This window comes from Dendropsophus ebraccatus, chromosome 4 (assembly GCF_027789765.1).
Source record: "Dendropsophus ebraccatus isolate aDenEbr1 chromosome 4, aDenEbr1.pat, whole genome shotgun sequence".
NCBI classification, from domain to species: Eukaryota; Metazoa; Chordata; class Amphibia; order Anura; family Hylidae; genus Dendropsophus; species Dendropsophus ebraccatus.
This window is the reverse complement of record NC_091457.1, coordinates 22,627,918-22,772,096: the sequence shown is the minus strand read 5'-3', so window position 1 is coordinate 22,772,096 and position 144,179 is coordinate 22,627,918. Positions and strand designations below refer to the sequence as shown.

Below are 144,179 nucleotides of genomic sequence, written 5' to 3'. Positions count from 1 at the left end.
GGAAATCTTCGCCCAGCCCCGTAAACCACACAGAACCTTTTGGATCGAAAAATCAAGTTCAATTTGGCTGAAATAAGTACTTCGTACGGGACCGCATGGAAATCCACGGCTGTGAGTTTCAACATTTCTGTCCCCAAACAATGGTCTTGTTCATTTTTCACTACGCCGTATACAATCCAACCGTAAGCTCATACGTAGTGTGCACTGTGCGGACGTATATCGTATATTTTCAAACGAACGCATCAACCTCAAAACTACTTGCGTATATTCGCGGTTCGCACTACGGACGGAATCATACGCAGTGTGAACATAGCCTTAATGAGAGCAGCATAAACTAGTGACAGAAATGCTGAACAGATCTGTTCAGCCATTCTCCTAATATGCAGGAGAATAGGATTCTTACCACACTCCTCCCCCGCTCTGCAGCTGCTGAATGACACAGCATGAATAGATAACTGTCAATCAGCAGCTGGTGGGCGGAGTTTTCAGCTTCATTTAAGTAGTGAGGACTACTGGGCTCATGCATATAATGGAGAGGGATCATCCACTGACTTCACTGGAGGCTAGTTTTGAAAGTAGGGATTACACACAGGGGCATCTACTAAAGGGGGGTCTACACAGTAGAGCGCCATTTACCAAACTGTAGACTACACTGGGGGTTATGTACTAACAAGGGGGACTACACAGGGGGTCATCTACTAAAGGGGATTAAATGAAAAAAAGGAAGAGCAACTCATCGGGTTACATGTATCTAAAATTTAGATCTGATCGGGTTGTGCACAGCTTCAACCACCTGTAAAAGCATAGTATATAGAAGTAGTACAGGCCGCAGCTTCAGAGTTTTTGAACCGTACTTCATAGAATGATCAATGATCCAATATCCAAAAAAGCTTTTTAGATAGAAGTACTTTTTAATAGTAGTTGTCCAATACAGTAATACAATAGAATCAAGGCATCTGCTAAACAGTAGTGAACACTGGGGACCATCTACTTAAGGGGAACTACACAGGGGGCCATCTACTAAAGTAGGGACTACATAGGGGGCCATTTACTAAAGGGAGGGATCTACTAAATGGGCGACTTCACAAGAGGGAGCCATCTAGTAAAGGGGGAACTACACTGGGGACCATTTACTAAAGGGGGGACTACACAGGGGGCCATCTGCTAAATGGGGGACTACACAGGGGGCCACTTACTAAAGAAAGAAAGAGACAGGAGCGGGCCATCTATTAAAGAGTAGACCAAACTGGGGGCCATTTACCAAACGGGACTACACAGAGGGTCATCTACAAAAGGGGAGTTTCATAGGGGTCCATCTACTATAGGGGGGCCTAAACAGGGGGCTATCTACTATAGGAGGACCAACATAGGCGACCATATACTATAGGGGTCCTACACAGTGGACCATCTACTATAGGGGATTAAAAAGAAAATGCAATATAGCAAATGTTGTGGGGGGATTCCGTCTTTATTAAATGCACTTTACGGTAAAACTAACATGTTATCACTATTCTCAAGGTCAGTCCGAATACAATGATACCCATTTATACATAGCTTTTGTAATAATTTACTATTTTTAACCCTTTAAGAACAGAGCCAACTTTCGTTTTTGCACTTCTGTTTTTTCCGCCTTGTTTAAAAGGCCATAGTGCTTGCATTTTTTTCGCAACCCCAATTGAACTTCACAATGACACACTTAATTTCAATGGATTGTATGCAATGCGATCAAAAATCTGCAATTTTGCACTTTGATTTTTGCGCTTATGCCATTTACCGTGCAATATCAGAAATGTGATAATTAGTTTGTGTGAATTTGCATGTGGTGATAGCAAATATGTTTATTTATTTTTAAATTAGAAGGGGTGATTTAAACTTTTATTATGGGGCAGGATTTTTTAATTATAAAAGAAAAAAACTTTTTTTTAAACACAGTAATTTGTAGTTTCCCTAGGGAACTTCTGGGATCAATGCCCTGATATATATGTACTGCATTGATCTATGCAATTGGCACTCGATTACTAAGGGCTGATAAAGCCTATAGTAAACAATTGCCAAGCCAGGATCGATATCAGAGCATCCCTAAGGCCAGGCCTGGCAACTATACCTGATCAGCCTCTCCTGATCAGAACGGGGTAGGCTGATCATCACACTAGACCACAATGAATTACTTTTTAACTGCATTTAGTTTTGACAACAGCATTTAAATAATTAATTAGCCGGCACAAACAATCAGTCATATGATAATAACTAATAGCTAATAACTATGGCCTGGTTCAAAGAGGGCTCACGTGGTGAGTCCTCTCTGTACCCTCTTAATGGCAGCATGACGGGTAAACCTGTCATCTGTCGTTAAGGGGTGAAGCAATAAAATCAATCCACAAGAGAGAGACAGCGTCACTCACCCATCAAAGCGCAAATTCTTTATTACAGGATAAAAAGCAGGGTATCTCAGGAGCGTTCCACTGACAGCAGCTTCTCGAACTTCACATCACTTGAGTCGGATGAAGCAATACGTTTGCGAAACAACCTGGAATGCTCCTGGTGTAGATGGGAAGTTTTGATCGTTTTTTTTTTATTTTATTTTTTTAATCCGATATATAATGTAATAAAAACAAGGAATCCTGGCTTTTCCCCCCCTTTTCGTTTACACTCTTCACAGTGCAAGAACAATAATGTTATATCTTAATAGATCGGACAATTCCACACATGGCCATACCATATATGTGTACCAGTATGTGAGAAGGAAATACATAAAAAGCAACTTTTATTTGGTAATCCCTAAAAACATCTCCATCAGGTTTGTAAAAAAATACAATCGAATATATCTCTGTGAATACCGATAGCTCCAATATTATGTCAAGGGGCACTGTCCGTCAGTTTAAATAATGTACTGTTCCCCCTTCATACACTATGACCCTGTTAATTCACTGTGCCCCCTCATGAGGTGTAATGCACTGTGCCTCCACTGTCAATGAGGTAAAATAATCTGTGCCCCTTAATGCACTGTACACCCCCTCTTGATGAGGTGTTATATACTAGCCCCCCTTAATGAGATATAAACACAATGTCATTAGATATCTGTAGTATTCATTGCCTACCAAGAATGAACAGCTGAATAATAGTTATAATATTAATGAACATAACTGCATCAAATAAAATGTATGACATCAGTATCCCACTGGATCCAATAGAATGTACTGTATAACGTCAGTATTCCACTGGATCTTATAGAATGTATTGTATAACATCAGTATTCTGCTGGATCTGATAGAATGTATTCAGGGTCGGATTAAAGGGAGGGCACCAGGGGCACGTGCCCCGGGGCCTCCACCACTTAGGGGCCCCCACCAGCTCGAACCCTAGCAGAACGGTGCTGCTTACCCAGGATATCAGGCCATATAATAGGGCCCTAACACAGTGGGCAACAGCGCGCAGAAAGTGGTGTGTTCTCACATATTGCGTTATTAACACAAACACAATGTGGGAATACACTCTGATACTTAGTCCACCCCCCCCCCTCTGCTCCTGTCTCTAGGGCCTGGCATCTTCCCCTGTACTGCAGCCTCTAGTGACCACGTGCAGAACAGAGGAGGATGCTGACCCATACAGCAAGGAGCGAGGAGGGGCCTGTGCTAATTAATCTACAGTAAGCAGCCATCTGTATAGATCGGGGTATAGTTTATTTATCTATTTGGGGGGGGTGGGGGATTGGCGCCCGGGGCCTCCACCAACCTTAATCTGGCCCTGATTGTATTGTATAACGTCAGTATTCCACTGGATCTAATAGAATGTACTGTTGTTAGGACTCGGGCCATGCGTTCGACTCCTGACACCGCTGATGCATGCGGTCAAAGCATACATAACCGCTCAGGCCAATTGCTGCGGGCGCGACGTCGGCGCCCATAGCAGCTGGACTGCTTCTTGTGTTTTTTACCAACTCAGCTTTGCTATTCTGTGTTGTAGCAGAGGCCAGAGTTCCACTCCCCTGGCAGAGCAGCATAGGTGTTGTGTGTGTTTAAGCTGATTGTAGATTGACAGCTGACACTGCCAATCAGCTGTCAGTAATTTGAGTCTGGGGCCTATAAGTATCCTCCCCAGTCTACTATGCCTTGCCTGTGAAAGTTCCTGGCTTGTCTGGTGATACTTGAGCTAGCATTCCCTGCATTTCATATTCTGGTTACCTGACCTCTGGTTTTGACTATTTGACTATCCCCTTGGACACGACTTGGTACTTCATTGCTCGGCTGGTTTTGACTTGGTTCTCTGACTTTTCCTTATTGTGTGTGTATTGTCTTGTATTGTTCTGTGTATCCACTTTAGTAAGATCAGGGCCTGCCTTCAAGTTGTCCGTTTGCTGCTAGAGCATCTGAGGCAAGCAGGTAGGGGCAGTGGGGCGGGTGCCAGCTTCAGGGTTCACCTGTCCTTGTGTCTCCCTGTCCCAATCCTAACAACTGTGTAACACATCAGTATTCCACTGGATCCAATAGAATATACTGTATAATGTCAGTATTCTGCTGGATCTGATAGAATGTACTGTATAACGTCAGTATTCCACTGGATCCAATAGAATGTACTGTATAACGTCAGTATTCCACTGGATCTTATAGAATGTATTGTATAACATCAGTATTCTGCTGGATCTGATAGAATGTACCGTATAACATCAGTATTCCACTGGTTCTAATAGAACGTACTGTGTAACACATCAGTATTCCGCTGGATCTATTAGAATGTACGGTATAACGTCAGTATTCCGCTGGATCTGATAGAATGTACTGTGTAACATCAGTATTCCGCTGGATCTGAGAGAATGTACTGTATAACGTCATTATTCCACTGTATTCAATAGAATGTACTGTACAATGTCAGTATTTCACTGGATTCAATAGAATGTACTGTATAACGCCAGTATTCCGCTGGATCTGATAGAATGTACTGTGTAACATCCAAGACAAAATATGCAGGAGACAGCACCTCAAAAAAAGGGAGGAGTTTATTCACACCAATGCAACGTTTCGGCAAATTTACAGCCTTTCTCAAGCAGTGACAGAAACACAGTGAATCAGCCCAGTATAAATGTGGTCAAACTGTGATGCAAGTGATTAATCAATTAACACTCAATTTCATATATCATAATAAAATACAGTGAGTATAAGGTATTCAGGTCATACAAACAACAGTGACATGCTTAATAAATGTGTTTGGCACAATAATTGTGTAATAGAAAGTGCCGATTCTGGCCAATTCATGTACAAATAAAGTAATGGTGAACCCAGTGTCGCATGTGTATCTAGTAATCATAATGAACAAACATAAACAAACACAGACCACGAGGGTTAATACATACATGAAAGCAGGTACCGGGAACTTGGTGACGTCAGTAGATGGCGCCAGCGTCCCTCACTGCCAGACACCACACGCCGCGCCCGCGAGGACGAGAGACACATCATGTGATCATTTCCTCCGCTCATGTGACCATCACGTGACCATTAGTGAATCTCAGCCCGCGCACGCGCATTGTGGGAGCCCGGACAGCGGAGGGCGTCCACGCCTTCACCACGACACAGAACGCCATCTTGGTTAAAGGAAAATAGCCCACAGTGTATCAGGCAACACTTGCCACCACAATTAAAAGTAAAAAAGGAAGGGAAACGGAAGACATAAATTATAATAAAGGAAATTATAAATCTAAGGGCTTAAAGTGAAAGAAAATTAAGGCTTAAGTTACCAACCAAATACTTAAAGCTTAATGCTCCATAGAGTGGATATACAACAATCCTGGATCTGAGTGTTAGCATGGCCAAATAGCATGCCAAACGGGGTATGCAGGGACATACTGGGCGAGTTCCACCCCCCGGTCGTTAACCACTATAGGTGCCAAGAGCATCAATAAGATCACGTCACGGGGCACACCCCCAGACTACCCGTAACCACAAGGAGTCCAGGTTAGTGGGGTGGCTGAGCCTTTCAGTCCCCACTTGTTGACCCCTATAGACACTGGCCCACTCGCGTTGACCCAGTTGAGAAAGGGATGGACAAGAGTAACTCTAAATTACAACATTGGAGATTATATAAGCAATATAATTAGAACCTTTATTGTGGTCCCAAAATTGCCCATTACATCCATCCAGTGCCTACAAAAAAAAACATGACCAAGTTCGCGCCAGACCGAAGATGGCAAAAAAAATGGATGAAAAAATGTTCCCTTTAATGGTTCCTGAAGCATGTGTAACCTTCCCTCGTAGAGGAATTCATCCACATCAGAAATTCTGAAAAGAAGCCAGAGAGAGGTCATAAATCTCATGAAATCATGAACCAAAACATCAGTAAAGAATTATCTATTCAAATTATATTTGGAATACCAAAGTATAAGATAGATGAGTAATAGTAAACAGTGAAAAATGTGTTTCCATCAGTACTCATATCACGGAATAAAGCAGGGGAATAGAAGAAAAAAAGGAAATCCAGATTAGAAGAGAAAGAGAAGAAAAGAAAAATAGAGAACACATCGGCTAAAATAATTAGAGGCACCTTCAAGACCTCATAGCTGGTGTAATTTTAAAGTCCACATTCATTCCCATAGGCGAGAGGGCATTTAACTTGTAAATCCACTCCAACCCACATCTTTTGAGTCTGGTCTGCCGATCCCCTCCTCTTCTTGGTTTACTGATTTGGTCAACAATGGCAAAACGTAAATCATTCACGGAGTGACCACATTCAGAGAAATGCTTAGGAACAGAAAGTTAAATTTTTTGGGTTCTAATTGTAGACTTATGTTGGTTGATACGGAGTCTGCATTGACCCGTGGTTTCCCCTACATAGACTTTTCTACAAGGGCAGGTCAGCACATAGACTACAAAGTCTGATCGACAGGTTAAATGCTTCTTTGCTGTCCTGTGCCAGGGTGAACAAAAAGTCACCCTTAAGCATGAGGCTGCAATTCCCGCAACTCAGGCAAGGAAAGCAGCCTGTGCGGGGACTACCCAAGAACGTCTGTCCTAAGCTACACGATGGTCCTAGATCAGCTTTTACAAGTTTGTCTTTCAAGTTTCTGGGACGTCATAATTGCCATAATGCCATAATTGGTGGTATATTAAACTGGTGGTATAATAAACTCGGGAATTTCGGGGTAGGCCCTAGTAAAAGTGTGCCATTCTCTGCGTAAAATGTATGCGATCCGTTGACTATGGGTACCAAACGTGGACACGAACGCCATTCTTGCATGTGATGTTTGTCCAGTCTGTGGTGTAAGTAAATTGCGTCTAGACTGGGAGCTGGCTTTTATCCTTTGTTGGTGTACCAATCTCTTTGGATAACCCCTTTGTGTAAATTTTCTACACATGTCGTCCAACTGTTCCTCACACTTAATTGGATCCTCTACAATTCTTCTCACCCGTAAGAGCTGACTGTAGGGGAGAGAATTGATCATGGTCCTCGGGTGAAAACTTTCATATCGGAGTAGTGTATTTCGGTCAGTTGGTTTGCTATACAACTCAGTGTGTAGTCTGTTGTCACGTTTATAAACCCTCGTGTCCAAGAAACTAAGTGAGGTGTGGGAAAACTCTCTGGTAAATTTAATGTCCTCGTCCATCTGGTTCAAGAACCGGAAGAAGTCCGTCAGTTCATCCTCCGAACCCGTCCAGATGACAAATATGTCATTAATATACCTCCACCACTCCAGCACATGGCTGAAGTGGTGGCAGGTATATACATGAGACTCCTCCAATGCTGCCATGAAGATGTTGGCATACGTTGGCGCAACATTGGAGCCCATGGCTGTGCCCTTCCTCTGGACATAAAACGTGTCTTGAAACAGAAAATAATTTTCAGTGAGTATGATTTCCAACAAATGCATCATAAAATCAATGGCATGTGATGTGTAATCACTATCAACCAAGATCCTACGGATCACCTCCAACCCTCTCGCATGGTTAATAGATGTGTATAGATCTTTTACATCGAATGAAACTAAAATACAGTCTGGAGGTATGTGAATGGAGTCCAACTTATTGAGGAAGTCTGCTATATCTCTAATGTAAGATTTGGCCAATGTCGCATAGGGGCGGAGAATCTTGTCTAAATACTGTGCCAATGGATTGAAGATGGATCCCATACCAGAGACTATGGGCCGTGCAGGTGGTTTTTCTAAGCCTTTGTGAATTTTTGGGAGGCCATATAGGACTGGAGTGATAGGATATTTGACAATCAGAAAATCTCTAAGGGCTGAGTCAATGATGTTCAGGGTACTACACACTGAGTTGTATAGCAAACCAACTAACCGAAATACACTACTCCGATACGAAAGTTTTCACCCGAGGAGCATGATCAATTCTCTCCCCTACAGTCAGCTCTTACGGGTGAGAAGAATTGTAGAGGATCCAATTAAGTGTGAGGAACAGTTGGACGACATGTGTAGAAAATTTACACAAAGGGGTTATCCAAGGAGATTGGTACACCAACAAAGGATAAAAGCCAGCTCCCAGTCTAGATGTGATTTACTTACACCACAGACTAGACAAACATCACATGCAAGAATGGTGTTCGTGTCCACGTTTGGTACCCATAGTCAACGGATCGCATACATTTTACGCAGAGAATGGCACACTTTAACTAGGGCCTACCCCGAAATTCCCGAGTTTAATATACCTCCAATTATGGCATATCGACGTCCCAGAAACTTGAAAGACAAACTTGTTAAAGCTGATCTAGGACCATCAACTAGCTTAGGACAGACGTTCTTGGGTAGACCCCGCACAGGCTGCTTTCCTTGTAGCCTATGTGCTGACCTGCCCTTGTAGAAAAGTCTATGTAGGGGAAACCACGGGTCAATGCAGACTCCGTATCAACCAACATAAGTCCACAATTAGAACCCAAAAAATTGAACTTCCTGTTCCTAAGCATTTCACTGTGGGCTGTTTTCCCTTAACCAAGATGGCGTTCTTTGTCGTGGTGAAGGCGTGGACGCCCTCCGCTGTCCGGGATCCCACAATGCGCGTGTGCGGGCTGAGATTCACTAATGGTCATGTGATGGTCACATGAGCGGAGGAAATGATCACATGATGTGTCTCTCGTCCTGGTGGGTGCGGCGTATGGTGTCTGGCAGTGAGGGACGCCGGCGCCATCTACTGACGTCACCAAGTTCCCGGTACCTGCTTTCATGTATGTATTAACCCTCGTGGTCTGTGTTTGTTTATGTTTGTTCATTATGATTACTAGATACACATGCGACACTGGGTTCACCATTACTTTATTTGTATATGAATTGGCCAGAATCGGTACTTTTTTATTACACAATTATTGTGCCAAACACATTTATTAAGCATGTCACTGTTGTTTGTATGACCTGAATACCTTATACTCACTGTATTTTATTATGATATATGAAATTGATTGTTAATTGATTAATCACTTGCATCACTGTTTGACCACATTTATACTGGGCTGATTCACTGTGTTTCTGTCACTGCTTGAGAAAGGCTGTAAATTTGCCGAAACGTTGCATTGGTGTGAATAAACTCCTCCCTTTTTTTGAGGTGCTGTCTCCTGCATATTTTGTCTTGGGTATTGTCACTTACCCTGGTCCGGTAAGCTGAGGCGTGCACCTACTGCATATTTAATGCTCACTAAGTCTCATCTTTGTATACCTGTGCTGCTGGATATTTTTCTTTTGTACTGTATAACATCAGTATTCTTCTGGAGCCAATAGACTGTACTGTATAACGTCAGTATTCTGTTGGATCCAATAGAATGTACTCTATAACTTCAGTATTCTGTTGCATTCAATAGAATATACTGTATAACGTCAGTATTCCTCTGGATCTAATAGAATATACTGTATGACGTCAGTATTCCTCTGGATCTAATAGAATATACTGTATGATGTCAGTATTCCTCTGGATCTAATAGAATATACTGTATGATGTCAGTATTCCACTGGATCCAATAGAATGTACTGTATAACATCAGTATTCCTCTGGATCTAATAAAATGTACCTTATAACGTCAGTATTCTGTTGGATTCAATAGAATGTACTGTGTAACGTCAGTATTCTACTGAAGCCAATAGAATGTACTGTATAATGCCAGTATTCTTTTGGAGCCAATAGACTGTATTGTGTAACATCAGTATTCCGCTGGATCCAACAGAATATACTGTATAAAGTCAGTATTCTGCTGGATCCAATAGACTGCACTGTGTAACGTCAGTATTCCACTGGATCAAATAGAACGTACCGTTTATGGTCAGTATTCTGCTGGATCCAATAGAATGTATTTTAGACAGATGAATATGAAGTAACTAGAGGAGAGAAACAATTGGTAATAATGAAACGTGCAAGGACATTGTTTGTGACAAGGTGGAGTTGAAAGACTGTTTAACAAAAATAAATAAACAAATATATATATATATATATATATATATAAAATTAGGGTCATATAAAAGCACTAATATATTCTATAAGAAAAACAAAAGATATTTTTGAATAGACATGGGGAAAGTCCTTTAGTCCTCTAGTATATTAATAATAATTTTTTTCATGAATAGGGAAAAACAAGGTTATTTGTAAGATGTAGTTTTGTTTTTCATATGCATTAACTTGTATGACAAATTACATTATAAGTAGTTATAGTAGTAGTGGATCGTCAATGTTCGGGTTTAGAAGAATGCGAGAAAAAAGTTTGGCTTCAAGTCCAAAGCCGAAAAGCCCTCCTGTGCTTGGCTCATGTCTTCTATCTTTAGCAGTGTCCTCTCAGCAGATTTGTTGCTGCAGCGATGTCCCACCTCAGCAATGCACAAGCCAATGCTGAAGACAGAAAGCTCAGAAGTGTAACATATCCCCCTCCCAACAGAGCACAGCCTGGTTTACGTGGGAATGCCATGCAGATCCCCACTTACCCCCCTGGGGGCCAAACTGTACTCTATGTGCTGGGCGGGGGGTTAAGGTACGAGAAGCACCCCACACGTCCACCATCACCACGGCTGATGAAGCCGCCTTGACGGCGGAACGTGTGGGTTGCTTCTTCTACCTAATCTTACCCTTCACACATGATATTTTTAATAGCTTTTTTTGGGTTGATATTATTACCGCATTATTTTCTGCCATTGTACAGATTTTATTGATACTCTTTATCCATGTTGTGTTTAGGGGTCAGTTGTTAGTGTATCCCATCTTTAATCATTTAACCTTGGTCTTGTGAGAAAGCTTTTTTCATTTTGTCTTTTTCTCTTTGTATTGTGTAGTGTATATGCATAACTGCACTCTGTTATATAGCGTGATGACCACCTTCTTGCTTGTTTGGCATACTGTAATCTAGCAGGACACCTTTCAAAATGATGGGTGTTCTGCTCCTGGCTTTTTTTTTCTCTTTTTTTTCCCCCAGGTATCAGTACCCTGAGGACTATGTAGGATTTAATGAACTACACTGATAATCAGAGTTTTCTTTATTTAAAATAAAATGATATATGAGGGGTTAGGGATGTCTTTATTTCAATAAAATAACATTTCTAGGTTGTATTGTCTTTTTAAGCACATTATAGGTTTAGTAGTGAAAGCCATCTGATAGATGGTATTTATTACTAAGCCATTGCTTACTGTAAGCTTATAAGATGGCTAACACTAACCCCCCCCCCCCATATTATAACGCCAGTACCCACCGCCACAGGGTTACTGTGAAGAGCCAGTTTCCAGTAGTCCTGAAGCATCAAAAAATGGCACTCTAGGTCTGGGCAGTGGCAGGCTGGTATTAGGTTGGGAAGGGCAAACATAAATATCCCTTCCCACCCTGGTATTACTAGGCTGCTGCTTTTTATTATTATTAATATTTTTTTTTATGTGTACCACATTTACCACAGTACCACACCATCCCTGCCAATTTTCTATAACCAGCCAGGTAAAAAGCCAAATAGCAGCAGCCTAGTAATACCAGGATAAGAAGGGCCATTTATTTATTGGCATTCATTGGGGGTTAGTGTTACCCATTTTATGGGGGCTAATACTCAGTCACAGCAGAGTAATGGATGCTGTTTGTCAGACGGCTTCACTAAGCCTGTAAAGTGCTTAATAAAAGACAATACGCATTTAAAAACATTTTTATTAAAATAAAAACTCTCCCACACCCCTTGTTAACCATTAAAAGAGAGAGACAAGAAAGGTAGGGGCAGAACATCCATTATTTACAGCCTCAGCAGTGGAAGACATCTGTTAGATGGCATTCATTACTATGCCGGTGCTTAGTGTTTGCTAATAAGATGGCGAACACTAATCCCCCACATTATTACCCCAGTACCCACGGTCACAGGGGTACTGGGAAGAGCAGGGTACCAGTAGTCCTGAAGGATCAAAAAATGGCGCTCCAGGTCTGGGAGGTAGCAGGCTGGTATTATAAGGCTGGGAAAGGTGAAAATAAATTTCATATCCCTCCCTGGTATTTACTAGGCTGTTGTTGTTTGTATTTTACCTGGCTGGTTGTGGGAAAAGGGCATCCTACATTCTTTTAATTTATTTATTTATTGAAAAAAATGTGTGTAGGACCAACTCATCCCTGCCTCTTTTCTATAACCAGCCAGGTAAAAAGCTAAACAGCAGCAGCCTAGTAATACCAGGATGGGAGGGGCCATTTATTTGGTAGCATGTGGGGTTTTGAGTTAGCCATTTTACGGGCTAAAACTAAGCCACAGCTTAGTAATAGATAGTATCTGTAAGATGGCTTCCACTACTAAGCCTGTAAAGTGCTTAATAAAAGACAATACACATTGGATTTTGTTTTTAAATAAAAAAAACTCTCCCACACCCCTTGTTGGCTATTAAAAAATAATCCGCTGGTTTTTGATGTAGTCCACCAAATCCGAAGTAGTCTTCGAAAGGAGAGAAAAAAAGGTAGCAGAACACCCATCATTTTGACAGTTGTGATGCTCCTCTACAGTATGCAGCATCTGTATAGATAACTTCTTATTGTCTGCCCTCCCAGGAGGTTAAATGGGGATGCATAGCATTCTCACTTAATCCCCTGGAGGTCAGGCTGTGCTCTATCTGCTCATATGCATAGTTTTGTGGTTGGATAATCTGGGCTATACTACACTAGACTAAAAGTTTAATGTGAAATGTATTTCTATGGATTAAAAATGTGGCCCCTTAATTAGTGATGTTACATGACAGTAACCATAGATTTATAAAACAAGCTTTAATAGTAGGTGTTAAGGCAGACATCTTGTAATAGGAGTACAACAGATAGTAAGAACAATCACACCACTACAGTCTCCATTATTTCTTTGCCCGCACATAATTATTCATAAGCTTCTTTAAGCTCTCTAATATCTCCCGGTTCCTCAAACTGTAAACTATAGGGTTAATAAGTGGCGTTAACACTGTGTAGATTAAAGACTTGAACTTGTTGTCATTCTGAGTGTTATCTCCAGATGGTACCATATAGATGGCGATCAGCGTGCCGTAATAAACGCAGACCACCAGCAGGTGAGAGCTACAGGTGGAGAAAGCCTTCTTCCTTCCAGACATGGAGGAAATCTTGAGAATGGTAAAGAAGATGCAGATGTAAGACACAACAACGAAAAGAAATGGAAAAAAGATACTAAGCAAAGCGACTGCAAAATCTTCCCAAAGTAGAGTAGAATTGTCTGAAGTTGAAAGCTGAAAAATTTCCGCGATGTCACAAAAGAAATGGTCAACAATGCTGGAGCCACAAAACTCCATCTGGAATATAACAATAATTTCACTTGAAACAAGAATATAGGAAAAAATCCAAGAAAAACTCACAAGGTACAGACAGTTTTTAGTATCCATGATGGCGGCATAGTGTAATGGGTAACAGATGGCGAGATATCGATCATAGGACATAACTGTTAGGAGGAATGACTGCGCAATTGCAAGACAGCTATGTACATAATATTGGAGAATACATCCAGTTAGAGATAAGTGGCCGCCTCCCCATAGAATGACATGTAACAATGCCGGTAAGATGTTTGATGTGAATAATACATCAGCTATTGATAGATTTTTAAGGAAGAAGTACATGGGATGTCTGAGTTGCTGACTGACTGATACTGATACAATGATAAGAAGGTTTCCAACCAATATGGCTATGAAAATTAGAATGAAGAAAAAGAAAAACACAATGTTATATTTGTAAAGGGTTTTGAATCCATGAAGAAAAATCTCATTTACAGAGGTGGCATTGTCTTTACACATGATCCTGGTACATAATAATTCTTCCCGATCTGTAAAAAATGAGAAATAGAAATATGAAGATAATGACAGTAAAATATAAGAAGAGGACTTTAAAAGTTGCACATCCATGGCGGCTCTAGACAAGGCTGAGTCCACCTTATCTTCTGCCTGGGGTAAAAGCGGAATTCGTGCCTCAGACTTTATTAGTAGAGCACTGATCTAACTTATCTATGCTATGCAGAAGTATAGCATTGATCAGTATAAGCAATCTAATGCTGATTGGTTATTATAGTCCACTAGGGAGACTAAAAAAAAAAGGTTTTAAAAGTACAAAAAAACCTTACCTAATGAAAGTTTTAATCACCTCCCTTTTCCCATTTTTCAATTTAATTAAAATAAACCCTTATTGATCCAGTACGGGGATCGGTGGTCATATCATCTACCAAATTTTTGAAGGTTGGTAAAAAAAAAAGCAAAATGTATATAAATTGAATATCACTGTAATCGTACTGACCTACCGTATCCCACTGACCTGCACAGTTATCAGTGTAGGAATAAAATACCTTACAGTTTTCTGAACTGTGTATTTTTTCATTTTTTTTTTCACAGTTCTGGCCCAGAAATATATCTTTTTTCTGTTTTGCAGTATGTTTTATGATAAGACGGATGTTGACATGACCTTAAGTTGGGTAGCCTGAGAAGGGGAAGAGAAGACACAGACTGTAAGCCCTAATCTTGTCCCACCAGCTGACCCTGTCCAGTTTCCTTGACAGTAATAGGCGAATGCGGACAACCACGGAGATGGTCCCTAGTTACAGTAAGGTGAAACACGAAAGATGGAAAAGACAAACTTACATATACTGTAATGGGTAGTCAACAAGCCGGTGTCAGACAAAATCAGCAGCAAAGTACAAAAACAGATTCCCAGAGAGTAGTCAGGTAACAGAGGCGAATAGTGATGAGCGAATACTGTTCGATCAAATAGATATTAGATCGAATAGTGAGATATTCGAATATTCGCTATTCGTACGAATATCCCGCGAATATTCGATAAATATTCGATAAGCGTTCAAATCCCCCAGCTTCCGGTTTCCCTCCAAATGGTCAAATAGATGTTTTTCACTAATCGAATACTTGTTCCCATAGACTTTAATGGGATCGAATATTCGATCGAATATTCGAATATTCGCGGGATATTTGTACGAATAGCGAATATTCGAATATCTCACTATTCGCTCATAACTAGAGACGAAGTACGATAAAGCCAGGTAATAATTGGAAAAAAAAAAGAAGAAGAAAATTGCTAGTAAACTAGGCTAATAACCAGTGTGGAAATCAGGGTAAGGAAACATTTTATAAGAAGTCAGGGAACCGGTCTAAGAAGTGATTGGACCGGTCACCAGATTCTCCAGCAGAACACATGTGGCAGAAACACCTGCCTGTCGACATAATCTAGATGCAACTTAGATGGCTGCTGCCATGCTGAGTCCCCTGGCTGGTGACGTGGGCCTGAGGCATCCCTGGTAACCAGGAGTGCCATTGGGTATTCTTGACACCCAGCAAGCGGTGCTAGAGCCAAGTGAAGGGATGTGCTCCTGCAGCGTGTGGCTGCTAGGCCGGGTCCCTGGGAGTCTGAGGCGGTACTCCAGATGCTGCAGAAGATGTAGCTGAAGCGAGATCAGGTAAGGGTATAACAGTTCTTTTTAAAAAGGACTATTGGTCCCACAAAAAAAGCCCTCATATGGCTTATTATATGGCAAAACTACAGTGGGGAAAAAAATATTTAGTCAGCCACCAATTGTGCAAGTTCTTCCACCTAAAAATATGAAAGAGGCCTGTAATTGACATGTGGTAGACCTCAACTAGACAAATGGGAAAACAAATCCAGAAAATAACATCACGTCTGATTTGGAAAGAATTTATTTGCAAATTATGGTGGAAAAGTATTTGGTCACCTACAAACAAGCAGGATTTCTGGCTCTCACAGACCTGAAACCCCTTCTTTAAGAGGCTTCCTGTCCTCCACTCCACACCTGTCCACAAACCTCAAACAGTCAGTCTCCAAACTTCACTATGGTGAAGAAGACCAAAGAGCTGTTTAAGGACATCAGAAACGAAATTGTAGCTCTGCACCAGGCTGGGAAGACTAAAGCTGCAATAGGCAAGCAGCTTGGTCTAAAGAAATCTACTGTGGGAGCAATAATTAGAAAATGAAAAACAAAAAAGACCACTGATAATCTCCCTTGATTGGGGGCTCCACGCAAGAACTCACCCTGTGGGATCAAAATGATCACAAGAATGGTGAGCAAAAATCTCAGAACCACATGGAGTGACCTAGGCTACCATCAGTAACACACTACTCCGCCAGGGACTCAGATGCTGAAGTCCCAAACGTGACCGCCTGCATAAGCCAATACATGTCAGGGCCTGTCTGGAGTTTGCAAGAAAGCATTTGAATGATCCAAAAGAGTATTGGGAGAATGTCATGTGGTCAGATGAAACCAAACTAGAAATGTTTGGTAGAAACACAACTTGTCAAGTTTGGAGGAGAAAGAATGCCGAGTTGCTTTCAAAGAACACCATACCTACTGTAAAGCATGGAGGTGGCAACATCGGGCTTTGGGGCTGTATCCATGTACATGAAGGAATGAATGGGGCCACGTATCTTGAGATTATGAGTGCAAACCTCCATCCATCAGGAAGGACATTGAAGATGAAACATGGCTGTGTCTTTCAGCATGACAATGATTCCAAGCACACCGCCAGGGCATTGAAAGAGTGGCTTTGTAATAAGCATTTCAATGTCTCCATATCTCAACCCTATAGGAAACCTTTGAAAAGAGATGACGGTCCGTGTTGCTCAGTGACAGCCCCAAAACATCACTGCTCTAGGGGAGATCTGCATGGAGGAATGGGCCAACCTCGTGAAGACTTACAGAAAACATTTGACCTCTGTCAACAAAGGATACAGAACAAAGCATTGAGATGAACTTTTGTTATTGACCAAATACTTATTTTCCACCATAATTTGCAAATAAATTCTTTCCAAATTAAGCAATGGGATTTTCTGGATTTGTTTTCTCATTTTGTCTCTCATAGCTGAGGTCTACCTATGATGTCAATCACACAGGCCTCTCTCATCAAGTTATGACTACGATGAGTTTGCCTAAAATCTTGTACGGGGAAGGGGGTTCGATTGTATTTGGCTCCAAACATTGCTTTTCCAAATGTACAGTACAAAATCAAGGTTAATGTATCTGTAAATTTTAGAAAATCTAAAAATAATTCTACAGCTTTAAATTCTGCATACTCATGACCTGCTGGGTGTCCTTAAAGTGATTGTGTCACCAAAATGCTATCTAATCTATCAGCATAATGTTATAGAGTAGGAGATGTTATACTTAATCTTTCACCATATATATACCTCAATCTGCTCAGCTCTTCGTGCACTATAACATGATGTTGGTAGATCAGAATACATGTACCTGTTTTCCTTTGAATACTACAGTTGAGAAATACTACACTATTCTGTTTCGTTGACAATGTATGCACCTCCATATTGTTTCTGGCTCAATCTGGTCACCTCTTTTACATACCATAAACAAGTTGAATTTCCAGAGCTGATCTTGGAGGAATGAGATAGTTTCTTATTGAAAATAGATTTTTTTTTACATATGAAACATAACTTGCAAAAAATAAAATATTGTATAGGTACATATGGACAAAAAAATAAAATAAAATTAAAAAAATCTGTTACATCAATCTCCTAGGGTGCTAGGTATTTATACCTTCTGTCACACACCTGACACACTTCGTGATCATTTATTCTGGTTTGTAACATATCAGTTAAATTCTTGTGGGGATACGGTAACTATCTGAAGAAACGACAACATATAAATCCCCTGTGTATATAGGAAAGAAAACAAGAGAAGCAATTATCCTTGTTAATTAAAACATGTCAAAAAAAGAAATGTGTATCCTCATCTTATAGACGGCTTCACGCACCTGAGAATCCTCTTCTACACTTTACCTTGAAATGAAAATGAAAATTACTGATCCAATACTGAAGTGTGAATGAGGCCTCAAGAGTTAATAAAATTTGGAACTGCAAATTGCGTGATATAGCAGCAGTATGTCAGTGATGAGCACTTGATCTCTTTTGGAGAGTTCACGTGACCTTAGGTAGGGTAGCCCTAATCTGGTCCCAGCAGCTGACCCTGCCTACTTGCCTTGACAGTCCTAGGGGAATACGGACAACCACGGAGATGGTCCCTACTTACAGTAAAGTGAAACACGGACAAAACAAACTTACATATAAGGGGTCAAACCATATGAGCAGCAAATTACAAAAGCAGAATCCCAGACAGTAGTCAGGTAAAGCCAGATAACAATACAAGAAAAGATAAGGAGATACTTGCATGCTAGTAAACTAGTCTAATAGCCAGCATGGAAATCAGGGTAAGGAGACACTTTATAGGTGATCAGGGACCCGGTCCAAGAGGTGATTGGACCAGCCACCCGATTCTTTAGCAGAACACATGTGGCAGAACATACTAACTGGCAGAAATACCTGCCTGTCAACATAACTTAGACACAACCCAGATGGCTGCAGCCATGCTGAGTCCCCTGGCCAGTGAAGCAGGCCCGTGGTGTCCCCAGTATCCAGAGGTGCCCACTGGACTCTTAAACGTTGGGAGATTTTAATCAATAAATGAGATGTTATACTTAATCTTTCGTGGTAGTTAATTACGTTTTTTTAGTTTGAGTTTTGTAATGTATTTTATGCATCTCCTGCTGCTTTGCCCGGATCAATGAGAAATGTAGACAAGGCAATCAGTAGATCGGCTAAATTAGTAACTGTAATAATGCTTAGCCATGACCCTTTTCACCAGTCTTCACCTAGCTTGCCAAGTGGAGCGAAAAGGGCACAGCAGTATGCAAAGTGATGCATGGCCTCTCCATGTGCTAGATATATACTGTATTACATTTAATGCCTGCACATAGCTGTAGATTGTAGCTAAGAACTATGCCAGCTCGAAGGCTAATGCATAGTAGATGCCCTGCGAGGGCATGGAAGTTCCAGCACATAGAAAGCAATCTTGATCAGTTGGGGTCTGAGTCTTTGGACCATGACCAGTTAGGAGAATGAGCAGGAAGATACACGCACTGTCTATGTCTAGAAACACATTATTAATAAATACCTACCTGTCTTGCAGCAGGATCCAATACTGGAGAAAGTATTGATGAAGCTGGTCGCTTGCAGGGGCCACAGTGCTACAGTGGTAAATGGAGATGAGCTAATTTCGAGCACACTTGGGTTTGTCCGAGCGCCAGTGTGCGGCATTTGATTACTGGTGGCTGCAGAAGTCGGATGTAGCCCTAGGGAGTCCTGGAGTAAGGATATTGCTTGGGCAGATCGGCGGTGTGGGGTGGGGCACTGCTCCAAATTACCTTACCTGACGGAGCACTACATTAAAATTGCACTGGAACGGCGCCAAGGATGAAGGTAAGAGACTTATCTTCATCCTCAGCACTCCATGCTTAATAGGGAGATATCAACACAGGCATGTGTTGGGACCTAAAGAGGGCTTATACCACTCCAAGCCCTGTGACAAGTGTTGCAGCGGTAATGTAATACCACCCCTTGCTAACACGACCTAGCAATCCTGGGTCACCACATTAACCTGTATGTCTCTTTTCTATATAATGCATGTTTTCCATGTTTTCTGTGTTTCTCCTGTGAGTTTTTTTTTTTTTTTGTATTATGTGACCTCCACCAAGGGCATTTTAGCATGCACTGAAGTGATCTATGTATACCATGACTAAGGGTTAGGCTACTCCAAATGTGTTGGTGTTTGTACACATGGATTGTATTTTTCTACGATGAAGACCATTTGAAATTAAAGCTATCGTGGTGCTAGATCCACCTTTCCCTACCTTTGAGCTCATTGTCCTGATTGGTTTCATTCTGAACACTCAGACCCCATATAATAAATTCTTTCAAAATGTCTCTTTGACATATCAAACGTTTTTTCTGAACTAAAAGTTTTCTTTTCATTGAGACAGCCTCTCTGCTGTAAGGAACGGAATTTCCTAGGCATTGGAGGTTATTGGCACAGCCCTGTGAACCATTGATTTTCATTTGCATGTAAGAAAGTAGTTCACAAATCCACATAAAACTAAGTTATCTTCATCGAAAAAAGATTGTGGGTGGTCCAACGATCCCTCAACGATCGTCCCCAAGCACATTTGTTTTGAATACAGCCGCAGGTTGGCACATGACATGCGGCTCTTTTTTTTATTCTCTATGGAGCTTTCTGTGGTATTCCATAAAAAAATCCAATGGAGTACTTAAGAGTCTTCATTGATACACTGCCTCCTAAAAAATTTGAATATGCAAATACAAGGTCTGTGGAGCCTCAGTTGGGAATTTCAAAACATGGTAATAGCTAGATACCTTCTTGGGAAGGAAATCTGTTGCCAAGGGGTGCCTCCCAGTGGAGATATCACCAAACCACCCTGATATGTACTCAGTTGCGAGTAATGGGACACAAATAGGGAAGTACCACGATGGCCCCTTTTACATCATAGTCTTACTCAGCTGCAAGTATTGCAACATGAAAAGGGACATACCAGGGTGGCCCCTTTAACGTCACAGTCTAACTCAGTTGTAAGTATTGCAACATGACAAGGGAATGACTTAAGCCAGGCATCCATCCACAGACAGCTGTTTACAGGTATTTGCCCCTTATCAGTGTGGAGTAGGATTCTGGTTAACAAGGGGCAATGAAAAGTAGACAAAACACAACAATCACTGACCTCAGGGAGATCAGCAAGAAAAAGAAAAAATCCAATGGAGTACTCAACCGAGTCTCCATTGATACATTGCCCCCTATAAAAAAGCTGTCGTGGAAGGATACCTGGTGGAAGGATCCCTTGTCATGTTGGTGAAATAGTAAATTAATAATCCATTAAGTCCATCATATAACCACTGTGTTGATCCAGGGGAAGGCAAAAAAAAAAAACTCCTTATAAGACAGAAGCCAATTGCCCCACCCAAGGTGTAAAAGATCTTAATTGCTTTCAGAAATCAAGTACCCATAACTTGGGTAATATTATTTCCCCTCCGGAACTTTTTTAAGGGACTCTCCCACCAGATTAGTATAGTAACCTGGCGGTTTGCTGTGATAATGTTGGTGACCCTGATTGCATCAACCAATTTCTTTCTTTAATCCATTGTGCCAATTTCCAATATATATACATATTTATATAGTTTTGGTTCACTGGGGAGTGTCCCCTAGCCTCCCAGTGCTCCTCTACACCTGTAAGAAAAAGAAATGCATATGCCTCCTTATCAATATTCATGAATGGACTTAGCAGTCATGTTGGTGCAATGTAATTTAAAAACCTGTGCATGCACAGTAACAGTGTTAAATCAGCAGGCCTAGAGTTACTACGCACCACCCAATGTCACAGCTGAGGGTGTTTATGTGGAACACAGGGGGGCTTGGGAACACCCCAGTGTACCGAAACAACTAATTTGCATATTAATATTATCTAAAGATTTTGAAAAACATCAAATAGCAGAGAGTTTCAAAGTCTCACTGCTCTTACAGTAAAGACTCTGCATTAACCGATGGCAAAAATGTCCATCCTCTAGATGCTGATATGTCCTCTTGTCATAGTTACAGATCTTGGTTAAAGGGGTTGGGGGGGGGGCATTTTTTTCCTGTCATCGGGGAGAAGTTGGCTGAGGGAAACGACGTCCACTCACCTCCCTGGTTCCAGCGGCGGGACCCGCATCGTGGCGCTCCGGTCCCCGGCCGCTTCCTGGTGTCTGACGCGGGCCGAGGCGTGATGTCTCAGGTCCGCTCAGCCAGTCAGTGACGGAGGCGAAATCCGTTTCAAGTCCGCTCAGATCCCGCCTCTGTCACTGACTGGCTGACAGCAAAGAAGGGTTAAAGGGGAATTTCCGACCCTAAAAGTTATCCCTTATGCGCAGGATAGGGGATTACAAGCTGATTGTTTGGGGTCCATTCACTGTACTGCATTTAGGGGACAATATTCCTCTGTTATTAACTGCCCAAAGAGTACATAACAGAGGCTTTCTGACTGTCCCTACTGGGTTCCTCACCTTCGACTTCAGGCCTCTGAGACTTTTGGGCCAAATCTGTGATGTACGGTTTAAGTAGTTCTTCCAGGTTTTTGGATCTTGTACACACTTGCAGAAGGGAATGGAATTGCAACAACCATATAGGGCTCTATTTCCCTAATTGATCCAGAACGATGACTACCTCTCCATGCTCCCCTAGTGTCCTCCTGTCTTGACTTTGGTTCCTCTGCTGACCAAAGCCTACACTCCCATACCCATCTCCGCAGTGACAGCCTGCTCAGCCAATCACTGGCCATGGTGTTGTCCTGTCTCAGTGAGTGATTGGCTAAGCAGGCTGTCACTGCAGAGATGAGTTCAGAATTGTCAGTGGCAGCTACGATTAGCGGGAAAACCAGAGACAAGGCAGAAGGACACAGAGGGAGCGTGGAGAGGTAAGCAACTTGTTTGATATTTTCTATATACCAGAGTACTCATTTTATCAGCCATCTGACATGCATCACTTATTACACAGAGCAAAGTGGGCCAGTGGCCGATGATTTTCACACATGTTGAAAGACAACAATCAGCTGATGATCGACAGCTGATCAGTTTCGTTATATTACACAACGTGATTTTGCCTGATTTAGCAGATAATTGTGCCGTGTAATAGGGCCTAGAAGTGCCCTAGTTTACTAGAAAGTGCCCAACTCCTTTAACCCCTTCACATCAGCAACATGTTTATATATGTTCCTGCTGCCGATGCCCCGTGCAGCAGGAACGTATATAAATGTTCCTGACTTAAGAGGCTATAGATGTGTGCAGGACCGCTGCAGTGTGAGCGATCCCACACGCATCAGTGTGGCCAGGGCAGGAGATAATGAAAGGCAGCTGCAATCCCACAGCTGCCTGTCATTAACCCCTTGAAAGCCCTGGCCTATAGCGATTGCAGCATTTAAGGAAATCAGTGACAGGTTAAGCACCTGTCACTGACTGATCGGCAGCCATACTGTGGGGGACCTGATCACTTGTACTGACAGGCGGAGGTAAGCAACATATCTCCGTCCTCTCATATCGTTGATCTGTAGATAGAGTCTGCTCACAGGCTGAGACCCCTTCCAATCCCTAGTTATAGCCAGATGAATGTTTTATAGACAACAATAACAGAATAAATTTCCAGTATTTACACTTATGTTTATTTGTTTATTTCTTTTTATTTACTGTTTGTGTGTTTTTTTCTTTTCCTTTGTTATAGATAAACAGTTTTTTCATGGCCCCAATGATCTCCTGGTTTTTGAAGCTGTAAATAATAGGATTCATTATAGGGGTGACCACAGTGTACATTAATGTCCGAAATTTGTTTTCATCCAGTAAACTGTCCGAAGATGGCACCAAATATATGGCTATGAGAGTCCCGTAATAAGTGCAGACGCCTGCCAAATGAGAGCTGCAGGTTGAGAAAGCTTTTTGGCGGCCAATGGCGGAGGACATTTTGAGAATGGTGACAATGATACAAACGTAAGAGATGATAATAAGGATAAATGGAAGAAATATCATAAAGAGGGATAACACAAAGTCATACCATGACACCAAGACGCTTGAGGTCGCAAGTTGCAGGATTGGAGCAATGTCACAAAAAAAATGGTCAATGATATTGGATTCACAAAACTCTAGTTGGTACATTAAGATAATTTCACTAGTTATGAGCATAAAGGCAACAAACCAAGAAGAACAGACCAGCCGGGAACAGTTCTTAGCATTCATAATCATTGCATAATGTAAAGGATGGCAGATAGCAAGGTATCTATCAAATGACATCGATATGAGAAGAGCAGACTGTGCAAATCCAGAGAAACAAAGCACATAATACTGAAATATACAATAATAGACGTTGATTCTCCCCGTTTTCTTCAGAACGACATTTAGCAGTGGAATCACGGCATTGGATGTGGACAGGATATCGGCCAGAGACAAGTTTTGTAAGAAGATGTACATAGGATTCTTCAGGTTCTGACTCACAGAGATTAGTAAAACGATCAGAAAATTCTCACTCAGTATCACAATATAGAGGAAAAGGAACAGACAAAAGGGCAAAATCTGGAAATCCTGGAAGCTGTGAAATCCGAGCAAGACAAATTCAGTCACCCGGGTCTGATTATTCTGGCACATGTTATATATATGACTGTGGGGTTGTCTTAACCTGCAGTATGGGAAAGCAATGGTATTAGATACAGTATGGCATTCACCTAGATTCACCTACATTCACCTAGATTACCAAATAGGAGTACAGCCTTTCAACACAAAACGTGTGGATTTCTATAGTTTGACTTATTATAGTTTGGCTGCTTATTGAGGCGCATGAAGTCTTATCCCAGCCAATGGGTCTTATGATTGCCACTAGAGATGAGCGAACAGGGTTCAGGTTAGAGTCCATCCGAACCCGAACATTCGGCATTTGATTAGCTGGGGCTGCTAAACTTGGATAAAGCTCTAAGGTTGTCTGGAAAACATGGATACAGCCAATGACTATATCCATGTTTTCCACATAGCCTAAAGGCCCTATTCCACGTAACGATTATCGTCTGTATTCGGCCGACATCGGCCACTACGGACAATAATCGTCCAGTGGAATAGAGTGCAACGATCAGCCGACATCAATCATGTCGGCTGATCGTTGCAGTTGTTTTTCAACATCTTGAAAAACAAGCGACTGATACAGCAACGATCTTCTGCCGTCGCTCCGTTGAATAGGAGCATCGGCAGCAGACGCTGCTGTATCCTATGGGCTGCCCTGACGATCACCTGGGCAGCCCCCCCGCAGCTCCCCGCCGCTCCTCCCACACTCACCTGCTCGCTGCAGCCACGTCAAATAGCGGCGCCAGCGAGCGGGGAACGAGGAGAAAACGAGAGCGCTCGTTTGCTCCTCTAGACGGCCCGTGGAATAGGGCCATTAGGGCTTTATCCAACTCCAGCAGCCACCGCTAATCAAATGCCGAAAGTTCGGGTTCGGATGGACCATGCTCAAGGTTCGGTCATCTCTAATAGCCACCATAGTATAGATTTTATAGTCTTCAAGACAAGTTTTGAGAAAAACATGAACAGCATTGTGTCTTGTGCTTCTATATAACTGAAGCTTAAAGGGAATGTGTCATCAAAGAATGACCTAATGTTTCAATCAAATTTTTATGTTAAAGATATTTTTAAAGAATTTTTGGCGACGTTTTCTTAATTTATTTTTTTTTTTTTTTCATTTTAATGTCTATATTTTAAAATAACCCTGAAATCTTGCACTTTCTATTTCTAGCCACTAAGCTTAAAGCTAAGCTGAGACTTTGTGTTCTCTGACAAGGTCGCAGAGCATGCCTAGAAACCTATTCTATTTGTCCCAATGGGACAGCTCTTGTCCACTGTTACCTATTTCCATGGTGTTGGTTGTAATATAACCAAATGGGGTTAAAAACAAAACAGACAGGTCTGATATGGTACATAATTGCAGATCCGGACCATAAATTACAGTGATGTACAAAGGGCCTAATAGTTCTACATTGTTTCCAAAACTTAAGAACTCACAATGTAGTAGAAGGCCAACACTGAGCCCCCCATTTTTTAAAAAAAACTTTTTATTTGTTTTAAATTCAATATAAAAAAAACCCATAAAACAGGGGGTGCGACCTAACACAACATAGGTGCAGCCCATGTCATAGATATACTGTACATAGTGCAACATTTATCTTCTCAACGGGCCATAAAAAATAGGCAACACGCAAATTTAACAACAGAACCCTCAGTTACATATGCTACAAATCTAAATCTAGACTAAAAATCTTTTAGTCGACTTACTACTTGAAAAGTTATGAAAAATGGAAAAATGCTCCAAGGCAGTACAGTGGGCAATGCACATAGAAGCAGTTTAAAAAGCCTTTACTGCAGAGCAGCTCGGTGAAGACGCTGACTAGTGACTGGGCTACAGCCGATTCACGCGCATGCGCAGCGCGCTTCCTCAAGGCCCATTAAGCTCCATTTACCACCCAATCTGGAGACAAGAGAGGAGAAAAAGTGGTCATGTTTTTGTAGCACTGGATGACCCCTTTAAGCCATCTTTCTGGACAGTTGTGCTGCCTTTGTGCTGTATTAAATTAACAATATGCATGTACTCATGTACTCATGTAGGATATTGTTCTTGTTTACATGTTGGGCACACTTTTAGTTATCACCTATCAGGATTATATCAGAGGACCTTCTATAGTGCTGGGATCAGGTTTGTTTTATAAGAGGGTTCAATGTGGGGATCTAAGTCGTCTCCGATCCTAGCAGCTGTAAAAGAGGTGTGACTGTTTGTACATAGTTTTCATAAAACATATGGTAATGGTATAGAATGCAATGGAAATTATGTACATGAACAGGGACTCTTGTCAAAGACAGGACTCCCTGCCCCAGTAAGTGCTGAATGCATAAAATATAGTGGATGCACTGCTTCTTACCTCTAGGCCACCTACAGGCTGTCTGTTGGCCAAATCTTACACCTCTTATATGAACGTGTATCTAAACTTTTTGATTTTAATATAGGCTTTTGGGATTCAGACAAAACAGAACAGATTGAGCATCTTGCAGGGGCTTATAAAATGTAGAATTGTAAAACTATTTTATTCCACACAATGTATACAATGCACTAACGTATATATACATATGAGTCCATAGCCTTTAAGTATCTAATGTAGTATAAAAGTTTTAAAAAAAGCACCTAATTGCACATCTAAGACATACACTATCCAGCCATACCTACAATGGACGCATAAGTAAGTCTTTACAATGGTGACACAAGTTGTAATTCTGTCTATCCATAGAATGCTTCTCTTACCTTATTCGTGCAATGGCTGAAATGTAAGGATATCGGTTATACCGTTTTAATATACCATCTGTAATCTACTTTTGCAGCGCCATGACTTTCTGAAAAACTTAATACTAATGAATCTATACATAGAGGTAAACGGGAAAAAAAAAACAAGTGTTATGCACAAAGCTAAATGATCGCTCCGGCTTCAACTCTCAATATTTATAGCGGGTATAACATAAAAGCTTGATTAATCCTTGTGGATTTCCACCTATGCGTCTTATACATCCCTATGGTCTCCAGAGTTTAAGCATCTGGTTTGTAAACATCATAAAAAACATTTGTAAAACTGACTGAGAAATGATGACCTAATAAACAGAATTAATGAGTTTTCCGCTAATATTTCTTATTGACTGTATAATGGTCAGGACAGAGAGAAGAGATTACATTGCAGTATAAGGCTATGCTCACAATGTATTTTTATGCAAAACAATGGCTTTTGTTTTACAATGAAAGTCAATAATGTTCATGATCATTACTGATGCCTCGTCATTATCAAACAACGATAATGTGTGATAAGTGCTATTATAAAGGAATGCAATCCATTGTCTTTTTCAGACAATGAATATTACTTCCAGTGTTGGAAAGTGGTAACTGGGCCCACCAGAGGAAATGATCCTGGGGGCCCACCAATGAAGAACCAGAGAGAAACAATATGTTAGTTAGTGCAGGTTCTAAAGCTGGGGGGCCCACCGGAGGATCCCCCAGTCCTCTGGTGGGCCAGTCCGACATCGGTTACTTCTAACAACTGATATATACTATAAATTTTAGGGTCCATTTACACAGAAAGATTATCTGACTGATTATCTACCAATGATTTAAAGCCAAAGCCAGAAACAGACTATAAACAGAGATCAGGTCATAAAGTAAAGCCTGAGATTTCTCCTCTTTTCAAATCCATTTGGCAGATAATCTTTCTGTGTGAATGGACCCTAATGCTGCGCTTACACAGGCAGATTTATCTGACAGATTCCGGAAGCCAACCCCAGGAATGGATTTGAAAAGAGGAGAAATCTCAGTCTTTCCTTTATGACCTGTTCCCTGTTTAAAGTCTGTTCCTGGCTTTGGCTTAAAAAATCTGTCAGATAAATCTGCCTGTGTAAACACACCATTAGCCTCTTCCATCTGTTAAGCACATTTGCTGGACTCACAAAACTAGTTTTATTGGGCAGCAGATGTGGACCCGCTGTGCTACTGATTGGGTTTGGCTTTGGACCACCCAAGGTGCAGAGTCTCATGGTCGTCTAGGTCTTTACTAGAGATGAGCGAACCAGCCGGATTTCTGGTTCGTATGAATCAGCCAATGCCAATGGCTGTATCCCAGTTTTCCAGGCATTCCTTACGAGGTATCCACCCGCTGCACAGAGGGAACAGGCAGCGGGAGTCAGCCGCCGAGATTTCTGGTTCATACGAACCAGAAATCCGTCTGATTCGCTCATCTCTAGTCTTTACAGTTTATCCCCCTCCAGGATGTGGAGGACACCATAGGGCTTGCAAGAGTGGCTGCAGTATGGGTGGTGGCCAGGGGTTGCTAGGTGTTAGATGTACTGACTAGGCAATTGTCACGGTGACCAGGACTGGTAGCACCCACTACTGGGTATACTGACACATGGCTTTTTAAGCTAGAACAGGTGTAGGTTTGAAGATGGAGTAAATACAGAGTCCAAGTTTTTTTTTTAACAAGTGGAACAGTTTACTGAGGAAAATCTTCAGTGCAGTACACAGAAAAATAATAGCTGTCAGTAAGGTGCAGTATATCAAAAATATAATCCTTCTCCTAGTGGACAACACAGAGGACTTTATCTTGGCACTTGAGATAAATAGATAGGTAGGTCGTTGTGTACTTGGGCTTACTTAGTAGGTTAGGTAAAGGCTTGGTTAGGCGTATCTTCTTGGAAGACGGAAAGACAGAAGACAAAATGTCCGCCCTTGTCATTAACTTATCTCTGATGCATCTTACACAGCTATGGTTACCTCCATTCCGTTGATAGTCCAGATATGAAAATAGTAACGAGGAATGTGAAGGGACTACGTTCCCCAAACAAACGCATGAAGGTGCTCCATCATCTGAAGCGTCTCAATGCGAATTGCGCGATATTGCAGGAAACGCATTTGGACGCCACAGATTACCATAGGATGAATAAATTATGGGTAGCACATGTGGTTGGTGCACCAGCACAAAATGGCAGGGCTGGGGTTTTGCTTCTGCTGCACAAAAGGCTAAACTGTAAAGTTCTGTCATATACGGCGGATCAGGAGGGCAGATATCTTAGAGTACTACCAGAGGGCCAAATGGGACGACTTAGTATATACTGTTTGTATGGACCAAATGATGCTAACTCTTCATTCTTTCGCAAGGTCGAGCAGGACATCTTGTCTGACCCTGAACGGGACATTCTGGTGGGCGGGGACCTTAACTTGGTATTGAATCCCCTGGAGGACCGCACGAAACGGCATGACAGGGTAGGACACACCACCTCACATGACTCGGTTCTGCCGGGCTTCCTAGAAGCTACGGGTCTGGTAGATGTGTGGCGTCTAAGAAACCCAGCAGAGAGAGAATTCACGTTCTTCTCTCCGATACACGATACATGGTCCAGAATAGATTATTTTCTAGCATCCTCATCTCTGTTACAAAAATCTACCAATATTCACATTTCAGATATGGTGATATCTGATCATGCCACTCTCACACTGGCTATCGCTGATACTTACCCGAAAGGCACGGACATATTATGGCGCTTTCCAGCTACGGATGACACATTCACAGCTGGACTTAAAGGGTGGTGGCTAGATTACCAGGCAACTAATAGCCCACACTCCAGGGATCCTTTCCTGTACTGGGAGGCAGCGAAGGCGGTTATGAGAGGCCGCATCATAGGCTATGTACATTCCCTGAAAACAAAATCCCTGAAACACTTTCAAGAGGCTAGTGAGACACTCCGACACTCCTATACGGCCTTCCTACGTGACCACAAACCCGCACTAAAACCAAATGGTTAGCAGCGAAAGAGAACTATGACCTATGGGCAGATAGAGTGGAAAGGTTCAAGAAGCAGGCACAAAAAAATGATTTCTTTAGGTTCGGCAATAAAGCCGGATCCCTATTATCCAAGTTAGCAAGAGGACGTTATGTCCCCCCTTATGTAAAGGGAGTCCACAATAAACGTAAAACCCTAGTACAGCACCCTAAAGACATAGTAGATGCTTTTAGAAAAAATTATGAGGAGCTATACAAACAAGACCCGGTGGACATAACTAGAGGACAAGCCTTTCTTGATTTCCTATCCCTTCCAGCTCTTTCGGCTGAGGATCTGGAATCATTAAATGCGGTAGTCACAAAAGAGGAAATAGTGGGTGTCATAAAATCCCTAACGAACAAAAAAGCGCCGGGTCCAGACGGCTATTCGTCCGAATTCTATAAGATACTGCCTGAGGAAACGGCGACTTGTTTGTTGGCAGTATATAATCGCATCATTGATGGTGATGGCTTCCTACCATCGGGCAACCTAGCGTACATTCGAGTCTTACCAAAGGTGGGGAAGGACAACACAGAAACAGAGGCCTACAGGCCAATATCCCTCATAAACGCTGACATTAAAATATTGTCTAAACTACTGGCAAATAGGCTAGCCTCCCTATTACCAACTCTAGTAGGTCCCCATCAGGTGGGGTTTGTACAGGGCCGATCCGCCGTGTCCAACCTGCGTTCAGTGTTAGCAGTGCAAGATTGGATAGCGTTACATGACTCACACATCACAGGTTATCCGGCACTGCTAACACTGGATGCAGAAAAGGCATTTGATAATGTCAATTGGCAATGGCTTCAACTAGTATTGCAGAAAATGGGCATCCGAGGCACCTTTCTGACATATATCTCGGCAATGTACAAGGCACCACTAGCAAGAGTTCATCTTTTGGGTCACTTGTCTTGTCCCTTTTCACTCTCCAAGGGGACCAGACAAGGTTGCCCATTGTCGCCTTTATTGTTCGACTTGGCACCTGAACCAGTGGCGAGATAATTGTTGTCCTCCAGGACCTATACTTGTATCTCGGTGCGAGGAAAGGCAATTAAAATATCTTGCTTTGCCGATGATCTATTGCTATATCTAGCTTCACCGCAAGCCCACTTTGGTGAGGTGCTCTCATTTTTGGGGGACATCGGCCACTATACGGGATACAAAATAAACGTAGCAAAAAGCCAGTTAATGTTTTTGAAGGGCATCCCGAATGGATTCATTTCGCCAGTACCGGTGGAAACAAAGGCCATAACATATTTAGGCATTAAGCTAGGGAGGCTACCCACGCAACTATACACTTTTAACTATCTACCTTTAATATCCAAGATTACGTCTGAGTTGTCCCGATGGTCGGACCTACCACTGTCACTCATGGGCAGAGCTCACCTCTTAAAGATGGTGAGTTTCGCTCGGTTATTGTATCCTCTACAAACAATCCCCCTCCTATTGAAACATACCGGTCACATGCGTTTACAATCTGCCTTCACCCAATTTTTGTGGCGGAAAAAACGCCCCAGGATAGCTTATATGAAGATGGCTTTACCAAAATTTCAAGGGGGTTTGCAATTGCCTTTAATAAGGGGGTACAATCTTGCTGCCCTATTAAGACATGCCAGAGATTGGGTGCATGAGACGGGATTTTATTCCAATTTACCCTTGGAACAGGCGTTAGCTGGGAACCACAATCTGGGGGGTCTACTTCACCGCAAATATTCCAAACGACTGTTTGGAGAGAAGCATTTGGATATGCCAAACAGGTGTGGAAGGTTATCCTACCATTTACCCCCCAAACTGCGATATTCCATGTCTTATCCCTGGACACACCAGGGCTGGAACTGAACAATACCCCAGTCCTAATTGTTCATACGTTTTTGTTGGTAGTGAAGAAATGTCTTCTTAGACATTGGTTACAGTCTTCAGTGCCAACATTAGTCAAGGTCACAGACACCATGAATCAAATATTACACTTAGACAAACTAGAGACAGAACGCCACAAAGAAAAGGGAGCAAAAGGTTTCTTCAGAAAATGGAGAGCGTTTATTGAACATCATTACAAAGCAAGGGAAATCGAGGACCTAATGTTGGTCTTCAAATACACTGAGTGGTAAAATAAGGAGGCACTAAAAAATACACTTGGCAAATTACGACTACCCGACAGGAGGGGAGACAGTTAGAGGGAATTTTATGGACGAGAGAAGAGAGGGGGGGAGGGGAGGGAGGGGTTGGGGGGGGGGGGGGGGAGGCTATAGTTGGGATAAAGGGTTGGAAATAGTTTATTTCATGTTTTTCTTTATACAACACTGGTTCACTATCTCTAAATCCTTCGCTACAAATGTCTCAGATAGGGATATGTGTAACCAGTTATACATGCTTCACTCTGATGATCAGCCTTGTTGTTAAAACAGTAATGCAGTTTTCCTGAAAAGAATTTGACCTGTCTCGCGGACGCAATTCTACTCAGTTTTGACGTTGTATATTTGTAAGAATCAAGTGTTGTATTGTTTTATACACTAATAAAAAGTTTTTTTGAAAAAAAAATATTTTTTTTTTTTTTTGCCAGACTTCTCCTTTAATTATATGTTGTATGTCAGAAGTTGAAATTGGTTGCGGTCTCAGTGCAGAGACCCCATCCAATCTCTTATCATAGCCAGATAACGCATACTGTAACATGGATTACTCCCCAACTGGCCACTTAATTCGACTCCATAACAAGTCTATTCAACCCATCCTGCAATAATCTGGCTCGGTGGCTAACCAAATTTCAGACAACAAGATGTGTATTACTAATAACACAAACAATTGTCAGTATTTTTCTGCTTATATTTATTCATTTCTTTTTATTTATTATTTGTGTATTTTTTCCCCTTTGTTCTACATTAACAGTTTCCTCATGGCCCTTGTGATCTCCTGGTTTTTGAAGCTGTAAATAATAGGATTCATCATGGGGGTGACCATGGTGTTCACTAAATTCCGGAATTTGTTTTCATCCAGCAAACTGTCCGTTGGCACCAAATATATGGCAACCAGACTCCCGTAATATGTGCAGACGCCTACCAGATGAGAGCTGCAGGTTGAGAAAGCTTTTCTGCGGCCAATGGCAGAAGACATTTTGAGAATGGTGACAATGATACAAATATAAGAGATGATAATAAGGATAAATGGAAAAAATATAACAATAAGAGATACCACAAAGTCATACCATGACACCAAGACGGTGCTGGAGGTTGAAAGTTGCAGGATTGGAGCGAAATCACAAAAGAAATGGTCAATGATATTGGATTGGCAGAACTCGAGCTGATACATAAAGATAATTTCACTAGTTATGAGCATAAAGGACACGAGCCAAGAAGAACAGACCAGCCGGGAACAGTTCTTAGCATTCATAATCATTGCATAATGTAAAGGATGGCAGATAGCAAGGTATCTATCAAATGACATCGATATGAGAAGAGCAGACTGTGCAAATCCGGAAGAACAAAGCACATAATACTGAAATATACAACAATAGACGTTGATTCTTCCCGTTTTCTTCAAAACGACATTTAGCAGTGGAATCGCAGCATTGGATGTGGACAGGCTATCCGCTAGGGCCAAGTTTTGTAAGAAGATGTACATAGGATTCTTCAGGTTCTGACTCACAGAGATTAGTAAGACGATCAGAAAATTCTCACTCAGTATCACAATATAGAGGAAAAGGAACAGACAAAAGGGCAAAATCTGGAAATCCTGGAAGCTGTAGAATCCGAGCAAGACAAATTCAGTCACCCGGGTCTGATTAATCTGGCACATGTTATATATATGTATCACTGTGGGGTTGTCTTAACCTGCAGTATGGGAAAGCAATGGTATTAGATACAGTATGGCTGTCACTTAGCGTCTTATAAGACTAATCGTTTTTTTTTTCGTTTTCTCCAATCAACAATTGCAAGCGAGAACTTTTGGGAACAACCTGAAATCATTCACCATAATACACAAAATGATAGCCATTTGTTACGATCCCAATTACGATGGGACGATGTGTACATACACCGAAAGATTTGTGAACGATTAACAATGATTTTATGGTCAGCTCAAAAGATGTGATCACCGAAATCCAAACAAATTTTTGTTGGTTGTTTGATCGTTGCCTGCATAGACACAAAAAGTTTATTGCAGATTATTTACAAATGATTAAAACTACAACGATAAAAAACTTTCCGTTCGTCATTTAATTATTGGGTGTTATAGCATGGGCAGATAATCGCTCATTTTTGGTTGTTATAGCTAATTTTTTAAAAGAAAATCGCTCTGTGTAATAGGGCCCTAAGATTCCTAGATAGGAATATCAGCTCAAATCACGGTAGTGTGCATGGGGCCTAACAGCTAGGCAATGGATAGGAAAATTCAAGTAAATGAGATCCCATTGCACTTAGTATTAGTGAGAGATTTGTGTAGTCTACCAAAGCGGGTGTTTCACTGCCATTCAGAAAAAGTGTAGGTCATAGGTTAGTGTGTTTTACTAAGAGGGAGTGTACAGCAGAAAGAGCTCCTGCTGCGTTGCTCTTCAAGAGCTTGGCCTGGAGACCAGGACCCATTTGAAGAACTTTATACCAAGGACTATTTTCTTCCAAGCACCTTCATCCTAGCCTTGTCCGGCTAGAGTCATAATGCGGTGCGGCTGCAGTAGGACGGAAAACAGGAATCCCTATCCATGCTGGGCAGGTATTCTCTTCTTTAATCCCGATAACTTGACAGGAGGGTAGGTAAGCTAGGGTGCAACTAAAGCCGAAAGCTCAACTGCCGACTGATAGGTTTTCTTAGGAGTCTCCCCGATGGCTAGCTCTACCCACTAGGTGGGGCCTACGTCATTGGATTGTGTGTCACTCAGTGCCTACCAACAGTGTTAGGCAGATGTTCACACAAATCCAGGGGTGGGCACAAGCCACTCCTGGCCACCATGAGAAGTGCCCTGGTGATACACTGACATTTTGCCCTAACTAAACACTACCTGGCTCCCCTGGGTTATCACATTAGCTGTTTATGAGGGACAGAAAGTGAAAAGACCAGAGAGAGGTAAAGAAATAGGCTAAAATGACAAAAATAACAGCATCTATTTTCACATGGATAGAACAGTAAAGTATCTTAATTAGAGATGAGCGAACCGGGTTCGAGTCGATCCGAACCCGAACGTTCGGTATTTGATTAGCTGGGGCTGCTGAACTTGGATAAAGCTCTAAGGTTGTCTGGAAAACATGGATACATCCAATGACTATATCGATGTTTTCCACATAGCCTTAGGGCTTTTTCCAAGTTTAGCAGCCACCGCTAATCAAATGCCCAAAGTTCGGGTTTGGATCGACTCGAGTATGCTCCAGGTTCGCTCATCTTTAATCTTAATCCAAGGATTTTTTTTCATTTGTTGGATAGCTCCAAAGTGTATTACAAGCAACATTTATTGATGTGCAAATGTTTTAGGAAGCCCCCAAAATTCGCAGAATGGCATTTTTTGACCCAAGTTCACCCCAACAATGATATTTTGGGGTTTTGTCATTCATTTTATGGCAGATTGAAAGATGACATTACAAAGTACACCTGCTCCTGAAAAAAAAACAAGCCCTCACATGGCCCTGTAGGTGGAAAAATGAAAGAGTTAGAAGATGAGGAGGAAAAAATGAAAACGCAAAAGTGACAATTGGCCCGGTCCTTAAGGGCTAATAGCATAGGATGCAATGGAAATTATGTACAGGGTGTACAGGGTGTCCCTGCCCCTGAGTAGTGAGGTGTGCACATTATGTCTTGCCGCTCAGCTAACATTTTCGTTTATTTGCTGGGAGCAGATGGAGTAAATTATCATAGCAATGGAACATAGGAACAATCGTAACTAACGACTATCGTTCTGTGTAATATGGTGCATGATTTTAGGTAGTTCTCGTTTGCGATTGTTTATCGTTAATTGCTAAAAATTGCTTTCTCTAATAAGACCCTTACCTCCAGGCTATACATATCTACCAGGGCTGGTGGCTGCCTGTTGGGTTAGTCTCTCTCCTCTTGTATGTATCTAAACTTAAATCTGATTTGCGCTTCGAAGCCGACTGTTGGGATTCAGACAAAACGGAACTGAACTGAACAGATACAATGCACTAAGGTATATGCATGTGTGGCCATAGCATTTAAGTACTTAAAGTATTTTAAAAATTAAAGCATTTAAAAAAGTAAAATTTGCACTTAATTGCACATCTAACCGAAACACTATACAGTCATAGTTACAATGGACACATACGTTAGTCTTTACAATGGGAACACAAGTTATCCATTGCCTAGAATGATTCTCTTACCTTATTGATGCAATGGCTGAAATAATGTAAGCATATCAGCTATCAGGAATCTACTCTCGCAGTGCCATGACTTTCTCTATAGCTTCATACCATGTCTACCAGAAAGTAGCTGGACACCTGTGATAGAAAAGGGAAAAAAAAATATTCACCTTTAATAATTGGTGGAGCCTCCATGAGCGGCTATTACAGCTGCGACACTGGGAAATGTATACGGATGCACAGAGAGGCTTGAGTACTATATGGATTGACTGAAGGCCTAACTTGTATAGAGGTACAGATTGGGCAAAACCCATTGGTCTCTAGCTCTAAGTTTGGTGGGTCTGGGTGGGCAGGGCACATTCCGACCACTCACCTTCCACTTGAGAATCATGTAGCCCTCTGTGCATTTTGGGTACTTCCGCTCGTTGGATATGTCGCATATGGATACTGTCCTGTGATAACCGACATTTACATCTTTCTCGAAAACAGAGAGCTCCAAACTGTGCGGCATTTTGCGTGCGACTGATGCAGATGTTTATTAGAGGCACCTGTGACAGGACTGCATATGTTGCGGATTGCAGTGGGGGCCAATGACTTTCTCGTAGATAATGTATATATTTATGAATCTACAACAGGTAGAAAAGATATGCCAAGAACTATGCACAAGGATATATGATTGCTCCGGCTCCAACTCTAAATATTTATAGCTGGTAAAACAAAAAAAAATTTAGTCCTTATGGATTTCCACCTATGCGTCTTATACATCCGAATGGTCTCCAGAGTTTAGGCATCTGGCTTGTAAACATCATAAAAACTATGAAGTAATGACGAACCAATAAACAAAATTAATGGGGTTTTCCACTAGTAAATCTGGTTGACTGTATTATGATCAGGACAGGGAGAGGGGATAAGAGATTACATTGCAGTACAAACTGATAAGTGCTATCATTATTATTATTATTACTATGGTACTTTCAACTTGTATTGTTGATTAATAATATAAACTTCAGACTCCTCTAACTGTAATGCACATTTGTTGGACTCACCAAACTGTTGTAATGGGCAGTGGATGTGGACCCACTACTCTACTGATCTGGTGTGGATTTGGGCTACCCCAAAGTACAGTCTCAGTGTCTTCTAGATCTTCATCTAGTATATAACCAGGATGGGGAAACTGGATTTAAAGTATGTTGCTAGAGGACACTAGGATGTCCAGTATGGGAAGCAGCTGGCTCAGGGAACCAGATGGAACGGCTGAGAGATACCAGAGGGTCAGGCAGTAGCATAGCCAGCAGGCAGCGGCTGTACACTGGAGACACTAAATGAGGCAGAGGCAGGTGGTTAGGGCAGACTACACAGATTAAGGTCAGCAATCCAGGGTGGCATAAGAAGAGACAATGTGATGAAGAAGAGGCAGATAGGCATAGTATAAGGGCCCTATTACACGAGACGATTATCGTGCAAAACTATTTAAAGATAATCGTTCTGTGTAATTGCAGGCAACAATCGAAAAATCGTTTGTATGTCGTTGATTGTTGATTTAGATCTGAACCTAAAATTATCGTTAATCGTTTGCTAATCGTTAGCTGTAATTCCACATTCGTTCGCTTAAAGGCAGTATTCCACGGCCCGACTCTGAGTAGCAAACGAGCGCTGCCAGCCCTCATTTGCTCCTTGTTCCCCGCTCGCTGCTGCCGCTATTCCACGCGGAAGCAGCGAGCAGGTGAGTCAGGGGAGGGCCGGGGGGAGCTGCCCGAGTGATTGCTGATCGTCTGGGCAGCCCATAGGCTATAGCGGCGGTCTGCTGCCGCCACTCCTTCTCCCCAGGGGGGCGGCAGCAGATCACTGCTATATAAGTCGTTTGTCTTTCAACATGTTGAAAGACAAACGACTTCAACGATCAGCTGACATGAACGATGTGTCGGCTGATCGTTGCCTCCTATTCCACGAGATGATTATCGGCCGTAACGGCCGTTTCGCATTTTTTCACTAGTCATTCAGTGTAATTGCAGATTGTCCATTGTTTTGCTGGGATCAGAAGAAATAAACAATCATAGTAACGATCGCAATAAAGATCGTAGTAACGATCATATCTAACGATTATCGTTTTGTGTAATATGGTAAACGAATTCAGATTAACGTTAAACAATCTCATTTGCGATCGTTTATCGTTAGTCGTTAATCGTTAAAAATCGATCCGTGTAATAGGACCCTAAGAAACACGCAGAGGTAAGGAACACAGGATGACAGATATAACAGATACAAGACCTTTGCAAAGCTTTGCTAGGAATACGAGTCACTGGTAGCATTGATTGCATTTCCATAGCTTAAAAATAATACGGTAACAACGCCCCCAGCATGCTGGAAGAAACCACAGAGTGCCAGATCCAGGAAGATGGGCCCCCTGGCTTGAACAACCTGGGGCCCAGCATAGCTAATCCCTGAACATTACCCGAGGAGATTAAGTGAATGTTCAATAGGGTACTTTGGCTTTAATTGCTCTTTGCCAACTACTGGGGATAGCTCGCATAGGCAGTGGATAGTGTTCCCTAGGTGGAGATTCTCGGCAGTTAAGCTCCCTTTCCAGGGGAGAGGGGCCCAGCTACCATCAAGCCCCCTGGGGACACTGAAATAAGTGATTTTAGAGAGGAAAGAAGACAGACAATTTTTATAGATGTGCAGCATCTAAGCTTATGAATAGTGCGTAGAACTGCACATAGAGTAAGGGGGTGACAATACCACTTTAAAGCTTGTTGAAAGGCTGCTGCTGAACTTGTTTAAAGTTCATACTTCAGTGAAAGCATAGATGACTCTAATTGCATAGACCCCTTACTTTTTTTCAATCCATTGTGCGGTTTCGAAGACGTTTAAATACATAGTAATATGCATATTAGCAGTTTTGTGCACTCAACTGCACACCTACACTTGCTAAAAATACTCCCTTATCAGTATTCATTGACATTGATGCATTGGATTTCAAGATAGCTTTTCACTAGACGTAAAGGATACCCCCTTGTCATGATTTTAGATCTAGGGTAGCCAGGCGGTGTTATCTAGGGCTGGTTGCAGTATCGCTGCTGCAGTAGTCACAGGGCCGGAGTGGTGTACACCCAACCTGGGTCCCCAACACAAACCCGTTAAAGGTAGTAGGTAACCTCTAATGTTGTTTGGTGGTGGTGGTGCGGTGCAGATAAACCACAGAGTCCAGGATAAACTTAACCAATTAAATACTTTACTGGAATGTTCTTAAAGTGACTGTATACTTCAATGTGTTTGCCCAAGTTTACAGTAAGCAGTTTCTGCTTGAATATGATTGCCAGTCCCTTCAAATGCTGGGAAATAATGTTGCATAGTTTATACTTTAGCAGGAACAGTCTCTTTAGTAGGTTTTTAATAGAAGACTTTGTAGAGTAGATAAGGGGCTACCAAGGAGGACCTGTCTAAGCAGTGCAGAACTTTATTAGGATGACCTTAATACTTGACTTTTGAAGAAACCCATACTCAAAGTTTAGAGTAACATGGGCCCCAGGATTAAACAACCGGACGTATCTAATCCCTCAAGATTACCAGAGGAGATTAAGTTTCAATGGGGTACTTTGGCTTTACTTGCTCTTTGCCAACTACTGGGGATAGTTCGGACAGCTGAAGAACTTCCTGGCAAATACTTTTTTATGCTACAAAATTTATAGTTATTGGCCATATATCTTCCTGTATAAAAAGGATTATATGTGGCCGAAGATGAAAAAAGGACAGCACAGATATGAACAGTTTTTTAGATCACAAGCAGCATAGTATATTTGCCATCCACGCTGCTTGTGATCTGGCATCCGGGTCTTCAGGGTTCCAGCCACTACTGTATCTTTAGGACCTGCATCTTTCAGACTCACCCCAGGTGAGTTAACTTTTTATTTTTTTTATAGTGGTCGCCCCATACAGTGGGGATGCGGCCATTTTTGACACCCACGGCGTTATTTGTGGTGCCACACGGGATCACGGCCTGAGCGTATACGATGCGTATATGCTCCGGCCAGGATTCCATTGAAATAGAGGCAGTGTCCACCGGCGCATAAAGTACGGCCGTATGGCCGTACTTTTACGTAGTGTGAACATAGCCTTAGGGATGACAGGTTTTGTTCCACCAGACTGGCACATAGCAAATGTGGTACCAATACACAAGAAGGGATCAAATAGTCATCCTGGAAAGATAGGTTTAACATCTATTGTGTGTAAAGTATTTGAGGGTTTTGTAAGAGATGCTATACTGAAGTTGGATGGATTTATGAGTTTATGAGGGATCAGTCCTGTCAGACTAATCAGATCAGCTTCTATGAGGGGGGTAGTTATAGACTGTACCTGGGGGAGGCTGTAGATGTTATGGATCTGGACTTTTCAAAGGCATTTGATACTGTGCCGCATGGAAGGTTGGTCTATAAGAGGAGATGCTGGGACTAGGGGAAAAGATATGCAGATGAGTAGGTAACTGGCTAAGTGATAGGAAACAGAGGGTGGTCATTCATTGAACATACTTAGATTGGGTAACAGATACTGGTGGGGTACTTCAGGTGTCAGTTTTGGGACCACTTCTTTTTAACATGTTTATTAATGACCTTGTAGAGGGGTTACAGAGTAGAATCTCCATATTTCCAGATGATACTAAACTGGGTAAAGTAACGACCAGAGAGGAGGATAATATCATATTACAGAGGGATTTTAAGAAGCTGGAGGCTTGGGCAGATACAGTAAATAGGATATTAAGTTTATTGTGGATAAATGTAAGGTTATGCATTTGGGTCGTAGAAATAATACGTATAAGTATAAGTACAGTTATGTGCTAAATTATAAAACACTGGTTAAAACTGCTTCTGAAAAGGACCTGCACACTTAGATTTATTAATTTTTTACAATGTGTCCGTGTACACTGAAATGCATAGGATAACTTCTTACACTAGGATCCATACCTAAGGAGAGTGACGTCACTCAGGATACCACTTTTTTGCCACTGAAAGCTGGACTGTGTGAACTTATGTGCAGTGCTACCGGCCGGAGCATCTGCCGAGTTCAGAAGATTTCTTCCCATTGATTAACTTCTCTACACTGCATAAAAGCTGGATGTGGACTTCGGCTGAACTCCATTGATATCGGCATCTGGGCAAGTGACATATTTACCTTTCCAGCTGGATTTCCATACAGGTATTTGTCACCTATATAATCCTCCTTATTCTGACTGACCCACTAATTATCTGCGCTGGGTGTATCTATATGTTTAATTTTTATTTATTATTTACATTTTACATTATTTTTACATTTCTTTTGCTCTACATTAACAGTTTCTTCATTGCCCCGGCGATCTCCTGGTTTTTGAAGCTGTAAATAATAGGATTCATCATCGGGGTGACCATGGTGTACACTAAACTCCGAAATTTGTTTTCATCCAGCAAACTGTCTGAAGGTGGCACCAAATATATGGCAACCAGGGTCCCATAACTTGTGCAGACGCCTACCAGATGAGAGCTGCACGTCGAGAAAGCTTTTCGGCGGCCAATGGCGGAAGACATTCTGAGAATGGTGACAATGATACAAATATAAGAGATGATAATAACAATAAATGGAAAAAATATGATAATAAGAGATAACACAAAGTCATACCATGACACCAAGACAGTGCTGGAGGTTGAAAGTTGCACGATTGGTGCGAAATCACAAAAGAAATGGTCAATAATATTCAATTGGCAGAACTCGAGCTGATACATAAAGATAATTTCACTAGTTATGAGCATAAAGGAAACGAGCCAAGAAGAACAGACCAGTCGGGAACAGTTCTTAGCATTCATAATCATTGCATAATGTAAAGGATGGCAGATAGCAAGGTATCTATCAAATGACATCGATATGAGAACGCAAGACTGTACAAATCCGGAGAAACAAAGCACATAATACTGAAATATACAATAATAGACGTGTATTCTCCCCATTCTCCTCAGAATGACATTTAGCAGTGGAATCGCGGCATTGGATGTGGACAGGCTATCCGCTAGGGCCAAGTTTTGTAAGAAGATGTACATAGGATGCTTCAGGTTCTGACTCACAGAAACAAGAAAGACGATCAGAAAATTCTCACTTAGTATCACAATATAGAGGAAAAGGAACAGACAAAAGGGCAAAATCTGTAAATCCTGGAAGCTATAAAATCCGATCAGTATAAATTCAGTCACCCGGGTCTGATTATGCTGGCACATGTTATATATATCACTGTGGGGTTGTCTTAACCTGCAGTATGGAAAAGCAATGGTATTAGATACAGTATGGCATCCACTTAGATTCATATATCGAAATACAGCCTCTAGGTAAATACATGGACCCTGGAATATATACAGTTATGTACATTAGCCCATAGAGTACAAAGGGTCCGATGCTGTCGGCAATTGCAGATCTGGGCAGTATCCAGACCACAAATCATGGTAGTAGTGTGCATGGGGCCTAACACCTCTACAATGAAGAAGAAAGTTCAAGTAAATTAGTTTCCATAGCACTATGTATTATGGTGCGTTTACACAGGCAGATTTATCTGACCGATTTTGGGAGCCAAAGCCAGGAATGGATTGGAAAAAAGCAGAAAGCTCAGTCTTTCCTTTATGACCCGTTCCCTGTTTATGGTCTGTTCCTGTCTTTGGCTTCAAAAATCTGTCAGATAAATCTGCCTGTGTAAACGCACCATTAGTGAGATCTCTGAAATTGTTTGCAAGGGACTACTTTTTTTTTACTTGTCAGTTGCGGCCTGGTCTGCCAGTTTAAAAGTTGTTTTTTAGGACAATAACTGCATCACCTGCCGAACCACAGGACAAATCTTGGATTAAAAGCAGCTATCCAAAGGTACAAGCGGTTTGGGGGGGTCAGATTGTGGGTACAGAGTCGCTTTAAATCTGGTTTCATATAATTTGATTTGAGCTTAGAGGCGGACTGTTGGGATTTAGACTGAACGGAACTGAACTAAACAGATTGATTATAATAGAAAAAAATGCTAAATTGTTTATTCCACGTAATATATACAGTGAGGAAAATAAGTATTTGATACACTGCCGATTTTACAAGTTTTTCCACCTACAAAGAATGGAGAGGTCTGTAATTTTTATCGTAGGTACACTTCACTTGTGTGAGACAGAAACTATTTAAAATAAATCCAGACAATCACATTGTATGATTTTTTAATTTTTACTTTGCTTTTTATTGCATTAAATAAGCAACCAACAAGAATTCTGGTTTTCATAAACCATAGTTTTTCTTTAAAATGCTCCGCCTACTCTTCACTCATTACCTGTATTAATTGCACCTGTTTGAACTTGTTACCTTTATAAAAAGCACCTCTCCCCACACTCAATCAATCACATTCCAACCTCTGCACCATGGCCAAGACCAAAGAGCTGTCTAAGGACACCAGGGACAAAACTGTAGACCTGCACAAGACTGGGATGGGCTACAGGACAAAAGGCAAGAAGCTTTGTGAGAAGGCAACAATTGTTGGCACATTTATTATAAAGTTGAAGAAACACAAGATTACAGTTAATCTTCCTTAGTCTGGAGCTCCAAGATCTCGCCTTGTGGAGTAAGAATAATTCTAAAAAAGGTCAGGTCAGAATTCAGTCAAAAATTACATGGAATGACCTGCTCAATGACCTCAAGAAAGCAGGGACCACAGTTTCAAATATTACCATAAGCAACACACTAAGCGTCATGGATTAAATTTATGCTGGCCATGTAAGGTCCCCCTGCTCACATTAGCACATGTCAGGGCCCATTTGGATGATCCAGAGGAGGCATGGGAGAAGGTCATATGGTCAGATAAGACAAAAACAGAACTTTGGAAAGTGGAAACATGATACTGTGGGGATGTTTTTCTACAAAGGGGACAAGACGGCTGCACCATATTGAAGGAGAGATGGATGGGGCCATGTATCGTGAGATTTTAACCAAGAACCTCCATCAGTAAGAGCATTGACGATTGACGATTGCTTGCGGCATGGCACACAGCCAGAGCAACTGAGGAGCGGCTCTGTGAGAAGCATTTCAAAGTCCTGTAGTGGTCTAGTCAGTCTTTAGATCTGAATCCAATAGAAAAACTTTGGAGGGAGCTGAAACTCAGAGTTGCCCAGAGACAGCCCCAGAACTTAAAAGATCTGGAGAAGATCTGTATGAAGGAGAGGGACACAATCTCTGCTGCAATGTGTGCAAACCTGGTCAAGAACCACAGGAAAAGCCTGACTTCTGTAATTGCAAACAACGGTTTCTGGACTAAGTTCTGTTTTTCTATTGTATCAAATAGTTATTTTGTGCAATAAAATGCAAAAGAATTATTAAATTTTTTTTAAAAATAGATTCTTTCAGGTGAAGTGACCTACGATAAAAAATTACTGTTCTTTCCAATCTTTAAAGGTGGGAAAATTTGTAAAATCAGCAGTGTATCAGATACTTATTTTACTCACTGTGCAAGTGCATATGTGTCCATAGCCTTAAAGGGAACCTGTCACCCCCCGTGCCGGGGTGACAGGCTCCCGACCCCCCGCTATAGCCCCCTATACTCACCTGATCCCGCCAGGTCCTGCTTCTGGACTCGGTCGGGTCACGGAGATATCAGCCGCTGCAGCCCGGCGCGCACGCTGAGAGATGAGTCCAACGCTCATAGAGAATGACGGAGCGCTGGACTCACCAGTCATTCTCTATGAGCGTTGGACTCATCTCTCAGCGCGCGCGCCGGGCTGCAGCGGCTGAGATCTCCGTGACCCGACCGGATCCAGAAGCGGGACCCGGCGGGATCAGGTGAGTATAGGGGGCTGTTGCGGGGGTCGGGAGCCTGTCACCCCGGCACGGGGGGTGACAGGTTCCCTTTAAGATATCTAAAATATTAGAAAAGTAACAATTATACATAATAACCACAGAATGCTTCTCTTACCTTATTCATTCAATGGCTGTAATGTAAGGATATCGGTTATATTGCCGTTAGGTACTGTCGTTAATCTACTTTTGCAGTGCCATGACTTTCTGTAAAGCTTCATACTATATACTTATGAATCTATACAGCGATTACAAATAGAAAAGCAACGCCAAGTGTTATGCACAAGGCTAAATGATCACCCCGGCTTCAACTCTCAATATTTATAGCCGGTAAAACGGAAAAAAAAAAAAAAACTTGATTAATCCTTGTGGATTTCCACCTCTGCGTCCTGATGGTCTCCAGAGTTTAAGCATCTGGCTTGTGAACATCATAAAAGTCATTTGTAAAAGTGACTGAGAAAGTAGTGATGACCTAATGAACAGAATTAAAGGGGTTTTCCACTAATAATTCTTATTGACTGTAATGGTCAGCACAGGGAGAGAGGATAAGAGATTACATTGCAGTATTAAAACTGATAATTGTCATGATAAAGGAATATTTTTCACTACATAATTGTCATTTTCAACCAGTGATTATTACTTTCTACTTGTATTATTGACTAATAAATAAATTTAAATTTTATACTCTGCACATTTGCTGGACTCGCCAAACAGCTGGTTGTCATGGGCAGCAGATGCGGACCCATTGCTCTACTGAGCTGGTTTGCCTTTGCACTAACCTGGGGGTGTGGAGTCTCAAGGTCCTCTATCCTTTATCCCACTCCAGAAAGGCAGGTTTATGGTGCTTGAGGACACAAGGGCACTCTGCTGTATGGATAGTGGATGGTCCTGTTGATCAGGCACTAGTGGGTCAGGCAAGAAGCATAGTCAGCAGGCGGGGTTGTACAATGGAGTCTGAGGATGAGGCAAAGGCCTAGTTCAAAACAGGCCTGTGGTCGGGTTCAGATCAGCAATCCGGTTCACAATACAAAACAAGAGGGATCAGGTAGATAAGTATAGTCCACAGGATAACAGATATAGAAGAGCAAACCTTCGTCCCCTGCAATGCTTAGGTACTGGATGTTATGCAGAACCCCCTTATATAGCTTTTTTCTAATGTCGATAGGTGGGGCAAGCAATGGCCATTTAAATCTGTTAGCTAGCACACGGATGATCCCTAAGGGCTTGGCATGGAAGTGCCGAAGTAAGACGGTGACTGGGAGGGGGTCGCACCCAGTGCACCAACAGGAACCAGCAGCAAATAGCACAGAGAGAGTGAGCACAGCAACCCAGGCCAGGAGACATGGAGCAGTGGGGGAAGACAACTGTCCACATTACAGTACCCCTCATGGCCCTTCTTCTTAGGCTTGAAAGAGAAGATAAACCAGAGAGCAGGATAAGTGCATAACTATTTCTTAAGGTTCTCAAGATGTTTTTTTCTGGTCCAAAATTCTTCTAATCCATCAGGAAATATCTCTTTTGCTGTTGTTTTAGTTAGCGACATCTTTGGGAACCCTAAATGATCAGGATAGATGGAGCTAACATAAGACTGAAATAATGTTCTTCTAGACCAGAGGACATAGGGAAGAGCAGGCAGCCCAGGCCGGGGTTGTGAGATAACGTATGCTGGCAGGAGGAACCCGTCAGATTTACATTGGGTTTGAATGCAGAAAAAAGACACTTGGTGCTGAAGTTCCAAACTAAGCAAGTGTTCAAGGGGTTAATTAAGTCAATCAAGCCAGCAAAGAAGTCATGTCCACCATTACGCTGCACATCACCTCTTCAAAGTCATGTTGAACATCTCATCTGCGAACATTTGCGTGGTTAAGGTTTAGACTTGTTAAAGAAGTCTGGCCAAAATAACAAGTCGGCTGTAGGCAGGGGGGAGTGGGAACATTAAAAATAATCTCGACTTACCCATTACTGTGCCCCCACAGTGCTGGTTTACTGCTCACAGACCCCCACCGGGTTCTTGGATCTTCTGCTCGTACAATGTCATGACCTGGGCTCAGCAATGACCCAGGCTCAAGGAAAGGATGCCGCCACAATCACTAACTATGCAAAAGAAGAGCCTGTGGAGCCTCATTGAAGAGTTTTGTAACACTGGACTAGCCAGATATCCCTCCGGAAAGGACCAGGCCAAGGGGTAGCTCCTGTAAGGAAACCACCAAAACCACCATATTAAGTGGCCCTATAAGTCAATGTAATGACAAGGGAAAAATCAAGGCCAGGTATCTATCCACATACAGCTGTTTCGGGGTGTTGCCCCTCATCAGTGTAGAGCACAATTACTTACTGGTTGTGACGACACTGAAATAAAGGGGGAAACTGGAGCATGGTGGTGGTCAGTTAGGGATAAGCACAGCTTTTTTTTATGTTCCCACACCCTTTGTCTGCACCTAGATGCCTTAAACTAGATGCCTAACATGGTAGAAGGAGGGCTAACAGGGGAATGCCCACATGCCTACAGTGGGGTCCCAATTACATTACATTCTAAAGGGGCTAAGTGCCAGAGGGGGTTCCTACAGGGGATGTCTACGGGGGGGGGGGGGGGGTTGTTCTAACTGCCAGGGAGGTGAGGGGGATTTCCTACATGGGGGAAACTACATACTGGGGGGGGGGGGGTACCTACAGGGGGTGACAGAGGGACCTAACTAGTATATGGGAGGGTATTAGTACAATATGGGGGCACAGAGTTCTATCTACTATATGGATGCACAGAGGGGGCTTATCAACTATATTAGGGTGCAGATGGGGGACTTAATACTATGTGAGGGCATAGAGGGTGACTTTAATATGATTGGAACCTTATAGTGGGGCCTGTAATATGCTGGGGGCCTGATATTGGAATCTATAATGTGCTTGGGCCCTGATACTGGGGTCTGTAATATATTGGGGGCCTTATACTGGGGCCTGTAATATGCTGGGGGCCTTATACTGGGGTATGTAATATGCTGAGGCCCTGATACTTGGGTCAGTAATATGCTGGGAGCCTTATAGTGGGGTCTATAATATGCTGGAAACCTGATACTGAGGTGTGTAATATGCTTGGGGCCTGATGCTAGGATCTATTTTATGCTTGGGTCCTGATACTGGGGTCTGTAATATATTGGGGGCCTTATACTGGGGTCTGTAATATATTGGGGGCCTTATACTGGGGTCTGTAATATGCTGGGGGCCCTATGCTCAGATATGTAATATGCTGGGGCCCTGATACTGGGTTCTGTAATATGCTGGGGGCCTTGTACTGGGGTCTGTAATATGCTGGGGGACTTACACTGGGGTGTATAATATGCAGGGTCTGATACTGGGTTCTGTAATATGCTGGGGGCCTTATACTGGGGTCTGTAATATGCTGGGGGCCTTATACTGGGGTCTGTAATATGCTGGGGGCCTGATACTGGGGTATATAATATGCTGGGGGCCTGATACTGGGGTATATAATATGCTGGGGGCCTGATGCTGGGGATGTAATATGCTGCAAGCCTGATACTGGGGTCTATAATATGCTGGGGGACTTACACTGGGGTGTATAATATGCAGGGTCTGATACTGGGGTCTATAATATGCAGGGGTCTGATACTGGGGTCTATAATATGCTGGGGGCCTTATACTGGGGACTTTAATATGTGGGACCTGTAATATTTAAATCCATACCATGAGAATAATATAGGGAGAATCCAAATAAACCCAAATACACCTAACTAAAGCTAAAGATGAAAGTACTTTAGCTTTAACCTTGTTTGACCTTTCTGTGTAAACATTAAACTCGTCATTATCCTTTGAAGTTTACATTATCTTTACATTACATTTTGGCATGTGTGCCTTATCTTAGTATCTTTATTGTGTTTAGTCTTATAACCTAGCTTGTTATTATTTTATCATACATATGTTATCTTGCACACATCACCCTCTTGGAGTGTGGATATTACAGTAGACCTATAGGGTGGCTGAGGCTTGTAGATCTCACAAGGTCACGGTATGGATGTCAATGATTACAGTGGGCAGCGGGCTTCCACAGCAACTATTTATACTCTACACTCAGTGCAGCCCTGTTCTCACTCACTCCACTGCCCCTACCTACCTTAACGGTAGCCAGTGCCATAGCCACAATGTAGGCAGACCAGGCAGCTGCTATGGGGCCCAGGCTCCCAGGGAGCCTGTAAAACTACGGTCAAGGTAGGAAAAGGAAGGAAGGGCCAGATAAGTATATAGGCGTGGAGTCTACAGGATTAATGAGGCCTCGTACAGTTTTCTGCTATGGGGGCCCATGAATCCTAGCTACACCCCAACTGGGCGACAGTCCCTACACTGAGATAAGTGCACAGGAGGGCAAGAGAGGGCAAATAGGCTGGTTTAACCTATTCAGTACTTAGTATAACCCATGCATTGCTATGCTGCTGTATCTTTGGGCTAATGCATCAGTAACCTTCTCTCTGCCCCCCACACCATCAAAGTTGTTTACAGTATAAATATTCAGCCCAGTACAGTTCCAGTTTGTATAGTTCACTGCACTTACACCTGCACTGTCATGGCATAGCATAGCAAAGAGGAGCATGGGCTATGCTGTGATTGGCCAGAGAAGTAATGGGAGGAAGCCTTATTTATGCACTTTTTGCCAAACAGCTCAGTTCTGGTCCTGCCTTTCTGAAATGGTGACATATTGAGAAATACAGTAGTCGTGCACTATAGAGGGGACTCAATGGGTACTATTAGACGGGCCGATAGGGGTCCAGTAACAACTGCAAACAAGCGCCGATCTGCTAGATCGGCGCTCATTAACTGGGCCTATTACACACACCGATGCCCTTGCAGCACTCACTTAAACGGTATACTTTACATGTCCACGCTCCAGGGCTGCTGCTGCGTTCTGCTTCTCTCTGGTTTCCGTGCGCTGTAGCTTCAGAGCGGCCTTTCAGCTGACAGGCCACTCAGCCAATCACAGGCTGCTGTCATCCCGGCCTGTGATTGGCTGAGCGGCCTGTCAGCTCTGACAGGACGCTCTTAAGCTAGAGCGCGTGGGACCCGTGGAGAAGCAGAGCGCAGCAGCAGCCCTGGAGTGTGGATAGGCGCCTGACAATTATAGCTTCTAACCTATATCAATGATCAGCTGATGACAACGATCATGGGCTGATCGTTGTCTTTATTACACGGAGAGATAATCGACCGAATCGGGCCAATTCGGCCGATTATCGTTCCGTGTAATAGTACCCTAAGAGGCTCAATAACAGAAGTGAGAACCTAAAAAGTCATCTTGTCCCCCTCCTTAGGGGTTAATCTAACAAAACCACAGAGGTTCGTAAACATCTGGTAGGCTTTAATTAGGGAACGATGGTCAGATATACAAAAAAGAAATCTAACTTTTTTTTTTACACATTTTTATTGTATACAATTTTTTGTGTAATTTGTGGAGGGGGGTTGTATTTTTTTTATGTGAATTTATATGTTCATTCATTCATTGTGCTCATACATTAGTGATGGTTTTAACAGGTGTGAACAATTGTTTAGTGGCTTTTTGATGGACCTGTGCTGACATGCTGAGCCGGGTTGGGCCGATGTAAGGCGCGCCGCTGATTTTATGCTTTGTGCTGTAATTAGTCACTTATGAATAGAATACAAGATTCCTTTTGCACTGAAGTGTGATAGTTTTACACTGCAGTATATTTAGCTTTATACCCATAGCTGTAAAAGAGCTTTTCAGACCCATTCCGGATGTGGACTGGTTGTTATACTGCTGGGAGGTTTAGTTGGTATTTAATATATTCACCTGCTCCCCTTTGACTGTATAAGATCTCTCGTTTATTTTTACATTGCTGTATTTTGCCATTTAAGCTATTTTTGCTTGTATTTTTGGAACATAAAACACCATTAAAATAGCCATTTTAATGCTGAAAAAAATTATTATACTGTGTGTGTATATATATATATATATATATATATATATATATAATTTTTTTTTTTTTTTTTTTTTTTTTACTTTTGAGTCCTACTACTGAACTAAATAGTAAACTTTTCACATTAAAAAATATTTTTTTAAAAAGCCTCAAAAAACAAGTAATTAGAGATGAACGAACCTGGAGCATGCTCGAGTCGATCCGAACCCGAACTTTCGGCATTTGATTAGCGGTGGCTGCTGAACTTGGATAAAGCCCTAAGGCTATGTGGAAAACATGGATATAGTCATTGGCTGTATCTATGTTTTCCAGACAACCTTAGAGCTTTATCCAAGTTCAGCAGCCCCAGCTAATCAAATACCGAACGTTCGGGTTCGGATCGACTCGAACCCAAACGCGGTTCGCTCATCTCTACAAGTAATGTACCAATTTTTTTTATCAATTTTTTTTTTATGATATTTTTTACAGTTGTGAAATTCAGTTGAAATACTTAACCCTAGGATGTGTTCACACATGGAAGCTTTTTTTTTTTTTTAATGCAGTGTTTGTAGCAGCTATGTAGAATGCTGCAAGCTCTGAATTTAGGCAATTGTGCACTATTTTTTTGTCAATTTTGGTAAGGGAAAAATTTCCACAAGTCAGGACTTGTGAATCCTTACGCTAGTGAGGGTTTATGTCCTTTGTCTTTTATCTGCCTTTGGGTCCATTTACATGGGTCGACAAGCTCCAAACCCTGGGATAAACACTTGCTTACAAGGCCTTTAGACAAGCCAAACACAAGAATTGCGATCAGCTGACTAATGACTTCCTCCCCTTCCATAGACTTGTAGCTAGAAAAGAAACTGTTTGGAAGGGAGGGGGAGATGAATGAGGTTTGATAGGGAAGCATTTTTGTCTAATAAGATATATTACAAAGCTTCTTATATTCTCTTGTACTATTGATCTATGCAATGTTTTTTGAAAGGACAGTTGTTAATTCCAGTTGCAGTCACCACTGTTTAAAGACCAAAGACCATTTGAGCTGTATGTCTCGTAGGAATGCTATTCCAGATTACCCAATAAAAGAATTGATATCTGTATTCTCCCCCTCCCGTTTTAATAATATCAACAGCCTGGAGGCCATTGCAAGTGTCAGCACATGTAAGCGGATATACCAGCTCCCTCCATGTGTGGAGGATATCACTAAGATTGTCGCAGGTCTTTTCTATCTCTTATTGAGTGATTGCTCCCCTGTGTCTTCTGTCAGTGATCGCTCGATCCTGTCCCCATTTCATTTCTTCTGGACACCTAAAAGTAAACACTGGTGCAGATGGGGTTAGGACTCTTTACTTATATTACCTTATATTACTTATATTTACCTATAATACGTAATGAGCACTATTCAAACAGTACTTATACACAGAAAAAATATGAGACTAGTTATCATTAAAACATTAACTTGAACATGATTAAATACCAGAACAGACCAGACAAAGCTGGGGGTAAAACAGGCCATATATATTATATAGTGGTGTAGCTACCATAGAGGCACGGTAGGCAGTTGCTATGGGGCCCATGCCGGAGGGGGGCCCGGATGCACAGAGAAGATAAGAGTCTCAAGGGTCCTTCTGCTTAACACCTTATGTACTGCAGTGTGTAAGTGACTCAGTGTTCACTTACATGCTGCAACATAAAAAAGGGTTAATATGCAGAGGACAAGGAGATCTTTGCTTCACTTCTCTGATTACCCCTGACCTCTGTTCTCCCTGCTGCAATTAAGTAGGAAAATGTGCCAGAGGTCAGGGGTTATCAGTGCATGTGCGGTGAAGCAGAGATCTCTGTCTTCCTTTTTAAGGGCCCTATTATACGAAACGATTGTCGACCGTATTCAGCCGATCGTCTTGTGTAATAAAAGACAACGATCAGCCGACATGAACGATGTTGGCTGATAGTTGCAGTCGCTTGTCTTTCAACATCTTGAAAGACAAACGACTTAGAGAGCAGCGATCTGCTGCTGTGGAATAGGAGTGACGGCAACAGACCACTTCTATCTGCTATAGGCTGCCCGGACGATCTAGCGATCACCCGGGAAGCCCCACCCCCTGCAACTCCCCTCGGCCTCCTCTGCACTCACCCAATCGCTGCCGACGCGTGTAATAGTGAGCGGGGAAGGAGGAGCCAACGAGCGCTAACAGCGTCCAGTGTAATAGAGGCTTAACTCTTTTTGGTGTTGCAGCATATAACTGAACATTGGGTCACTTACACACTGCAGTACATAAGGGGTTAAGTAGAAGGTAGTCGGCTCCTGCATCTATGTATTTAACCATGAGAGCTCTTAATGGGCCCTTATAGTTAAATACAGTGGACTGACAGATCAAGCAGCCATTGTCTCTCTGCTCTGCCAGTCACTTTTGTAGCTGCTTCTGCCTCTGGTCACAAGAGATTTTAGTTTTTGGCCACATCACAGAGTTGTCTATCTTTCTTTCTATCTATCTATCTATCTATCTATCTATCTATCTATCTCCTATCTATCTATCTATCTATCTATCTATCTATCTATCTATCTCCTATCTATCTATCTATCTATCTATCTATCTATCTATCTATCTCCTATCTATCTATCTATCTATCTCCTATCTATCTATCTATCTATCTATCTATCTATCTATCTATCTATCTAACCAATATCATCAGAAACAATCCAAACTAACTGTAATTCTCAGGGCACCCGTCTAACAGCGAAGTGCTGTTAGTGAATATATAAATGTACATATTAATATTATCTAAAATAGAATTATCAACATTATCAATAAATGCAATGCTCAGTGCAAAAATACTTTATATACAGTATATATATATATGAAAATTTAAAATATTCATGTATGTACCCCATATATACAATAATATAAAGTGCAAATAATCGTAAAGTGCAATAATAGTTCTCAAGAAAAGTGCATCATGTACATTATAAACATGTGTATACTAAAGTGCAAAACAGCAATCAAATACCGTGCATATACTGTATATATAGATAAAAAAAGCGACAAAAAATACTCAATCACAGGATTACATTACCATATCCTCCAAAACCAATGATGCAAAAAAAAAAAACACAACCCCCCCAACACCCCCCCCCAACTCCTCCCTCCCTTATATCACATTTCACACCACACAAACTCATACATCTATGCCCCCACCCTATATATCTCAACACTACTCAACTCAATATCTTATTCACACACACATACATACCATTTACGGTATGCCCCGGGAATTATACATATAATTTCCATCAAGAGTGTAAGTAAGTTCGCCAAATTCACACTAATAGGCTACGACACCATATTATGATCATAATCAGTCCATCTCTTTTCATAGATCTTCTCTTCTTTTTCTCTTTTTCGTGGATCCGAGCGACATAACCCCAACATCACCTCATGACCATTGCTGCCAATCCAAGGTAAGTATTTCAATACATAATAGCATCACATGTCCTAAAAAAAAAAATAAATAAAACAGTTAAAAATGAATTCTAAAATTCTAAAGAATTCTAAAATTCTAAAGACAGTTAGAACCCACACAAAATTTCTTTGCTCATTCAAGACCCTCAGGCATAACGTACCCAGTGTTGTTATCCACCTGCATTCTTTTAGAAACATAGAAACATAGAAGATTGTCAGCAGAAAAAGACCACACGGTCCATCTAGTCTGCCCTTTTAGTATTTTCTTTCTTATTATCTTGGGATAGATATATGTTTATCTCAGGCGTGTTTAAATTCTGTTATTGTGGATTTACCAACCACCTCTGCTGGAAGTTTGTTCCAGGTATCTACTACTCTTTCAGTAAAATAATCTTCTTTTTCTCACATTGCTTCTGATCTTTACCCTAACTAACCTCTCACTGTGTCCTCTTGTTCTTGAGCTCAGTTTTTTTTTTACTAAAAACACTCCCCTCTTACACCTTATTTAGTCCTTTAACATACTTAAAGGTTTCAATCATGTCCACCCTTTCTCTTCTTTCCTCCAGACTATACAGATTCAAATCCTTAAGTCTTTCCTGATATGGTTTATGCCTCACACCCTCCACCATTTTTGTAGCCCGTCTTTGGACCCGTTCTATTTTATCAATGTCCTTTTTTAGGTGAGGTCTCCAGAACTGGACACAGTATTCCAGATGTGGCCTCACCAGAGCTCTATACAGCAGGATCACAATCTCCCTCTTCCTACTGGTTATACCTCTAGCTATACACCCCTTTTCGAGCGAGTATCCGTCATTTTCAACATAATATATTTCAAAAGTTTAGAAAAGAGATAGTGAGAGAGTTAGAGAAATATACACTTCAATTTCGGACAGGGTAGGAGAGCAAATAAATAACTATTTTTTCCAAGGGAGGACGGCAATACATGTTATTACAAAAAAACAAAAACAAACACAAAAAAAATCTTTTAAAAATGGTCTATTTACTGAGAACCAGTGTGGGGCACCCCAACCACTAAGAAGAGCACCAATAGCTACTATTACTACTACTATTCTTTCTCTAAGGGTCCCACTTTCTCATTTTAATCTATAGCCGCTTCTCTGAGCAGTCTTATTTATGAAAAAGAGGCGCCTACCACAGAAAGAAGGGGAGCAACGCCCGTTCTTGATCCGAAGCATGCACCTCCTCCAGCTGCCCATGTGTCATAGCTGCCCGGTCCCATCCCGCACCGCTCACCCTGTCCTGGTGCCGGCGGGGTGAGTGCTCCTACACCTCCTCCAGCTGCACATATTTCATAGCCGCAGGAGCGCTCACCCCGCCGCCCGGTCCCATCCCGCACCGCTCACCCCGTCCTGGGCGCCGTCACGGGGAAGCCTGTGCCGCGGTCTGTTTTTTGATGCAGCTCCTTTGATTCTAACGGAGCCGTGTCATAGAGGGGAGGGAATTCCCTCCCACTGGGGGCAGGCCGGCCTACCTCCAGTGCTTGAGCACCGGCCGGTAACCATGGAAAGAACGGCGCCATACAGGGGAACCGAGCTTCCCTGTGACAGCGCCATTCTATCTCTGTCAGGTTAAAGAGGACGTACCTGGTGGTACATCCTCTTTAAGTTTTTGCTTCTACCGGCTGTCATTAATGGGAAATCAGATTTTTTTTGCCAACACTGTATCTGTGCAAAGCAATGACCAGTGTTTTTTTTTTTTTACTGTCCTCATTTTTTCCAATCAGAGTTATAAGTTGAAATAAATCTGATCTTCTTTTCGCTGACTCTCTCCCTATCTTTTTTTTTCCAAAAGGACTTATCTTCTTGTATTTTTTGCCCTTTCATAGCCATTTTTTTTTATTTTTCTCTTGATGTACCCTCTTTCCACAAATCTATCCTTTAAATCTGTTCCTTGTTTCGCGAACATTTCCTCCGATGAGCAAATCCGCCTCATTCACTTGATGTACCCTCTTTCCACAAATCTATCCTTTAAATCTGTTCCTTGTTTCGCGAACATTTCCTACGACAAGCAAATCCGCCTTATTCTCTTGATGTACCCTCTTTCCACAAATCTATCCTTTAAATCTGTTCCTTGTTTCGCGAACATTTCCTCCGATGAGCAAATCCGCCTCATTCTCTTGATGTACCCTCTTTCCACAAATCTATCCTTTAAATCTGTTCCTTGTTTCGCGAACATTTCCTCCGATGAGCAAATCCGCCTCATTCTCTTGATGTACCCTCTTTCCACAAATCTATCCTTTAAATCTGTTCCTTGTTTCGCGAACATTTCCTCCGACAAGCAAATCCGCCTCACTCTCTTGATGTACCCTCTTTCCACAAATCTATCCTTTAAATCTGTTCCTTGTTTCGCGAACATTTCCTCCGACAAGCAAATCCGCCTCATTCTCTTGATGTACCCTCTTTCCACAAATCTATCCTTTAAATCTGTTCCTTGTTTCACGAAAAATTTCTCCGACGAGCAAATCCGCCTCATTCAGAGAAACTGTCCCACTGGAACTTCTGCAATGGTGGCCGGTATTTGCGCAAAAGATGTATGTAGTAGTGCGTTCACTGAGGTGGTTTTTCTATACACATCGGTCTGAATCATACTATGTGCATCAACATTCAAATTTTTATTTACAGATACGAGACATTGCAATGGGGGCGGCCTGTGCCCCCGCATATGCAAACCTGTTTTTGGGGTACTGGGAGAGGATGGTCTTCCAGAATGGGGGGGTGGGGGCTGTTCCCCATGTACAGTGCTGGATACGTTATATAGATGATGATTTATTCTTTTGGCAGTCCCAGCTTCAGGAGTTTATGGAACAGCTCAACCTCAATGAGATTAACACCCACTTGACCTACAAATACAGCAGGACTAGAATTGAATTCTTGGACATGCAATTGGATGTTAATGCACCCGGTATGACTCAGACCGATGTGTATAGAAAAACCACCTCAGTGAATGCACTACTACATACCTCTTCTACACACACACCGCCCACCATTGGAGCTGTTCCAGTGGGACAGTTTCTCCCAATAAGGCGGATTTGCTCGTCGGAGGAAATGTTTGAGAAACAAGCAACAGAAAGGATAGATTTGTGGAAAGAGGGTACAGCAAGAGAAAGGACAAAATTTCTTTGTCACTGTCGGCATTCAAAGGGTGGGTTGTTACCCATGTGGAGGGTGTCTGACATGTGCCAATGTGAAAAGAACATCAAGTTTCACCTATGCTGATGGGTTGAGGAGTTTTCAGATACGCGAGAACATATCATGTAGTACAGGGGTGTCAAACTCTACACAGTGGGCCAAAATTAAAAAATTGGCCAAAGTCGCGGGCCAACCTTGATAATTATTGAAGCGCGAATGCAGCGGTGCTGGCACTGTCAGAATAGCGTGTCGTGTTCCTGGCACTGTCAGTGGTGTGAGTCTCCCAGCGCTGTGCACTATGATAAATGACATGATAAATTGCTATAATATGATTAAACCCCAACCTATATAATAGCCAACCCCTCCAATATTGCCCCATGTTTTAGCCAACCCACCCAATAGTGCCTTACTAGTAGCCAGCCCCCCAAGTGTCCCATATAGTAGCCAGCCCTCCCCAATGGTATCATATAGTAGCCAGTCCTCCCCCATAGTCTCTTATATAGTAGCCAGCCCTCCCCCATAGTCTCTTATATAGTAGCTAGGCCTCCCCCATAGTCTCATATAGTAGCCAACCCTCCCCTATAGTCTCTTATATAGTAGCCATGGCGGGCCAGATGTAATTCAAACTCAATAATGGCAACATTAGTAGTACAAGATATGTTATATATTATGCTTCATGTGCATGTGGAAAAGTCTATGTGACTCTCACTTCAAGAGAGCTAAGGGTGCGAACTAGAGAACATGTAAGAGGAATAGCAGCAAAAGATGAAGATGACTTTGGCCAATTAAAAACAATAGCGAGACGCTTTAAAAAAAAATCGTAATTGTGACCAAAAATCATCTAAAGTAAGAGGCATAGAAAAGGTGAACGGTGGCATCAGAAGGGGTAATATGAGATGGATACTCGATCAAAAAGAAGGTGGATAACAACTCTGGGTACGTTGTGCCCGAGGGGCTTGAAAGAGCAAAGAATTTTTGTGTGGGTTCTGTCTTTTTTAACGGTTGTCTTTTAATGTTTTTTTTTTTTTTTTTGAGAAATGTGATACTATTATGCATTGAAATACCTCGAAACGGCAGCAATGGTTATGTGGTGAGGATGATGGTGGGGTTATGTCTCTTGGATCTACGAAAGAGAAAAAGAAAAGAAGAGAAGATCTATGAAAAGAGATGGACTGATTATGACCATAATATGGTGTCGTAGCCTATTAGTGTGAACTTGGCGAACTTACTTACACTCTTGATGGAAATTATATCTATAATTCCCGGGGCATACAGTAAATGGTATGGATGGGGGGGGGGGTGTATGTATGTGTGTGTACATGAGTGTTGAGATATATATAAGGTGGGGGCATAGATGTATGAGTTTGTGTGGTGGGTAGTGTGATGTAAGGGAGGAAGGAGTGGGGGGGTGGGGGGGTGTACTTTTTGCATGTTTCATCACTGGTTTTGGAGAATATGGTAATGAAACCATGTGACTGAGTATTTTTTGTCACTATATATATATATAATGTAGATGGCACTGTGCGGCAATAGCCCAGGTGGGTGCACAGCCTCCACGAAGTCAGACCTTGACTCCACTTAATCCAAAAAATAATAGAGATAAGGTGGCACTCCAAGATTTTATGCAAACGTTCAGCCTGTCATTGCAAAGTACAATTGGTGACGCAAAAAATAAGGGCTCATGTGGGTCTGTAGGTGTAAAAATGCAAGTGCCATGGCCTTTTAAGCACAAGGAGGAAAAAACGCAAAAAACGAAAATTAGCCTGGTCCTGAAGGGGTTAAAGGGAGCGGTTCCCTGTCCTGACTACTGCAGAGGGTCTACCTAATTGCACACATGGAAATGGTTGAAAGAAGTTACAATTTTTAGTTAAAGGGGTATTTCAAGAAACATCTGTTAGTATAACAAGCTTTATGCAAACTCCTTCTGACCGGGGTTGGGAGGAATGGAGATTTGGAGGTCTCTAGTCCCACAGAGTAGTGATTATGGGTAACCTAGCTGTCAAATCTTTTTTATCAATTATCAATTTATAATTGATCAATTATCTTGCAATTAAATTAGAAAATGTATTGTTAAAAATCCCACTCATATAAAAAATGACCTGCATATAAAATATGGGGAGTATTAGATGGAGTAATTATTGGGGGCGAAGACCCAGTAATTAGCCAACAAATGAGAGATGTTCCTTGGCTGATCATCAAGATTATGTGTGCTTAAAAAACATTGATGGTGGGCAGCTCATTTCGCTGGGTAAACAGGGATGAAAGGGAATAATCCAGCGATCGATCAGATGGCTCACTTGTTATCTAGTGTAAACGAGCGCCAATGAAATTGTCCATTGTCCATCGGTGTTTACATCTGCCAGCCATCTTCCATCTCACACAGCCCTAACACAAAGAAGACATGGTAGCTCTACCTCTTTACAATGCACAATGTCCACTTCATAAAGTAGAAAATAAATGCAAAAAATGTGCTGCCGAACGGCTCCAGTTTTGGCCTTGTGATGAACCATCGATTTTCTGGGAAAGAGATTAGTTACACAATGGGAGATTTGTTATAAGAGAAGAGATAACATTGCATTACTTACAGATAATCCAGGAGAGAGAAATATTGTCCAACACGACTCGGTCAACAGAACATGTGTCGGGGGTGGCGGGTAATGGTTGTGATCATAGTGGTCCTCCATACAAAATTTAAAGAGAATATACCAAAATTATTAATCATTTTTTGGACCATTAGCTCTGCAGTCAGACCAGGACCTGTAACTTGTGAACACGGCATGTCCAGGGACATACTGTAGTACCAGTTGTCACTGATCACTGATAATTTTAAGGCCAAGGACACCTTTAAGGCTATGGATACCTTTAAACTGATAATTTTTTATTGATTTGTTTCCTGTTTTCAAATTAAAGTAACTTTCTAGCCTTCATTAAACATGTCCTACTATTTAGCTGTTACCCAAAGAGAGGTAAGTCCAATATTGACAGACCTTCTGCTCTCTTAGTGTTAGAGATAACAGGAGGGGACGGATTGTACACCAGGTCAGATAATAAGTTGGGGGAGAGAAACCCAGGAGGACAGCTCACATAGACTGAAGAAAGAGAAGAGAGCAGATACAATATTGTTTACAATATTTAGAAATAAAGTATCCCAGTACCATTGTTCCAGCTACCATCCATCAGCAAGGTGTCATGTGGTTGTGAATAATCCTTATTCTAAGATGAAGAATTTACTGTAAGGGATTCTTTTTTTTTTTTTTTTTTGCTGGAGTACCCTTTTAAGGCATAACCATATAAGGGCTATGTTCACACAACGTTTTTTTCAGCTTCGTTTAAAATAACTAAGATAAAAAAATGACATCATTTAGCTGTCTAGTTTGGGGCTACTAATTGACCTTTGGGTGTGGCTTAATTGAAAAGTCCATTGAACTTAATAGCAAAAACAGAAAAAGAACGGTGAAAAAAGAAAAACTGTGTGTGAACAACAAAGTCCACTGTTTGCAAAAGACGTCTGAAAAGAATGATCATGTTCATTATTTTGACGTCCGCAGTAAAAACGTCTGCTATTAAATACATAGTGTGCATTGGACGTCCGTCTTTCCATTGAGTTGAATGCATTGACATTGCAGTCAGTTAAATCGCGGTAACAATGGACCTTATTTTAAATTGCAAAAGCGGCCGCCTTTTCTTTATTTTTGACGCTGTGTGAACATAGCCAAATGAAGCTCCCCACAGCCTCTAGCTAATGGCTGTTTCACGCATCCCAGCGCTTCATCAAGGCACCTGAGTGCTGATGGTTATTATCTCTCTTCACTTATTCTAGCTATATAATAAATGTTACATTTTAAGAACTTTTTTTCCATTGTTCTGGGAACCTTATACCATCACTGACATATACAGAAAGATATTTAAAGAACATTTAAAGTTATATAACTTGTAATGTGTTTTATTACCCTTCTTCCCCCCCCCCCCCCCCCCCCCGGAAGTTCCTTCTAGATTGGCGCTGGCTAACTAAGCCTATTACATGGCTGGCTGGCTGGCTGGCTGACTGGCTAGATAGATAGATAGATAGATAGATAGATAGATAGATAGATAGATAGATAGATAGATAGGTAGGTAGGTAGGTAGGTAGATAGATAGATAGATAGATAGATAGATAGATAGATAGATAGATAGATAGATAGGTAGATAGATAGATAGATAGATAGATAGATAGATAGATAGATAGATAGATATTGTTAGCGATGTCTGTGCAGTCCTTGCCTTGAGTGTAAAATAATAAACTTTATACTTACCTGTCCACGCTCCCCCAGTGCTTCTGCCCACTCCCTGCAACTGCCACTGAAACTCCTCAGCCAGTCTTTAAAGCGACAGACCGCTCAGTCAATTATTGGCCGAGACACGATCAGCCAATCATTGTTTCATTGCCTGATCGTTGTCTTTATGTCTTTATTACATGGAGCTACAATCTGCTGTATCGGACTGATTCGGCAGATTATCGCTCCATATAATAGGGCCCTTAGATAGTGAACCAACCACTGATCCTGAAGAGTGAGATTCCTGTGTGTGGAATAGTGCAGGAAATTCTGGTATGGGATGTTCAGTTGTACAACAAATATCAGAAATATTCTGAGAATGGACATATTATGTATATAGATACATGTCAAAAGAATAAATAGATGTAAAGAATAATAATTGCAATTTTGTCACAGAGGGTAGTCAATATACATGTATGTGTGTGGGTGTCCGGCAGTTGTGATGGGTTCTTAGTCAGCTGATCACTATCACCCACCAGACCAGCTCCTTCTTGTACAATCCCAAGAACCCAGTTTACAGTTGAAGGTCGTAGCTTGGGGACAAGACTAAATACCAGAATGGTGGATTTCATCATCAAACATATAAACACATCCGCAAAGAATTGCACAATCATTTTCTGATCTGACCAATGAGGACCGGCCACACTATAGTCAATGGCTGAAAGGTGTATAAAGAGGCATCAGGGAACCATCACGAGAAGAAGCCGCCCAGCTCTATAGACAGAAGGACAGCTGAACGGTAGAGATGATCATACCCTTCTCATTATTGTGCATGTGTATATGTTTATGTTTGTTCTTAGTTTAGTCTATGGGGGGAGTATTGAATGTTTGAATGATCGCTATAAGGAAGCATAGAATTATTTACTGTGTGATGTAAGATTTTTGGATAAAGTTGTTGATTGGTTCTGAATCCTTATCATCCTTATTGGCTCTGAATCTTTATTGGTTCTGAATCCTTATTATCCCTATTGGTTCTGAATCCTTTTTATCCTTATTGGTTCTGAATCCTTATTATCCTTAGGCTAGGTTCACACTGCATTTTAAGCATCCGTTTAACGGATTCGTTTTTTTTAACGGTCAAAAAAGTAGTGTCAACAGTACTTTATTGTGCGTCAAAAAAAAGCATCTGTTTTGATCCGGGTTTTTTTTTATAACGGAAGTCAATGGAAAAATGGATCAAAAATGGATGCACACAAATGCATCCGTTTTTTGCAATCAGTTTTTTGCAAAAAACAGATCCGTTAAACAGATGCTGAAAACGCAGTGTGAACCTAGCCTTATTCTGAATCCTTCTTATCCCTATTGGTTCTGAATTCTTATTATTAGAGATGAGAGAACCTGGAGCATGCTCGAGTCCATCCGAACCCAAACGTTCGGCATTTGATTAGCGGTGGCTGCTGAAGTTGGATAAAGCCCTAAGGCTATGTGGAAAACATGGATATAGTCATTGGCTGTATCCATGTTTTCCAGACAACCTTAGAGCTGTATCCAACTTCAGCAGCCCCGGCTAATCAAATGCCGACTGCTCGGGTTCGGATGGACTCGAACCCGAACCCGGTTCGCTCATCTCTACTTATTATCCTTATTGGTTCTGAATCCTTCTTCTCCTCATTGGTTCTGAATCCTTCTTCTCCTTATTGGTTCTGAATCCTTCTTCTCCTTATTGGTTCTGAATCCTTCTTCTCCTTATTGGTTCTGAATCCTTCTTCTCCTTATTGGTTCTGAATCCTTCTTCTCCTTATTGGTTCTGAATCCTTCTTCTGCTTATTGGTTCTGAATCCTTCTTCTCCTTATTGGTTCTGAATCCTTCTTCTCATTATTGGTTCTGAATCCTTCTTCTCCTTATTGGTTCTGAATGCTTACTATGTAGATATAGCTCTGAGTATCCATGTGCATCAGCATATGAATACAAACATCTACAGTATAAGGTGGAGTAACACAGGTAAACGGAATCGTTTAGATTTGGAAGAGTTTGAGTGGGAAAGGGTTGACATGAGAGATGGATGACTTTAGAGAGGTGGGTGACTACTTGAAGGGGTACTCTAGAGAAAAAAAGTTTTAAATCAAATGGTATCAGAAAGTTATACAGATTTTTAGATTACTTCTATTTAAAAAGAACCTCAAAACTTCCAGTACTTATCAGCTTCTGCATGTCCTGCAGGAAGTGGCGTTTTCTTTCCAGTCTTATACAGTGCTTACTGCTGCCACCTCTGTCCATGTCAGGAACTGTCCAGAGCAGTAGCGAAGCCTCATAGAAAATCTTTCCTGCAGAGAGCACTGTGTCAGACTGGAAGGGATACACCACTCCCTGCAGGGTATACAGCAGCTGATAAGTACTGGAAGTCTCTTTTTTTATAGAAGTAATTTACAAATCTGTATAACTTTCTGACACCAGTTGATTTGAAAACACTTTTGTGTGAACATACCCTTAGGTCAGGTTCACACTATGTGCAAACAATGGCCATACTTCATAAGTACGGCCGTTGTTAGCACATAGTGTGAACGCAGCCTTATACAGCACACACACACACACACACACACTATATCTCTATATAGCTTTATACACACCAGACACACCTGATAGACCACTGCTTTTAGAGCAGAGTGGTGGTCTGTAACCTAGACAATGAGTTGTCAACAATGGGAGGAAAAGGGCAGCATCTCAGGAGAAGGAGTAAAATTTACAAAATGAATGTATTTGCAAAAGTATATAACTTGACGAGTCCCACAAGTGTAACTATATTAGGCAAAATGAGGATACTCCTTTAAGCTTTGTATAAACAGACATTCAGAGTATGCTTGCAGTCAGTGAATAGAAAAAAGTTGAAATGACACAGTTCCCCATATAATAAAAGACCAGAGTACATTGCACCCCCCTACAATGTTAGACCCAGTCAGCAGCTGTGTTATGGGGACCAGGACACTGCAGCAGTATATGGAGTTAGGAACTATTGAACTATCCATAATAGGCCTGATAAGTATAGATGATCGCAGCACATGGTGTTAGGAAATATTGAGGGGCTAGGAACCTACTGTATATGAGTAGTTCAGCATAACTCTGTTATCCAAAAGGGGGTTGTACCTGAATTTATATGGTAGATCAATAAGCTCAATAGTGTAAATTACCCGATTGATGTGTCCTGAGAGCAGCGATCGCCGCAGTTTGCAAACCATGAAAGGGTTATCTGATTAGATAAAATATATGTTGAATCCTGGAGACTCACAATTCATTTCATACATGTCTTTACCTTTTCTTTCTCCTTCCCTCAATTCTGAGTCTACTGTTTTCTGCTAAAGACATAGAAAACTGTATCTGAGCGGTACAGTCCATCACTGCACTCACCCCTCCTCTGAGACGGCCGATGTAAAAAAGTCAGATTGACCTTATCAGTGTTAGGGCTGAGGCGGTGCCCCATGCTCCAGGCCGCCGCCGCACCCACTCTCCTCTGTTCTCTTCGTCCTGCGGACACCGGTGCCCGTGTGGCCAGGTCCGGCGCCGCTTGCCTTACCACTTTACAGTGCTGCTGTCCCGGCTGTCACAGATTTAAAGCTACCGTGCATCCCTAATTGGTAAGTGCACCAATTACCTGCCCTATAAATTAAGCACCTGGCCTGACATTCCCTGTTGGAGCGAGCTTGTGCATGCTTCCCATTAGCATGCTGTCCCAGCTCGCCCGTGGTTCCTACCCGTGATTGCTGGTTCCTACTCGTGATATCCCTATTCCAGCTGTGAGACCTGCTGTTTTATTGCCTGCCTACCAAGTCTCCAGCTGCACCTCGCCCACTGCTGCAGGCAAGCCAAGCCTGGGGTAGCAACCTGGGGGTTGCCTGCCACAGCAAGTCCATCCCACCTTGCGTTGAGCACTGCTGAAGACCAGTTGCCCCTTATACTTCGTTCCCAGGTACCGCTTACACCATTGCTAGCAGCGGTACAGTGGATCCACGACTCCAGCCATTACAACAAGCATTACAGAGAATCTACAAAGTTGCAGATACAGCCTGCCAGGGACTTACATCAGCTGTCTCAGAAGGGAAGGGGGAGGAGGGGGAAACAGAGAAAAGCTCACATACAGGATTTTTGTGTCTTTACCAGAAAGCAGCAGCTCAGAACTGGGGGAAGGAGACTGAATAGATAATAACAAGTATGGAAGAAATTGTTAGTCTCCAAGAGGGGGGGGGATGATGCAACATATATTTTACCTAACCGGATAACCCCTTTACCATGATATCCATTATCACTTGCAAATGTGTGTCAATCCTATGATTCCCATAATCCTATAACTTTGTCTTCTTGCTGTTGCAAATGTAATGTGGAGGAGTGTAGATTATAGATTACCCGCTATTAGTGATGAGCGAATAGTGAAATATTCGAATATTCGATATTCGTACGAATATCTCCCGAATATTCAATCCCATTAAAGTCTATGGGAACAAGTATTCGATTATTGAAAAACATCTACTCAACCACATTTGAACGCTTATCGAATATGTATCGAATATTCGGCGAACTATTCGATAATATTCGATAGATCAAATACCTTACGATTCGATCGAACAGTATTCGCTCATCACTACCTGCTATATAGCTATCATTGCAGTTGTGGTAAAAAATAGCATAAAAGTAGCATAAACCACATACGGATAACCTGTTGCTGTATTATTGATCTCTATGAATTCCTCCTTAACAGGTGTCACTATTTTCCAGGTATTTTGAATAAATGTAGATAAGGAATGATAAATCGGTAGAGATAGATAGGATGGGTTAGAGTAATAACATAGATTAGGAGTACTCCGCAGGTCACAGGAAAACAAACAATAGTCACATTCCAGGGATATTTCTCTCCGCGCTCTTTATGGTGTGGCTGAACTTTGAATTGTCACTTTATAGTACAGTGCCAGCATATCCCTCACTACCTGTTCATGCTTACAGGGTGACGGAGTGACAGACGGAGAAGACATGACTAGTGGTAAGGTGAACTATCTCTTTATATTGAATAGAACTATGTTTTTGCTGCTTCTTCTTATAATGTGTCAGTCTACGCTATGACAGATATACTATATATGACATATTAATCCCTGTACGTTATTTATTCTGTGCAACAAGAAGTGACTCTGTTCCTTCAGAGAACATTAACCAATGTGTCCTCAGCTCTTCCACGGCATCGATGGTGACATCTGTTGATCACTGAATGTTGCATGCTATACACATTGTCTAACAATACAGTAGGTGCCTCTCATACCTGAAACAGTTTTGACCTATTGAGGCATGGACTCCACAAAACCTGCAAAAGTCTTTTCATAGTGCCATGGGCATAACTATAATTCCAGCATCCATAGCAGCTACTATGGGACCTAAATGTTGAATGGGCCCACTTAGGTATAAGAACAGGGTATCTTTTTGTAGAGAATAAAATTCTCTATTCTTTCTGCTATTTAGCACCTCTATATACAATAGGTTGTATGGCAGTATTCTTACCATTCGAGAGATTTTTTGGGCAAATAAAACTGGCATACTTACTGTACTGGCATACTTACCTCCCCTGCTCCCTCATCGTTGCCACTGTCAGATCTGTTCTCTCTCCTTCTGCTGATGTACTGTGCCAATCACAGTTCCTGCAGACACAGAGCATTAGCAGATGAAGGTAAAGGAGGACAGCAGCAGGGAGTAGAAGATTAAACAGCTAAAGGGGAGTAACAGAGGTAAGTATGCCATCTTTTCTTAGAGTGTTATATACTTGTCTGGAAAACCTCTTTAAGTATAGCTAATTTTGCTGCCATTTTAGATTCCTTTAATTTGCTGGTGTACACTACGCTTTACTATGTGGCCACAGTTAGCTTTTTCACTGGCACTACTGGTCCCAGGCGTTTGTGCTCAGTCAAGTTTGCAATCACATCTCATCAGTGCTGTAGGTGGTGCTCAGCTTAACACATAGGTCCATATAAGTATATACAAGGAGTTTACATACCGCGACACTTCACCTTAAAGGCTTCATCTTTATTGTATCCAAAAACACTTAACAGGATGTAGAGCAATGCACACTCCCTGACAACTGTTTTGCGCTATCAAGCGCTTTCTCAAGGCCTCGAGAAAACACTTCATAGCGCGAAACAGTTGGCAGGGAGTGTGCGTTCCTCTATGTCCTGTTATGTGTTTTTGGATACAATAAAGGTGAAGCTTTTAAGGTGAAGTGCCGCGGTATGTAAACTCCTTGTATTTACTTCACTATGTGGCCCTATGAATCCTAGTTATTCCCCCCCCCCCCCCTTACAGTGCTCTCTTCTGTCAGCAGTAGAACCAGCTTGAATCTTGGATCCTCAGATGCTCCACAGCTCTGTAAGAATAAACACTGACAACCTGATCCTAATTTGAAGATACAAAAATAAAAATATTCAACTTAAACCGTTAGAAAAAAATAGTGTAGTACCATGTTAGCCAGAAAAATCCATGTGGGGGTAAATACTTTTGATCATAGTATTTTAGTAGTGATACTTTTATTCTTGGCCAATATAGGAATCAGTCCTAAAATACTTTGATCAAAAGTATTTACCACCACATCAACTAAAACAGTATGAGAGACATTACGCTATATAGAATTTAATATGATAAATATCTCTTATATAACTCTTATGTTAAGGAAAACATTTTTTTACATAAGACAAGCTAAAGCCAGTGTCACCTTAAGAACGTTTACTCGTTGTGTTTCTTAGTACTGGTCCATTGAGATTCCATTATCTGCCTGAGAACAGGTTTTTCATCTGCCTCTGCATCAGACTGAGACTCTTAGCAATATCCGTTGTTCTCTGTAAATAAACATTTTACCTGTTTAGAATAATTCTTTTTAAGAAACAAAATAGTACATTCTGATAGACCCTCATCAAAATCTGGCCTATGTATATATATGTATATATATATATATATATATATATATATATATATATATATATATATATATATTTTTTTTTTATTATATATATATATATATATATATATATTTATTTATTTATTTATTTTTTAAGTAAAATTTTATTTTTGCTTCCATTTCAATAGTTTTTTTTTTTTTTTAATTTACAATGGAAGTCAATGGAAAAACGGATCCAAACGGATGACACACAATTGCAGCCGTTTTTTTCCATAAAACATATACGTTAAACTGATTGCAAAAACGCAGTATGAACCCAGCCTAACAGAACATTATTTAATTTAACTTCAGGAAAAGAAAAAAAAAATCCTCCCTGTCCCACGCATAGCCCCAATACCAGAGTCGATAAGGGAGAGAGAAAAAAACTAAAAACTAAACTAAAACTTAAAAAAAGGCTTAAATATATTTTTTTTATATCTTATCTAAGACTAAATTGCTACTTATAATAAGGGCTGCTTATATTGGACTTCAGCAGAATTGTATATAGGAGCCCAACTGAGACCTAATCCGCCCCAATCCGTAAAAAATAAAAGACATTGTGGACAAACACATACTCACCCAGCCCGGTGGGGGAAGGAGGATCGTACTATGAAGGCAGACCAAGCAAAGCCTGGCCCTGTAATAATCCTCATGTGCACCGAGCCTGTTGTCAGGCATCATGATATCATACCTGTCATGGAGTCACAAAAGCTCGCATTGTGTAGAGCAGAGTGTGAACACCCAAGTCTGTTTTTCTTGCGGATGATTACACCCGGCCACATTCTTAGTGTTCATTGGTAACACAGGAATTTAGACGTTTTTTTTCCTGGTAACACACATGCCTGTGAAAAGTATAACATTCATGTGACTTTTCAAGTTATAAACTTGATGCCAGTCTGCTCACACAACATTATATCATTAAATAGACAAATGGTTGCCATTAGCGCCCACATTAGCTTCACACCATACTATTGCGGACCTGAAGCTGTGTTGTCCTTGTTGACCACTTGCCCGTATTAAACCACCCCTCTGCCTCATCTCTGGCACCATTCTGACTCTTCTACCAGCCTTAGGTAAATAGAAGAGCCCGGCACTCACCTAATCAGTTTGCTTGTTTATTTAGGGTGCAACGTGTATAGGTTAACAGCAAGAATGTGTTTCGGCCAAACATGACCTTCATTGGCTAAGCTGCTGAAGGCCATGTTTGGCCAAAACCCATTCTTGCTGTAAACCTATGCATGTTCCACCTTGAATAAACAAGCAAACTCATTGGGTGAGTGCCGGCTCTTCTTTTTACCTACAGTATTGCTGGACCCATCCACCTCGTGCACCACCTACCTCTGAAGTTCCATCTTTCTACTTTACTGCCTGACCCCAAGGGTACCATACACCAGCGCTATATACTGTAGTCCACTGGGCCAGCACTGACCAAACTGGGACAACGCTTGTGAGTGAACTAGTATCCAGCTTCCCTATTCTAAAGTGGGATGAACAGTGAAGACCTAGAAGGTATGGTCCAAAGCGAAACCGGTGCAGCAGCACAGTGGGTCTACATCCATTGCCCATTACAAATGCTAGATTAAAATGGTTATCCAGTGCTACAAAAACATGGCCAATTTCTTCCAGAGACAACACGACTCTTGTCTCCAGTTCAGGTGCGGTTTGCAATTAAGCTTCATTCACTTCAATGAAACTAAGGGACAAACCCCACCCTAACTGGAGACAAGAGTGGTGCTGTCTGTGGAAGAAAGTGGCCATGTTTTTGTAGCGCTGGATAACCCCTTTAAGTCCTGACCTTCTAGCCTCTATGTAACACAGCTTAGTATCTCTCTCTATACAAGTGGCATCCAATGTCCATTCAGAGACTCCAGTCACAGTATTCATCTCTTTACATGGCCATCATAGGCCTCAGTGTTGCCTGTCACTCCAAACTGGGGGGGCATCACCTAAGACGTTCAGCCCTTTCTTATAGGGAAACTCTAACCTATGGGAAGCTGAGAATAAAGGTTATAATTTGTTTTCACCAAATCTTGCAAATTAACTTGAAAAAGTGATTGTTCTGGATTCTTCTTTTCAGTTCGCCAACAAGTCAAGTTATGTATCAAAGACAATAATAGAAATCACCATACAGATGTAATCACCGACAGGCGCCTTATAGTCAGACGTGGACAGGACTTCAAAATCTATCTGCAGAAGTCGATCAATGGTGATTTCCAGCTGAGCAAAGAAAGTATAACGTTTGTAATAGAAACAGGTAAGTCATTGAGTAAATTGTGAAGACTATCCTGTCACCAAGACAATGCTATCTCATCTACAGACATCATGTTATAGATCAGGAAGAACTAAGGAGATTGATATATATACTGTATATCATTACAGGGAAAAATTCAGTATAACTTAAAATTCTAGATTATTCTGTGTTAAGGAGTCCAGTGGGCTGTGTCACTATGGACTGGACTCCTTAGCATGGAACCATCAGAGATTTCAATTGGCCCCCAACACACCAATTTCCCTTCCCGGCCAAAAGGGACCTGCAAAGGTCTAGGACAAATGTTCTCTCTCAACCGAAGCCAAGAGAAGACCAGAAACACCTATGGATCACACATAGGCGCCAGCCTAATTGTTCTCCGTTCGCCATATCTAATCAAAGGTGATGCCGATTGCTTAGATACTATGTTTGTGGTGACAGGTTCCCGAAATCTAATCCAGTTTTTACTATGGTGTACTTGTCTAGTGGGGCAACCTTTCTATTTATGGAGACAGCTGGTGTACAGAATCTTATGGGCCAAAAAGTATGCAAATTAGCTGTCTACCTCCAATAGATGGCACTAGAGAGCTGGGTACAAGCTAACAATTTCCACCTTAACTAGACCAATCAATGTGAAAGAATATGGATCATTAGGAGACCTTAAATAAGGGCCCTTACTTTTTCAAATCTTGAAATTGTTTTCTCTTTCTTATCATTAAGTTTCTTACATATAAGAATTGTAGAGTAAAGGCCCTATTACACTAAATTGTTATCGACCGCATTTGGCCGATATTGGTCGTTATGGCCAATAATTGTCTGGTGTAATAGAAGACACTAATAAGCTGACATGAACAATGTCAAGTGATCGTTGCTGTTGATTGTCTTTCAATGTGTTGAAAGACAAGCGACCAGGATAGCAACGATCTGCTGCCATCACTCCGGGCAACAGGAGCGGCGGCAGCAGACAGCTGCTATCACCTATGGGCTGCCCGGATGATCTAGCGATCACCTGGGCAGCCCCCTTGCACCTCCTCGCAGCCCCCGCACCTCTCCCGGACCCCCCCGGGTCTCACCCCATCACTGCCAACGTGTGTAATAGCGCCGACAGTGAGCTGGGAACGAGGAGCAAATGAGCGCTGACAGCGCTCATTTGCTCCTTAACCCCTTAGTGACCGCCGATACGGCTTTTTACGGCGGTCACTAAGGGTCCTTATTCTGCTGCCATCAGCTTTTTACGGCGATGGCAGAGAATAAGGTTGCGGGCCCGGGATGGCCCCCACCCCATCCCCCCAGCTACCGGAGGTAGCTGAGGGGTTGGGGCAGTGTGTGGGGTCCGTCCCGGCGGGGGGAGATGAAATAAGTGTCCGCTCAGACTCCAGATCAGCACCCCCCTAGTAGGGAATCACTAACCCCCCTCCCCCGGCGGCCATCATTTCCAAGATGGCCACCGCCATCCCTGCGAACAAACGATGTTTGTTCGCATGGATGGAAAAGTTTAAATGAATGAAAGCCCCATGCTCTCCGCCACTGGAGGTAGCGGAGAGCATGGGGCAGTCATCCGGGACCCCCCTGTGGGGTCCCGGTACAAGCGATCAGCGGTATATACTATATACCTGTGGAAAGGAGAAATAGTCCAGCACTCACCAGATGTCGTCTTCAAAAGTTTATTGCACGGAAAACATAGCAGGGAGGGGAAGGTGGATCAGTGCAGGTGCAGGCGCATCACCTGGGATAGCTATTTCGGGACTCTTCCCTTCGTCTAGCCAGGCCGATACGTCATACCCGGGGAGGGTGCTTTATATACATAGTGAACACTAGTGGTCAATGGTGATATAAAAAGTGAACACTTAAGGAATAATCAGAAGTACAGATGTATGATAGCACTATAATAGTACTGCGATGTATATGTAACCAGGACATTATAGAAATACGCTAAGGTCATTACGCTCATTCAGGCCCCCCCGCCCCTGTGGCATTAAGATTGGATATCCATAGTGACTCCCTTTGTAGGAGGAACTGATGACGCTCAATCCCTTCTGGGGCTTGATTAACTCTTTCGAGTCCGAAAAAATATTGATGATACTTTCTCTACATCAGTATATAGGAAGCCCACGGCGTGTAATTCTCTATTACATTACATGAGCTCACACCCTACACACGTCCGTGAAGCCATCCCCTACGGGCAAATGGTCCGTCTACGCCGTGTGAATAGCACCAACAAAGAGCTAGAGGAAAGACTAGTTGCAAGAGCATACCCCAGATCACTCGTACAAACGGCGTATATACGAGCCCTCAGTCTTGATAGGAAACAACTCATCTATGACAATATAAAACATACAACACAATCCGTTTTTTCTTTTGCTTTCCAGAATTCCTTTTAGAATGAGGCGATTAAAAAAGCCATTAAGAAATACTGGCATCTACTACAGCAAGACCCAGACTTGGATACATACACACTTCAGCAACCAGTCATAACCTTCCGCAAAAATAGTACAATAGGGGACGCGCTTAGTACCACTAGTTGCAGCGACCCCACTAGTACATGGCTGACCAAAGCACCCATCACGGGAAATAAGCGGTGCGGTCAGTGCAATTATTGCAATAGAATGCTTACTGGTTCCTATATTAACTTAAATGGTATAGACTGCAGGGTTAGGGACCTAATTACCTGCAAAACGTCCTTCGTAGTGTATGCTATTGTCTGCACATGTAAACGCTTCTACGTCGGAAAGACGAAGAGACCCCTGTGGACGCGCTATAAAGAACACTGCTACTCGGTAAGATCCAAAAAAGGAGTCCCTAGACTTATCGAGCATTTTCACACTGTTCATGGCGGCGACACAGGGGCCCTCCGTTTTTTCGGACTCGAAAGAGTTAATCAAGCCCCAGAAGGGATTGAGCGTCATCAGTTCCTCCTACAAAGGGAGTCACTATGGATATCCAAGCTTAATGCCACAGGGGCGGGGGGCCTGAATGAGCGTAATGACCTTAGCGCATTTCTATAATGTCCTGGTTACATATACATCGCAGTACTATTATAGTGCTATCATACATCTGTACTTCTGATTATTTCTTAAGTGTTCACTTTTTATATCACCATTGACCACTAGTGTTCACTATGTATATAAAGCACCCTCTCCGCGTATGACGTATCGGCCTGGCTAGACGAAGGGAGGAGTCCCGAAATAGCTATCCCAGGTGATGCGCCTGCACCTGCACTGATCCACCTTCCCCTCCCTGCTATGTTTTCCGTGCAATAAACTTTTGAAGACGACATCTGGTGAGTGCTGGACTATTTCTCCTTTCCATATTTATCACTGCCTTTTCATGTCAGCATCCCAGCAGTCTTCGCTATAGTCTCTATTTGTGCCTCCGGTCAGTTGTATCGGGATTACTTGTATGCAGTGCGGGCTAGCTGTCTCTCCATTTTCACCATATACTATATACCGCTGATCGCTTGTACCATGTGCCGCCGGCACTTTTTATCCCGTCACCATAAATGATTGGTGACAGGGGATAAAAAGTGATGTCCCCCCACCCCCCAAGTCGCCCCCCACCCCCCCTGTCACCCCCGTCCCCCAGTCACCCCCCCCCCCTTCCCCATATACTCACCTGATCCTGGAGCTCCGTCCTCCTCGACGTCCTGGCTGGTTATGAAGTGCGCATGCGCTTAACAACCAGCCAACTCTGGAAAATTTAAAGTGACAGAGACCAATTTGGTCTCTGTCACTGAACTATGATTACTGTGATAGAAAATATCACAGTAATCATAGTAATACAGTGAAAATGAATGTGTAAAGTACAAAAAGTGACAAACATACAAAAAAATAAAACACACACTTTTTATTATAGTAATAATTGCAGTTTACTCCCAAATTACCCCTAACCCTACCCCAGATTACCCGTAACCACCGCACGTTGCCCATAACCACCGCACGTTGCCCGTAACCACCGCACGATGCCCGCAACCACCGCACGATGCCCGTAACCACCGCACGTTGCCCGTAACCACCGCACGTTGCCCGTAACCACCGCACGTTGCCCGTAACCACTGCACATTGCCCGTAACCACCCCAAATTGCCAGTGACCCCCTCCAGATTGCCCGTAACCACCCCAAATTACATTTACCAACCCCAGATTACCTATAGGCACTTCAGTTTAGCAGTAACAATCCCAGATTGTCTGTAACCCTTCCAGGTTGCACATAACCCCCCCAGGTTTCCCGTAATCACGCCAGATTACATGTAACCCCCCAGATTGCACGTAACCACTGCACGTTGCCTCTGACCACGCCACGATGCCTCTGACCACCGCACGTTGCCTCTGACCACCGCACATTGCCTCTGACCACTGCATGTTGCCTCTGACCACCGCACGTTGCCTCTGACCACGCCGCGTTGCCTCTGACCACCCCAAATTGCCAATGACCCCCTCCAGATTGCGGTGCCCATGCCAGATTACAGGTATCCACCCCAGATTGCCTATAAGAACTTCAGTTTATCTGTAACCACCCCACATTGCCCGTATCCACCCCAGATTGTCTGTAAACACTGCAGGTTGCCCGTAACCACCCCACGTTGCCCGTAACCACCCCAGATTGTCTGTAAGCACAGCAGGTTGCCCGTAACCAGCCCACGTTGCCTGTAACCACCCCACGTTGCCTCTGACCACCTCACGTTGCCTCTGACCACCTCACGTCGCCTCTGACCACGCCACGTCACCTCTGACCACCGCAGGTTGCCTCTGACCACCGCAGGTTTCCTCCGACCACCGCAGGTTTCCTCCGACCACCGCAGGTTGCCTCTGACCACTGCATGTTGCCTTTGACCACCCCAAATTGCCAATGACCCTCTCCAGATTGCGGTAACCATGCCAGATTACAGGTACCCACCCGGGATTACCTATAAGCACTTCAGTTTATCCGTAACCACCCCACGTTGCCCGTAACCACCCTAGATTTTCTGTAAGCACTGCAGGTTGCCCGTAACCACCCCAGGTTGCCGTAACCACAGCAGGTTGCCCGTGACCACCCCATGTTGTCTGTAACCACCCCAGATTACCTGTAACTACCTCAGGTTGCCCATAACCACCTCAGACTGCCCGTAACCACCCCACATTACCTGTAATCTAATTTTTTTAATTGTATTTTAGTAACTCCGCTATTCTAATAACCATTACTAGCGGCGGTTTTGCTCCAGCAAATTGGCGCTCCCTTCCTTCTGAGCCCTGCTGTGTGCCCATACAGTGGTTTATGCCCACATATGGGGTACCGTTTTACTCAGGAGAAGCTGAGTTACAGAGTTTGGGGTACGTTTTCTCTCCTGTTCCTCGTCAAATTGAGAAATTTCAAACTAAACCAACATATTATTGGAAAAATTCGAGTTTTTAATTTTTACTGGCAAATTTTGAATACTTTCCTCTAATACCTGTGGGGTAAAAATGGTCACCACACCCCAAAATGAATTCTCTGAGGGGTGTACTTCCCAAAATGGAGTGACTTATTGGGAAATTTCACTCTGCTGGCACTACAGGGGCGCTGCAAACGGACCTGGCGCTCAGAAACTTCTTCAGCAAAATCTGCATTGAAAAAGCTAATTGGCGCTCCTTCCCTTCTGAGCCCTCCTGTGTGCCCATGCAGTGGTTTATGCCCACATATGAGGTACCTTTTCACTCAGGAGAACCTGCGTTACAAATTTTGTGGTACTGTTTTTCTCTTGTTCCTCATAAAATTGAGAAATTTCAAACTAAAAGAACATAATATTGGAAAAAATTGAGTTTTTCATTTTTACTGTCTAATTTTGAATACTTTCCTCTAATACCTATGGGGTCAAAATGCTTACCACACCCCAAAATGAATTCTTTTAGGGGTGCACTTTCCAAAATGGGGTGACTTATGGCAAGATTTTACTTTGATGGCACTACAGGGGCGCTGCAAACGCACCTGGCGCTCGGAAACTTCTGCAGCAAAATCTGCATTGAAAAAGCTAATTGGCGCTCCTTCCCTTCTGAGCCCTCCTGTGTGCCCATACAGTGGTTTACGCCCACATATGGGGTACCATTGTACTCAGGAGAACCTGCGTTACAAATTTTGGGGTACTTTTTTTCTCTTGTTCCTCGTGAAATTGAGAAATTTCAAACTAAACAAACATATTATTGGAAGAATTCCAGTTTTTCATTTTTACTGTCTTCTTTTAAATACTTTCCTGTAATACCTGTGTGGTCAAAATGCTCACCTCACACCAAGATGAATTCTTTGAGGGGTGCACTTTCCAAAATGGGGAGACTTATGGGGCTTTTTCTCTCTGCTGACACTACAGGGGCACTGCAAATGCACCTGGCGCTCAGAAACTTCTTCAGCAAAATCTGCATTGGAAAAGCTAATTGGCGCTCCCTTCCTTCTGAGCCCCGCTGTGTGCCCATATAGTGGTTTACGCCCACATATGGGGTACCGTTGTACTCAAGAGAACCTGCTTTACAAATTTTGGGGTACTTTTTTTCTCTTGTTCCTCGTGAAATTGAGAAATTTCAAACTAAACGAACATATTATTGGAAGAATTCGAGTTTTTCATTTTTACTGTCTTCTTTTGAATACTTTCCTGTAATACCTGTGTGGTCAAAATGCTCACCTCACACCAAGATGAATTCTTTGAGGGGTGTACTTTCCAAAATGGGGAGACTTATGGGGTTTTTTCTCTCTGCTAACACTACAGGGGCACTGCAAACGCACCTGGCGCTCAGAAACTTCTTCAGCAAAATCTGCATTGGAAAAGCTAATTGGTGCTCCCTTCCTTCTGAGCCCTGCTGTGTGCCCATACAGTGGTTTACGCCCACATATGGGGTACCATTGTACTCAAGAGAACCTGCGTTACAAATTTTGCGGTGCTTTTTCTCTCATTTTCCTTTTGAAAATGAGAAACTTTAATCTAAACGTATATATTATTGGAAAATTTTAATTTTCCATTTTTTTACTGCCTAATTGTGAATACTTTCCTCCAGCCCCTGTAGGGTTAAAATGCTCATTATACCCCTAGATTAATTCTTTAAGGTGTGTAGTTCCCAAAATGGGGTCACTTATGGGGGTTTTCAGGATACCAGACTTCTAAATCCATTTAAAAAAAGAACTGGTCCCTAAAAAAATCAGTTTTGGAAACTTTCACGAAAATGTGATAATTTGCTGATGAATTTCTAAGCCCCGTAACACCCTAAAAAAGTAAAATATGTTTACCAAATTATGCCAGAATAAAGAAGACATATTGGTAATGTGACTTAGTAACTAATTTATGTGCTACGACTTTCTTTTTTTAGAAGCAGAGAATTTCAAAGCTCATAAAATGCAATTTTTTTAAATTTTTCATGATATTTTGATGTTTTTCACAAAAAAACACACAAAGTAGTGACCAAATTTTGCCACTAACATAAAGTGCCATATGTGACGAAAAAACAATCTCAGAATCGCTAGCATACCTTAAAGCATCACTGAGCTATGAGCGCATAAAGTGAGACAGGTCAGATTTTGAAAAATGAGCCTGGTCATTAAAGGGGTTGTCCGGCGAAAAAAAAATATTCACAGAATAACACACATTACAAAGTTATACAACTTTGTAATGTATGTTATGTCTGTGAATGGCCCCCTTCCCCGTGTTTCCCCCCACCCACGCTAGACCCGGAAGTGTGGTGCATTATACTCACCGCATGTCGTGTCGTCCACGGTCTCCGATCGTCAGCAGTGACGTCTTCTTCGGGAGCTTGGCGGATCTTCCCGAGTGCCGGCCGCCCTCTGCAGCGTCATCCGAAGCTCAGCCGCGATTGGCTGAGCATAACTGTGCTCAGCCAATCGCGGCTGAGCGGCTGATGACGCGGCCACGTCATCAGCTGCTCAGCCGCGATTGGCTGAGCACAGTTATGCTCAGCCAATCGCGGCTGAGCTTCGGATGACGCTGCAGAGGGCGGCCGGCACTCGGGAAGATCCGCCAAGCTCCCAAAGAAGACGTCACTGCTGACGATCGGAGACCGTGGTCGGCACGCGACAGGTAATGTATAGCGCACCACACTTCCGGGTACACGGGTGGGGGTGGTGGGACACGGGGAAGGGGGCCATTCACAGACATAACATACATTACAAAGTTGTATAACTTTGTAATGTGTGTTATTCTGTGAATAATTTTTTTTCGCCGGACAACCCCTTTAAGGCCCAAACTAGCTGCAGCACGAAGGGGTTAACATCGCCCCGAGTAATAGGGGCTTTAGTCTGTCAGTAGATTCATGTGGCCTGAACCACAGACAGCATGAAATTCCAATGGGCTTTATTGAATGACTAGCACTTTATTACAGTGAATTTGCTACATGGTCCGGTGTGGTCCATGATATTGGTTTCTCATAGATATTTATTAGGAGACAGCGCTTCCTGCTCTGTATACTTACCTACGTGTCTCCAGTGCTGTATGTAATGTCATGTAAGGAGCATTGAACATCTGGAGCCCCAGTGGGGGTGGGTTCACTAAGGAGCCGCCTTTCAGAGCAAAAGCCCCTTCCACGCGACTTCCTATACACAAAATCGGGAAGCCCTAACAAGCAAGCAAAGCCCAATAGGAGGAGGCCAGGAGCCCAGTACTATATTTTTACTACTACTACTATATGTATTTAGGCAGACATCATCTTAAAGGGGTACATGGCCACTTTTCCCCCTACTGTTGTCTCCAGTTCAGGTGCAGTTTGCAATTAAGCTCCATTTATTTCAATGGAACTGAGTTTCAAAACCCCACCCAAACTGGAAACAACAGTAGGGGGAAAGTGGCCATGTTTTTGTAGCGCTAGATAACACCTTTAACCCCTTAGCGACCCATGACGTATCTAATACGTCATGGCGCCGCGGGGAGTGTTCAGAGCGGGGTCCCGCCGGGACCCCGCTCTGAACGGCGCTGATCCCGGCTGACACGTGCAGCCGGGCAGTGCCTCTGTTAGCCGGCGCGGGTCCCGTTGCCGCGCCGGCTAATTAAGCACTTCAATGCAGCTGTCAAACCTGACAGCTGCATTGAAGGGCTTCAGACATCACATCCCTGGTGTCTAGTGGGTCGGATCTCCCCCCCGTGATGCGATCGCGGGGGGGAGATCCGTTCTTCTGCCCGTGCCGGGCCTCAGCGTCGGAATGACGCTGATCCCGGCTCGGCAATAGATTGCTATGGCCTGCAGCAGGCCATAGTAATCTATGACCGATCTCATGGATCTTTGCTGTGTATATACACAGCATTGATCTCTATGAGAGATCAGTGCTGTCTATATACAAGTCCCCCAGGGGGGCTTCTAGTCCATGTAAAAAAAAAAGTAAAAAAGTGTTTTTATTAATAAAAAATCCCCTCCCCTAATAAAAGTCCAAATCACCCCCCTTTTCCCATTTTATAAATATAAATTAATAAATAAATAAATAAATAAACATATTTAGTATCGCCGCGCGCGTAATCGCCCGAACTATTCATTAATCACATTCCTGATCTCGCACGGTAAACGGCGTAAGCGCAAAAAAAATTTTTACAGGCCATCAGATACAATATAAGTTATACATGTTATATATCATAGTAATCGTAACGACTTGAGGAACATGCATAACAAGTCAGTTTTACCATAGGGCGAACGGCGTAAATGCAAATCTCCCCGAATTCAAAACAAATTCGTTTTTTTTTTCAATTTGACAGCGCAAATGATTTTTTTCCGGTTTCACAACATATTTTATGGAAAAATTATGCCTGTAATTGCAAAGTACAATTGGTTTCGCAAAAAATAAGTGCTCATATACGTCTCTAGGTGAAAAAATGCAAGCGCTATGGACTTTTAAACATAAAATGGAAAAAGCAAAAGCGCAAAAAACGAAAATTGGCTTGGACCTTAAGGGGTTAATCTTATCTATAACATTAGTAATAATATTAGTGAGGCCTACATCTAAGAAGGCAAATATCTGGAGAGGTTCTTCCCAATTCTTCGTCCTACAAGAACTATTTAGCCTTGTAGCATGTCCATATCCTATCTTTTTTTTTTTAATAGATTTTTTTTCCCCTCAGGAACTCCAAAACTTAGACAATATGGGAAGAAAAAAGTCTTTGGCTTCTCAAGCAATAACAATAGGAGTGACTGGAATGCTTCCGTTTTCTATGAGGACAGAACCTCCATGGAAATAAAGATCTTCCCCCCAGCTGATGCCATCATCGGACTCCATACCCTAAATCTGCAAATATCTGATGGACGACAAACCAAAATACACTGTCTCGGGGAATTCATAATACTCTTCAATGCTTGGTGTCCAGGTATGATATGTAAGATAGTAAAATGGAAAATTTGAAGGGGAAAAAACATGGATACAATAATTCTGGAGATCAGTGGTGTCTGATACTATAAAACCTGGGTCCTTTGTTGTTTGGACCCGGGAAAGCTAAAGCCAGGTTCTGCAGTGTAGAGGCCCCATAGTATCATGATGATATTCTGATGCTGTACGTCAGACCAAGTTCTCCCCTAGAAGCACTGGCTTCTCTGCTTGTTGATCAGTATTCAACTAGTCAGATGGATTCTCCTTTAAAATTGAGCAATATTATAAATCTTGATCCTATAAAGATAGCAGCTGACCCAGGACCCTACTACAGTACTGAAATGTATGGATGCAGCAGAGCTGGAATGAAGCAGATGGCACTGCAGTATCAGTAGTTGTGATTATAAATGAGTGAACTTACAACACAATTTGTCTGATAGAGACGATGATAAGCCAACGAAATGATCATCGGCTGATAATTTCTTTAGGCCTTGACCTAAAATTTCTACATGTAATAGCAATGCGTGGCCGACTGCTGACGATTGAACAAACAGTTAATACCGCAACGGTCCTGGCTAGTGATTGGCTGTGCGGCCTATCAGCTCAGAGACCGCTCTTAAGCTGCAGCCTCGGGACCAGGAAGCATGTAGACCGCAGGAGAAGACTGGGAGCGTGGACAGGTAACGTATCAACTGTTTGGGCAAGGTCTGCACAGACATCGCTAACAATGTCTGTGCAGCCCTTGCTAAACGATTATCGGGACATCTAATAGGCCCAGAAAACGAGCGCCGATCTAGCAGATCGGCGCTCATTTGCAATATTGATCAAGCCTTCATCGGCCTGTTTAATAGTACCCTAAGTTTGGGTACATGCAACCTAAAACGCTTGGTATTTGAATCCCAGCGGATGGAGAAGATGGATGCAGCCCTAGGGCGGCCTGGAAAACATGGTACAGCAATGCAGTTATTTTATTAACATTGATTATTGCTTTGTAGATGATGCAGTTTTCCTGCCAGATCAGGAAGAGAGGAAAGAGTATGTCATGAACGAGAACGGTTTTGTCTTTGTTGGCAATGCAGACTATATCTCTAAATGTTCATGGAACTTTGGACAGGTAAGTAAAACGGTTATACCATGGCAAAGACTAGCACTTCCTCCATCATTGCATCATGAATTGGAGGAGATCTGACTTGTTTGAAGACAGTTGAGGAAGCTAAATTTGGAAGCATGGACTAATATCTATAAAATGACATCTAGGGAGTCTTTCAGCTGTGCCTTATGCTCAGTGCTTCAGATAGCACATAGTAAGATTTAAAAAAAAAATGATACCTGTTTCTTAACTGATGGCTGTTTGCAAAGTTTTAAAATCATGTTTTCCTTCTAAGCTAGAGTCTTTGGGCTGAGCTACAGCATGCACGCCTCCTCCAACCAACCCCCTCCCTGCTCTGCATGATTTATACATAAGGCTTGACTTCCTGCACTAAGCCTTGAAGTAGTAGAGGAAGCAGGCACGAATGCTGCAGCTCAGCCTGACTTCTGCAACTTTTGAAATTAGAAGTTTAATAACTTTGCAACAGCCATAAAATAACCCTACCTTTTTTATTTCTTAGGCTATCCATATATATATATATATATATTTTTTTTTTTATACCATTTTATTTTTTTATTTGTAACTTTACAGTAAAATAAAGTATAAGGTTATGTTCACACAACGTATATTTTTTTTTGTATAACTATGTGATTAATACGAAAATATGTGTGTTGTTGACGCCTATGGAGTGTATAAACATGGTATATACCTAGCGGCACCGCAAACAACTGACATGTCAGTTTTCTGCGGCCACTATTCATTGAATTGCGGCCGCAGAAACCCCTGTCAGTGCACACTATGGAGCGAGCTGCTCCGGCGGCATGCTCCATAGTGTACAGTGGGGAGTTCTGATGCGAGCGTGCACGGATGCGCCCGTATCAAAACTCTGCGGCCCTAAAGATCATTAGGCCAGTACTGCAGTTCCAGCCAGGATTGGGTTATTTAACTTGTTTCCATTGTTTTGATTCATCATCAGGAAAACAGGATGTCTTTTTTTTTTATTTCTGTTTTTTTTATTTTGTTATGTATAATACATTATTAAACCCACATTATTTTTAACGTAGAATTTTTCTTTTCTCTCCTTGTATTTTGCAACTTTCCACTGTAACTGGGTCCTTTCCTTTGTGCTCCCGCTAAATTGCAGACACCTGTGCAATATACAGGGTGGTCCAAAAGTAGGTGGACAGTGTGTGTAATAGGGTTATAAAGAAGGAGAGATATAAAAAACATGGTGTAAAGTGAAACTGGCTCAGTTGCCCCTAGCAACCAATCAGATTCCACCTTTCATTCCGCACAGACTATTTGAAAAATGAAAGGTGGAATCTGATTGGTTGCTAGGGGCGACTGAGCCAGTTTCACTTTACACCATGTTTGATAAATCTCCCCCGAATTCATAACCCTATTACACTTAAGATACTGTCCACCCACTTTTGGACCACCCTGTATTTACAATAGCACAGGTATTAGGCTACACATTGATTCCCAGTCGCACGACCAGGAACTGCTGTGTTGCAGGATGGATTATTTGTGGTATTAGGCTATGTTCACACTACGTAAGTTCCGCAGAAATCACGGCCGTTGTGACATCGGCTGTGGTTCCTGTGGTACTTAGGCAGTGCTGCAGGCTGAGGGAATCCAGGCCAGAGTGTATACACATAGGGGGAGATTTATCAAACATGGTGTAAGGTGAAACTGGCTCAGTTGCCCCTAGCAACCAATCACATTCCACCTCTCATTCCTTACAGACTTTAGAAAATGAAAGGTGGAATCTGATTGGTTGCCGAGGGCGACTGAGCCAGTTTAATTTTACACCATGTTTGATAAATTAGCCCCTTAGTATATGCTCCGGACGGGATCCCTAGGGGTGCCGTAGAAAACTGACTTGTCAGTTTTCTGCGGCCGCTATTCAGTGAAAGCAGCCGCAGAAAACCCTGTCAGTGCACACAATGGAGCGTGCGGCTCCTGCCACTAGGTCCATTGTGTGCAGTGGGGAGTTCTGATGCGGGCGCACACTGATGCGCCCGCATCAGAACTCAGTGGCGCTAAAGATCATCCGCCCAGTACTGCAGTACCCGCCGGGATTATCTTTCCTGAGACCGGCCATTCCGTGACCTGGCCAGTTCATGGAACGGCCGGTCTTTTACAGCATATGAACATGGCCAAAGAGTAAATCAGGCAGCATTCCATGGCGAATCCCACCTGTCTCAGTGTGCCGTAGCCTGTCTATGGGACAGCGCACACTCCTCCGGTGCCACCGCTCTCTGCTCAAAAAAGTGACATGTCCGCCGTGGAATATCTCATGAGATATATACATCCCTTTAGCCTATAATTCACCCCTTCTGCGAGATTTGGGGTGGGAAAGCATTCAAACATATATACCGATTTGTCAGTGTTCACATTACTGTGTAGAATAGAGTAAAGATCTGTAATGACTAAATCTATTATTCCTTTCTATCTACTCTCTCCGCATACCATGTCAAGTTTGAGGAGGACATAATAGACGTTTGCTTGAGGCTACTGGATGAGAGTCTAGAAAGCCATAAGAACGCATTAAAGGACTATACTATGAGGAATGACCCAGTTTACGTCAGCAGAGTGCTCAGTGCAATGGTAAGCTATAGCCAATGAGGAAGAAGAAGAAGCATAATCGCTTAAAGGGGTACTATGGAGAGAGAAAAAATGTGCTCAAAGTTATGCAGATTTTTATATTACTTCCATATTCCAGTACTTATCAGCTGCTGTATGTTCTGCAGGAAGAGATGTATCTTTTCTAGTGTGACATCGTGCTCTCTGCTGCCACCTCTGTCCATGTGAGAAAAAATGTAGAGCAGGAGAGTTTTTTCGGGGAAAAACAGTTCCTCATATGGACTGAGGTGGCAGTAGAGAGCACTGTGTCAGACAGAAAAGAATACACCACTTCCTGCAGGGTATACAGCAGCTGATAAGTATTGGAAGGCTTTAATATTTTATTGCGCAGTGGAAGAAAAGTCTGACACCTTATATAAGTCATGGAACCGACCCCCAAAAATTTCTTATTGGAGCAGCAATAGTATGAGAATTGTTAGTTATTGCTCGCACAAAATATAGAAAGAGGCATCCATATATTAAAGGAATAAAAAGACAAAAGGCCAGAGCGCCTCATTGTGTAATAATGGAGGTATGAAGCAGTAAGTGGCTTCTTTATGGAGGCAGTGTGTCTCCTCCGCAGCTCCTGTCGGATCCATTCCATATGATTTATTAGACCAGTGAAACATCGCACTTGTTTTCTATGACTTTCTCGTTTTCGATATATAGTTTTTACATTGTGCTAAAATAAATAAAAGAGAAAAGTGAAAAACAAAAATATCAATATTTTAATACTTCAAGTATAAATTGCAGCTGTAAACCCGCAGTCCTGACAATGTATGAGATGGTACCTTATAGCGACTGACAATATATTATATCATCCTATAGATCAATTGCAATGATGACAATGGCGTAATGTTAGGCAAATGGGATGGAAATTATAGCGACGGAACCAGCCCTACAAAGTGGAATGGGAGCTGTTGTATCTTACGCCAGTGGTATATATCTGGGTGCCAGCCAGTGAAATATGGCCAGTGTTGGGTTTTTGCTGCAGTCTTTTGTACAGGTAATACATATATACAATATAGAGGAGGAGATCCTGCACTTCTGTGTCTTTGTATGATGACATGTCAAAAGTTTTTTTTAAAGGGAATCTGTCAGCTCCTGGGCCCTATCGAAGGTGTTGCCAGTGTGCTGTAGCTGGCAGTCCCCTAGTGAGCATGGTACTATACCTTTTGCTGAATATTCCTGCACAATAATATAATATTATGCACAATCCTACTGTAATGTGTCAGTGTTGTTTGTGCCACACTCTGCACACCTCACCACTCCTTCCTCCTCCCTCTTCTTCATGAATAATCAATGCTGCCCGGCCTCCTGTTCGCTCAGATTTCAGCCTGTGTCTCTGATTGCAGATCAGTCCTCTGTAGATTATATGTAAAAGAAACACTCAGATATAGTTGAATCTCAGAGCCCAAATGTGTTGGGGTTGTGGTCTAGGGGTAACTCACCTGTTTACAGACCTACCGACAGTTCATTCTTTAGTTCAAATCCCCTGATGGAAATGAACTATAGGTTTTTTTTTGTTTGTTTTTTTTTCTCATTATTGTACCATTTTGACGGCTATGTTCACACACAGTATTTTGCAACCAAAACCAGGAGTGGAATAAAAAAACACAGAAAGGCTATGTTTAAATCGAGTGGATGGCCCTCATTTAGCAGTAAATAAAAGCCATTATTTCAAATCAACGGCCGTTGTTTTAAAATAATGGCAATTATTTGCCATTAAATGGCGCCAACCACTCAATTTCAACAGGGATTTAAACCAAAGAATGATCTGCTGGCTGTGGACAGGTGAGTTAGACCACAGCTCCAACACAGTAGGGTACAGAGATACAACTATTGCTGAGTGTTTCTTTCAGACATGACCAGCCTACAGAGGACTGGTCTGCAATCAGTGACACTGACTGATAGCTGAGCAAGCAGGAGGCCGGGCATCAGAGGTTATTCATGAAGAGGAGGGAGGAGGAAGGAGTGATGAGGTGGCCAGAGTGCGGCACAAACAACTGTTTGACACTTCTTTACAGTAGGATTGTGCATAGGAGACAGCACACTGTCAGCACCTTAGGTAGGGCCTGGGTGCTGACAGATTCCCTTTAATGTTTATCATTGTAACTTCTATTACGCAAAGATTTGCAATGCCAATATCAGTAGAACATGTACCATGTATTTCAGCACAGAGACAGAGGTTGAGTTGCATTATAGTTACAATGCGTCTAGGCCCGGCATGAAACCCTAGAGGGTCCAATTACTAATACAATAAGATATAAATATAAAATGTTTATATCCCCTCAGCACTTCGATGTTTGGGAATCCCAGCAAGAGTAGTAACTAACTTTGACTCTGCCCATGACACTGATGGAAATCTGTCTATTGATGAATACTACGACATCATGGGAAGACCCATTTCAACAAGCGACAGTGTTTGGTGAGTTTATAATTCAATTAAAGGACACTGTGAGTGTCATGTATGCAGTTCTGGAAATGGCTGAAATTATTTACCTCTGTCTATGTCAGGAACTGTCCAGAGCAGTAGTAAATACTGATAGAAAATCCCTCCTGCTCTGGACAGTTCCTGACATGGACAGAGGTGGCAGCAGAGAGCACTCTGTCAGACTGGAAAGAATACACCCCTTCCTGCAGGACATAAAGCAGCTGATAAGTGTTGGAAGACGGGAGATTTTTATATTTTTTTTAAATAGAAGTAATTTACAAATTACTTTCTGACACCAGCTGATCTGAATACAATATTTTTTTTTCACTCAACTATCCCTTTTCAGGTGCAGTAGAATGTGTGTGTGTTGGGAAGGGGGGTCTTGAGCAGCCTAAACTCTCTTCTAGTTGTTATTCCGAGATGTCGGTACTGGTCCCTAATAGCTTTCATGAGTTTATCTTCATCAATTGTCTTTCAATGGAATTAAGCATAGGATAAATATGCTTACAGTCGGTGTCTACAGTGAGATGCAGCTCTTGGAATAAATGTGTTATAGTTAAAATTAGTGATGCAAATTCACGCATATTTGTTAAGAAATTAAAAAAAAAAACATGGTGGGCGCACATGCTGTCTGGAGCATCACAGGGTGGAAGAAAAGGATTAACCATAATCCCTAGTGCCCGTCCAATCAGCTGCAGGCTCCTCTGTGATGTCAGCACCTCCCCCTCTATATAAGGAGGTTTGGTAACGGAGTCGGCCAGTCGGCTGAGTGTGGGGGAGAGAGCAGGATGGCAGCAGGCAGTTACAGCAGAGCAGGGAGAGACTAACAGAGGGATATAGGGACAGGGAGGAGAGGAAACGAGGGCTGATTGTGCAGGATTGTTTATTGGAGCTTCCAACCAAGTGTCCAGTTTATCAAATAACTGGGTGCCTATAGGAATTCAACGGGAACAATGAAGATACAGGGGGAGATTTATCAAACATGGTGTAAAGTGAAACTAATTCAGTTGCCCCTAGCAACCAATCAGATTCCACCTTTAATTTTCTAAAGTGTCTGTGAGGAATGAAAGGTGGAATCTGATTGGTTGCTAGGGGCAACTGAGCCAGTTTCACTTTACACCATGTTTGACAAATCTTCCCCTGTACACAGTCTATATTATTTACTCACTGGGCACTGTAAACTCCTATTACGTTCTACCAATTTACTGGGATCAGTAAATGGAGCGTGCGCCTCCTACTGTGTTCTAAAAATTTGTTTTCATTAGTGAACTGAGTTTGCACCTTACATAATCATTGCTAGCACTCCACTCTTAGACCTCGTTCACACGGGGTCTAAAAGAGGCGCAAATATTCTGTGCGGAACCCCCCACCCCCCCCCCCCCCCCCCCCGCGTGGAATCCTGCCTTCAATCTCTTTGAACAGGAGGGCTCGAGCGCCTCTGCTCTCCGCGCCTCTCCGCTCAAAGAATTGACATGTCCTCCGGTTCAAAGAGACTGAAGGCAGGATTTGGCGCAGAGTCCACGCAGGAAGTTTCCGCACAGAATCTCTGCGCTGATTCCGTAGTGTGAACGGGGCCTTACTGTGTTCTAAAAATTTGTGAAAGAGTCACTATACGCCACCAGGCCACTTTACCAATATCCACTCCTGTCCTGGGAGAAAATAGATGCTACGCCGCTGTTCCACCGATGTCCATGGCGGAAATTTGATGATTGACTGGCTGATGATTTGATGATGATTTGATGATTGACTTGCACAGAACGTCTTCTGCTTGGAGTTGGTGCGTGGTATTGTATGTTTGGCCAATTAGTGGCTGTGGTGGTGACTTACCTCATCTGCTGAGCAGGCAATGAAAACGCTGACGCCACACAGAAGACAGGACTCTGCACTTAGGGCCGTATTACACGGGACGATTATCGTTTGAAAAATCGTTATATCATTTGAATTTAAACGATAATCGTTCTGTGTAATTGCAGGCAATGACCGAAAAATCGTTCAAATGTCGTTGATCGTTGATTTAGATCTGAACCTAAAATTATCGTTAATCGTTCGCTAATCGTTCACTCTAGTTCCACATTCGTTCGCTCAAGCTCCGCGTTTTTTCACTAACCGTTCAGTGTATTTGCACATTTTTCATTGTTTTGCTGGGATCCGAAGGAATAAACGCTCATAGTAACGATCGCAATAACGATTGTAGTAACGATCGCGACTAACGATTATCGTTCTGTGAAATATGGTGAACGATTTCAGGTTAACGATAAACAATCTCGTTTGCGATCGTTAGTCGTTAATCGTTAAAAATCGTTAAAAAAAACTAAAAAATGTTTTGAATAACAATGAAAAACAGACTAATATATGGTAAAGGTGCACGTATAGTAAGAAATACAACTGTGTTTGGCAAAAAATTGTCTATTGTTAGGAAAATATTATTGGTGTAAAGAAGGAACGTTATACTGTACATAGTCTGGGACAGTTGTTATGCTGGAGCGCCATCTTGTGGAATTATTTAACTCCTGCCCAATGCTTTCTGGGCCTTAAAGTGAGTAATTCAGCTTTCTGATTTTTTGCATGTACAGAAAAAAATAGCCATAACCTTTTAAAATTTTAGGTTATTAAAGTAATTTTGTGTCTTTTTCAAGACAAATAGAGAAATGATTTTTACCAAATTGCAAATGCGTATTGAAGCAATTCTTAACATTTATGTATACATATTAAAAAAAAAAAGAAAAAAAAAAAGCTATTTATTTCACCATCGCACTAGTATTTAAAGCATCGAGATAAAGTACAATTATTTTTTTGCCTTTTTTTTTTTTTTTTTTTTTTTGCCACTTCCAGTTATTTTGATCTATAACATGGCCTAGTTAAAGTAGTTATCCAGGCTTACAAAAACATGGCTGCTTTTCAGAAACAGCACCTCTCTTAGTCTAAGTTTGGGTGTGTTAACACAGGTTCTATTGAAGTCAATGGAGATTAATTGTAATACTGTACACAATCTGAAAACAGGAGTGGTGCTGTTTTTGCAAGAGAGTGATTTTTTTTTTTTTTTTAATCATGGATAACCCCTTTAAGATCACTACATTAGAGGCATTTATTTATTTATTATTTTATATATTTTTTATACATTTTTTGCTACTTATTTCCCCTGTACGTAGGGCTGCTATGACAGCTGCTCTATTGCTAACACAATGGTCATAGGAACTCTGTGTACATAGTGATCAAGATAGAATAAAACTGCAAAATCCCATTTCTCTGACAACCAGGCACCTGAACCGCGGGTAGACAAACTCCCCTGTAACTGCTTCTTTTTCTTTTAGAATTTATATATTTTTTATTATTATTAAAGAGTAAAGCGTCACAGAAAATAGGGGAACATAGTGAAATACAAAGGATAATGGAAAAATATTTCTCAAACATACAAAGGATATCAGCAGAGAAATGGCCTTCAGCTTTTCAATAAAGAACTTGAAGTAGCCAGACTGCTGTAATATCTGTCAAAATCGCTTTTCTGAACAAAAGAAGAGACAGTATAACAAAATAAATAAATAAGTGTCTCCCTTCACTGCTCCTGGGGGTGCTTGCATTGTATGGTCAGCTCTCCTGTCACATAGCACTAAAACCTCTGTAACTACACAGTAACATTATACTAACTGAATTATTGTATAACAGAGCATTGTCTCTTGGTAAGCATGCAGAGTTGATAAAGTAGTTAGGGCCCTATTCCACCAGACGATTATCGTTCAGATTATCGTTAAATCGTTCGAATTGCAAAACGCAAAACGTTGCAAAAATTGCAAAATTGCAAAACGTTCGCAAATCGTTCGCATTGAATAAGACGTTGTTCGGTCATTCGCAATAGATACGAACGCAATAGCGAAGAAATAGTGAAGAAAAAACTATCGCAGTTACGATCATAAGTAACGATTATCGTTCCATGGAAATGAGTGAACGTTTTCAGGTCTTTCGCAAAAGCGGTCGTTTGAGATCGTTAATTGTTAACGATTATGCAAATGATAATTGTCCGGTGGAATAGGGCCCTTAGGCTGGTATTACACGGAGCCCAGCAGGGCCCGATAATACCTGTAAACGAGCAGCGATCTGCTAGATCGTTGCTGGTTTACTGGGCCTATTACATGGCCCGATAATCGTTTGACAAGAGCTGCAAGGACATCGTTACCGATGTCCTTGCAGCCCTTGCTAGCTGGCATACATTACCCTACCACGTTCCAGGGCTGCTCCTGCTGTCCGCTTCTCCCGGGGTCCCGCGCGCTCTCTAGCTTCACAGCGGCCTGTCAGCTGGTAGGCCGCTCAGCCAATCAGAGGCCCGGACCGCCGCGGCCTGTGATTGGCTGAGCGGCCTATCAGCTGACAGGCCGCTGTGAAGCTAGAGCACGCGCGGGACCCCGGGAGAAGCGGACGGCAGGAGCAGCCCTGGAACATGGATGGGTAATGTATATCGTTAGTCGCTGGCCGCGCACCGCTATTACACGCAGCGGTACGCGGTCGGCGCCCGACGAAAATAGGTTCTAACCTATATCAACGATCAGCCGATGATCGTTGTCATCGGCTGATCGTTGCATTTATTACACGGAGCGATAATCGGCCGAATCGGGCCAATTCGGCCGATTATCGTTCTGTGTAATAGTACCCTTAGTCTAAGTTAATAGTCCTCAGTTGATATACAACCTGCTTGATAAACAAGTGTCTTTCCTTGTGTGAGCGTGCAAAGCAAAGAGAAACTGTAGACAAAGGCATAATACCACATATGAAGGTAGGGCTGCATCCCTAGAGTTAGTCGCCCGTCATCCGCACATCCCCTATTACACAAGAGATGTGTTACCAATGGCACATTATTATTTGACCTCTCACAAGTGACTGGGAATTTGCACATTCATCGGCTGATCTGTGATGAAGTGATATCTAACTGACTGAGTAGGTCCTCGGCCTGTGTATCCACACTGAAGGAATAGGAAAATTATACGATAAAAAATACCTTTTATTATTTCCTTTTAAAAAACCTCAAAAAAATAACTAACCAGACGTCTAATTCATTTCACCTATTTAAACAACCGTCACCATATACTAGCTTGTACAAAAATACAAAAAATGCAGAAACTGTAAAAATTGCAAGTTGCACTGTATATTGTCCAATTTGTCAATTTTACCTCAAAAACACTTTTTTATATATGTACAGGTATAATAGAATGCACTTCCTTTTATAAATAAATAAATTGTCCCAGTCTTTTCTTTAACATATTGTAATGTGAGTATTCATACTATTGCGTTTTTTTTTGTTTGTTTGTTTTTGTTTAAAAAAAAAAAATCTGAAGAAATTACTTCCCTTATTTCTCTTGGGGACTCTTCAGACCTCATATCTCCATCCCAACGCATTTCTTATACCACTCATCTTCAGGGGCCGATAGGGTAAGGCTCACATATTTTTAGGTACACAGTGCGCTACGATCCATGTGTACAGCTCTGGTGATGGCCGGTGAAGGTCCTGTGTAATAGGACCTTTAGAGAAGGTTCTTTGAAGGTCTTTTCCCCAGGCTGGGATAACCTTTAGTGTGTAGCAGTGTAGCTGTTCTAGTGCACCATGCTTTATGTGCTCTTTAAAATCCTACAAACAATCCTACCCATAGAGCTATGAGAAAAGTAACATTAATGTCTATGTAGAAGTATAGAATCCCACCCCCTCCCACTCATTCACCGATAAACCTTGCTCATCTCCTCCTTGGTTGACCTTCTTTATTCTAATATACTGTATATGTATATAAATGTAAATGTATGCCATGCTTCTTTGTTTGCACAGGAATTTCCATGTCTGGAATGAAGCCTGGATGGAACGTAGGGACTTACCTCCGGCATACAATGGGTGGCAAGCCTTAGATGCAACACCACAAGAAACCAGCAATGGTAAAACCAATGGGCCTCAATGATCCAAAGTAACAGTAAACTTTCTATATTGCCCATAACAACCCATCAGCTCAACTTTTATGTCTCTGCTTTGCTTTTTGGAGATCAGGTCAGGAATAATTTGAGCCATTGTAAAGAGGGGGCTCAGCTTGTAAGGGTGTGAAACAGGGACGCGCTCCTTATTGCCTAGGGACTGCACCTATATGTTTTTGTTGTTTCTGTTACAGATATGGACATTTTGCACAATGGCAGTTTATATTACAGGTAGTGTTGAGTAGACGAACCAAACTTCTTGGGTTCAGCAACGTTCTCCAAACCTAAACGCTCGACATTTGACTCCCGGAGTCTAGAAAAATTGGATGCTGCTCCAGGGCTGCCATAAAAACATGGATACAGTGAATGGCTGTATCATTGTTTTCCAGGACTCCCAAGGACAGTGCCAAGAGTCAAATACCAAGCATTCAAAAAGTGGCCTGGATAGTTTCATCTTAAAGTTTCAAAATCTAAATCAACAGTAGATGTAAAATAAAGCAAGTTAGCAATATACATTCATTATTTTTTTATTGCTATCATGCTGTAAAACAAAGCAGTACTTACCAGAAATCCAGGTCCAGTCTCCTGAAGGCAGATTTTCTGACTTGTGCTGGTTAAAAAAATAAATAAATAAAAAAGAGAGAGACTAAACACAGAAGTTCTGGCCAGAACAGAGAATCACGGCTCATTGTGTCCGTCAATCACATGACTGCCTTCTCTCTGTGAGCTTTCAGATGATCTGGGGTAAACAGGACTTCCTGTTTTCTGACTGTTTCCTGTTTTTTGAGAGAGAAAAAAAGTCAGAAAACAGGAAGTGCCGTGTTTTCCATGATAACAAAAAAATAAATAATGAATGTAAATTGCTAACTTGCTTTATATCACATCTACTGCTCATTTAGATTTAGAAATTTATAACGACAGGGACACTTTAAGAGTAATCCACATAGTGGGGCCTCTTTGTTGCCTGGTTGGGACACTCTTGAGAGCTGAGGGCTGGTCAGATAGTGGAAGCGATAGTAAAGTAGGGTCACTGAGAGTTGAGTCTAATGCACTATAGATGGAAATAAGTCTACTTAGCTTTACCTTAGACGGGAAGAAGCAGGGTCTAAGAGAGAGAGGGTTGCTATGCAAATGGGTATGAACTTATGTGATGTAACAAGGCCAGGGAAAGGCATCTGTAAAGAGAACAGCAATCTGAAACAGAATCTAAAATTTGAAACATTAAAATTGTAGATTAGCATAATATCTTCTCTTAGGGTGCGTTCACACTGAGGAAAAGAGGCGGAAACTCTTATTGTCTTAATGTTATGTATAGGGCGCCTCCGCTCTCTGTGGCTCTCCGTTCAAAGAATTGACATGTCAATTCTTTCAGCGGAGAGCCACGAAGAGCAGAGGTGCCCTATACATAACATTGAGACATTAAGGCAGGCGGAATCAGTCTGCGGCGGGGATTCCGCTGCGAATTTTCGCCTCATTTTCCTCTTTTTCTCAGTGTGAACGCACCCTAAGAGAACATATTAAGCTAATCTAGAATTCTAGAAATCTAGAATTGGTGGTAAAACTTTATTGATAGTCTACTTGTTGTTTCAGGAATATATTGCTGTGGGCCTGCTCCTGTAAAAGCCATTAAAGAGGGAGACATTGACCTCAACTACGATTGCCCATTTATATTTGCGGAGGTCAATGCTGATGTCATCAAATGGGTTGTGAGAGATAATAGGACGCCACCGGAAAGGGTCTACCAAGATAGTAAAAAAATTGGAAAGCTAATCAGCACTAAACAGGTTGGAACTTATGGAAGAATGGATGTTACCAGCCACTACAAGTACGATGAAGGTAGCTTAATCAATCATTGATATAGCGTCTATGTAAAAGACAAAGAAGGATAAAAGAAAATATTTTTTATTTTTTTTGTATTATCTTTGACATTTAGGGTCAGAAAAAGAGCGACTTGTGTTCAATAAAGCCCTGAAGATAAGGAATAAGCCCCAGACTGATAACATTTACCGGTATGAGACACCTGAACCTTCCCTGAGTAAAATTGGAATAAGCTTAAGGCTCAAGTTGAAAGAACCTCCTGTTTTTGGTCAAGACGTTCAACTGATTGCTTGTCTAAGAAACCTGACTTCTTTATCTAAACAACTTAACATCAATATCAATGTCCAGGCCATACAGAATAATGGGACATATATGAATGTCGTATGTCAAATATCCGATTCTATGGAGCTGAAACCCCAAGCAGGTAGGTCCTGAATGTTCTAAAACTATATAGCTTTGATTTATTTTTGAATATACATTGATATCAATGCTGTTAACACAATAAACAAATTACCCTTAGGGTGGTATTACACGGGATGATGGGGGCCCGATAATACCTGTAAACGAGTGCCGATCTGCTAGATCAGCTTTCGTTAACTGGGCCTATTACACAGGCCGACAATCGGTTAACAAGGGTTGCAGGGACATTGTTACCGATGTCCTTGCAGCCTTTGTTTGAACTGTATACATACCTGTCCAGGTTGCAGGGCTCCTCTTCCTCTGTGCTTCTCCCCGGGTCCCGCTCGCTCCAGCTTCACAGCGGCTTGTTTCAGCTGACAGGCCGCTCGGGCAATCACTGGCCGCTGCGGTCCCGGCCTATGATTGGCCGAGCGGCCTGTCAGCTGAGACAGGCAGCTGTGAATCCGGACCCAGTGAGAAGCTCAGAGGAAGGAGGAGCCCTGCAACCTGGATAGGTATGTATTCCTCTTTGCATATCGTCAGCGTTGGCCGCGCACCGCTATTACACGTAGCGGTGCGTGGTCGGCACCTGACGATTATAGGTCAGAACTTATATCAACGATCAGCCGATGACAACGATCATCGGCTAATCGTTGTCTTTATTACACGGAACGATAATCGGCCAGATAGGGCCGATTCGGCAGATTATCATTCTTGTTCTGGTCTAGTGCAGCTGTCAGACCACCGCTGCCCACCTCCCATTCCTCTACCTCCCAGTTTCTTTGACATCACAACATCACAGGAACTGCCTGTTCAGCCAATAAGAGGCTGCAGATGTGTCCTGCCCCATCACTGATTGGCTGAGCAGGTAAGACCAGCAGAAGACAGGAGAGAGGGGGTGGCAGCTGCACTGGGCCAGGACAGGTGAGTGTCACTTTTTTTTTTATGTTTACAGCACCCCCTGTTGCCCAACATTTTTTTCACGGACAACCGCTTTAACTCTAAGTCTCCACATATTTAATATATTCACACAAGAAGCATGGGGTTAATATGCTGATATTTCTGATCCACATTGCACAGACTACATGCGTGCTTGTTATCCACAGAATATTCGGCTGTATACCTGGTTCCCTTTTCACTGTACAAGACCTGCATTACCGACAGTAATCTTCTAAAAGTATCTGCCGTGGGAGAAGTGACCGGCACACAGCAAAAGCTTTTGGCTGAAAGAAAAATCACGCTGGATCCTCCTACACTGCAGGTGGAGGTAAGAATAGTAGTGAAGCCATCTCTGTAGAGATTTCAGATGTGAAATACAAGGTTTCCCCTACTATGTATATAGCAGTAAATTATAGGGGAACAATTGTGGAGCACTGAAATGGAGGGTTAGGAAACTGTTACACAGGCCCATAAAGGCCCAATCAATATTGTATACCAGCGCCGATCTGCTAGATTGGCAATTGTTTACTGAGCCTATTACACAGCCTGATAATCATTTAGCAAGGGCTGCACGGACATCATTAGCGAAGTCTATGCAGCCCTTGCCCAAACAATTAATACATTACCTGTCCACGCTCCCAATCTTCTCCTGCGCCCTGCGTGCTTCTGTGGCTGCAGCTTTAGTGCGGTCTCGGAGCTCACAGGCTGCGCAGCCAATTACTGGCTGGGGCCACCACGGCCAGTGATTTTCTAAGCGGCCTGTCAGCTTCAGAGAAGCTGCAGCGTGCGGTGCTGTGAAGAGAGCAGAAGGCATGAGGAGACCAGGAGCGTGGACAGGTAATGTATTAATTGTTTGGTCAATCATCAGCCCTTGGCCAAGCATCGCTATTACACATACACAATTTTAGGCCTAAAGAAATGGCCAATAAAGTGCTTTTTTCCCTGCACTTACTACTGCATCAAGGCTTCACTTCCTGGATACCATGGTGATCTCACTTCCTAGATAAAATGGTGATATCACTTTCCGGATAAAATGGTAATGTCACTTCCTGGATAAAATGGTGATGTCACGACCCAACTCCCAGAGCTGTGCAGGCTGTGGCTAATGGAGAGGATGATGGCAGGGGGATGCTCAGTGTCCCTCCAGAGCCCTGTGTCCCTCAGTGTCCCCCTGCCATCATCCTCTCCAGCAGCCACAGCCCACACAACTCTGGGAGTCGGGTCGTGACCATTTTATCCAGGAAGTGACATCACCATGTTATCCAGGAAGTGGCATCACCATTTTATCCAGGAAGTGACATCACCATTTTATTCAGGAAGTGACATCACCATTTTATCCAGGAAGTGAAGCCTTGATGCAGTAGTAAGTGCAGGGAAAAACACACTTTATGTGCATTTCCCATAATAAGTGTATATTGGTGATTTGTATAACTTTTGGGGGGCAATACAATACTTTAATAAAAAAAAATTGCCGGACTTCTCCTTTAACTTATGTTTACTGTACCTGTAAAAAAAAAAAAAAAAAAAACTTAAAAGGGAAATTATCAGAAAATTAGAATATTCTAACTTGCTGATATGTCCCTATAGCGTATGGGGCCCTGAGGATGAAGATAGGTTTTTTACCTTTATCCTCAGCGCAGTTTTTATGATGTTAGTAGTTTATTCCATATGCCAATGAGGCATTTTGGTGCACTGGAGGCCAGACTAACACCCTCAGAGCACCGATCCACCCTGGCCTGCCCGCCCCTAGTGCACAAAAACGCCTCTCAGCGGACAATATAATGAAAAGAACACAGAGGACCAAGGTAAGAAATTTATCTTCATGAACCAAAGAGAGGAAGGAAAAGTTGCACTCACCATCGTTGTCTTCCTTAATCTTTATTAATTCCACATAACAAAAAAGAATGTGAACAGTGCGGACATACAGCAGAGCAGACACTTAAAAAGGGGGAGTGGTAACAGCTTGTTTCGCGCTCTACGGTGCTTCTACGGACTACTGTTACCGCTCCGGAATTTTTTAACGTCTGCTATGCTGTGTGTTCGCACTGTTCACATTCAGAATACACTACTTCCAAGTAAAGGAAGACATTGTGCGTAAACCGAGGGAGGCGGGCTCTGTGGACTTTGACGGTGTTACTGTCTTAATCCTAACTTATCTATTACATTTTACACTGGCTAAACGCAGAGCTTTATGCCCATTGCTCAAGCTCCTCAGAGAGAAAGGTCTTTGGTATTCCTAGGGTTACCCATTTCAACTGCAGATCCGACGGAAAAAAATGCATTTATATATCACCTGCGCACACCAGCGGATCTTCCTCGGCTTCTGGAGGACGTACAACTTCCCTCAGATCACATTGCAGATTGGCCATCACTTCCCCCGTTGCAACAAAGGGCTCCTCGACCAGCTGCAGGGTTATCCTTGGGTCCCTATTCCATATAGGAGACGGAGATGACGCTCCTCCGACTATGGCCCAGCTAGGCCTGAAGATTGAAAGCTCCTTCACCATGTACTCGCATCAGGAACTGACACGCCCGAAATGTGCCGCTACGGGACTGGTCATCGTAGCAGCCCACCTCTTAAAGTTTCTTTTATAATTTCTATGTTCCTTACCTACCTCTCCTTTTATATACGGTTACATTAGTTTATGTTTATTGATGGAGGTACTTTATACACTATGTCTGCTTACCATTTTGTTCTCAGGTTTATGCTCCTATTAGTTATTTTTTATTGCAGGTATCCTCCCCCCCCACACACACACACACATCTTCCTCTTCCTTCCAGCATTCACTGTTCCGTTTCCACCTTTCCTATTCCCGCCCCCCTCCCCCCGCCTGCATTTTGTAGCACCTTGCAGGGTGCCTTGGTTATTTGCACTCAATCAATGTTATAGCTGGTGTTTTTCCCACCGCCTACTTTTGGCGGGATGTTAAGGATCCAGGCTCTGGGAGCTAAGGCGTCAGAATTTCTATCAGTGCATTCCCAGTCACCTCTCCACCTAGGTTTTTGTAGCGGTGTGCATAGCAATACCGTAGCTAATGTTTTCCTTCCCTTGGCCCTTAGTGGACTAAGGCGGACAGTCTGTCTGTAGATTTGTCGTTACTTTCTCAACAGACGGCTATTAGCTGAATTCTTTTTCCTCCCTTCTCTCTTCTTTTCCCTGCTGTCCTTTGCTTACTTTTTCTTTCTTTCCCTCGCTCTCCCCTCTCTCCTTCATCCTTCTCCGCTAACCTGGTTTTCAGAGGGACACCTGATAACTGCCTTAGACTTCAACTTGGTTTTGGATCGTACCCTGAACTCTTCCTCCGGCAGGTCTGCTATGACGCCTTCCCAGGCACGTTCACTCATTACGCTTCTCTTCAAGCACAGGTTGGTGGAGGTATGGCGAATCCTGCACCCTGGGGTGAGGGATTACACCTTGTACTCAGGGGTGCACGATTCTTACATCAGGATAGACTTCTTCCTCATAGACCATCATTTACTCTCCTAGCACCCTCATTCGACCATAGAACCTATGACTTGGGCCAACCATGCCTCCGTTACATTGACATTAACCCTTCCTGACTCCGCCCCTCATAAGTGGTCGTGGAGGCTTAAAGCGTAACTGTCATTTCAGGGTCATTTTTCTGAAAACATTAAATATCAACAGTTCAAGCGATTTTAAGAAACTCTGTAATAGGTTTTATGTACTAAAAGAGTTTCCTTCTGTAGTGAAAAAGCAATCTCCCAGCCTCCCTTCTCACATTAAATGAAGCAGGATTTCTGTCTCCATTATGTGGCTATGGAGAGGGGAGGGGCTGTTAGGAGTGACTGAGCACGGAGCAGTCCTGCACAGCACAACACCCTGCAATCTTCTCTCAGTAAGTTCATAGATAAGCACTGACCTTTCTGACACCTGAATTTAGCGTTTTAGGTACACAGAGAGTCTACAAACAGCTGACCTTCATGTCACCTCTTCCTGCTCCCTCATCTCCCTCGGCCCCTCCCCCCTCCATAAGGATAGAATGGAGAGAGTAGAGCCCGTCTTCACTGGCTTCTCTGTAATGAAGACGTGTTTGCCTGATAATGCACAGATAAGAAGTCAGGGGGGGGAGGCTGGGAGATTGCTTCTTGAGTACAGAAGGAGGCTTTTTTGGCTGATGAAACCTATTAAAGAGTTTCTTAAAATCGCTTATACTACTGATTTCTGCAATAAAAAAAACCGTTACAGTTACGCTTTAACCCTAACCTTCTTAAAGATGTAGCTTGCCAAGGTGGCATTAGAAAAGCAATAACGGATTTTTTGTCCACACATGCTAACGATGACACTGCATTGCCTTTCCAGTGAAAGGCACTCAAGTGTGTGCTAAGAGGGGAACTCATAAGCCATTGGGCCCGCCTCAAAAGGGAAAATGCTTTTAAAATCCAGCATTAAGTGGCTAAAATATATGCAGGGGAGGTTAATCATAAACGATCTCGGAACCCTACAGTGCTAGCTGCTCTTATAGCTGATAGCTTATAGCTGATAGGAGCCAGCTGCTCCAGCTTATGGACAAAAAACATTTATAAAGCGCACTTAATTCCAGAGCGCTATACAGGCGACAGGGGTAACAAACAAGAACATAACAAGATCAAAACACATTACATGAAGGCAGATAGTAGACTGGTACATGGGGAAGAGGACCCTGCCCGCGAGGGCTTACACAGGGAGAGAGGACCCTGCCCGCAAGGGCTTACAATATGTAAGGTAATAGAAGAGAAACAGGAGGTAAAGTGCAGCCAGTCAAGTGTGATGCAGAGTTATTATAGGTTGTAATTATACCACTAATTCCACCTGGATAGCAAGGAAATCACCAAATTATTCCTGTCTTAAACACAGGTTAAATCCAGTACACCTTTTTTAACATCAACACCTCTTAAACATTTTTTATACAAAAAGAACCATATAGAGGCTAGTTTACAAATTAAAAACAGATACTTTATTATAAAATAACAACATACAAAAATACTTGCAGTAATAGAATAGACCAGCAGATGGCAGTATACAAACAAACGAGTAAATTGATAAACACTCTTATTATTATAACATCTAGGGTGGTGTAAACTATACTTTTAAACTCCTTATATATAGGATAGTATGTATAATGTCACCGTCGTCCACATTGGGACTAGTAGTGCCGGCTTACTAACCCCAAAATACATTAACATCAAGTAGTCCTGAACACTCACCCATCTCTTGTTTGTTGTGTATCTGCCACCAAGCACCCCTCAACGACGTTTCGCGTTGGTTTCGCTTCCTCAGGAGGAGACAAATTAAACCATCGGTGAAATATGACAATCTGAATACAGTCCAACGCCAGGCCCTTGGAGAGCTACAGGCTATGGATGACATGGTCTTCAAGGGGTCTGACAAGGGGGGGAATATCGTGGTGTGGCCAATAGAAAAATACGAAAAAGAGGCCTTGCGACAACTAAGGGATAGGTCCACATATAAGAAACTCACATTTAACCCCCTGGATAAGTTCATAAAAGAACTTATGCCCATATTGCAGAGAGCATTTGATAATGGTACGATCCCAAAAAAAGTATTCGAGGGCCTAGTACAGACCCACCCCCAGATTCCAACATTCTATCTGTTACCCAAGATCCACAAGGATCCCCTCGATCCTCCAGGGCGTCCTATTGTGTCAGGGATAGATGGACTATGTGATCCCATCTGTAAATTTCTAGATTACTATTTAAAACCAATGGTGGAAAATTTACCATCTTATATTAGAGACACTACGGACGCCCTGGCTAGGATCGATGGGATCTGCGTGGATTCTGATATGTTTTTGGTTACAGCAGATGTGGAATCCTTATATACATGTATACAACATGAGGTAGGATTAAAAGCTGTGGCCTTTTTCTTGAGGATGAGCAACTGGGACTCCGACACCTGTGATTTGATTTTGGAACTGTTAAATTATGTTTTGACTCATAATTTTTTTGTTTTTCGGGAAATTTTTTATTTACAGATGCGCGGCACTGCGATGGGGGCGGCCTGTGCCCCTGCTTATGCCAATCTATTTTTGGGGCACTGGGAGAGGACTGTCTTCCAGGATGGGGGCGTTGGGGCCGTCCCCCATGTGCAGTGCTGGCTTCGTTATATAGATGATGTTTTGTTTATTTGGCAGGGGTCGGAGTCCCAGCTTCATGAATTTATGAGACAGCTCAACCTCAATGAAATTAATATCCATCTGACATATAAATATAGCAAAACAAAAATAGAATTTTTGGACATTCAGTTGGAGGTGGATGCACATGGGGTATTACAAACCGATGTATATCGGAAAAGCACCTCAGTTAATTCCCTCCTGCATGCATCCTCGGCGCATACACCAGCAACAATTGGGGCTGTACCCATCGGACAATTCCTCAGGATGAGGCGTATATGCTCATCCGAGGAATCGTTCGAGAAGCAAGCAATGGATCTTAAAAACAGATTTATGGAAAGGGGATACAGTAAGAGGAAGATAAAGAAGGGATATGAAAGAGCAAAGGATACAAGGAGAGAAGTCCTACTGGGGAAAAAAATAAAGGAAAAGGCTAGTGAAAACACTATTCGCTTTATTTCCACATATAACACGGACTGGGAAACGATGAGGGAAATCATGAAAAAACACTGGTCTGTACTATGCACTGACACAGTATTAGCTAAAAAACTGTCGGATTCTCCCTTGATGACAGCTCGCAGAAGTAAAAATCTAAAAGACCTCTTGGTGCGAAGTCATTACGCACCTAAGAGGAAATGTCCCTTTGGCGGTGTCAGCACCCAAAGATTGGGTTGTTATCCATGCGGTGGGTGTATGGCATGCGCCAATATAGAAAGAACAGTGGACTTTAAATCTGCAGACGGGAGGAGAAACTTTCAGATCCGTGATTACATATCATGCAGTACGAAATATGTAATCTATTATGCTACATGTGGCTGTGGGAAAGTGTATGTAGGACTAACCTCTAGAGAGCTAAGGATAAGGACTAGAGAACATGTGAGAGGGATCATTGCAGCAAAAGATGAGGAGGACCTTGGACAACTTAAAACCATACCAAGGCATTTCAAAACATTCCATAATTGTGACCCAAAAACATTTAAAGTGAGAGGAATAGAGAAGATCAACAGTGGCATCAGAGGGGGGAACATGAAAAGGATTCTTGCCCAAAAAGAATGTAGGTGGATAACAACTCTGGGTACGCTACACCCTATGGGTTTAAATGAGCAAAGAAGTTTTGTATCATTCCTGTAATATCAGTTTTTTAAAATTTGAGTTTTAACCTTTGTCTCTTTGTATATAATTTTTAGTGATTTTCGTTTTGGTTGCTGCGATACAAGAAATTTTTTTCCCACTATTGGGGCCAGGGATGAGGAATCATGGAAAGAAAGGGTTGCATTTGGTATTAGGGTTTTTATGATAATTATTCACACTAAATGGAGATTATGTGGTTGTTCATAATATATGAATTGCAGTGAGCTATTTGCAGTGGATTTTGCACTTTTTTCTATTTGCACTAGCACTAGCACTTTTTCCAATAGGAAATATATACATAATTATTTATATTATCACTACGCACTTTAATTCGTTTTTTTACTATTACAAATATTTATTTACAACATATATAACACTATGTCTAATTAGTATAGCACATGGGTTAGTAATTTATTATGGTTATACATGTAGATTCATGTCTGTAATTCATGCTTTTATGTCTTGGTAGATGAGAATATAATTAGGTATGATCTATATATTTATCTGTTATTATTATTTCTTTTTCCATTATTATCTATTTGAATAGGTGATTCATGATTCATTTGTTATTGATTTATTTATTGGTATATTGAGATTAGGTATTCATAGTTCATATTGGGTTCTCACAACATCCGGGGGTAGATCTAGGTAGATGTGAGAGTAACATGTATTATTTCCTACCTATTTTTGGCTCCAATGGTGGTGCGCCAAGAACCGGGATTCAGGTACGGGCATCCTTCCAAAGCGGTCTCAAGAGGCGCAGTGCGCATGTCCGTGTGCGTTCCACACAGCGGATATGCGTTCCTGCGCGGAGTGCCGGAAGCGGAAGTGATGTGTGACTCGTGCGACCCGGCGCTTGGCGCCGATGTCATCAGCGGCACCATATAAATAGTGGGATTAGACGGGGGTTAAGCTATACCCTCCTGAGGAAGCGAAACCAACGCGAAACGTCGTTGAGGGGTGCTTGGTGGCAGATACACAACAAACAAGAGATGGGTGAGTGTTCAGGACTACTTGATGTTAATGTATTTTGGGGTTAGTAAGCCGGCACTACTAGTCCCAATGTGGACGACGGTGACATTATACATACTATCCTATATATAAGGAGTTTAAAAGTATAGTTTACACCACCCTAGATGTTATAATAATAAGAGTGTTTATCAATTTACTCGTTTGTTTGTATACTGCCATCTGCTGGTCTATTCTATTACTGCAAGTATTTTTGTATGTTGTTATTTTATAATAAAGTATCTGTTATTATAGGTTGTAGCCTACTTTGAAGAGAAGGGTTTTCAGGTTACTTTTAAAGGACTTGATGGTGGATGAGAGCCGGATGTGTTGGGGTAGCGAGTTCCAGAGTATGGGGGAGGCTCGGGCAAAGTCTTGGAGGCGGTTGTGTTAGGTACAAACAAGGGGGGAGCACAGATGGAGGTCGCTGGAAGATCACAGTTTGCGTGAGGGACGGTAGCAGGATATCAGGTCAGAGATGTACGGAGGGGACAGGTTGTGGATGGCCTTGTACATCATGGTCAACAATTTAAAGTGGATACGTTGGGCAATGGGGAGCCAGAGAAGGGATTGGCAGAGGGGAGAGGCAGAGGCAAAACGAGGGGAAAGGTGGATTAGTCGGGTGGCAAAGTTAAGGATAGACTGGAGGGGAGCAAAGGAGTTAGATGGAAGGCTAGAGAGGAGGATGTTACAGTAGTCCAAGCGGGAAATAATGAGAGCATGTGCAAGCAGTTTTGTGGAGTCAGTTGAGGCTTATATTGCCTCCCGACGCTTTCTTCTGAAGCCTATGAGTTGGCAGCTGTCATTAAGGACACGCCTAGTGGAAAGAGCCGGGGACCGGATGGTTACGCTGCGCAATTTTATAAGCTTTTTGCCCCCTTAACTAATTTCTTTGTCAAAGTTTTCAATTCTATCTCCCCCTCTTGCCCCTTTCCCCGACAGTCTCTAATGGCCACAATAGTAGTGCTCCCCAAACCTGGGAAAGGTAGCTTCTTTTGTTGCAATTACTGTCCAATTTCCCTCATCAATGCGAATTTAAAGTTTTTCTCAAAAATAATAGCCAACTGACTAGCTCCGCACCTTCCCACCTTGATCCACACAGAAAAGGTTGGTTTCATCCCAAAGCGGGAGGCCAGAGACAACTTAAATAAAACCATCCTCTTACTCGCCCATGCTCAAAAAACAAAGATCCCTGCATGCCTAGTCTCGGTCGATGCTGAAAAGGCATTCGGCCGAGTACATCAATCATTTCTGCGCTCTACCCTGACCCAAGTGGGTTTAGGGGAAGGCTAAGTGGTTGGAAAGGAATCCTTCTTAATATGGTCTAAATCTGAGGGTGCTAGGCTGAGTCAGGTGCTGTGTGGAACCCCTTCCCTGCGGCCATTTACGGAACTACAACAGGCCTGCCAGGAGAGAACGCTTTCCTGGCTGGAATATAAACAGCTAAAGGCATTTTTTTAGCTTAATTTTCCCTCTGGGATCCTGGTGACCTCCTCTACTGATCTGGAAAACTTGCTGTCTCAATCCCCTCCCCCTATCAAGGTTATTTCTCAATTGTATCAGATATTGTTGGACCAAGATGCTGACAGGGACCTCACGTTTCTCTCGGTGTGGGAACGGGACCTTAATGTTACCTTCTCTGAGGCCGATAAGCTAAAAAATTTCACTTTGACTCCCAAGCTACCCACTGCCTGCACTGCACAAGAAAAACATGTCAAAATCTGGACTAGATGGTACAGATGCCCTCAGCTCCTGCACCGCTGTTACCTGGCCGTCCCTGAGACCTGCTGGCGTTGCGAGGCGAAGGTCGGCACGATGCTACATGTTTGGTGGGATTGCACAGCGCTACAACCATTCTGGAAAAAGGTATTTGACATTTATGCCCAGGTCACAGGCAAACAACTCTCCCCCACGCCTAGCATTGCTTTGCTATCATTGGTCCCAGGTCCGATCTCAAGAAGGAACTGTTACATTATTTTCTGATGGCTGCGAGGACAGTCATACCCAGACACTGGAAGTCCACAGCTCCCCCATCCATTACGGAGTGGGTGACCGAAATGAACTTCTTGTTTCGCATGGAATCCCTGAAGGCGGAAGACCACGATCGGGGGTCTAAAGTTAAGCGCCTATGGCTTCCCTGGTCCACCTACAGAGATAGTCCTGCTTTTGCATCACATCTTGCATAAATTCTACTGATGTGCTCTTGTCCGCTCCGGTCGATGGATGTGCATCACTCTGGATACTGTCATCTCCTCTACTGATTCCCCCCCTCCCCCTCCTTATCCCTTCCTTTCTGACATGTCTTTGAATTTTTATCTTTTTTCTTTTTTATTCTCATGTTTCCAAATTGCGTTTACTTTGCATTCTTATATTGGTTTAATGCTGGAGCTCCCGATCTAGTGCTCCGCCTTATTTGTGTGCTCCACCATAGCACGCCACTAATCTTTTTGGGCAGATAGGAGACGGCGCAATTTTTGTTATACCGTATGATGCAAACGGTCGCCTCCTACTTATTGTGACATTGGAGTGTTCTCTTGCTTTGTATTATTTATAGATTTTCATTGCTGGGACGGCACATTTTCTTCTTCATTTCTGTTGTATGTATAAAATCTTCTTAAAAAAATCTGATTTACAAAAAAAACACTGAATGAAGGGAGAAACTAAAGCTGAAATCCTCCCCTGGCCTATAGTGTTTAGGCATATTTAGTATGGTAAATGGTATCCTTCTGCTCCTTGCCCAACTTGGTACAAATTGTATAACAAATACAAAAATAAAGGTAATAACAGTACAACACCTAACCAACAAGTCTCCAGCATACGCAGTGGGTCACTGCATCAACGTGTCCATGGTTTGGTATTCCTTACCTGAGTCAAATGGAGTAATGGCATGCTGACATCCTATTACTTTTTTACTGGATGGATAAGGCCTTACTCCTTTTGATCGACTTTTGCATTTAATTAGAGATAAGCGAACCTGGAGCATGCTCGAGTCGATCCGAACCCGAACTTTCGGCATTTGACTAGCGGGGGCTGCTGAAGTTGGATAAAGCCCTAAGGCTATGTGGAAAACATGGATATAGTCATTGGCTGTATCCATGTTTTCCAGATAACCTTAGAGCTTTATCCAAGTTCAGCAGCCGCCACTAATCAAATGCCGAAAGTTCGAGTTCGGATCGACTCGAACCCGAACCCGGTTCGCTCATCTCTACATTTAATAAAACATCTTTATTTTATGGGGCATTTGTGCTGTTTTCATGATAGTCATGTAAATTACTATAGGGATTACAACCCCCTTGACACTACAGGAACGTGCTGTATACTATTGACTTGTTAACTCTGCTGTATGTTACATTGTTTTACTGACAATACAATGTTTTCACTTTACAGAAGCAAGGAAACGCAACGTTGTTTGCCCCGTACAAGATTACAACTAGATTTTGCAACCCCCTGACTGAGGAACTGAAAAACTGTGGATTAAGGATGGAAGGCAATGGACTGGTGCATGGATATATACAAAAAGAGTAAGTCATCCTACCTGTGCTCCACTTCCTCCCTCGGGATACCTGGAGATGAGGTGGTGGTGATGGTGGTGGTGGTGGGGGTCTCAGACGGTATAGCCCGGAGATACCCAGAGGGAGGAAGTGGAGTGCTGGTAAAAAGAACAGATAGATCCTTTTTTGTTCTCCAGATAACCCCTCTAATTTTTTCATTTATGGCCTAACACATTTTAGTGCAACTCACTAGGCATTGTCAATACTGGTTAACTCACCTAATGTTTTTTTTTTTTACAGTTTGGGAGATTTAAAGCCCGGCCATGGATTTATGATAAGTGTCGAGTTGGTTCCATACAAAAGTGGGAAGAGGACGCTACAAGTGCTTTTCACCAGTAACCAGATCAAACATGTCAAAGAACATTTGGAGATCACTGTGTTATCCCCATAAAGAATCTATTAGTTGTCCCACTGATCTCTAAGTGAGCACTGATCTCGTAGATCTCTCTAATTTACCGAGCCTATTACAGGAGTATGGCGCAGAGTTGGCCCCACTAATGATCACTAGATTGCGTGGCTCTTTGTTGCCATCTCTCGTTGGCGGTAGGTCCCCGATTACACGTGAAGATGTGAGGCCAGTGAGCTGACCTGATCAGTGGTAAATGAGCACTTGCCCTTTAATAGGTGGATCCCTGGCTTATTACTTTACCAATAAGATTATAATATGAATTATGGTTGAATGTGAGATGAATTCATATTTATATTAATTGTTTTAATAATCTTTTGTAATGCGTTATAATGGGGTATTCCAGTACATTTTTTTTGCAGATCAACTGGTACCATAAAATTATAGAGATTTGTAAATTACTTCTATTTAATCTCCAGTCTTCCCATACTTAGCAGCTGCTGTATGTCATGCAGGAAGTGGTGTATTCTTTTCAGTCTGACACAGTGCTCTCTGCTGTCTGGACAGTTCCTGACATGAACAGAGGTGGCAGCAGAGAGCATTGTTTCAGACTAGAAAGAACACACCACTTCCTGCAAGGCATACAGCAACTGATAAGTATTGGAAGACTTGAGGTTTTTAAATAGTAGCAATTTACAAATCTGTATAACTTTGTAGTAATATTGTAATACTGGAGGATTTGTCACATTCATTTTCTACAGTATAACTTTCTGATTTAAAAAAACAAAACGAAAAAAAAAAAACATTTTTCACTGGAGCACCCCTTTAACTAGATATTATAAACTGACTGGACCGTCAGACTATGGTGATCTAATAACATGTTTTCTTTCTAGGTTTAATGTGGGGGCCTAACATCTTTTTACTGTTTGTGATTTTCTGATTTTCTCATTTCTCACAAAAAAATAAATGACAAAGAATGTGTAAAATAAATAATATTGGAGGAGTTGTATATATCCATGTAAAAGACTAGAAATGTCCTTCTGCACTCACATTTCATTTTGCCTTTAACAAATAGGACATAGCTTAGAGCAAATGTAAAACTAGGTACCTCACTTTGTGTTTTGTACAGGAACAGACCGCCACCAGTGCAGGGATTCTGGGGCTATGGTCCAATTTTCGACCTGCTGCCCAGTTCCCGTGCACAGCGCTGCTCAATTCCCGAGCACTGCCATGAAGCACTGGGGCGAGCCTGCTTGGTCCAGTGTGATAAAGCCCCCTCCCCTCTGTGATGCGGCTCCTGTCTATTCATGTAAAAAACACAAATCAATGTTCCTAGTAGTACATTTGCATTATTGACACAGCGTTGCCGGATTAAAAGTGAATTTTTATAGTCTACCATAGTACAAAAAAAGTCCAGTATGGATAACATTTAACATAGTAACATACAGTAGTAAATGGTTGAAAGAAGAGTCCACCAGGTTCAACCTAGAGAAATCCTACTGTGCGATTCCAAAGGAAGGCAAAAACCCCTATGAGGCAGATGACAATTGCCCCATCACAGGGAGAAATTTCCTTCCAATGGCAATCAGAATAAGGGCTCGTTCCCACTGAGCAAAAGCAGCTGAATTTCTGCGCTGAATCAGCGCTGAAATTTCAGCCGTTAAAATAGGTGCAGAGCTAATTTCCATTGTGTTGAATGGAAATTCTGCTCTGCAGTTCACACAGTGGAATTTCCGCACTGAACTAATCCGCTTTCCGCCAGAAGAATGAACATGTTCATTCTTCCGCTAGCGGAAGCCTATACAAATCAATGGGGCTCTGATTTTCTGTTTCAGCGCGGATTCAGCGCGGATTCAGCGCGGAATACAAGCGTAATACAAGCGGAAATTACTCGCTGAATCAGCGCGGAAATGGGGAAAAGGGGGGGGAGGAGGATTCTAGTATATGTTCTGGTATAGTCTAGTTTACTCACCAAATACTCGCTGAATTTCAGCGCTGAATGCATGCGGATTCAGCGCGGATTCCTCGAGTATTCCGCGCTGAATTTGTCAAGAGCTGATTACGAGCTGAACACTTTCCTAGCAGAATACGCAGGGATTCTGCTTGCATTCTGCTTATATTCTGCTCGGAATTCAGCGTCAGTTGATTTCAGGCGGAAATATTTCCTTGCGTAATCCGCTCCTTTTGCTCTGTGTGAACGTAGCCTAAATCCCTTGATCAACGTATCACCGGAAATCTAATTCCCATAACTTGTAATACTATATTTTTCAAGAAAAGCATCCAGGCCTCCCATGAACTTGAATGAATCGGCCATGACAACATCATGTGGTAGAGAGTTCCACAGTCTTACCGCTCGTACAGTAAAGAACCCACGTCGAAGCTGATGGTGAAATCTTCTTTCCTCTAGAGGTAGAGAATGCCCCCTTGTCATGGTTACAGACCTAGGAGTAAAAAGACCACTACAAAGATCTCTGTACTGTCCATTCATATATTTGTACATTGTAATCAGGTCGCCCCTAAGACGTCTTTTTTCTAGCGTAAATAACCCCAAGCGTGATAACCTGTCCTGGTACTGTAACCCACCCATTCCTTAATGACCTTTGTCACCCTCCTCTGCACCAGCACCAGCTGTGTCCTTGTTTTCGACTTTCCATTAAAATCAACTATATTTTAATATGTGACCACCAACCTGACCCACAGAAAATCGCAGTGTTTAATGTGTCAAGGGAAGTGGTCTGTGTCAGCTGTGAATATGAGCTTGACATCATCACTTAGAATTAAAAAAATATATGACAACTGCACATGACCCCAACCTAATTACAAGCCTTATCAGTTTAGGAGTCAGCTAGAGTCAGGTGATTAGATGATCAGGTGATCTCATTAGGGGAATGGCACTGTTGAGAACCCATCCCCCTTTCTCTAAAAGCTAGAGCATTAAAGTGTTATCCAGTGCTACAAAACCATGGCCACTTTTCCCAGTCTCTTGTCTCCAGATTGGGTGGGGTTTGGAACTCAGTTCCATCGAAGTAAATGGCGCTTAATTGCAAACCACACCTGAACTGGAGACAAGAGAGGGGGGAAAGTGGCCATGTTTTTGTATCGCTGGATAACCCCTTTAATAAAGAATATATACAGCATTAGGCTATGTTCCTACACAGTATTCTTACTCAGTATTTTGCAACCAAAACCAGGAGTGGATTGAAAACACAGAAAAGCTCTGTTCACACACTGTTAAAATTGAGCGGATGGCCGCCACTTAATGGCAAATAATTGCTGTTATTTTAAAACAACGGCCATTTAAAAAAAAAAAAGGCTGCTATTTGACAATAAATGGCGGCCATTCATTCAATTTCAACAGTGTGTGGACATAACCTTCCTGTGTTTTCAATCCACTCCTGGTTTTGGTTGCAAAATACTGAGCAAAAATGCTGCGTGGAAACATAGCCATAGAAATCATTATAGTGGAGAAATACAATATGTTAAGATGGATAAGCAAAAGGCATACAGAAAAAACATCTACTGTATTCTCTGGCATATAAGACGACCCCTGACTAGAAGCAAAATGTTAACCCCTGCCTGACTGCAGTAGGGTCTACTAACTGGAGCCCAGCTGCAGTCAGGCAGGGGTTAACTGAAGTTAAAGGGAAAAAAAACAACAACAGTAAACTCCCCTGTGACTTGTTCTCGGCAGCCACGCCTCTCCCATCCTGTTGCCAGCGTAGGCAGTACACTGTCTGTGCCGGAGGTCCCCTAAGCTCTTCCGCTCAGCCGAGCGTCTCATCAGAGAAGCTCGGAGATGTTCGGCTTCGGGAGTATGAAAGAGGCTTTGGGGACCTACGGAGCCTCTGTCATTCTCCTGAAGCTCTCCCGGCACCAGAACGACTCCGAACTTCTCTCATGAGATGCTCGGCTGCCCGGGAGAGCTTCAGGGACCTCCGGCACTGGCAGTGTCACACTGCCTGTGCCGGAAACAGTACAGGAGACATGCGGCTGCTGGGAACGGGTCACAGGTGAGTTAATTGTTTGTTTTTTATAGTGGTCACGGTACGGTAGGGGTGCAGCCATTTTTTAACTCCTCCATCGTTTGCGGCAACCATACCCAGCGTATAAGGTGACCCCCGACTTCTGAGAAGATTTTTTGGGTTAAAAAAGTCATCTTATAAGCCAGAAATACAGTACATCTACATCTTTCTCTAACAATAATCTACCTTGTACTTCTGCTTAGGACCGAATAGCTTTTTAACAATAATGATATTGAATCTTGTGCTTTAAGTACTTTTTGAAGACAGCTCTCCGGTCGTCTTATGAGGAGTTGTCACGGGCAGAGACATATGAAATATCAACCGTAGCGATGCGGTCCCTTTCTTTCGTTTTACGAGACGTGAACATCCCCCACTCTGGATGCTGTGGGAGATGTGATTTAATTTGTCTCTTCCCCCGTACACGGTGTATGCACTTCTACTCAGACAGTAAGTGATGGAAGAATGATTGGGCACAGATGCTCCATGTTTAACTTTCCTTCTAAACAATTCTAATTTTGTAATGTCAGGTTTGGAGTTTTACAGATAGAACTAGATGGGAAGTCTGTTCTTCCATCGAGCGACCCCTCTTAGGATTCAATGCTTAATAGTTACCAGATGTATAATCATTTCCCCTGGTAAGTCAGTGAATATTAAACACATCTTGTACGAGGAAGAGGATTGTGTTTATGAATCTGTGTGGAATCCTGACAGGGACCTTCATATCTTATTTCCTTTGTAATTTCCCTTAAAGTAATAGCTCAAGCCTGAGCTCCGCTTTATAGAGTTTATTTATGCGGCTAATAAAGGAGAACAAGTTACCCGAGATGGGGGCCAAAAAAAGTTTTTTCAAAATCCATAGAGAATGTTTTATCAGAGTATAGCAGGGCCCTGGAACTTAAAGGATTCAAAAAGTTTCTTTGCAGTATATCAAAATCACTTCTGAATTTTTTTTTTTATAATTGAGGGGGTATCTGTATCCTCAGGCAGTCACTAGTCACTGAGTGGTCACTAGAACAAACTTTACAAAAGGTTTGGCAACGCCTCCGAATCTGAACACTTGGCATTTAAAGGGGAACTCTGGATAAGAAAAACTTGTTTTCTATTAAAAGTTATATAGATGTGTCTATACAATGTATTACCATATCTGTACGGTTCTGCCACACTGGTAGCTGATAGAAATCCAGGAAGTGAAGAAAAATGGCCTCTGTGCCAATTCACATTGTCTCCTGCTCCCACTGCTATCCCCCCTTAGGAGACAAAGATTCCATGCCTCTGTCTCACATTGTGTGTGTTTGCTGATGATGCAGACAGGGGGCAGGGCGTGATGTCACAGGAGGCTTGGCTGGATCCCCCCATCCTCTGAGTGATTCACCATCTCTGAATGGCCAGAAGCAGCTGCTGCACTAATTTTACTGATTGTGATAGGTCGAGGACTGTGATGATCAGCTGAGGGAAAGCATTGCATTCTGGAAACTGCTCAACCAGGAAGGACAAAAACACAATACAGAACAAAACAAATGGATTTTTGGTAGTTTCAAAACTGGGATAGATAGGTAAGTAATGCTATATGCTTCAGCAGAAGTTTCATTTTTTTAACCTCTGCCTGGAGTTCCCCTTTAACTCCCCATGTCTAGAGAAGGTGTAGGCAGCCAAGAACGGTCTAGAAAACATGGATATAGCCTATGGCTGTATCCAGGTTTTTCAGGACACCCTAGGATGGCATGCAACTTCTGCAGATGTTGGAAGTTAAATGCCAAACTTTCGGATTTGGAGAAGCTGACGAACCCGGACATTTTCATGAGGTTCGCTCAACACTAGTGGTCACTAAACAACGACCGCCTAGGTGACAGCTAGAGAGGGGCTGACGCTGGGTCTGGATTGCTATTGTGTTGAGATGGATTGACAGTGACCGGAGTAGGTGGTGGAAGATCTCTCGATGTGTCTTGATTTAAAAAAAAAAAAAGCAGAAACTGTGAGGGCCATATTACATAGAATGTTTTTCTATGCCAACATGGCCCTGTGTAATAAGGGCAATGGTTAGCCAGCAAACAAGCAAAGGGTCATCTTGACCAGTCAAAAAAACTTGATGGATATGTGTCTTTTTCAACCTCACTATGTAACTATTTATTTAAGTGTTAAGCATGAGAGGCATCAAGCACTTGTACTTTGCAAATGGAATAACCACCAAGCCAGTTGCTTCTGTGCAGTAAAAGCAAAAAGTTGTGAATGTATTTTTTCCTGGGCCATTTCTGCTTGCAGTATAACCATCTACCATCTTGCCTGCCATTGGTAACCTATGCCTTTGGAAGCTGGGCGGGAGGGGGGGGGGGAGGATTACCCACTTAAGACCCCATCTATGATCCAAGAAGAAATCTTTGACAAACAGTGCATTTTACTGTTACAGACTTGGGCCATGTTCATACGATGTATGAGACCGGATGTTTTTATGACCCGGCCGGGTCACGGAACAGCCGGTCTCAGGAAAGATCATTCTGGCCGGTACTGCAGTACCGGACGGATTACCTTTAGGGCCGCAGAGTTCTGATGCAGAACTCCCCACTGCACAATAGTTTGCAGTGACAGGGTTCTCTGCAGCCGCTATTCACTGAATAGCGGCCTCAGAAAAATGACATGTCAGTTTTCTACGGCACCGTGAGAAATCCCGGCCGGAGCGTATACTATGTGTATATGCTCCAGCCAAGATTCCATAGAAGGCAAAACAACATATATTTTTGTATGCCGATTGCAACAAAGGCCTTGCTTTTACGAAAATATACATTGTGTGAACATAGCCTTGGATTGTATATCAAGTATTCTTCCAAACACCTTGGAGAACTAAGGAGCTAAGCCCATATCTTCTGTAGATGTCGCTACTCAGATCCTTCGGTGTCTTTTTTAAGTGTCAAACACACTGAATAATGTGAAACCAGGGTTGTGGAGGCATATAGCATAACGTCCTGGACTCCTTATTTCTTCTTGACATTGGATGAATGCTCCCGCTTTTTGACTTTTTGTCGAATAAAAATGTTGGGGCACTCAGATACAGTACCTCCCTGGTGGGGGGCTTCTTTTCAGCACTTTAGCTACACTCTATAACTTTTGAACAGTATCACATGATGGCAGGCTATGAAAAGGGATGCTGACGTAAAGCGTAAATCCCCTTCAAGTTTCATAAGAGCACAATGGTAGTGATGTGCTCAACACTTCAAAATCCAATTAAAAGTAGAATCTTTATTTCATATCTGCTATTCAGTGTATCATGACCCATGCCTGTTTCTCGGATTGTGCTTGCCTGCCTTACCCCTTCTGTACCCTTTGCCACCTTCCCTGATCCTGTGCCTGATTGACTAGGCTACTGCCTTATACCTGGTGCCATACTAAATTCTACCATTCATAGTCTGGCTTGCTGGCTATTAGAGATAAGGGAACCTAAATTCTCAAACAGAGATACATTCCGAACTTTGCAAAAAGTTCAGTTTAATTTCAAATCAAACTTTTTGCAAAGTTCAGAACAAAAAGAGCGTCCGAACTTCCCCAGTTTACTCCTCCGGGTCTCTGGTATTTTAGCCAGATCCAGCCTGCTTAGCCAATCATTGACTGACTGAGACGGGACAGCGCCGCCACAAGAGTGGAAACCCTCTCAGCCAATCACTGACCACGGTGCTGTCCCACCTCAGTGTCAGTGATTGGTTTAACAGGATTTTGGCTGCTGCAGAGGGAGGGAGGGGGAGTGCAGACAGGTAAGTATACATGAGCAAATTTTTTAACCCTCACTAAAATAGCTAAACCTGCTGAACAAGTTTGATCATCTCTACTGGCTACCTTCGTAAGATAAAGTTTGAAGACCAAGTGGGCATTTTGACTCCTTGATGTGGCCTAAAGTCAAACCAGTTGGTTGGCATAGCAGGTCTACATCCATTACCTGTTACACATGTCTGTACTGTATTTCAATCTTTCTCAACAGTTTATGGCAACCATGTGACAACCTTTTTTTTTTTTCTTTTTTTTTTAATCCCCACTAAAGACCTTTAGCAAGAGTTACTTTGTACCCTTTTTAGGGATTGAACTATGACTCTTCTTTTGTTTAGTTTTTTCGCTTTCCTCAGATCAACAAGTTGACTTACGGTCTTCTGTAGTTTGTCATCATCACAGGAGTATGCACGGTCTACGATCAGAACAGTGCTTTATAGGATACAGGGCTATTTCTTTCAAAGGGACAAAAAAAAAATCCAATGTATTGTATAAAACAGCATTTTATTTCCGTCTGCGGAGACCTTTGTACTTCACATAACTAGATTTATGGAGAGAAGTCCTAGACAAGAGATGTCCCTGGTGAGCCACTTTGTATATAAGTACGTTCAGTGCTCCAAAGTCATAAATAACCTTAATTCATCTGTCTATGGATCTATCATTACTATTTAAACTGCTGTTTGATTTTTACCTTCCCATTAGAATTGTGTAATCAAAATCTCCATTCCCTTTCACAGCCCATTAGGTGCATGAAAATGTCTTATTGACAAAACTCCAGAAAATACTACGGCCATAGCAAACTTCTTATAGACTGCAGAGACCATAAAAAGGAAGTCTATATAGCACATCGAGCACCCGTCACTAATAAATGCTGACTCATACCGACTTATTATAAAAGATCAAAGCAGGTCTGGAAGTAAGTTAAAAATGTTAAAATTAGTAGAGATAAGTGCGCCTCGAGCATGCCCGCTCTGCATTTGATTACCGATGGCTGAAGAAGTTAGATGCAGCCCTAGGGAGTCCTCTATGAGCAGAAGAACAGACTTGAACCTATTTTCTTCTTTTCATTGTTTCAAAAAACTTTTGACATTAAAAAACACCATAAATTCTTATGAACTTTTCTTTATCCACAATATTTTAGGATAAACATGCACAAAGGTATATCACCCAACACTCGTGCTCATCGTCTTCAGATGCTGTGTGAGAGACAAACAAAGTCCTTTAAGGCTCCATCAGAGCTCTGTCATCCTCATGGAAGTGATCGGCGTTGCGGAGGCAGACGCCGGATTCTGCGACGTTTCGTGGAATGGATCCACTTTGTTTGCTTGACAAAGTGGATCCATTCCACGAAACGTCGCAGAATCCGGCGTCTGCCTCCGCAACGCCGATCACTTCCATGAGGATGACAGAGCTCTGATGGAGCCTTAAAGGACTTTGTTTGTCTCTCACACAGCATCTGAAGACGATGAGCACGAGTGTTGGGTGATATACCTTTGTGCATGTTTATCCTAAAATATTGTGGATAAAGAAAAGTTCATAAGAATTTATGGTGTGTGCTATTTTTCTATTTTGGAGTACTATTGGAGGTTCACAGGCCCTCTATTTTGCACACCAGTGTGAGAGACCCATGTGCAGCGTATTTGTGCTTTAATTTGACATTAAAAAACAAAAATGACCAGCAGTGCAATACCACTGTTCACCATGCCGGTTGAACCCAGCTGTGGCTAATATACAAACCAAAACAGGAAAGTGCTTACTCCCCCTGTCATACACAGGACTCTTAAAACTCTTAAAGGTTAAAAAAAAATTAGGATTCTTAGCAAACCATTTGATCTAGTAGAGTGTACCATCTCACCTCCTGGTTCCTACCTCTGGCCTGTCTTGGGCTACCATTAGGCCTACAAAACTGGGCATAAGGGATCCACCTAAACAGGAGATGGGTGGAGTGCAAGTTTAAAAAATCTTTAGAGGAGTCTTTTTTTTATCGTGTGCATTGTGTGTAAGTCCTAGCACTTGCAGGTTGCTGTTACACTTTTCTGTTTTTGTATGTCATGGAGACATGGCAAAAATTTTGAGCAGTATTGAGACCCATACCAATTGTGAGAATGAGCAAGGAGAGGACCACGTGGCAGTGTGGTCTGCTCCCCACTCAGTGAGAGAGTCGGGCTCCATAGACTTACATTAGGAGCCCAACTTATCACATGACACAGGAGTCGGGAGAGGACCACGCTTAGCACACCCCCAGTGCAAGGTAACAGACATATTATCATCCTCAGCGCCGTGCCCAATAGGGAGCTAACAGCAGGTTAGACAAATCTAACCTGCTGATGGTATCCCTTTAGGTTACAAACCCACTTGCCGGATCTGCAGCGAGTCTCCTTGCTGCGTTTTTGGAGGGAGACTCGCTGCAGATCCCGGCCCTATACTTTCAATAGCAGAGATTTTGTCTGCAGCCCGCCCCATTAACCCCCCGGCCGCCGGACATTATACATTACCCGGTCCCCGTTCCTGCTTGCTTCGGGGCTCCCGGTGTCTTCACGGCCCGCCCAGCCAATCAGTGCGCTGCGGCGGGGCAGCGCACTGATTGGCCGGGCGGAACGTGCCGGGAGCCGCTGAAGCAAGCAGGAGCCAGGATCAGGTAATGTATATCCTGCCCGCCCCCCTGCAGCCCCGATCGCCCCCGGCCGCATAATCGCCCCCAGCCCCGCAGCCCCCGGCCGCACGATCGCCCCCAGCCGCACGATCGCCCCCAGCCCCCGGCCGCACGATCGCCCGCAGCCCCCGGCCGCACGATCGCCCCCAGCCCCGCAGCCCCCGGCCGCACGATTGCCCCCAGCCCCGCAGCCCCCAGCCGCACGATCGCCTGCAGCCCTGCAGCCCCCGACCGCACGCTCGCCCCCAGCGGGCGATCGTGCAGCCGGGGGCTGCGGGGCTGGGGGCTGCGGGCGATCATGCGGCCGGGGGCTGCGGGGCTGCAGGCGATCGTGCGGCCGGGGGCTGGGGGCGATCGTGTGGCCGGGGGCTGCGGGGCTGGGGGCGATCGTGCGGCCGGGGGCTGCGGGGCTGGGGGCGATCGTGCGGCCGGGGGCTGGGGGCGATCGGGGCTGCAGGGGGGCGGGCAGGATATACATTACCTGATCCCGGATCCTGCTTGCTTCAGCGGCTCCCGACACGTTCCGCCCGGCCAATCAGTGCGCTGCCCCGCCGCAGCACACTGATTGGCCGGGCGGGCCGTGAAGACATCGGGAGCCCCGAAGCAAGCAGGAACGGGGACCGGGTAATGTATAATGTCTGGCGGCCGGGGGGGTTAATGGGGCGGGCTGCAGACAAAATCGCAGCAGGGATGTACATCCCTGCTGCGAGTTTCTCTGCTATTGAAAGTATAGGGCCGGGATCTGCAGCGAGTCTCCCTGCAAAAACGCAGCAAGGAGACTCGCTGCAGATCCGGCAAGTGGGTTTGTAACCTTAGGGTGCGTTCACACCTGCCGGATCCGCAGCAGATCTGCAGCAGATTTGATGGTGAAGATTTGATGCTGTGTTCAGTTATTTAAATGAAATCTGCTGCGGATCTGCTGCAGATCTGCTGCGGATCCGCAGCAGAAAATCAGCTGCGGATCCTGTAGGTGTGAACGCACCCTAAATATATCAAATTCAGCATTTTAATTCTTCCCTCTTTTCTTCCACCACCCAACTTCATTTTAAATTATCCTGTAAAACAGGAAAAAAAATATGTTTGTGAGGTGAAATAATAATGTTAAAAATATTAATTTTAATAAATTTTTCACATTTGTGTGTGGGGGCATTTTCATGTGGTGGCTACACTGAACGCTTGTATTACCAGTAATCGGTTGCTCATACACATCAATGCAGTGCCTTTGTATTGCATTGATCTGTTCACTCAGCGCTCTATTGGTTTAGCCTGCTGGAGGCAGGCCGAATCAATTGCTGAATCAGGCAGCCATGAGGAAAGCAGATACCTTGGCCTGCCCTGACGGCTTAGGGCGGATCGGTGCATTCAGGACAGTAGTCCCGCCCCCAGTGCACCCAACTGCCTCATTAGGACATGAATTAAATTACAAAGTACAAAAAATGGCACCAAGGATCAAGGTAAAGAAACTGCCTTTAACCTCAGCACCCGATGCGCTATTGGGACATAACAGCAGGTTACATATGTCTTACCTGCTGATAGTTTCCCTTTAAGGCCTTCGAGAGAAGAACGATTATAAATTATAGAGTTGAAGTATGTTGTTTAGCTAATAGTATTAGCAATAATATCTACTCCAGCATTAACCCATTTCCATTCTACCCCACAAAAATTCAATATCATGCCCTAATAATTCTAATGTATATTATGAGGTGAATGATAAAATACATATAAAAATCTAAGGGCTTTACCTCCAGATAATGCTATATAGCTCTCCAACTACAGCGAATATTATGACTATATCCAGCTACCTGAGGTTTTTACAGCCCTGTAACCAGGAATCAGGAGACACCACTGTTAAAAGCCATTGAGCTGATAAGGTAATGATCTTTGCATTTCAGCCCTACTGTATCATTAAGCCAAAGCCGGAGATTAACACAATACTATTAAAAGTGAATTTCCCCCATTTAATGCTGCCACGTTTTTTAGATTGGAAATTCTGTACTGAATAATTTCTTAATATATCTTTACAGCCGTGTGAGCTGCAGGCCACCAGAATCTTATTTAAAGGGATTGTTTAGGAGTTAAAAGAATCTGGCACCAGCATATGTTGTACGATAAAACATCAATATTTACAGAGCGTTGATGTCCCATAGTTCTCTGTTTTTAGTTTTTTTTCTACGCGGCAGCAGTAAATATTGACACATAATAAGACACCATCACGGCTGTCACGTAAAAGAAGACAGACGGGGAACCATAGAAACATAGTGGATTATCACCTGGGCCATCTAGTCTGTCCTTATGTTATTTTCTTTTTCTTAGGATTGGTATATGTTTATCCCATACAAGTTAAAGGGAACCTGTCACCCCCTGTGCCGGGGCAGAGCCCGGCCAACCCCCCGTAGAGACCCTTATACTAACCCCGTCCCGCTCCTGGAGCTGCTCCCGTTGCCGAGATATCGCTGTCGGAAGCCCAGCGCGCGTTAATCAGAGATGAGTCCGGCGCTCATAGAGAATGACGGCTCCATTCATTCTCTATGAGCTTCGGACTTATCTTTGATGAGCGCGCTGGGCTTCGGACGGCGATATCTCGGCAACGAGAGCAGGTACACTTCGTACACGGGGTAAGTATAAGGGTCTCCACGGGGGGGAGGGGGGCGGCCGGGCTCTGCCCCGGCACAGGGGGGGGGACAGGCCCTCTTTAACATTCACTTACTGTGGATTTACCTACCACAACTTCTAGAAGTTTGTTCCATGCATCTACTACTCTTGCAGTAAAATACTATTTTCTCATTTTGCTTTTGATTTTCACATCAACAAACGTCAGTTTGTGCCTCCCTTGTTCTCATGTTTAGTTTCTTTTTAATAAATGGGTTTTCTGAATCATTCTGCTTGCTCTCACGGAAACATGGCTACAAGAGTAGAGCATAGCCTCACCCGCCGCTCCGACCTATGGTGACTTATATCTTTCCCATACCTGATCTGAGAACAAGCATGGTGGTAGAGTGGATGTACTTCTCTCCCCAGATCTCTCTTTCTAGGCCATCAGGTTATTCCCACTGTACCCTCCCTATCATCATCTTCTTTTGAGTTTCACGCCATCCGTCTCTTCCATTCATTTTCTCAAGAGTCGCAGTCAGTTCCTTGATCACTTCTCTACCTGACATCCTTACTTTCTATCTTCTGATATTCCTGCTCTCCTCATCGACGATTTTTATTTTGGGGGGATGGTTGCACTATGGGCTCCTCTAAGGGTGGGGGAGGAGATAGGGCTGAGCTGGGGCCTGGTAGCTGAAAGCACAAGAAGGGCCCTGTTATTTTTTACATGTAATGTCTACATATACTGTGCCCTCTGCTGGACCCTTCAGGTATAGACCGGGTCGTGATGTCACTTTCTTTTTTTTTTTTTTAAGAGAAATTGATCTACTGATCTACTAAACTGAGGGAAATAGCACCATATGTGCTTTTCCCATAATTAGTGTATATTTGCTGTATGTCTTCATCCTATGTGCCTTTCCTAGCTGTTAGTTTTGAAATCCTCTCGGAGCACTGGCGGCGTGGCTACCGCCCCAAGCATCGACTAGGCCCGCCCCCAGCAGGCCTGCTCCATTGATAATCATTAAAATGGATGGACTGGGGCTGTAGCCCTGCCTCATGTGGCAATCTGCCCACTCCTCAATGATTATCAATGGAGTTAGTTGGCCAGCAGTGGCCCTGGTAGGTGCTTGGCAGCCCTGTGCCCACTAGGTAGCTATCAGCAGGTTAGACAGATAAGATTATGTTCACGTGTACCTTATCGCAGCGGATTGCACGAGTTTCTTGCAGTCAAATCCACTGCAATATGGATTACTATTAAAGTCTATGGCACTTCTCGCAGCTGGTTTGCGCAGATAAAAGCGCAGTGATTGGCTGAACAGGCCGTCACTGAGCGGGAGACCTGGAGATGGCGCTGGAGGGCATGAAGGAAGCGCGGACAGGTAAAAATGGCTGCTTTACTATTTTTTTACCATACCAGGAAACTATTTGTTACGTTTTACAAGACTATGAACTCCATTCTCGCAGTGGATGCAGAAAATTGCAAATCCACTGCAAATATGGAGTGCCATAGACTTTAATGGTAATCAATATCACATTGGACTTCACTGCTAAACTCACAATGCAAAATCTGCTGAAATACGGTACGTGTAGATGTCCCCTAAACCTGGCAATGGACGGCCGCTGCAATGATGTTCTCCATGTGGGTTTTCCCAGTGTTGTTTGGTTTCTCCCCATTCTAGATAGATGGGGGTTATGCAGCCTCGGTAACTTATTTTAGTAGGAAAAATAATCCTTTGCTTCCATATGGCCAAATCTGTGAATTCTTTGTGAGTCTGTATTTATACACCAACTCATCTCCTTCCCTTCCTATAGACAGGACGAGCCTGATAGATCTACTGTATACTACAGCTTCACCATCTGGGCTGTCTCCAGAATTAATCTATATATTGATTCCTATGATAGAACGACATTAGGGCTTTTTTTTATTCACCTATAAGAGTAACACCATCCCCATTTGTCAATCATCATGGTGGAAGTCAAGCTCCACAGTTTAGTCATGTTATAATTACTTACACTAGCCACAAGATGGCCATGTTGACCAGGCAATAAGAGAAGTATAAATCACAGCAAATAAAAGGCTTCATATTCTTCAGGCACCAATATTAGGGATGTTGGAGGATATATCTACAGCATACAGAGGACATACAGTTTTCCACTAAAATACGTTTTTTTTTTTAAATTTAAGTATATATATATATATATATATATATATATATATATATATATATATATATATATATATATACACACTACTGTTCAAAAGTTTGGGGGTCACATTGAAATGTCCTTATTTTTGAAGGCAAAGCACTGTACTTTTCAATGAAGATAACTTTAAACTAGTCCTAACTTTAAACAAATACACTCTATACATTGCTAATGTGGCAAATGACTATTCTAGCTGCAAATGTCTGGTTTTTGGTGCAATATCTACATAGGTGTATAGAGGCCCATTTCCAGCAACTATCACTCCAGTGTTCTAATGGTACAATGTGCTTGCTCATTGGCTCAGAAGGCTAATTGATGATTAGAAAACCCTTGTGCAATCATGTTCACACATCTAAAAATAGTCTAACTTGTTACAGAAGCTACAAAACTGACCTTCCTTTGAGCAGATTGTGTTTCTGGAGCATCACATTTGTGGGGTCAATTAAACGCTCAAAATGGCCAGAAAAAGAGAACTTTCATCTGAAACTCGACAGTCTATTCTTGTTCTTAGAAATGAAGGCTATTCCATGCGAGAAATTGCTAAGAAATTGAAGATTTCCTACAAAGGTGTGTACTACTCCCTTCAGAGGACAGCACAAACAGGCTCTAACCAGAGTAGAAAAAGAAGTGGGAGGCCGCATTGCACAACTAAGCAAGAAGATAAGCACATTAGAGTCTCTAGTTTGAAAAAAAAGATGCCTCACAGGTCCCCAACTGGCATCTTCATTAAATAGTACCCGCAAAACACCAGTGTCACCATCTACAGTGAAGATGCGGCTGCGGGATTTTGGGCTTCAGGGCAGAGTGGCAAAGAAAAAGCCATATCTGAGACTGGCCAATAAAAGAAAAAGATTAAGATGGGCAAAAGAACACAGACATTGGACAGAGAAAGACCGGAAAAAAGTGTTGTGGACGGATGAATCCAAGTTTGAGGTGTTTGGATCACAAAGAAGAAAGTTTGTGAGACGCAGAACAAATGAAAAGATGCTGGAAGAATGCCTGACGCCATCTGTTAAGCATGATGAAGGTAATGTGATGGTCTGGGGTTGGTGCTGGTAAGGTGGGAGATTTGCACAGGGTAAAAGGGATTCTGAATAAGGAAGGCGATCACTCTGCACCGCCATGCCATACCCAGTGGACAGCGCTTGATTGGAGCCAATTTCATCCTACAACAGGACAATGACCCTAAACACACCTCCAAATTGTGCAAGAACTATTTACAGCAGAAGCGGCAGCTGGTATTCTATCATAGGTAATGGAGTGGAGTGGAGTGATTTTCTATTCATTTCACAACATATGGGGGTGAATAAGTGTGACTTTTCATGGAAAACACAAAATTGTTTGGGTGACCCAAAACTTTTGAACGGTAGTGTGTATATATATATATATATATATATATATATATATATATATATATATATATATATAATTATTATTTTATGACATGATATTCAATGCATACTGTATAATTAGGTGATATTATATCAACTGACAATGTAAAGATGGCAGATGATTTTTCTTTGAAGCACAGGGTGCTGTGTCCCATGGAAGGGCCAAGGAACAATGCTGATTACTGGAATACAAACCTTAGAGTGTATCTGTCACACTTCAAAAGTTTTTATCTGCCAGGGACAAGAATGATGGCAAGAATGAACAGGAACACGACTTAGCGCTTCTATCCCTACTTTCTGCATGTATGACATGAGCCAGCCCCATGGACTTACATTAGGAGTCTGTCATAGTCACGTGCATTAAACGCTTGGAAGAGAATGTTTTTGGTTTGCAACATTACCGGTTCAATCTAGTGATCAATGGGGCTTTAAAAAAAAAAAAAAAAAGAGGTAATTATTCAGTTTGGTGCACTCTGGGCGGGACTACAGTCTTTAGAGCACCAATCCACCCACCTGCTGCCTTCTCATGAATATAGAATGCAGCTGGAATGCCTCCTCCCTACCCCCCAATCCTTATCCCTGCTTGAGTCACAGATGAATGGAAGATGTGCCCTAAGCAGGAATCATAGTTACTTTTGTTAAAATAAAAATAAAAAAACAGCACCATGTACTGTTCACTTCAGTATATTTGAGCTGCAATACCGCACACAAACTGAGGACAAGGGTGGTGCTGTTTCTGGAAAAAAAAAATCCTTTAAAACCATGGATATGTGTAGTGAATAATGTTGATTATCTTATGTTCAGACATAGTATCGAGACAGTAAGTGACACGCCATTTCTTGGCGCTGAAAGCTGAATAAATATTCAAGTGTAAGGATCTGAGACACTTTGACAAAGGTCAAACTGTGATGACTAGATGACTGGGTCGGAGCGTCTCCAAAAATGGCAGGTCGTCTTGGAAGTTTCCATTATGCTGCGAACAGTACCTGCCAAGACTACTCCACGATGGGATAAACCGATCAGCTGGTGACAGTGCCATGGCCACCTAAGCTCATTGCTGCATTGGGAGAAGGTTAGCTGGTCTGGTCTGATGTCATGGAAGAGCGACTTTGTCAGAAATGTCATAAAAAGCTTGTTGTATATGGGGCCACATAGTAGCCATGAACAAGTCACATCCATGGTGGTCTCACCTCGCAACTTACTAAGTTTCGAAAGATTCACTTCTAAAGTCTTGCTGTTGTATAACACTGGGCACCTTCAGTGGTCCTGTGCATTTTGCACCTACACAATCAATATAAATTATATTTAGAGATTAGCGAGCATGCTCTATCAAGTATAGTATTTGCTTGCGTATTGGGCTACTCAGAAGTATTCCATACTCCAGCGAGTACTGTGAGCTGCTAAGGTGCTCGTAAACAATAAAGTTGTTGAAAGACTGCTGAGAACAATGCATTTCCATAGCCTTAAAGTGTACCTGTCACAATCCGCCTTTTGGTATCAGCGCCGGGATCCTTTGCTAATCTGGAAGGTGGGGTCTCCACAGATACAGAGACCCAATCAAGCGATACAGATAACCACATGTGGGTGGGGGGCGGAAAGTGGGCACAGTACACTTACCACTCTGGTCTTCTACTTGTTTTCACTGCTCAGCCAATCAGATGCTGAGGTGGTGTCCTGCTACAGCCGCTGACAATAGTGAAGACAGATATAAGACTGAAAAAATAAGTATACTTTCCCCACTCCCCTCCCCACCAACAGAGCACAGTCTGGAATTCAGGGGGTTTACTTAAAGGGAATCTGTCACTACTTTTATTCTGCCTTAAATGAGGGCGGCATAAACTAGTGGCAGAAATGCTGAACAGTATATTACTTACATCATTCTGTACAGCCATTCTCCTAATATGCAGGAGAATAGGATTCTTGCCACACCCCTCCCCCTGCCCTCCAGCTGCTGATTGAAGGTTGACTGCCTATACACAGCATGGATAGATAACTGCCAATCGGCAGCTGGTGGGCGGAGTTTTCTGCTTCTCATGAATATCCAGGACTACTGAGCTCACGCACATAATAGAGAGAACTACTTATTGTCTATATTATTAAGGGGGATATCTCTGGATCAGCTGCACAGAACAATGTAAGTGATACATCATTCTGCTCAGCTTCTCTGTTACTAGATTATGCTACTCTGAGATAGAACATCATAAACCTACTGACAGAGTCTCTTTAACCGTCGCTTTCAGATTAACCAGGTACCCTCCTCTCTGCTGAGTGGGGGGTACCTAGTTAAATACTCGAGTCTCCCATTGTCTTCAATGGGGCTCGAACACTCGATCATGGAAAAATACTTAAACTACTAATAAGAACTATTTAAGTATTATGATGCTTGCTACTGTCTAATTATAATGTTATATCTACCATAGGACCATAGGCAGCATCATTCCTGGCTACAGATAGTCCTGCCAGTTACTGCAGTGAATAGTCAGAAGCCAATTGAATGTATCGTTATCTACATTACCCTAAATGAATAGTTCACTTACTTAAGTGAGATTAGCGCTGTCCGCTGGAGAAGAGAAACATCTACGGGTAAAATTCCACATGGGATTTGTGCACAGTCCATTAGGTGTCAGTAGAACCGCGCGCGTGCGAAGCCTCGGTCTCATAGAGTCTACGGAAAGTTGTTTTATTTATGTATTTCATTATTTGTAATACATAAGTAATAAAATCACTAGGCCATTTTAACAAATTATATAGAATTTGCATAAAATCCAGAAATAATCGGAAATTTAATGCCGTGTCTTGAAAGTTTAATCTCTCCTTTATTGTTTTGTTTTGTCTATTTACGAATATTTATGTTAATTCTCTCACTACTTGACTTACAAATATCAGCAAGGTTTATAGCTAATTATTTCTTCTCTGTTTGTAAACCTTGAATTACTCGGTAAATATTAACCTTCCATTACATTTAGACTATTTACTTGAACGGACCCGAGTGATGAGATGCAAATGAATGCAGCAAGTATGCGCGCCAGCCGGAGCGGTAGGTATGACTGCGCAATATTTAGTCAATTAGCATATTACCATCTACATGTATGTTATCATCAAGGGAGGGATTTATGTCAAGCATATTTGCATGAAGGTTTGCAACTTTTTGTATTTTTTGGGCCACACTTGCCACTTTCTGGGAAGGGGTTATTACTGACTGCAGGGCCGGTGTAAGCACAGGGCTTTCCTGGGCAAGTGTCAGGGCACACAGCGCCTCTAGGGGCCCAGAGAAGGAGAGGGGCCCGGTGTTTTGATGTTCAGCGTGCTCACTGTAGTGCAGAGTGAGCGCTGGACACCAGAAGACACCGGAGGCGGAGAAGGACCTGCACAGAGAGAGAAAAGGGTGAAGGACCTAATCACATGACCCAAAGGTCCTTAACCTTACAGTGTGGAGAGCAGCCAGACAGAGAGGAAGAGGGAGAAGAGTTGTAAGTACTGTGTGTCAGTGTCTATGTCAGTTTGTGTCATGCAGTGTCAGTCAGTTTCAGTCAATCAGTGTCTGTGTCAGTAAGGTGTGTTTGTGTATGTTAGAGGTGATTGTGTACAGTGTGTGGATGATGGGTGCTTAGAGGATGGATGAGGCTCTGTTACCCAAGGGTCTTCAAAAATCTGGAGTCGGCCCTGACTGTATGCACTGTAAAATTATTGTAAATTATAGGTAAAACCTGCAATAGCTCATAATATGAGGCACACAGACATGTTCAGATGTACAAAATGTATTCAGAGACCTGCTGTGGTTAGTTTGGTCCATCTTGCATCGGCAGTTCAGAAAAGAAAAATTCAAATTAATAATATGCCCAATAGATCGTTTAAAGATTTTGAAGCAGCGATTTGGTTTTTATACGATCAGCATTTAGACGAATAAATAGTAAGACAAATCGTTAGAAAATTTGTAAGAAAAATCGTTATTGCGATTGTTTTAAGATCGCTTAAGCCCATCTCACACATAGGGTAAATTGGTAAAAGACTGTTTATACAAAGAGATCCGCAAATTTTTAGCAAACGACCAACGACTATTTGAGAACATGTCGAAAGATCAAAATGAATGATTTCTCACTCGTCGCTTGATCGTTTGCTGTGTTTGCACGAGTCGATTATCGCTCAAATGCGATCGTTATGGTGAAAATTTGAGCGATAATCGTTCCGTGTAAACACAGCAAACGATCAAGCGACGAGCGAGAAATCCTTCATTTTGATCTTTCAACATCTCATCGTTTGTCGCTAGCTAAAAATTCCCTTGGTGTAAACAGTCTTTCAAAGATTTCCCCTATGTGTGAGATGGGCTTAAGCGATCTTAAAAACAATCGCAGTAATGTTTTTTCTTACGCACTTTTTAGCAATTTTTCTAAAAATGTATTTGTCTAAACGCTGACCGTTATAAAAACCAAATCATTAAACGATCGATTTGGTGAATTATTGCTCCGTGTAAACGCAGCATAAGGTGTGAGCATTAGTGCTGAGCGATAGTCGATCGAATAGTGAGATATTCGACTATTCAATATTCGTACGAATATCCTGTGAATATTCGATAAGCGTTCAAATCCCCCAGCTCCCGGTTTTTACCTCCAAGTGGTCGAATAGATGTTTTTCAATAATCGAATACTTGTTCCCATAGACTTTAATTTTAATGGGATCAAATATTCGATTGAATATTCGAATATTTGCGGGATATCCGTATGAATATCGAATATTCGAAAATCTCACTATTCACTCATCCCTAGTGAGCATTCAGCTTTTTGCCTTGTGATGAATGAAGCCAAATAATGAGCAGACAGGAATAAATGCAGCAGGTGCTGTAACCTCACTGATGAAACTGGCAGGAATGCTGTGGGAGGGCATTATAGGAAAGCAATGCATTATGGGAATTGTAGTTGTGAGTAACGGCTCAACCAGGAAGTACAGAACTAAAGCCCTCCAAATAAATGAATTTTAATGGTTTCAAAACTGGGGCAGATAGGTACAGTAAGCAAAATATGTATTTTTTACTTGATGTAGGAGTACCTCTCTAAGGAAGGTTGGTTGGGGGCAGTTCTCATCTTTTTCTCTGATTTTTATTTGACACCTCCCAGACTGTGATTATGTATGTGTATAATTATTTTGCACATTGTAATGACTGTAAATGATTTGGTAGGAAGGATGTGAATTTGTACAGTCACTGTATCATCCTATATGGAGCAGCATTACCGTCACCATCATTATATCTATACAGCCTCCTACTTGTTGTTCTGGAGAATAATGAACGCTGAGCATCAACTGGAAAAGACATTATTAGTGGGATGATCAAATAACTTTTTTATGCATATTAAATGGAGACTTCATTGCTTTTCTATCAGTATAATAGCACAGAGGGTACGAGTACTTAGCAATGTATCGCAACACATCTACCAACATCTGAGAGTTGGCTCTTGTGACTATATTTCCAAGAACCTTCCCAAAAGAAATGTTATATGCAAATCTACAAAAGCGACACCCACCCTTTGTAGTTTGAAAAGCAGAACTGTTGGAATGTATGCTATATGATAAGTAAATAAAACATTTATATATATATATATATATATATATATATATATATATATATACAGTATATGAAGATAGGAAAGAGCAAAGCACTCCAGGATAAAGTGAAGGTGTAAGTTTTATTCACCCAACACGTGTGGCGATGTTTCGACTCTGCTCAACCAGTTACAAAGTGGTAAATGATTGATATTTATATCGGAAGCTCCGCCCACCGGCCATGCCTCCTAATTAGTGACATCAAACAATATACATATGTAAACAAAGTGTAAAACAACTCATTGCATTGTCATAATAATGTGAATCCGGTAAGTATACACAGTGTACATGAAAATTTCTTTGCTCAAGAGGTGTGAGAGCTATTTTGCATATCCTTTCTTCCCAGAATTCTCAGTGGAGCAGCAATGGTCTGTAAGTCTCCACATGTCTTTATGACGGGCTCTCCTTAAGGAGAGTAACTACCCCTTGGACCCTCGTCGATAGACTTCTCACTAGCCAGCCAACACCCTGCTCTGCACTGATGAGGGGCAAAAACCCTGAAATAGCTGTATGCAGATGGGAAATCTTTCCTTTTGGAAAAAAAAAATCCCCAGTCAATGTTCTAAGGCTTCTTGACTGAGACTTGACTTGAAGGGACATCTCGTTGCTCAAGAGGTGTGAGAGCTATTTTGCATATCCTTTCTTTCGGAGATTGAAATTACTTGTTGACGATATCATTGATGAACAATTACATGATTTTCATTTACCTGACCACCCAATTACACCGACACTGTATTGTCTGCCCAAGATCCACAAATCTTTAGTGGATCCACCAGGGAAACCTATAGTGTCTGATTGGGATTCAATATTCCGCCCAGCAGCCATCTTTGTTGACAGGGTGTTGACACAGTATGCAGTTAACACCAGGTCCTACATACGAGATACGGCTGATTTCCTGGGAAAAATCTGACAAATTACTATCACACCAGACTGTATCTTGGCATCTTCTGACGTGACCAGTCTTTACACCTGTATCGACCATGAGAGAGGACTACAGAGTGCGAAGATGGTGTTGCAGCAATCTGATTACACAGGAGAGGGAAGAGAGTTTGTGATTAATTTGTTGGAGATACTATTGACTTGCAACTACTTTGTTTTTCAGGACAGGTTTTTTATCCAGGTGAAAGGTACGGCCATGGGGTCGAATATGGCACCGACCTATGCCAATATCGTCATGGCCGACCTGGAGGAGACCCTTGTCTATGTGTCCCACCACCAGAGCAACCAGAGGTTGAGATACATAGATGACATTTTTTTGATTTGGACTGGCACTCAGGGTGAGTTAGGGGAGTTTTTTGAGTACATGAATTACATTGACGCTGACATTAAATTTACTATGACTAGCTCCACCACTGGTGTAGTTTTTAGATAGATGGGTTTATGTCAAGGACGGCGTTCTAGCGACTGACATTTATTTAAAACCTACGGACAGAAACAACTTGCTTAGGTTTGACAGTTTACACCCCAGGAGAATGGTTGAGTCCTTACCCAGGAGCCAACTTTTGAGAGTATGCAAGATCGTTGATGCGACAACGAGAATTGACTCTAGGTGGGAAGAAATGGGCAAAAGGTTTGTCAGAAGAGGGTACCCCAAAAAACTTGTCAAAAAGGGTATTTTGCAGGTTAAGCAGGAGGGACAGAGTACAGACGCTAGGAAAAAACTGACTCCGGACTGTATCCTCTTTATCTCTACATTTAATGAACAAAGTCAGAACATAGCCAAAATTGTCCAGAAACATTGGAGAATAATAGCCAATTTTCATAAAGATGTTACAATCTTGAGATCTCCTCCCCTTTTTTCTTATAGAAGATTAACAAGGCTTAGGGATAAACTGGTACGTGCTGATTGCCAAAGGGATAAACTGGACTTACCGCCTTCTATAAAACTGGACAGCTATCCATGTTTAGGCTATGTTCACACTACATAAAAGTACGGCCTTTGTTGCCATCGGCAACAACGGCCATACTTTTTGCGGAGCGCAACATAACCTTATCTGGTATGGGATCCCGGCCGGAGCGTATACACATCGTATACGCTCCGGCCAGGATCCCATACGGGGCCGCAAATAACTGAAATGTCGGTTTTCTGCGGCCGCTCGATTCACTGTGCGCTATGGAAAGCTCTGATGTGGGCTCGTGCTGATGCACCCGTATCAGAGCTCTGCGGCCAGATGGATAATCTGGTCAGTACTTAAGTACCGGCCGAGATGATCCGCTAGAGACCGGACGTTCTGTGACCCGCCCGGGGTCACGGAACGGCCGGTCTCTTACGCAGTGTGAACATAGCCTTAGGGTGTGAAAGTTGCAATCCTATGTTTAAGGGTGATGTTTTTGTCCATCCTAACACCAATCGCAGTTACAAGCTCAGGTATTATTATACGACTTGCAAATCGGACCATGTAATTTATGTCCTACAATGTCCCTGTCCCTTAATATATGTAGGTGAGACCACTAAGGAGTGTCGCATACGTTTGAATAACCATAAATATTCAATACGCAAAGAACGTGTGGACCTTCCTGTGGCGAGACACTTCTTGGAAGCAGGTCATACATTACAACAATTACGTTTTACGATCATAGACCATATATCAGCGCCCCGCAGGGGTGGCAGCAGACAGAAAATGTTGAAACGTAGAGAAGCCCAATGGATTACCCATCTGAATGCCCTACAACCACATGGTTTGAATGTGGATTTTTCTCTTAAAGCCTTTTTATAATATTTTCAGTAGACCTTGATAACGCTCCTGTCATTGTAAAAGGAACAAGTACGATGTATTATATCTAGAGATGAGCAAATCGGGTTTGAGTCGATCCCAACCCGAACGTTTGGCATTTGATTAGCGGTGGCTGCTGAACTTGGATAAAGCCCTAAGGCTATTTGGAAAACATGGATATAGTCATTGGCTGTATCCATGTTTTCCAGACAACCTTAGAGCTTTATCCAAGTTCAGCAGCCACCGCTAATCAAATGCCAAACGTTCGGGTTCGGATGGACTCAAACCCGAACCCGGTTCGCTCATCTCTAATTATATATTCTTTGTTTATATTTATCACTAATCTTGCACTTATTAAATCCATTAATATTCTTCCTATTAACAATTTTTTTCTTTGCTTTTTAGATGGAATGAGGATCTACACTCACCTGACCCATCGAGCCTATATTCACTTTATTTTTTTCGTGGTTCCTGGGGATTGCCTTTTGCAATATATCTTGTTGCCTGAGAGGCAGGACAGGTCCGTCCACTCGGAGCTGCCACTGATATGCATTCGAGCAGAAGAAGGTACACAGTCTGGTCAATCTGCACCCGCCAGTGTGAAGCTATCACCGGAGCAAATTTTCTATGGGTTGTGGGCAATGGAAAGTAGTTTACCCACTCCAAAATGGCGCCCGACAACTTCAAACTAGTACATGCGCGTGCACACTGCAGATCACATGATTGGAACGGAGTTATGGGCAACAGAGAGTTCTTTCCTTACTCCAAGATGGCGCCAGACAACTCCAAGAATATCTATAAACATGCGCGAGTGCCACTATGTGGCTAGACCCCTACAGGAAGTCACTGACACACCATGTGACCAGAACATTTCCGGACTTGCGTGGACTGTTTTTATACCTGCGGTGTGTCGCGTGGCAATCCCGAAGTCAGATTAGCTAAGAAGATGGGTTGGTGAGTGATGTCCTCTTCCATATGACCTTTTCAGAGCTGGAATAAGCTTTTGTATGTTTAAAAACTGGACTTTATTTATACACACGATATTCACAGTATATAATATGGAGTTTTTATCATGTACTCTGTGTATACTTACCTGATTCACATTATTATGACAATGCGATAAGTTGTTTTACACTTTGTTTACATATGTGTATTGTTTGATGTCACTAATTGGGAGGCATGGCCGGTGGGCGGAGCTTCCGATATAAATATCACTCACTAAGCACTTTGTAACTGTTTGAGAAAGACTCTAGAGTTGAAACATCGCCACATGTGTTGGGTGAATATATATATATATATTCTTTCAAACTGGTGCCAGAGATTTGTACTTTACTTCTATTAAAAAAAAGTCTTCCAGTACTTATCAGCTGCTGTATGTCCTGCAGGAAGTGGTGTATTCTTTCCAGTCTGACACAGTGCTCTCTACTGCCACCTTTGTCCATGTCAGGAACTGTCCAGAGCAGTAGTAAATCCTCATAGAAAACCTCTCCTGCTCTGGAAAGTTCCTGACATGGACAGAGGTGGCAGTAGAGAGCACTGTGTCAGACTGGAAAGAATACACCCCTTCCTGCAGGACATACAGCAGTAAGAAGTAATTTAAAAATCTGTATAAGTTCCTGACATCAGTTAATTTTAAAACATTTATTGCAGTACCACTTTAAGACAAAGTTACAGTTAGGACAATGGGTAGAGAGATAGTAGCTGGCGGCTTGTTTAACCCCTTCAAGACAGAGCCCTTTAATGCACAAAAGTCCAGGTCAGATTAATGCAATGTACCTCTCCGCCTTCTAAGAGCCATAGAGCTTTTATTTTTCCACCCATAGGGCTGGCTGGGGAGTCCTATTTTGCGCCATGATCTTTAGTTTTTATTAATATCATATTGGTGTAACAGAAAAATTTATTGCTTTTTATTATTTTTTTTGTGATATATAATTTAATAAAATCAGCAATCCTGGTGCGTTTTTTTTTTTTACATTTACGCCATTCACCGCGCGGGAACAATAATGTTATATTGTAATACATCGGACAATTCTGCACGCTACAATATGTTTATTTATTTGTTTATATTTTTATATTTATAATGGGCTTTTAAACTTTTTTTGGGGGGGGGGGGGGTTATAAGGGTTTTTTAAATACTTTCATAAAACTTTTTTATTCCATTTTTTTTTTACACTTTTATTTACTGTAAAATATGCAATCATTAGATTGCATATACTAATCTATTCTATGCCATAGCATAACATAGATCAGTGTTATCGGCGATGTTTAGAGCCTGCCTGAGAGCCGATTCTATACATAGATCGCCGAACCAACAGGTAAGGAGCTCACCCCCGCCTGTTGGCACATGCGATCGGGACCCCTGCAGGGGTCCCGATCACTCAGTGACAGATGCTTGATCTGTCACTGAGCACCTTAAACGCGGTGATCGCTGTAGATCACGGCGTTTAAGGGGTTAATGAGAATCAGCTGCGGGATCGCAGATGACTCTCATTACCTCCGGCCCCGGACACTGATGTGAGCGGGATCGCTCCCACTGCAGCGCTCCCGCTCACATCAGCAAGCCTCGTCAGTACAGAAACGTATATATATACATTGCTACTACACAGGGTATGTGCAGTAGGAACTGACGGGAAGGGTTTAAATACACACTGCATTACATGCTTTTTTCTATTTTCCCATATGGCGATAGATGTCTACCATATTTATACACACACATAGGTATCAGAAGAAGCTATGTCTTTTTACAAGTTGTCCAACAACTTTTTCAACTGGAAAGTAAAGAACTAATGGATTTTTTCATTTCCGGGTCATCTGATAGCATTTTTTTTAAATTTTAAAGTAGTAACAAAAGTGGTGTCAAAACAAGTTCTTGGACAAAAAACCTTCATGCTGCTTTTTCACAACAATCAGTGTACCACAAAACAAACTTTACGCAGATTAGATGCAGAATGCTCTCTAACACTATCTTGCCACCTGCTACCTGTATCTCTGAAATGGCTGCTGATTCCATGTGCATAGAGTTTTATAGCGGCTCTGACATCATCCTCATAGTGCCTCCTGATTAGCTGGGAGAGCTGTTTGCAAGGCATTATGGGCTATCCTGAGGTCATGTGAGCCTTCCTCCTTCCCCTTTCTGGCTGATGCTATTTTAGCAGGTTTGGCAAATCAAATGTTCTCTACATTTGTCATCTATATATAGTTTTTTAATTATTATTATTTTATTTATTTTTTTTACTTATTTTATTTTTTTTGACTGATGTATGCAGGCATCACTAACCCAAGTTAAGAGTCTATATGCCTGTGAGCAATGTGATAGCAGACGCACGCCTTCTGGGCTATGCTAATCATTTGGATATTGTAATGGCTGTGATAAATGATGAAAACCTCTATGCAGAGTTTTGTGGTGCAGAGAAGAAACGTTTCTGCAGATCCAGATAAGTACTTTATGGCCAAATAGATATTTTCATTATGAACTTGCCAGTGGGGGCAATTACATTTCCTATATTTGCTTTGAAACTTGACAAATTCCTTTTCTTTTCTTTTCCCATCAAAAAAAAAAAAAAAAAAATTCTACAAATTGTTTTTGCCTTCTCTTTCTCATTTCTTTTATAATAATGTTGTCCGCGCAGCATAGAGTCTACAATTGTATTGTCAAAACTATTGATCTTTTTTTCCCCTTATTTCTTCAGAACTCAAGAGACTCTGATGTCATCCTTAACCAGGGAGATATAATTGTTGATCGATACCCCGTATGATGAATTTTCAGAAGTTTCATAGAAAATCCTATAAGTTAAAATGTAATTTTCGCAGCAATCTTGAGCGGACTGAAAAGCTGCTTAATTACATCCTGAACGATCTTTATCAAAAAGGCAATCTGATGGATAAAGCCAAAATTATGAGACGAGGGCTGAGAAATTGAACTGGTGTTTGTCTACTTCATAGAAAAAGAAATTGTCCCGGAGATGTTAGTTTATTAAGGAAGTACTTCATTTTGTTACTTCTTTTGGTTTCGGAATCACATCCCATTACTGCCAACAGCCACATCCAGTTGCTAAGCAACCAGACTCATCTTCCTCTTGGCTCTCACCCGTCACTTCAGCCCTGCTGGTTCAGGCTGCAACTGTCACGACTCAGGTCACAGAGGGATGTAGGAGAGATATGGACAGTGGACCGTAAGCTCGACCCCACCCACTTTCCCTGCCTACTTGCCACTATCTGCCCTACATGGCAGTGGGCAACTGGGCGGTGGTCAAACACAATAGTTTAGGCTGGATAAGAAGAAGCTGAACCTGAAGAAGGAACTTTGATGCACTGCATTCAGCTCAAGCCCGTAATAAGTTAACCCCTTCCTGTCAGTAATCCGTACATATACGTTCCTACTGCCCACATGATTGAGGGGCTTACTGATGTGTGCGCAACCACTGCAGTGAGAGCGATCCCGCACACATCAGTGTCTCCAGGGCCGGAGGTAATAAGAGGCAGCTGCGATCCCGCAGCTGCGTCTCATTAACCCCTTAAACACCACAATCTATAGCGATTGCGGTGTTTAAGAACAAGCGTCTGTCACTGAGTGATTAGGACCCCTGCAGCCGTGCTTTCAGGCAGGCTCTATGCATAAATTGCCGATAACACCCTCTTGCCCATTATTAAATTAAAAATATGAAAAATAAATAAACATAGTACATATCGTAGTGTGCGGAATTGTCTGATCTATTAAAATATAACATTATTGTTCCCGCATGGTAAACAGCGTAAACGGAAGAAAAAAAACACACCCGGTTTGCTAATTTTATTAAATTATATATCAGGAAAAAAAATTAAAAAAAGTGATCAAAAGTTTTCTGTTACACTAATATGATATTAATAAAAACTAGAGATCATGGCGCAAAAAATGACACCTCAATCAGCCTTGTAGGTGGAAAAATCCTTAGACGGTGAGGAGGAACATCAAAGGGCTCTGTCTTGAAGGAGATAACTGTTGCAAGAGTTGGAAAAGAGTTGGAGTCCTTGGAAAACTTTTAACCCTCTTGGCTTGCCAATTTTCCCTGTATAGATTAGGAACAGATTTGTGGACTGAGGGTATTCTTGGAGGAAATCGCCTAAACTCCACATGAGGCTATGATCACTGTGCACAAAACCCATATGTGTCTTTAAAGGGAATCTGTCACACGGTGTGCAGGGGCAGAGCCCGCCCGACCCCTCGTGGAGCCCTGGATACTTACTATTTCCTGGAATTCCCACTCCTGGACCCGGATCCGGGACGGAGATATCACCGTAGGAAGCTGAGCGCGTGCTGTATGCTTATTATCAGAGATAAGTCCAACATCAATAGAAAATGACTGGAGCCGTCCTTTTCTATGAATGTCGCGTTCATCTCTGGTAAGCCGTGCGCACGGCTTCCGACAGCGATATCTCCTTCCCGGGACCGGGTCCAGGAGCGGGGCTTCCAAGAAAGAATAAGTATCCAGGGCTCAATGGGGGCTGGGTGGGCTCTGCCCTGGCACACCCCAAGAACAGGTTCCCTTTAAAGCTTGGTGTAAGAGACATAGGTGTTCTAACCCCCTTGGTCAAGCCAAGACTAATTGGGGAGTTCAAGCTTTCTAAGGTGTACTTAGCTTTGCAGTGATTGGTTCTAACCTGGAAGCTAGGAGACGGGTACCAGGGCACTGCAAAATTTTGCATAAAACTAAACTAAAGAAGATAAAATCAGTAGGTATTCGATCGAATATTGCGGTATTCAAAAGATTCGAATTCAATAGAGTAGTGAGGCGTATACACAGGAAACATTTGAAAGCCCTCCCATCGCAGTTGGCACATTTTTTAATCCAATCACCATGCAGGGAGGCCGTGAGGGACCCTGGGAGTACACACACAGCGCAAAAACGGCGTCTACCCTCATTGGATGGCTGAACCACATGACCTCCAATCTTAAATACTTGGCTTCCGCCTCTCGACCGCAGATGAGCTTTCAACCTAGCCAGGGAAAGATCTTGGAGCAGAGAGAGTTTGGTTTTAGTAGCGTTTTCGTTAGGCAGGATTACTACAGAGCCCAAAAGTCCTTTTCAGGGCTAAGATCAAGAGAAAAAGTCATCTCTGAATTAAAAGCACTTCTCAGTGCTAAGAAATAGATGATATAACAGCATCAGCATCAGCAGGTGTATTCATTCCAGTACCCTGTGTGTACAAGTGACTTATAGTGTCCCTGTTTAACACCACTAAGGGCACTTGATATATACTGTTTCAGAAGCCCAGTAAAAGGCACGTGATACATACTGTTCCAATAGCCCAGAAAAAGGCACGTCATACATACTGTTCCAGTAACGTTCGTACAACATTACACGTGATACGCGCGAATAACATGATGCTCTGTGGACGCACATTGGAATCATGTATGTAACACTACGCAAGAAATACGAACGAAATGTGTGAACATTGCCATAAATGTTCGTAAAGCGTTCGCAAATATTTTTCCTTCGCAACTGCAGAGAGTGGCATTATACTGCGATTTTGGGGTGTTGGGTGCACACAGTAGTGGATTATAATAGGGGCGTTTTGGGCGGCAGCCCGGGGCCCTGAGCTCCTGGGGGGGCCATGACCACCTAAAAAGACTTATACTTTCAGCGGTGTACTGTCTCCTGGCTACACTTCCGCCATGATTTGCAAAAATCAACAGTTTTTTTTATGGCAATTTTGCGCAAATCAGGGCATCATGACATTATCTGTCCTGAACTATGAACGCTACGCTAGTGCTGCCATAGTTACAGTGGGGTGGGGGAGGGGGGCCAGACTTGGTGAACAGCCCGGGGCCTATTATAAAGTTAATTAGCCCCTGGGTGCACCCAGGCATGCTCTCCCTCCCCCCAGCGTCATTCCCGAGGTGTTTGCATCGTTTAGGGAGGTTTCGTGGGGGACTTGGTGACTTCCAAGTGGTCGAATTTTGATTTCCAAATTTTTTTTCCCATAAACTTTAATGGGATCGAGTACTCGTTCGAATAGTCGAATATCCGTGCCTATTCGATTCGAATTCTTGAAAGTCGAATATTTCACTACTCGTTCATCTCTAGTTCCTACATAAAAATGTGAAAACTAGCTTGGCTAGAAGTAGATTGGTATGTGCATATTGTACTCATTGGTATTAATAGTGGTTTGAATCCCCACAAGTTTTTCCCTACAATTCATGTTGAATTCAATCAAGAAGAAATCAAGAATTTTTCTTTAATGTAAAGAATAAATGTCTTTTATTTTCTTATTTTTAGGTCTCTGTTAAATGTACATAGCTGTGACGTTTGGAAGGCCGTGTTATGCTACATTATGCTTCACTTGGTCTATTGGACTCAAAAGGCTTGCCCTGAGCACATTATGGAATACATCAGTACATTGAAGTATACCCTGAGCCTATGGCCTGAATGACGTGATCTATAGATGTGGCCTAACTTTAATTAAAATAAAAAGCCCAGCAGCCTTCTCTATCCAAACAATCGATAAAACGTGTAAAAGGCCATGCGAACATTCCAAACCTTTTGTCCTTGGGTCATATGTTCTTCCATATAATTTTAGGTATATACCAGTGCTTGGGTCATGGTTTTATTATTGTTTGCCATGATGAAGAGCAGTATTCGTCTAAAACATGTTGGTGCCAGGATCACAGTCCCACCTCCTATTTTGGACCCATTGGATCCCGTAACATAGAGCGGAAATTATAACTGCACCTAAGATGCACTGGAGCCTTCTAACACAATATTTCCCTATGTTAGACGGTGATCGTGCTAAGGGAAAGGATAGATGATTAATTTACTGGATCACTGAAGCAAAAAGAAAAGTAGGAGACGTATTAGGAAAACCATGACCCTTTCATTTATACAGCATCTACCTTAAACCCTGGAAAAAGACAAATTTAATCCAATGGCCAATTAGGGAGGTAGATACTGTAAAGTGTGGCTATACTTTACTACCTCACTTTATTATTGCTTCAATATTATATAGATGGAGCACATGGCAGCAGTACAGTGGCCTGACATCTAATTACATCAGGTCTTTCTTGAAGCACAGGCGGTCAGCAATTCTACGGTGAGTAGTGATGTGTACCGTGCTATGTGTATTGCCGCCCACTCACTACAAAAAGTACGTTCCCCAGACAGATTAGAGAAACATAGCTACTTTCTTCCAAAAACAGTGCCACCCCTCTCCTCAGGTTGCATGTAGTATTACAACTCCATTTTCTTCATAGGAGCTGAGCTGCAGTACCCCGCATGAACTGTAGACACAAATGGCGCTGTTTCAGAAAGAAAGGAACTTTGTTTTTATTAGTCCTGGAGAATAGTATAGAAGGCATCAACAGAAGGGTGGAAATTTATTTAAGATGTGCACCAAACGTACGCCACGGAAGAGAGGCAGATTTACCCCTTTTCTGTGGCGTATGCCAGCTGTATCGCCCGCTTACCTGATGGGAGGGGGCGGCAAGGCGTGACCTCCTCCCGTGCTAAATTAATATCGATTTACACCCCTCAAAGGCCTAAATCATGAGATCTTCAGATCGTCCGGGGAGCCCATAGGAGATATTGGCGGTCCACTGCCGCCACTCCTATTACATGGAGCGACGGCCAGCAGACCGTCACTATTGTTCTAGTTTTTCTCAACATGTTGAAGGGAAAGGATCAGCCGACATATTGCATGGTGGCTGATCATTGCCTTTTTACAGGAGCTATTACACCAAGTGATTATTGACTGTAATGGCCAATAATCGCTTGGTGTACTAGGGCCTTAAGTCTAGTGCTCGGCTAACTTTGTTAATTCTATAGAGTTTGAAGAAAATGGGGGAGATTTATCAAACATGGTGTAAAGTGAAACTGGCTCTATTGCCCCTAGCAACCAATCAGATTCCTCCTTTCATTTTCCAAAGAGTCTGTGAGGAATGAAAGGTGGAATCTGATTGGTTGCTAGGGGCAACTGAGCCAGTCTCACTTTACACCAGTTTGATAAATCTCCCCTAATGTGCCTACTCCAAAAGGACAAGGGACACATCCTATAATGTAATCTGCCTAATTCATAGCCAGGTTCTCTATATCACCAAGTTTCTATACAGATAATACATATAGATCTCCAAATTTTCTGCTCATTACAAACAGCACCGAACGTTGTAATTGTCTGGATCAACCAGTGTAAGTAATAATCCAGCAAGATACCATTGTCACTCCACTCTAGTTCTATGGTTCAGCCTGGTCGTTCTGTGATTATGATTATTAGTAATGTTATTGAATGTAAAAACAAATGGTGTAAAAGCAATAATATAAACAGCTAATATACCGAATCTATAATATATGGGATAATACACACCTGCCAGATCTAACTGTATAAGCTGTGAGCTCCATTGTCATTTCAAAGAAGATGGTGCCGAACATGACTTCTAGAGAGTGTTTAGAGGGGTTGTCCAGGATTAGAAAAGCAGAAACATTAGGCTATGTTCACACTACGTAGGTTCCACAGAAATCACGTCCGTTGTTACAACGGCCGTGATTTTTGTGGTACTTACATAGTGCTGCAGGCTGAGGGAATCCCGGCCGGAGTTTATACACATGGTATACACTCCGGCCGCTGATCCCTTGCCGCGCCGTGAGAAACTGACATGTCAGTTTTCTGCGGCCGCTATTTACTGAATAGATGACACCGAAAATTCTGTCAGTTCACACAATGAAGCTCCGGCCGCACGCTCTATTGTGTGCAGTGGGGAGTTCTGATGCAGGCGTGCACGGATGCGTCCCATCAGAATTCAGCAGCGCTAAAGATCTTTTGGCAAGTACTGCAGTACCGGCCGGGATGATCTTTTCCGAAACCAGCCATTCCGTGACCCGGACGAGTCACAGAACGGCCGGTCTCTTACCAAATGTGAACATAGCCTTACCCTGTATTTCAATTCAGTTCCGTTCATTTAAATGGGAATGAACTGCAAAACCACGCCCAAACAGAGAACAGGGGTGGTGCTGTTTCTGCAAGAATGTGACCATGTTTTTCTGAGCATGGACAACCCCTTTAACATAAGGAGTCCACTGGAAAGTAAGATGCCAGCCATCAGGGAGGCGTTTGATTGACTGCAAGTTATTCTTCTGAAGCAGGACAATGAGCTCAAACACCCAGCCAGTGTCATTAACCCTTAAATTTTCATTTTTACTAATGACATATACTGACTAGAAGTTAAAAACTAGAAGAACTACAAAATGTGTATTGTCTACAACTGCTAGGCTCCTCCCTCTCTCCATAGACAACACATTCTC

General features: G+C 42.5%; 2 protein-coding genes across 4 annotated transcripts; one reads left to right on the top strand and one right to left on the bottom strand.

Moving 5' to 3' along the window:
- Positions 1-33,051: 33,051 nt before the first annotated feature.
- On the bottom strand, positions 33,052-33,969 carry LOC138789220 (olfactory receptor 1S1-like). Its single transcript, XM_069967829.1, has one exon. It carries the CDS (start codon positions 33,967-33,969, stop codon positions 33,052-33,054), a length of 918 nt encoding a protein of 305 aa, XP_069823930.1.
- Positions 33,970-67,062: 33,093 nt separating this feature from the next.
- LOC138789507 (protein-glutamine gamma-glutamyltransferase 5-like) lies at positions 67,063-109,457 on the top strand. Of its 3 annotated transcripts, XM_069968184.1 has the most exons (14): positions 67,063-67,101; positions 71,111-71,287; positions 81,335-81,577; positions 82,572-82,690; positions 85,148-85,276; positions 86,120-86,297; positions 87,587-87,719; positions 93,532-93,635; positions 95,259-95,504; positions 95,602-95,910; positions 96,992-97,152; positions 106,776-106,961; positions 108,483-108,616; positions 108,887-109,457. In XM_069968184.1, the coding sequence occupies exons 1-14, from the start codon at positions 67,092-67,094 to the stop codon at positions 109,035-109,037; spliced, it is 2,280 nt and encodes a 759-aa protein (XP_069824285.1). In that variant the 5' UTR covers positions 67,063-67,091; the 3' UTR covers positions 109,038-109,457. The 3 variants fall into 3 exon arrangements, with proteins under 3 accessions (XP_069824285.1, XP_069824286.1, XP_069824287.1); XM_069968185.1 differs by lacking the exon at positions 106,776-106,961; XM_069968186.1 differs by lacking the exons at positions 67,063-67,101; positions 71,111-71,287; positions 82,572-82,690 and having other exon boundaries at positions 81,476-81,577.
- The last annotated feature ends 34,722 nt before the right edge of the window (positions 109,458-144,179 follow it).

Coding starts and splice junctions, on each gene's coding strand:
- LOC138789507 (XM_069968184.1), top strand. Junction 81,578..82,571: donor CTTCAATGCTTGGTGTCCAG/GTATGATATGTA, acceptor ATTGCTTTGTAG/ATGATGCAGTTTTCCTGCCA. Junction 95,911..96,991: donor GGAGCTGAAACCCCAAGCAG/GTAGGTCCTGAA, acceptor TGTTATCCACAG/AATATTCGGCTGTATACCTG.
- LOC138789220 (XM_069967829.1), bottom strand. CDS start 33,969: ATGTGCCAGATTAATCAGACCCGGGTGACTGAATTTGTCTTGCTCGGA.